Genomic DNA, 144,179 nt, shown 5'->3' on the forward strand with positions numbered 1-144,179 from the left:
GTTCTAAGTCTTCTTCATAGCACCTAAGACCCTGTATAATCTAGTCTGGTTTAAATAAAAATAAAAATGAATTTATTGGTTCATGTAATTGATAAGTCCAGGGATAGACTTTAAATATGACTTGGGTATTTAGGTAAATATCTTTAGGGAAATCTCTTTAATAATATTTCTCTCTTCTGATTCTGTTGATTCTTCTGATCTGTCTGAGTTAGGTTTATCAGGGAGTGAGTGGTAACTGGTTTCATGTGGTAGCCCCAGAGAAGCCCTGGAGGCCTATACCATACCAGGTTAATAATCTCAGGGAGAAAATGAATTTCTTTTTCTTAAAAATCCAAACAAAAGTGTCAAAGAAGGAAGGGTCACATGGACATCCTATTGCTATGGTGCTCTGACTGACCAGGTCTTGGTTACGTGTACACTTCTGGAGCCCATGGGTGCTGTCAGCCTCATAGAATTACCTGAATGGACAGTGGGAGTTTGGCAGGTCCTTGAAGAAAAACTGAAACCTGTTAACAGAAGAAAGAAGAACAGGTGTCAGGCTGGCAAAAACAACCTGTATCCATTCTGCCACTCCAAATGGAGGTGTTCTCTCCTGCCCTGAATTCCCATCCCTTTTTTTGTCATATCACTTAGAACTCATGGCCTGATTTCCCCATGATCACTAGCCCCAAACACCACAACTCAACGCCAGTATGCCAAGTAGCAGGAAGAAGGCAGCAGATAGAAGCAGGACTGTCTCAGAGAAAGAAAGTTGCCTCTAGATGCCATTAAGAAACTTGGATCACCTGGTGAGGAGGGGGTGGAACAATTATCTAGCAAAGGGGAACAGTCTAGCTGACACTGGATTAGTTCAAATGACATTGCTGCGCTGGCCACACTAATGAACAGAAGCAGACTTCTATGAGAGGGAAGGAGAGGGTTGCTAGAGAACCATTAATGTCTGCCAAGGTGTTTTTCCATCAACTTATCTTCTAGCAATTGAGAACATACTACATGCAATTTTACTACATGCCTATTTCTGATTCTCATCTAGTCCATATGGCTGTTTTTTTTTTTTTTTTTTTAAGTGCAGGAACTGTGACTTATACTTTGCCTCTTCACAATGCCTTTGCACCTAGTTATTCAATAAGAATTTGCTGACTTTGTTTTATTTGATAGTGAGGGGTTGAGAGATGGTGTAGCATTCAGTCTTGTCTAGGATCTTGTTCAAAGACTTCATTTTGTCCTTTCTGCTAAAGGAAGTAGAAGTGTTATGATCTTTGGAACCATCGAGATGCAAATAAATATCAAAAAAAATCTTTTTAGCTAAAAGTTATTTCCTGGTTAACTTGTAAGTACTTTGATTCTTAGTATGGATGGCCCATCTATATGGTCCTTACATATGTGAAATGAATTTATATAGACAGTATAGGTAACCTTGTTAACTGGTCTCCTTTTTTATGTGTCTTTTTCTCATTTTTAATTTAATAGGAAAATTGCTCTCCCACTGAATCTTAATTCATGGTGTTAAGACTTCAGAAATAGCTTTATATTCAGAAAGAATTTCCATCTTCTTGCTGTCAAACACACTCTGCTCTCACATGGGCACTTAATGGTGTCAGGATGTCAATTTAATTTTGACAGGGCCCTATAGATAGAATTTTCAACGTTCTATTCTTAGTTAATATGGATGGGTAAGAGCTTGTTTGAGGTTTTTTCCCCTTCTGTTTTCATGGAAACACACTTTCCCATTAGATTGGAGGTGACTAGTACATTTGTAAAACACTCTAAGCGTTGCTCAAGACCTACTATTAACTGCCTCCAAATGACTTCATGATTGTTGTTATCTATAATTTCTGTGATGCTGTTAAGCATCTGAAGGCACTGGGATCTTTGTTCTCACCAAGAAATGGTTTCTTCCAGTTTATGTTGGTGTAGTACCACTTGCACTTTAGATGTAACAAGTTTTGGCTATAAATCTATTGTTTTTGCTTTAAAATTTTTAATATTTATTTTATTTATGCATACAAGAACTGGGGTACAGGCCAGAATTGTGGGGTGGTGGTGAGAGGAACCACCAGAGATAGAGTGGGGAGCAGAACAGTTGGATTGACTGAAACAGACTGCTGAGAGGAACAGCGGGTGAGACAGGAGAGGTCTGCTGCACCATGTGGGTAGCTCCCTGGCCATGTAGGTCAGCTCCCTGGCCGGGGATTGAACACATGTTACAGTGGCTGGCAACAACTTGAGAGTGCTGAGACTTAACCCTTGTGCCACCAGGAAGAACCTGTTTTTTGCTTTTTAGATTATATTAAAATCTGATGATTAGTAGGATATGAGTTTTTTTGTTTTTGTCCTAGAGTAGAGTAGACTGAACTATTCCCAGCACTCTTGAATTAGCCATCTATTGCTGTGTAACAGATGATACCAAAATGAAGTGGTTTAAAACAGTGGACTTGCATTATGCCTCACAGTTTCCTCAGGGAAACTGGGAGGAGCTTAACTGGGTGGTTCTGGCTCAGGGTTTTTCATGAAGTTATGTCAAGGTACTGAGGTGCCTAAAGCCTTAATTAGGGCCAGACTGGGATTTCCAAGATGATTCACTCGAACAGTTATTGAATGGAGGCCTATGTTTCTTGCCATGTAGGCCTCTGCTTATATGACTTTGTGGCCTGGCAGCTGTCTTCCTCCAGAGTGAGTAGTCAAAGGGGAGACCAAGGAGGTTGTAATGCTTCTTACAACCAAGTGTCAAAAGTCACAGGCTATCACTTCTATTATTCTATTTGTTCGAAGACAGTCATGAGGTCTAGCTCATACCTAGGGAAAGAAGGGGGGAATTAAGTTCCACATCTTAAAGTGAGGTATAGCAAAGAATTTGTGGACATATTTTAAAATCATTACAGTTCCTCTTGATTTTCCCCTTTAATGACTGGGTATCTGCAATAACCACACCAAACTCTAAGGTTTAGTCTGTCAGCAAATGCACAGATGAATACTGCTCCCTCAGTCTTGGGGTAACTCATTCAGAATTTCAACCTACCTACACACTCAAATAGGTGCTTCCCCAACACTCCAAAAGACGGAATGTTGGTTTAGTCTGAGAGAGCCACATCTCTGCTTTTGGCTTTTCAAACAATAGTCTCCATACCCTTTATGAATGTGGAGGTAGCCAGGTGGTATCTCATCCAGTGGCATGCTCAGAATGTGGGACACCAGCAAGAACTGGTTTTGAACAGGAAGAGAAGTATTTGGTTACACTCACCTGAACTCATAGGTCAGATACAGGCGACAGATGGTAAGACCTGGGCAAGAAGTTAGCTGCTTCTGTTCTGCTGCTAGTTGGCACAGCCCAACCACAGATGGTGAGGGAGGCAGCGAGCAAACTCCAGCCCTAGGATCAAGGAAGTGCCAAAGACTCCCGCTGAGAAGATCCACAGCACCACTGGGAGATGTGCAGGATCCACAGGCAGGATTCTCAGCTTGGATCTGGAAAGCAGAGACCCTGACGGTTTGGGCTCCATGGTGGCTCTTAGCACACAACATGAGGAAGGGAGCACTTGGTAGCAGATGGAGAGGTTACAAGAACAGGCCATAGAGTGAAGCATGAAGCCATAAAGACAGATGGTGAGGGAGGTGCCCTGTCTGTGGTGGCTTACTGCCTTTTCAGTACTCATCCTGCCTGTGTACCCTTCACACAGGGCCTCTGCAAGAGCTTCTACTTCCAAAGCATCTTAATTTAGAAGTCAAATATAAGTGTTCAAAGTTTTCGTCCAGACTGAGAGCACTTCATTGCTTTCCTATTTTCTTACATGCAGGAACACCTGGGCTTCTGATATGCTAATTAATAAGGGAATCAAAGAATGGTACAATTTATGAAACTGGTCATTGGAGAGAACATGCCAGATAAGGATAGAGTCAAGAATATTTTCCTTCTGGTACATTCTGCCATTAAGATACCAGAGCAAGAGTAAAGGAGGCACAAAACAGAAAAAACACACATTTGTACTTCAAGGTGTAGACGGACAGCATATGTCACTTCCCTACTATAGAAAATCGGATGGCTCTGCTGCTTCCATCTTTAGACCCAGAGGGGAGCGGTCTGCCTTTAGAGGACTTAGCTCTCCTCTAGCTGCACTTGTCCACAGGAGCAAGAGTCCATTAGCTTAAGGAATGTGGCCATTCAGAGTTTAGTTAAACCCCCAGACCTCACTGCAGAAGCCAGAATTCTCTGCCTCAAACTTTGAGAGAATATGGGCACTTTCCCCTTATATCCTGCGACATGCACCCCTAGACCTGTGGAATAGACAAGAAATGACAGTTTCGTAGATGGAAAAGTGGGAATGGAATTTGAACATGTGGGCTGGAGAGCCCATTGAGAGGAGCTGAACTGGCTGTGTGGGGACCAGCCCTCCCTGACTTGCCTTTTTCCAGCAGGGAATTCTAAGAAGTTCTGGAATTATAAATTCAAGCCTCCTCTTCCAAGTTGTTATGACTCTATATTTGTCAAGGTAAAAAGGCTATAATTTAAAAATTTTGCAGTTTGTTACTTTGTGTTATACTTTTTACATATTTAAGCATTTGCTGTGTGGGTCTCCACATGTAGCCTTTTGTGGGTTTTATACATGTCAGGGTTGGTTCTGCCTCCAGACTTACTACATAGTCAAGTTGAGTCAGCTTGGCCTGGTTTTTGAGGCATTTTACTATTTGGCTCCTCTCTAATCTTAATGTCCAGTGCTTTTCTGCAGCAGTGTACCAGCAACCAAAATGGTCTACCCACAGCAAGGCTCAGCCTGGCTTTCCTCTGTGGTCAAGTTCACACAATTTTCCCCTGAAAGGCCTCTGTTTCTGCTCTGAATTTGTATGGGCCAACCTACTATTTTAAGACTCAGTCACGGTCACGTCTTCTCCCTCTGGACTCTTTCCATAGCTTTTGTGGGAGCCACTCATTGGTACTCAACATGTACAAGAGTGTGTGGCCATTTTTCTTATAACACACAAGGTGTGACTATAAGATAAGGAGACATTAATATGCAACAGTTTTCAAACCACGAAAGGGAACCAGAAAAAGTAGTTAGAGTCAGGCAAACGCTGTCAGGCAGGTACCCAAGAAGGAGATGCCAGCATTGTCAAAAGGCCACAAAAAGGTCATTGAGGAGGATGCCCCCGAAAGGCCCTTCTTAGTCCTTTAAAAAAGAGTTCGTTTATGACCACTGTAAGAACAGAGTGTGTCGGTGAAAGTAACTTAGTAGTGGGAAAAATGAGAGATGAGAAAAATAAGAGATAAAATACACAGCATATGCAGTGTATTTTAAGGAGCATGTTTCTGAGAAGAAAGGAGGAAGGGTAGCTTGAGAAGTGGTAGAGGTAGGTTACTTCATTCTGTTCAAAGGTCAGGGTAGGCAGGGTGTGTTCGTGGGAGACAAGAGCTAGCATGGAGGGAAAAATTGATAATGGGGAAAGGAGAGTTATTTAAACAAAATCTGGGCCTGGGGGCCTCCCTGGTGGCGCAAGGGGTTGAGCGCAGCACTGTGAAGCTATCTGCAGCCACTGCAGCACGAATTCGATCCCTGGCAAGGGAGCTACCCACATGGCGCAACAGACCTCTCCTGACTTGCCTGCTGCTCCCCTAAGCAGTGTATTTCAGTCAGTCTGCCTGTTCTGTTCCCCACTCTGTCTCTGGTGAATGCTCGCATCTCCCGCACCTCTGGCCTGTACCCCAGTTCTTGTATGCATAAATAAATAAATCTTAAAAAAAAAAAATCTGGGCCTGGCTGACATCCTGGTCACTGGTGCGTGGTTAACCTTAATGAGAAAGGGGCTTCTCACTGAGGACGATGGTGGTGGTGGTGGTGGGGGAACCAATGAATGGAGGACACTGCAGAATAGGAGTAATAATGAAGAGACTGGATTTAAAGGTGAAGAAATTGGCTGTCATAGAAGTGAGGCTGAAAGCCCAAACTTTCAGGGGCGGGCCCAGATTTCACATAATCATATTCTTTGTTTATTCCTTTCACCTTTATTCAGTGCCCTGCGTATGTATGCCCAACAATGGAGTCTACAGATACACGCCTTTTCATGCGATTTGGGGATTTGTTATGCTGGAGACTCAAGTGAGATTTACTTCGAAAACTTTAAGAAGAAATAAAACGCCCACAGAAGAGGCTACATAGGCAAACAGAAGAGGGTCCTCTGTCAGATCAGACGTCTGAAGTCGGGGGTTGGAAAACACCTGCACCTCACCAATGGCACCCCGTTTGAGATGGAGAGGGAGAAGTGACCCAGATGGGGAAAGAAGATTTTGACTGCAGTAACCCCACGAGGGTACCCCTTCAACGAGAGGAGGCCAACATTCTGCGCACTTGAGGCCGCGCTGTAACCCAGGGTAACAGCGCCTCAGCCTATACCGCCGGGAGACTGGCTTCCTTCCTGAAGCACGTTTACCTGGGCTGCACCGGGACACACCACCTCCGCGGGAGAACGTCCACAGCCCCGACTACTTAAGGTCATTGGTACCTTCGCCTCCAGTTTATTGATGAGGAGCGGTCAGGGCAGGAGAAGCTGTGGGCGGGGCCAATTACCTTTTCTTTTTTGCTATTGGCCGTAACGTGCCCCGAGTCCCACCTTCCTCGCAGCCGCCAATAGGCTCTCAGGGCTGTCACTCGCGCTGCCGCCCCGCCCCGCCGTGGCTCCGCCCCTCGCCGTGGCGCGGATCTCGCGGGAAGAGCGGCGGCCACGGCTGGGGCTCGGTCTCCCGGCTGCGCGCGGAGCGGGCGGGCTCTCCTCACACCAGCGCTTCCTCGCGGAGAGGCTGCAACTGCGGCAGCCGCAGGCCTGGCCGCCCCTTCTCGTGGCGCGGGCTTCTCTTCCTCGGTCCGCTCGGGTCCGCTCGCCCCCCGACGCTGACCAGGTGAGGAGGCGCGGAGCGCGTCGCCGCTGAGGAGGCGCCGGGAGCGGGACGCGGAGCCGCGGGCGGGCGGGCGGGCTCCGACGGGGGCGGCTCCGGGGGCGGCGCGGGGCTGCCTGGTGGGCGCGGGGCTCGGCGGGCGGGAGCGCAGGGGGCTCGGAGGCGGTGCCGCGGCATCGGGCTGCGGCCGCCAAGGGCGGTGTAGCGGCCGCCGGGGCTTCTCGGGGAAAGGGGGCGGACTATTGGGGGGCCCTGGGGGCTCCCGACTTGCGGTGAGGTGGGTGGCGGCTTCCAGGGTCCCAGGTGCTCGGGGTCGCGGGAGATTGATGAGTGACCCGTGTTCCTTGAGGCGGGGAGCGGGGTCCCGGGACAAGGGGTTCGTTTATCGGGGTCCTGGGCTCTTTGGGGCCAAAGGGTGTAGTTTCGCAAGGTCCCGGGTCTCCAAGGGGCAGATGGTTGAGGTCGGGCCGATCCGCTGAGCGGGACTGGGCGTCAGTTTCTCGTGTCTGGGGTGAGGCAGCAGTGTATTTGGGGTCCGGGGAGAAGGGTCTGTTTAATGGGGTCTCGGAGCCGGAGTGGGATGCCTGCGTCCGGCTTCCGCGGCCGCTTGGTGGGCTGCCGGGGGGTGGGTGTCTGCGGGCGCCGGCGTCTTCCCTGGGATTTCTGCTGTGCCCAGAGGGGGGCGGTAACTCGGCCAGGTTTCCAGTGTTTTCGGGGCGGCTGGGTGAGGTAGCAGGTCCCCTGGCGACTTGGAGTGGAGACGCTGGGTCCGCCCCGGGCGCGGGGGGCTGCTTGGGTGGCATCCTGACCCAGGGGAAGCCTGTGGCTGGGCGGCATCCTGGAACAGGTCTCTCTCTCCCCAGCTGACATGTGCTCGCTGCTTGGTTGGAGAATTGATCTGTGTGGTTGCCTAGTTGGAGAAACCACGGGCTGCTTCTGCAATTTTCTTTTCTCTGCCCTGGGATCCCCGTGAGGGCGGGGGCCGTGCTGGTCTAGCTGCTCTGGGAGTCACGCAGTGGCAGCACCTTAGGTGGTCACTGTCGACTAGAAGGCGAGCGTGTCCTCTGGGTGATTGTGGGAGCTGCCAAGGGTGGGGAAGACTGTGTGGTTTTGGCTTCCCTTCCTAGGGGTCGGCTTTGCTGATCTGCATTATTAGCTCTGTCCTGAAGTCTTGCCCGAGAGTTAGGCAGGTAGTGCTGGGAAGTGTGTTCTGGCTTCTCCCCGTCCTTTGAAAAGCATTTGTGGAGAGGCAGGACTTCAAGTTCAGCTTGCAGACAATGTATTGGAATTTGAAGTCCTAAAGCTAGAGCTCTACGAAACGTCATTTGAAGCCTGTAAGGATGGCTAACAGGGCTCTTGTAGATAATCCTGCTGAGCACTTTTATTATAAAAGGAACGATTAGCTTTGATTCTTAAGTAGAGTTCTTGGTAACTAGTTCAGGACTAAGTGGTATGACATAGAATGACATGTGTGGGTAAAGAAATGATTAGGTCAGGAAGTTTGTGCAGTAGTTAATTTATTATAGAGGCCTGTAAAAGACATTTGATGTGACAGACAGTGAAGCCCATACTAATAGTAAAATTCTGTAATTTTGGGTAAACTGACAAGTTGACTGGATGCCAAAGTAAAGAATTGTGCCTGCCTATGTTTTTTTCTCAGTGACAGGTTTTTTAAAATGACATTTCTTTTGCTCTTGAAACCAGAAAGACTAGGGATAATAAAGTTTAATCTTTGACATTTGCAATCATTAAAAAAAAAAAAGCAACCACCAAAGGATAGCTACATAGCAATATTTAATTCTTTAGAGAGCTTAAGGTTTTTGCTTTGTTTTATTTTGATTTTGATTCCAACCAAATATGTCAGTGAGAGTGGTCACTTGAGTAGATATATTTGTTGAAACTCCAATCAGGAAACCTTAAGTGGACCTTTTTTCCATTATTTTTGAAAGACTGATGATTAATTAAGCAGATTTCGGTAATTTAAAAACTCAGCTTTCTTAATTTCTAAGTATACTGATCAATCAACAGTTATTTGATTATCTGCTGGGTGTCACAGTACCTTAAGTATGATGATTTCAACTCTCATGTAACCTACATAAAGTGAGAAAGGCAACAAATAGATAAAATAAGTACTTAAAATAATTGAGATGCTGATAAGGAAGAAATATACTTGGGTACTTGGGGTTCAGCTCACTTTTTTTTAATCCCCCTATATGATGAAATAATTGGTGTCAGTCTTTATAACCAAAAACTAAGCAAGAAAATAATCTGTCTTTTGAATTACTAAAAAAGATTAAGTGATCATCTGAGTTTGGGAGTTAAATATATCTATATATTGACTGAGGCATAGCACCTTTTAAGTAGGCATAAAAAAGTGTTTTATGATACACATGAAACTGTTTTGGGGGCTTCTTCAAAGGAGAGTTGCAGAGGCAGGGAAGAGAGCTGTTAATTTTATGCTTTTGTATTATTTGCATCTATTTCAATGAGCAGACATTACTGAAGTGTAGATTAGAGAAGACTAGAAACATTTTGGTCATCATGCAGATTTGTGAAATGTACAATATTTATAAGACTTTTATCATTATTGTCACTTTCACTGTGTGCAATAGTGAAGGAAAAAATGTAATTCAAGTATCAAAAAATCATAGGGGTGGGGGCCACAAGGAAATAAGAGACTGAGACCTAAGTAAAATGTTAAAATATATTAAAGATGTTGGATGTTTGATTAGTTAGATGAAGATAGATCGATCGTAAGCATTTCTTTCAAATTTAATTGTTTCCTGAATTTGAGAAAAGAACTTTTTAGATTCCCTAGAGAAAAATACAGTAGCAGGGAAGAGCTTATTATGGCACTTACGGTAGAAGTTTCTTTTTGTCAAACATATGCACATCTAGTAGATATGTTATTCTTGTGAGGCATATGAAACAAAAATAGTTTTAAAGTTCATTATTACACTGCTGAAAATGACAATACCAGAGTGTCTTTGGTATTGATAACCCAGTGTCTGGATCGTCATTCAAAATTCTAGACTCATAAAGGTGATATACTAAAGCAGTTTCTAGGAAATCATGAAACATGAATTCCGGTCTTCACTGTGCTTATAACTGTATGAACTTGGGTGATTACTTAGTCTCCCAGAGCCTTAGTTTCCATATAGATGAGCTTAAAGCAAGAGAAGTCTCTGTTAATAATAAACATAGGCTCCAATTTCAGGGACTGTATTGCATTAGTTTTTAGTTTGGAGATCTGCAGTTTTTATAAGAAGGGATAGATGCCATAAATTAGCTAGTTCTAAACATATAGCTAGTTCCATGTAATTTTCACATGTCACAGCTAATTTTAGAAGCCTTTTCCTTTGTAAGACATATATGTGTGAAATATTTAACTCCAGAATATACATTCATAAAGGTAAGTGATTTCCTTTTGATAATTTAGCTTTATCTGTTAAAACATTTTTATTTCTGGTCCCTGCTTCTGTAATAGAGTATCTATATGATAATGTATTTTCCTTATTTAACTCTGAGTGTAGAATGAGGTCTCTAGTGGTTGACCCCCCTTTAATCCATCCTTTACACTACTGCTAGGGTGATTTTTCTAAAATGTAAATCTGCTCAGTGCTTCTTTCTTAAAGCCCGTACTTCTCTCTTACCTCCACTCTTTATTCCTAACTCTTTATTATGATGGGCCCTTTATATTCTGGGTCATTGCCATTTCCCCACCTATATCTCAGACTCCAGCTGTCCCAGTACAATTAGTTCACTGAAAGAGCCATACTGTTTACTGACTTCAGGCCTCTCCTGTATTCTCCCTGCTGTTTAGAATGACTTTCTTTCTCCTGTCTTTCTGACAAAGTCTACTGATTTTTCAAGATACAACTTAAGCACTATCTGATTATATATTTGAATTCTCAATGCCAAAATTAATGTTTACAAAATGTCTGAGATGAGTTTAGCCCACATTTCAGTATTGTCCTATTTTTATAAATTTTTTGGCTTTCTCAATTATTGATTAATGAAGCTGGAGTTCTTTGTATTTAAGAAATGAGACTCCTAGCACTATAGTAGTTAATTGTTGCAGAATTTTGAGGCAACCACTGCTTCCTAATCCTAAAATTGCTGGGAGAGTTATGAACTAGATTGAGTATTTCAGATCTTGGAAATGAGTGATTTGTAGATACTTATCTTGGCTTCTTTCTTTATTGGAAATGATTGTTTCCAGTGTGTGTGATTTTTTCACATGGGCTTAATAAGTGCTTTACATACATTACCTTTTTTTTTTTTATTTTTATTTTTTTAGAGGCATGCTTTATTTATTTATTTTGTTTGTTTGTTTTGTTTATACATGCACTGGGTACAGTCAGAAGATCGGGAGGGTGAGAGAATTCACCAGAGCCAGAGCGGGGAGCAGAGCAGGCAGAAGGACTAGAGTACACTGCTGAGGGGAGCAGCGGGCAGCAGGAGAGGTCTGCGCGCCATGTGGGACCCTCCTCCGGTGGCTGGGGAGCAGCCGGGGATCGAACCAGCGCTGCAGAGGCTGAGTGCAGCTTCGTAACCCAGCGCTCAACCGCTGCGCCACCGGGGAGGCCCCATACATTACCTTTAATTTTCACAACAAATCCTGAAGATTTAGTAACTAGCTGAAGGTCATTATCTACTAAGAAACAGTCTATGACTAGATCAGTGTCTGCCTTACTCTGATTCTATGCATTTTCAAATTATACTGCTTTCGGTAAATGACTATTCAGTGTGATTAAAATTATTGGTAGATATTTTATTCACTTTACAAATTGAAGACATAGATTGTAAGCTTTATTCAGTTTTTTCAAAAAAAAATGTAGAGAACTTGATGTTGAGTGGACTTTGGCAACCTTGTAATTCAGCCCCCTCCTTTAGCATAGAAGGGAATGACAAACGAGAGTAGTGGCATGACTTCCTCGAGATCACACAGCTAGTTGATTAAGGTTTTCTTTAAGCTAGTTCTGAACAGTGGTGTTTAAAACTATTATTTGGAAGAAATGCCAGGTGCCTGATTTTCCCCCCAATGGGAAAAAAAAAAAAAACCCAGAATGGCTTATAGAAAAGTGATGTTGAGGATCTCAGAGTCTTAAGGACAGGGCTCAGAGTAAATCCTGACTTTGGATCATGACACATGGAGACGCCTCAGTGGTTTTATTCATGCAGTTCCCTAGTCTTGCTTTCTTTCCTTTTTTCTTTTTAAAAATCTGTCTATAGTTTACTCATCTAATGCCTGATGAAGTTGTTACTAGTATCATCCTTTTAACCATTTAATTGCCAACCGTAGACCAACTCATAGGGATACAAGAAAGCATAAAGCCTAGACATGCTCCTGAGAGGCTTGGTTTACTTGGGATTGAGAGGCAGTGTATATTTCATACATGGTAGCATATAAAGATGCCATAAGTGATAAAGCTGTAAGAACTCAAAGGTTAGTAAGTGTGGACTGGATTAGTTGTAACAGAAGTTCCTATATAGAAAAAGTTTTGCTTAAGGTAGTTTTAAAATGAAGACTTAGAGTGGTGTAAAAGGAGAAAAAGACTGGGGAAAAGAACCGCTCACTTTAAAAAAAATTTTTAACTTTGTTCACTTTCCTTCAGCCATAATGTGAGACCCCCTTGCTGTTTCAGAAGACCTGGTACATGTTCTTCCAAAATCCAGCTGTCTCATGTCCTCCCTTCCTTCAGGTCTTAATTGAAACATTATCCCTTCCATGAGAGCTTTATAGGCCCTCTTTTTTTTTTTTTAAAGATTTGTTTATTTATTTATACAAGAACTGGGGTCCAGGCCAGATTTGCGGGAGGGTGAGAGGATTCACCAGAGACAGAGCAGGGAACAGAACAGGCAGACCGACAAAATACACTGCTGAGGGGAGCAGCGGGCGCAACAGGAGAGGACTGCCGCACCATGTGGGACCCTCGCTGGCCGGCTGGGATCGAACCGGCACTGCAGAGGCTGCGGACAGCTTCACAGCGTGGCGCTCAACCACCTGCACCACCAGGGGAGGCCCTTTACAGGCCCTCTTATTTAAAATTACAACATCCCTGGCCTGCCTGGTGGTACAAGTAGATGAGCGCAGCGCTGTGAAGCTGTCACAGCCTCTGTAGCATGAGTTCGATCCCAGCCGGCCACGGAGATACCCACATGGTGTGGCAGACCTCTCCTGTCTTGCCTGCTGCTCCCCTCAGCAGTGTATTTCAGTCAGTCTGCCTGTTCTGTTCCCCACTCTGTCTCTGGTGAATCCTCTCACCCTCCCACACCTCTGGCCTATACCCTGGTCCTTGTATAAATAAATAAATCTTTATTAAAAAAATAAAGTAAAATTAAAACATCCTTTTTCACACATACTCTTCCTATTCCTTTTCCCTGCTTTTTTTTCTATCCAGCATACACTGTATTTTTGTTGGCTTTCTACATACTATAATAAGATCCATGAGCGCAAGCATTCTTACCCATTTTATTCAGTGTTGTATACCCAACACAGAATAGTACCTCTTACAAAGTTGGTGCTCAAATTTTTGTTGAATGAATGAATAAGGTAGTGGAACTTTAAGTCTTTAATGAATTTTGGCTTGATTTTTGTGTATTAATCTAGTTTCATTCTTTTGCGCACATGTGACTGCTGAGTTTTCCCAGCACCATTTGTTTTTTTGGTCCCCTGTCTTTTATTATTTTTTTTATTCTTTTACGTCATTGTTCATTTTTAAACAATATTTGCTTCCCCCCACACCCTCAGGTGTAGTCCCTATAGAGTTTCCTTCACCAATGCACCCTTTTGTAGTATAGCTTAATATCTGGGAGTGTAATACCTCCATTCTTTAATCATGAAAGCTTTGGCTATTCGAGGTTTTGTTTTTTTTTTTGTGATTCCATATGAATTTCAGCAATATTTGTTCTATTTGAAGATTGCTGTTGAGATTTTTATTGGAATTGCATTGAATCTGTAAATTGCTTTTGGTAGGGTGGCCATTTTGATAATGCTAATTCTTCTGCTCCATGAGCAGGGAATATCTTTCCATTTCTTTGTGTCTTCCATTTCTTTTAACAGTTTCTGTAATTTTCTTTGTATAGCTCTTTCACTTCCTTTGTTAGGTTTATTACAGGATATTTAATTTTTTTGATGGTTTTCCTGATTTCTTCTTCAGACAGATTGTTTGCATATGAGAAGGCTACTAATTTTTGTGTGTTGATTTTGTAACTTGCTGCTTTACTGAACTGGTTTATTGTTTTGATTAGTTTTTCTATGGAGTTTTTCTCTCTATATATTGTCATATCATCTGCAAATAGTGATAATTTTACTTCTTCTTTCCCTGTTTGGATTCCTTGCATGTCTCTCACTTGCCTAATTGTTCTAGCTAGGACTTCCAGTATTATATTGAAAGACAGTGGTGAGAGTGGGTATCCTTGTCTTGTTCCAGATCTTAAAGGGAAGGCTTTCAGTTTCCTACCACTCAGAATGATATTAGCTGTGGATTGTCATATATCGTTTTTATTACATTAGGTATGTTCCTTCTATCCCAAGAATTTGGAGGGCCTTCATCATAAATAGATGTTGAAGTTTATCAAATGTAAAGCAGGAATTTGAGGGTCATTTTAGTCTAATGTCTGTCCTTCCATCCTGTCTGGCATAGAGGGAGAGAAACTTTATTTTCCATAATTTTTTTTAAAAGATTTATTTATTTATTTATACATACAAGCACTGGGTACAGTCAGAAGCGCGGAGGGTGAGAGAATTCACCAGAGCCAGAGCGGGGAGCAGAGCAGGCAGAAGGACCGAAGTACACTGCTGAGGGGAGCAGCGGGCGGCAGGAGAGGTCTGCGCGCCATGTGGGACCCTCCTCCAGTGGCTGGGGAGCAGCCAGGGATCGAACCGGCGCTGCAGAGGCTGTGGGCAGCTTCGCAACCCAGTGCTCAACTGCTGCGCCACCGGGGAGGCCCGTATTTTCCATAATTTTTAAATTTATTTTTATAGGACTTAAAAATTATATACAGTAAACTACACAGAGTATACTTCAAAGAATTTCAGCATATGCAGACATATAAATCACCAACCAGATCAAGATACAGAGCATTTCCAACACTTTAGGTGCTTTTCTCAATCTTTCCTAATCAGTACTTCCCAAAGGTAACCACTTTTCTGACCTCCACCACAAGAATTTTGCTTATTTCTGAACTTAATATCAATGAAATCAAAGCACCTTTTTATATTTGGTTTCTTTCAACACTGTGAGATTCATCCATGATTTTTAAGTTACCCATAGTTCATTTTTCAGTACTGTGTAGTATTCTTTGGTGTGAGTGTAGTCATGCATCACTTAATGATCAGGGTAAATTTTGAAAAGAGTATTCTGAGAAATGTGTCATTAGGTGATTTCATTGTGTCAATGTCATTAAAGTATAACTACACAAACCCAGATGGTATAGCCTTCTACACACCAGGGCTGTATGTTATAGCCTATTGGGATAACCAAAATATGTATGCAATTTGTTACTTATGGAAACTTTGTTAAGCAGTACATGACTATATCTATTCTGTTGATGGACATTTGGGCAATTCCAGTTTTTAGCTTTTAGGAATAAAGTTGTGGTAAGCAATTTTGAACATGGCTTTTGGTGGGCAGAAAGATTCAATTTCTTTTCTTTTTTTTTTTTTTTTAAAGAAAGATTCAATTTCTTGACTAAATAACTGGGATTTATCCTCATCTCCATAAATGTGTAGGTATACACATATAATTCTTGAATATACATGGTTCCTAGCACATGTTAGATGATCATTAAGTGATTGAAGATAAATTATAACTAATTATGTAATATGTGATTAACTAAAATTTATTAAACATATTGGAGAACAGGTTGTGGTGTACAATTTTTTCCCTCTTATCTGACATAAATCATGTGGCACGTAACTTATCCAAGACCTACAGATTTCTTTTTTCTTTTGGTTGTCTTAAAAAAATGCCTTATTCTTTATTACTTGCTCTCCCACCTCCAGAAGATGGGAGAAATATGTGCAGAAAAGAAGAAAATTCAAATTAATTTATTTCAAGATGTGAATTTCAGAACTGGATGGTTATTTTCATTTTTTTTTTTGCAACAATAAAAGTCATTTCTTTTTGCCAGTGTGTTTCTACTTATGTTTTTCTGCTATTCTCTGCAGTTTGAATCAATTATGTCAGTGCATTCATAGCATGGGCAGAAAAGCTATGAATCTAATTTTTATTTTTGTCATGTGTTAATAACTTATGTTTTGGAATTTGTCAAGCACAGACTTTCTTTAGAAATGACTTTAGTTGGTGAAGAATGCAATGAGAGGCCCTGTCATAATAGAAGAAATCTTGAGAAATATTTTTCTACTTCTGGAAAAGTTTTCACTTTCCTTTCTGAAGTGATATCTAAGTTAAGTCTTAAAAGGTGAATAGGGAAACAAAGTGACTGGGGGGGTCCCTGTAGGGATTGAGGTAAAATAGCACTCTAGGTAGGGAATTGCATTTGCGGAGATGGGAGCAGATTTGGGAATCTGCGGGCAATTCAGGAGGTCTAGAGCAGCGGTTGTCAAATTATAATGTGTGTATGAATGTAGGAGTGGGACTCCTGAATTTGGAGTTCAGATGCATTCACAGGTGATAGAGATGTTGCTGGTTCATGGATCACATTTTGCATACTACTGGGCTAAAATATAGGGAGCAAGTGAGAACAAGTGGGGAGTGACAGCAAGGACCCTATCAGAAAGAATCTAACAACCAATGTAAGGAATTTGGACAGAAGGCAGAGTGGTAACCCACTGATGAGTGATAAGCATAATGAGATTGGTGATTTCTGAGTGAGGAGTAGAGGAGAAAATAATCTGTAGGGGAAAACTCCATCTACGTTGAAACTATACAGATTGGTTAGTGTCTGAGAAATGATAATTTAGCCATTCATTTATAAGTAAGTGTTGTTTTTCCCACTAGCAGACCGAGTTCATTTAAAGGAAAAGTTTAGTTGTATATACTAATTTAGATGCTGTATGTTAGTTTAATTAGTTTCTTTTCCAGGGATATTATTTATACTAACACATATTACTTAACTCATAATTACATTATTAATTCTGTTTGATGGGATTTTATCTTTGCCCAAATTGTACTATGTGATAGTCCTGTCTTTTTTTATTGTATCATTTTTAAAATAAGCTTACTTATTTTAAGCTTATCATATAGTAGGAATGATCTTAATGATACAGTTATTTGGAATAGTTTGTCATTGGCTTTCATAAATTTTATAATTAGAAGGTTTTAATTATTTTAGCTGTTTAAATGTAGCATCAGTTTTGCAATATTGCAAATCAAATTTTAGAATAAATTGTATTATATATGTATCTATATCTATTCAGAATATGAATATATATGCATTTTGATTTTTATAAGTTCATTTTAAAAGCTTGGAGAAATACAGATAACAACAATCTAATGCCTTATACAAATATAAGCATTTCTTCCTCCTGTGAATATATTGATGTTTACTTATTTGTATACTATTTATCCCCCACTACGCATTATGTCATGAATGCTTTGTTCATATTGCCTGAATTTTAATAGCACAATACTGTTCTACTGAATGGATATATAATAACCATTCCCAGTTTTATCTGCTGCATTGATGAAAATCTTTCTATATAAATCAAATGTTCAATCAAAAGTTAAGAACTTGGGCCTCCCCGGTGGCTCAGCTGTTGAGCGCTGGGTTGCAAAGCTGCCCACAGCCTCTGCAGTGCCGGTTTGATCCCTGGCTGCTCCCCGGCCACTGGAGGAGGGTCCCACATGGCGCGCAGACCTCTCCTGCCGCCCGCTGCTCCCCTCAGCAGTGTACTTCGGTCCTTCTGCCTGCTCTGCTGCCCGCTTTGGCTCTGGTGAATTCTCTCACCCTCCCGTGCTTCTGACTGTACCCAGTGCTTGTATAAATAAATAAATAAATCTTAAAAAAAAAAAGTTAAGAACTTAAAAAATTAGACATTATGACATTGCTTTCTAGAAATATTATGCCAGTTTATATGCTAATATCAGTTATATGCTAATATTAGTTTTTAAAACATTTCCTATTTTTTAAAAAGATGTATTTATTTATACAAGAACTGAGGTGCAGGCCAGAGGTGCCGGAGGGTGAGAGAATTCACCAGAGACAGAGTGGGGAGCAGAACAGGCAGACTGAATGAAAACACTGCTGAGGGGAGCAGTGGGTGAGGCAGGGGAGGTCTGCTGCGCCATGTGGGTATCTTCCTAGCCAGCCAGGAATTGAACCTGCGCTGCAGAGGCTGCAGACAGCTTCACTGAGCTGCGCTCAACCTCCTACACCACCGGGGAGGCCCAAAAACATTTCCTATTTTTATAAGCAAAAATGATCTTAATTTTACTTCTTTCATTTTAAGTGAAGTCCTTTAAATTATTTCTAAAACAACTATTAAAGGATTTTTAAAAGAATGCTTTATGCCTGTTCTTATAAAGTAAAAGATATTTTAACTAGAATTAATATTTTATTATAATTTTTCTTTTTAATAGATTAAATATTTACATAGTTATTACAGAAAAATATAGAATGCAGAGACCTATACATTTGTCCCCAAAGGCAACTGCTGTTATCAGTTTCTTATGTATACTTCCAGAGATATTGTAGATTGTGTGTGTGTGTGTTCAAAACATTATTGAAAAACATAATTCAAAACATTAGGTGAATTATGGAGAACATTCATTATAATACTGTCCAGGTTAGATATGGTATTGTGTACTAAATTGTGTACTGAAAATTAGAAAGGGTCTAAAAATGATTAGTATCTGGCTACTGGCCCAGAAGGAAGAAAAGCAGGATCTGGCAGCATTTGGCAGTAATTTTCTATAAGACAAGTGGCCTTAGCTCTTTTTATTATTGGATTGATTCTTTGACAATGGCACTTCTGTTTATAGTACTGATTCTCTAGTACTGTTCCAGAAAGGAAAGCCAAGTTTTAAAAAATTAGGCATCAGATACCTGAAAGAAACTCTTTGAAGTATAAAAGCTATTTGGAAGTGTTTAGGAGAACATTTAGGAGAAAGATACTTTATTTTAGGTATTCTAGGATTTATTTGCTTGACAGTTGCAGTTAGTAAAATTTTCATGACTTTGTTGCTTGCTGATGAAAGTTTGAGTCTGAATAGTTACAAATAGTCTACGGCCATACCACCCTGAACGTGCCCGATCTCGTCTGAATAATTACAAATAAAATTTGTTAATTTCCTAAGTTTGCATTTATCTAATTCAAAAACTGGTTAGCCATGACATCAACATTTTATTTTTTTTCAATTTCAGGAGTTATTTATGTAAATCTATAATTTAAGCTAATTGAAGTAATACATGTGCAATTCATTAATCTTTTTCTTTTTTTAATGAAAAAATGATAAATTTATTCTCCCCCAGCATTCTTTTTTTTTTATTTTAACATTTATCATTTTTTACATTTTTTAGACAATATTTGCTTCCCCCCACCCTCTCTGATTGAGTCCCCATAGAATCTCCTTCCCCAAGGCACCCATGCACCATCACCACAGTCCCTGTGCTCCTCCCTCTCTCCCTCGCATCCCTCTCCTGCCTCCTCCTCTGCAGTGTGTCTCTGGTTTATAGTTGTCTGTTTTTGCTTTGTTGTGTTTTGTACTGTTATTATTATTATTTTTTTACACCAATGTCTTATTTGGTTCCCCTATATTCCTGTTATAAGTGAAACCATTCAATATTTTTCTTTTTCCTTCTGCCTTATTTCACTGAGCATAATTCCTTCTAGCTCTATCCACGTTGCTGTAAATGGCATAAGTTTATCTTTTTTGATTGCTGAGTAATATTCCATTGTGTATATATACCATGCAAATGGCCAACAGGCATATGAAAAAATCTTCAGCATCCCTTATAATCAGGGAAATGCAAATCAAAACCACACTGAGATACCACCTTACACCAGTAAGAATGGCACATATCAAAAAAACAAGCAACAACAAATGTTGGCGAGGATGCGGCTAAAAAGGACATTGCTGGTGGGAGTGCAAACTGGTCCAACCACTTTGCAAAGCTGTCTGGAGGTTCCCCAGTCTACTAAAAATGGAGCTACCATATGATCCGGCAGTTCCACTCCTAGGGATCTACCCAAAGGACACAAAAACTGATTCAGATGACCGCCTGTACCCCTATGTTTATTGTAGCACTATTTACAATAGGTAAAACCTGGAAACAATCCAAATGCCCAAAAATAGAAGACTGGATCAAGACATCAACATTTTAAATAAATATGCTAAAAAAAGATTTTTATGCGGATAATTTAGTAGTGGTTTGTCTCATACAAATTGACTTGAATGCCATTGCTTAATAAGTGGTTTGAGCAGTAAAAGTCAGAGGTTTTTCATTGTATCCTACAGAGCTTAAATGTTTTAGGGGAAAGATATTTGCTTTTAGGAGAGTTTTTTTTTTTTAAGGCTCTTATTTCCAAAAATAAAATATGGGATGACTATTATTTACCAAATACTAACTGTGTGGCCCAGGATAAATTATGTGGGAGTATTATGAGAGTTCCTGTGTGCTGGCATTCATGTCTCCCATTCCAGATTAATTATAATACTGTAAAGCCTGTTGAAAAGCCTGTATCTAATAGTGGTTGGGAATATTTAAGGCATTTTAAGAAAGAATTGATCAGAGATGGGAAAAGATCACCTTGAATTTTTTAAATGCTTGTTTTTGAGATAGATAAATATTTTATAGGAGAATCGTAAAGATAGTACAGAGTATTCCCATGTATCTTTCAGTGAGCCTCCCTTCATGTTAACATCTTATGTAACTATGGTACATTTATCAAAACTAAGAAATTCATCCTGATTATTTAAAAAGAAAATTCAACAACCCTGTTTCAAAATACCAACTTTGTGCAAAAAAGTGTTTTAACTGCTCATATATGCATAATATTGGTGGATCATAATTAAATGATGAACTTGGTATCATTCTGAACAGATTCTTGGATTATTGAACACATACATTGTTGTACGCTAACAAAAAGACAGGATCACTAGGAGCCAGCATACGTTCACAGAGTGCAAATCATGCCACACTAACCTCACTACTTTTCTTAAGGTGTAAATAAACCAGTAGACACATCAGGAGACTCTTTGGTGGTAACATTATCTAAAATTATAGTTACATTTAATGGATTTTTAATTTTGTGCTGAACGCTGGGTTAAATGCTTTACATAGATTGCTTTATTTAGTCCTCTTTTCCAGATTAGGAAAAGGGATCCCCAAGGTTATATAGATAGCATTTGACCACCTTTTATGATATCTTTGTAGACAAGATAGAGAAAGATAGTCTGAATAATGACATAGATAGGTGATTTGTAATTGATTGAAATATCCAAAGGTGATGATTCATGGACTGATAAAATTAAACTGCAGTTCATTCCTTGTGGTGTCTTAAGATGATGTCTTTCCCTGTGTCCTATTAAAGATGTTTATCAGTTACTCTCAAAATTGTGAGAGAGTGCTAGTAGGTTATGAAGCAAGAATTCCCATCCTCCAGTCCCCCTTATTTTTAATAATTATAACAGCAGATTGTAAGGGGATATTTGTTATAAAAATTTTATATTTGATGTGTATCTATTTGATAGGGATAAACCAAGTCTTGTAATTGACTTTTTTTTTAAATCTGCACAAATACAGTCTTGGAGACTAAATGAGATTTTTTGTTTTTGTTTTTTTTAAACAGGTGTGTGCCCGACTGTGTCATGGTATTTATCTGAAGTGGGTGAGTCAATGGTTTATTGTAATTGCCCAGAAGCTAAATAACACTTGACATAACCATTATTTTGAAGCATGTTCTCCAAAGCACAGCTGATTATCCTTTTCTACTCTGCATTTAGCTTAGTGTTCTCAGTTCTGCATACTACATTTTAAGGAACATGTTGATAAGCAATGTATTCAGAGAGTAGTCAGAATGATGCAGTGTCTTGAAACAGATAACTTGCAAAATAATTGAAACATTTGAAATTTTCAGGATTGAACAAAGAGGATTTTAGTGGTATATGTGGGAATGCCTGTCAAATTGGGTAATTGCATGATCTTAAATATTTTTCCTGGCTCAGATCTGTGTTTCTGTAAAACAGGTGAAGGCAATAGCATACAAACATATTTTTTGCATCACTGGTTGCCACCAGGAACAATGATTAGAAATATTGGTTCTAGAGAAAAGAAAATATTGGTTCATAATGAAGATTGTATTGTTTTGTTTTTGTTTTTAACGAAACAGTAACAGTCAGCATTCTGTCATTAAAGCATGTATTAAGTAGAGTTTACTCAGACTATCCTCTAAGGACTTTTCTAACTTCAACCTTTTTATTATTTATTTTTATTTATTTATGCATACAAGAACTGGGGTGTAGGCCAGAGGTCCTGGGGTTGTGAGGATTCATCAGAGAAAGAGTGGGCACAGAACAGGTGGATTTACTGAGATACACTGCTGAGAGGAGCAGCAGCGAGACAGGAGAGGTCTGCTGTGCCATATGTGGGTCAGCTCCCTGCTCAGGGATTGAACTCAGCTGCAGTGACTCACTATAGCTTGATAGCACTGAGACTTTAACCCCTGTGCCACTAGAGAGGCCCTAACTTCAACCTTTTTTCATGTCTCCTTTGGTTATAATTCCCCATAGCAAAACTTTCTCTTTAGTATCTCACTTAATCTCAACATTTGATGGTTTCATGTAGTATCACATGCTAGTAGGGAAAGCTATATTTGATTATCATTCTCTGAAGTTTAAATGAAGTAAATGAGTTTTTAGAAATGTTTATTTAGATGCTCCAGGGGTGCAATCTGTTAACTCAAGGTACTTATACAGAAATTTTTATTTATAATTCCATAGAAACAACATTTTAGTAAAGGCTCATTTTAGAAATGTAAAACACTGTTCGAAGTTGCTCTTAGGTATGGTGGCATAAGTAACACCAAAATTGAAATACTTCTGTTTATCTTTTCTGTATTTCTAGAAAAATAATATTAGTATTAACTGAAATCAAAGTTAATTTCTAAATGACTCGGTTATTTAAATTCAAAATGAAATATTTAAGCAGTTATATCCACTGTCCCTTGAATAAACCAGGAATATTTTGTGGTGGGGAATTTCCTAAGAATACCCCTTCTCCTTTTCTTTTAATTCATTTAAAGTCTAATCTTCTGGACTTTTCCTCAGGGCTCTTTCTTAAAATGATCTTCAGGTCCCTCTACCCAGCACAGGTAGTTTTCTTTCTTTACTACTGTTTTGCTGTTGTATTAGCACTATATTATATGATGTTATGGATTGTTTCCTGATTGCTTTATATATGTAAACTTAAAAAAATTGAGGACTCCTTGATTGGGGCTTAAAAGCTATTTTGAATGAAATTAAAGTTCAGAGACTTAGCAGAAATGGGGGAAGTTTATGCAGAATTCCCATTTCCATTTGTTTGCTTACTATTTTTTCTTCAATATATCTTATTTTTGTTTTCAATATATTAGAAAGTTTTTAAATTATAGTAATATGTCCATTTAAAAATTGAAAAATGGGCCTCCCCTGGTGGTGTAGCGGTTGAGCGCTGGGCTGCGAGGCTGCCCTCAGCCTCTGTGGCGCCAATTTGTTCCCCGGCTGCCGTTGAGAGTCCCACAAAACAAAAAAACAAAAAAAAAATTTGAAAAACAGGGCCTCTCTGTGGCCAAGGGGTTGAGCGCAGCGCCGTCAAGCTATCCACAGCCTCTGCAGTGCAAGTTCGATCCCCGGCCAGGGAGCTACCCACATGGTGCTGCAGACCTCTCCTGACTCACCCGCTGCTCCCCTCAGCAGTGTACTTCTGTCTATTTGCCTGTTCTATTCCCCACTTTGTATCTGGTGAATCCTCACACCTCTGGCCTGTACCCCAGTTCTTGTAATCATAAATAAATCTTTAAATAAAAAATGAAAAGTAAAAACCTGATTCTCACATTTTTAACACTACTATTTCCAAATGTTTGATGTTTCCCTTTAGTTGCTTTTCCTATCCATTTGCCAGTTTTCTTTGACATTAGCATTCAAAGGTAGCAGGTAATTTTAAAATACTTACTTCACAGTGCAATTTCTCATAGGAAATAAAGAAAATCAAGAGATACATCCTAGTTAGTATACTTACTGGGTGAGTGGTATACTTTTTATGCTTTCCATACTAATATAAACACAAAAAAGGTTAATGAAACGTTTTAAAATGCCTACTCAAGAAATGTCTGTAACAGTGTTTAATTGAGCCACAGATGAAATGTGTTTATAGCTATCACCTTCATTTTCTGTATTCTCTCTCTCTATATAAAATCTTTGTCTTATCAAATTATTGTTCTAGACTTAGCACATAAGGGAATGTCACACAGCCGTAAAAGAATCATCTCTAAGACATACTGGGTGAGAGAAGTGAATTGTTAGACGGTGTTTTCAGGTTGCTGACTTTACTGTAAGATAGTAATTTGTATGTATATGGATGCAAATGCATGTGAATGAGCACACATTAATAAACACATTTATGCTTCTATATGCATAGGATTTTCTGGAAGGATACATAAGCAAGGGAAAAGTAGTTGCTTCTGGAGAGAGGCTAGGAATCAGATTGGAAGTCTGAGATCACAGTAAGGCTTTGGTTTGATTGTGTACACTTTTACACTGCTTAATTTTCTTTTTTGGCCGAGATTATATTGTAAAAAAATTTTTTGAGATAGTTTTAGATGCACAGAAAGTTCCAGTATTAGTGCAGAGACGTCCCATGTACCCTTCATCCAACTCCTCCCACCCGTAACATTTTACATAACGGTAGGACAGTGTGGAGACGAGGAAAATGTTGGTACAATCCACAGAGCTTTAGATTTTACCAATTTTACATGTACTCATTTGTGTTTGTATAATTCTTTGCAGTTTTATCACATGTATATTTGAGTAATCTCTACATAATTGAGATACAGAACTGTTTCATCATAAAAAAAAAAAAATCCCTGTGCGATTATGTTCAGTGAAATAAGTCAGAAGGAAAAAGAAAAATATCAGATGGATTCACTTTCAGGAGGAATAGAGGGGATCCAAATAGGGGATCAGGAAAAAATAATAATAAATAAAAAACAAAATTAACGGGCAACTATAAATCAGACATTCTGCATGGGAGGGGGAGGGAGAGGGATCAAAACAGGGGAGGGAGGAGCACTAGGGACTATGGTGATGGTGCACGGGTGAATTGGTGGTGGGAATTTTATGGGGACTACACCCGAGAGGAGAAAGCAAATATTGTACAAAAATGAACAATGATGTAAAATACATAAAAATAAATTTAATAATACAAAAAATCCCTGTGCTATCCCTTTGTAGTTACACCTGTCCCCCCTAATCTCTGGCAATCACTAGTCTGCTCTTTATCCCTCTATTTTATCTTTTCCGGAAGTTATGTAAATGGAACCATACAGTTTGTAACCTTTGAGACTGGCTTTTGCTGTCAGTGTAATTTCCCTTGGCATCCTTCCAAGTTGTTGGATGTATCAGTAGTTCCTTTTTTTTTTTTTTTTTTTAATGTCTGAGCAATATTCTATGGTATGGATATACCAGAGTTTGGTTAATCTTTACCCATTGATGGGCAGTGTTAATGAAGGTAACTTTTGGGAGATACTTATGTATGGGGTCTGGTTGCCAGGGAAACCAGCTATGTGATGAAAGGACTGAAACTTGTTCTACTCTCCTGACCTCTGAGGAGATGAGAGGGTCTGAGGTTGAATTAATTTCCAACTGTTGGGGTTCAATGAGTAGGGTTCCTAGGTCCCTCTGGGAAAGATTTCAGCAGTTTCCCAGCGGCACATGGCTATTTTATTAAGGAAAAAGACATTTTCATAGACACAAACAGGCAAAGACTGCATTTTGAAAGTGCAGATTTTAAAAAGAGGTACCTGCATAGACGCAGGTAGGCAGTCTTAGGACAAAATCTACATTTTGCCAGAGCAAGGGATCTTCTTATATCATGTTCCTTTGGGGGATTCATTTCTTTGTGAAAATTTACCACTTTAAGGTCAGGTCGGGTTGGTTCTGTGTAACAGATAACCTTTTATGACCCCACTTCAGGTTCCTGGAAACTTCCATAGGCAGTTTAAGGACTCATTAATCATCCCTACCCTCATCTCTGGTTTTTGACCTTCCTCAATTTTTCTACTTAAACTTCCATCACAAGGGGCATAAGTTAATCAGTCATGCCTATATAATGAAGGTGTTAGTGTGCAGACTGAGGGGTACCCTGTGACCCCCAAACTTGCACACTTTAAATGGGTTCTGCCATTTAGCATGAAAGAACTTTAATAGGATATTGTGCATAGGGAGAGAAGAGAAGAAAGGATAATAGTTTCTCAATAAAACAGTGAAAGTTAGCCATCCCCTTATGCGTAAAATGCCCAGCCAAACAGGGTTGGCCCAGAGTGGGCTCATTAAGGCCCAAAAACTTTCCACCAGTCTAAGGCACATTCTAGGAGGGAACTATAGAAAAGGGGCAGTAGGGGACAGGCAAGTCTGGGACAATAGGAGCAAAATCAAAGCCTCCCATGGCTCTTTCACCCATGTCTTTTCCATGTGTCTCCACATGACTTGACCTCATGAGTTTCCTTCCATGTCTCTCAAGTCCCTGGTGCTAAACCCAAAGCTGAGAAGGCAAGTGCAACCTCTTCACATTCTCTCTGCCTCATGGGCCTCCTCTAAGTCTTCTTTGGCTTTCCCTCCCTGCTCAAGTCATTAGGTGGGGCAGGGAACTTTTTAGGGAGATTATACTCTTTTTAGGGAGATTATTCTCTATAGGAAACATCTATAAAAGTTCAAGAAGACTGGCTTCAGAGAGCTTCTGAGTTGGTGAATACATGGAGATTTGGGGGAGAGTGGCCCTCCTGGAAAGGGAATGAAAGCTGCACCTTTTCCCATACCTTGCCCCTATATGCATCTCTTCCACCTGGCTCTTAGTTAATATTCTTTGTAGTAAATTGGTAATCTTAGTGGGTAAATGGATTTTCTAGGTCTGTGTGCCATTTTAGCAGATTAATCAAACATGAGGTAGGTTTCCTGGGAACCTTTGATTTATAGCCAGCTGGTCAGAAGCACAGATGTTAATCTGGGCTCACTATGGGCACCTCAAGTCTGAGGAGGGAGTCATGGGAACCTCCTGTCTATGGGTGACCCCATAGGGCTGGTGTTGGGAGACTGAGTCCTTGAACTGACACTATCTTAGTAGATAGTGTCAGAATTGAGTTGAATTACTGGTGTCCAAGAATTGCTTGATGGCATGGGAAGCTTCCACATTTATACCCTCTCTGGAAATTGGTTGTAGGACATCAAATGCCCAGGATCTAAGTGGAAAGGCTATTGAATGTCTGCATCCAGGGAAGATGCACAGACTAAAGTTTGGGTGTTACCTATAGACAGTATTTGAAGAAATCAAACTGGATGGTTTCACCAAGAAAGTAAATGTAGACAGGCAAGGTCCCAGGCCTGAAATTTGGGGCACTACAATGTTTAAAGGTCAGAAAGTGAACTAGTAAAGGAAACTTAGGAAAAACCAGTGAGATATGCAGAAAACCAGAGAAGTGGCTGTATTGGAAGCTAAGTGAAGCTCCCCTCAAGAAGGGGAGGTAGTGATCAACCTCTGTCAAATGTTGCTGATACTGCAAGTAAGATGAGAACAGAAACTTTATTATTATGTTTGCTGATGTGAAATTTATTAGTGATTGGACAAGAGCAGTTTTAGTAGAATGCTGGGGAGAAAAATCTAATTGGAATGGATTCATGAGAAAGGGAAGTGAGAAACTGGAGATAGGCAGATTCTTCAGCGCAGTTTTGCTGTTGCGGGAAGAAGAGAAATGGAATAATAGCTTGAGGGACACTTTCAGAAGATTTTTGTTTCTCTTGTCTTTTTTTTTATTAGATGAGAAAACTGATATGTTTGTAGGAGTCTGGGAAAGAAAATAGAGAAAATTTGATTTGATTAGGTAGTGGGAGAGATGATGGTGGTGGTTAGTGGAGGTACAGTATATAAGTATAAAGGTTTTGCTTTGCGTGAAACAGAAATAGTTTGCACTAATGAAATAGAAATCTAAATATATCAGCACAGATGTAGTTAAGTGGGTAGATGTAGTTGTGAGAGCTTGTGGAAGTTTTTATTGCTTCTATTTTCCCAGTGAAATGGGAAACAAGATTATCAGGAAAGAGTAAGATTGGGAGGGAAAGTGATGGCAGTTTGAGTGTGACTTAGTCATGTGAGATAGGGCAGATGAATGAATCAGAAAAGTAAGGTATAAGTTCCAACAACATTAAAGACTCATTTGAGAAGCCAGTTTTTTATATATATATATATATTTATATACACATATATATTATACACGCATATATGTGTACATATATGTATATCTGTGTATATGTATATATATTGTGTGTGTATGGGCACCAATGTGAAATAAGCAGAATATTGATCAGTTTCAGCCAAGGGAGATTGACAAAGTAAGAGGGAAGAGAGTAGTTGATTTTGTGTGCAGGGGAGGGGAATGATGAAATGATTGTGGGTTTAACTTGAGTAAGAAGGTATTGAAGACAGGGGACCCTGCAGAAGTGAAAAGATGTAGATTTAATGAACTGAACATGTTGGCTTGAGGGGTTTTTAGAGTTAGGATATTAAAGGGAGTGAGCTGGTGTCAGATGTGTTGCTTGGAAATGTTTTGTAGGGTTGCTGTTACTAGCCATCAGATTTGACCATAGGAGTGAGTGAGTGTCTTTAGGTAGAGTTGGGAGCTATAAGGAACTGATAAGCAAGCTTTGGAAGGCTTGTGTATGTAGATGGTGAGAATCCCAAGCATCATGACAGTAATAATGTTGACAAGGCGGTAATGAGCAAGCAGCCTTCAAGAAGTAAAGTCGAGGACTTGGGACATAACTGCAGTAAGGAGAGGAAGTGAGTGGCAAGAGATTCCAACTTGGGTGTTTTTAGGGAAGAAGGAAAAAGTTCTGAAAGGGACAGTAAGGAACAAGAAGTGTCCCGACCCGCGGGATTCGGAGGCACGAAAAGAGAAGGGCTGAGGATTGAAATGAGGGGCTTGGGACAACTTGACGCTAGCGTTTGCTTCTTTATTTTTCCTTTATCCTTTTCCTACTTTTACATGTCTTTCTTTTCCCTGTCTTTCTTACTTCCCTGGCCTTCTCTCTGCTCCTCTCGCGGTACCCCTCGCCATATCTCCTTCTCACAGACTCCTCGCAGTCTCTCTTTCTCGCTCGTGGGTCCCTTCTTATACCCCGGTCGCTCCTCCCATCGTGCCTCTCAGTCTCGTGTGATTTACAGGAGAACGCAGGGGTTTCTCCGAAGGCGAAACAGTAAATCGAAACCTAATTCATCGAGCACATGTGCAACATGGCGCATGCTCCAGGCGGCTCCAGACAAAGAAGGTTACCCTCTCCACCTTCAGGCCCAATGAGATTATGACTTGGAAGCAAACAAAAAAGACTAAACATTTGAGAAAGCTTCTGAGGAAGTAATGGTGAGAGCTCTGTGGTAGAGTTACCAGTCTAAGCTGGTTAAGAATATCCCCAATAGAGGAGACACCATGAACAGAGATATAGACAGGACTAGTTTTGCAGAACAGCAAAAATGGTAGTGCAGTTTTGAAATTTAAATTTTTTGTTTGATGTTGTCATAATCTTATCTCTTTTAGTATCATTTAGTATATGTAAGCATTCTTTGTATTTCAGCATCCAGAATTTTTTTTGTCAACTTTAAGACTGAAATCAGTAGTACATAGTTTCATTTTCCACTACTGGTCTTGATCCATTAATAATGGTAGCTTTTTAATCACCTCAATTTAGTTGTACCTCTGTGCGTGTAGAATAATGACCCCTCTCCTCTCTCTCTTGAACCTCACCTCCCTCCAAGTCATTTTGTTTTTTTTAACACCCCTCTCCTCTCTCTCTTGAACCTCACCTCCCTCCAAGTCATTTTGTTTTTTTTAAAGATTTATTTATTTATACAAGCACTAGGTACAGTCAGAGGCGCAGGAGGGTGAGAGAATTCACCACAGCCAGAGTGGGGAGCAGAGCAGGCAGAAGGACCGAAGTACACTGCTGAGGGGAGCAGTGGGCGGCGGGAGAGGTCTGCGCACCATGTGGGACCCTCGCCAGGCGGCCGGGGATTGAACTGGCGCTGTAGAGTCTGCGGGCAGCTTTGCAACCCAGCGCTCAACCACTGCGCCACTGGGGAGGCCCTCCCTCCAAGTCTTTTATAACCAAAATGAAAATGCATACATTGTGAAAATGAAAAATGATGTAAGAATTATATAAAATAAAATAATAATAATAAAAAATTTTTAAAAATTTTGAAAAAAAAACACCCAAACCGTAGAAAAATACTTATTAGAAATCCTAGAGCTGTTCAACTTCTTTTCTGAAGTTGGTTCTGTAGTGTGTTTCATCTCTTTTATATTACTACATCTAAATTACTTAGAAAGTAAATGTTCTTAAAATCCAAGAGCTCATTTTGGTTCTTAGGCATCTTTTGTAGTTCATCTTCAATTGTATTATCTCAGAGTCTATTTCAGTTAGTTCTCTCTCAGGTTTAATTCAAACTGCCGCAAAAATGAGGGAAATTATTTTCTCAACATAACTGGAAGTCCACAGGCATTATAGTTTTCAGGATTGGTCAGTAGTTTAAGACACCAAGGATTCAAATTCTCTCTACTGTTCCATTTTGTTATCCATAATGCCAACTTTATACCAAGGTGAATTCTCTTTGCAGTTGTATGATGGTTGCTAGGAAGGAACTGTGTGTTGTACAAGGATGAAAAAGTCTGGCTGCCTCTTAACAGAGAGAACACACCTAACTGGAAGCTACCAGCAAACTTCTTTTCCTATCTCACTGGCATGATTTCTCCTCATTTTTGAATCAGTTTCTGGCAGTGAGGATACACCTGTCCTTCAACTGAAGTCAGTCTCCAAGTTGCTGCTGCAGAGTTGAAGAATGAATATTGGAGCAGTCGCAATGTCTGCTTTGGTTGTGTCCTGTTGCTCTGAGGTTTTAAAATCCAGTCTTTTTCTCTTATGCTTTCCTATGAATCAAAATAGTCATATTTTATTGATTTAATTGCCTATGTTCAGAACTTTGTAGCATATGAAACAACACAGTGCTAAGCATTCCTTTTTTAAAAAAGGGAATGATGGAGTAATGAAAGATTGGAGATAGTTGACAAATTTAAATGTGTATCTCCTTATAGTCAATAGTTTTTAACCTCTTTCACTTCCAGATAATTGAGTTAGCAACCATTTACATAAAGACTTTAGTGATTTGATTTCTATCTCCTTTCTTAGAAGTTGCCTGAGGCATAGTGATAAAGTAGGTGAGCTGGATTATTTTACGGTTCTAATTAATTCTACTTTCACTGCTCTGCCATTGTGCGTGATCATGGGCAGATCACTTCATCTTAGACCTTCAGTTGTCTAAACTGAAATACGCCTACCTATCTTTGCACCACATTGCTCTCATGGGAGTTAGATAAAATGATGTGAAAGATATTTGACAAGTACAGAGTGGCACACAATTTTAAATTGCCTTAATTATTACACTAATTAAAGTGTAGTCAGCTAAAGTGAAGAAACATAAATAACAAGAAGAATCTGGTCCTGAAAAATAGTTGATCTTAGATTTTTGTGGATTCAAGATATATCAGTAGAAGATAAAGATGCGTGCAGCTTTTTAAAAATTAGTCGCTTAATGAATAAAAGAATAACTATTTGAACGCATGCTTCTAATTAGTGTATTCCAGTCAGTGTGTTTTAGTAGCAACTTTTAAGTATTCCCTAGAATTTTATTACTTTAAATTTTTGCCCTGATTTTTTTTGTTATAGCTGTTTTCGAAGATGCCAACCATTGAGTAAATTGTAAACTAATAGTGCTTGCAGGGTGTGATAGATTTATTTATCTGTTGCAATTATTGACTATTTTCTTGTATTCCTGTCTTGGAATGTTATTTTTCGGAAGAACCTAAGGTTTCACACTGAAATATAGGTGGATTTGGTTGTTATCATCAAAGGAGATGTTGCATTTCATTGCTCAGAACTCTGAAGACCAAAAGTATGTATTGGAGTTGAATGAAATTAGGATGACATTGAAGAATTTGACTTTTAAAATATTATTTAATGTATTCATCATGTCTCAGGTTAATGTTCATGTTGAATCTTGAATATGTTATTCAACTATAGAGTATTAACTGCACTTTCTCCCTATGTCTTATTAACTTATTGGTTATAACCATATTTAGATATAAGCCACCTTTAGATAAAAAAAATCTGTGCTTCTTGAATTGATTTCATGCGTCTTTATATTTTATACTAGTTATGTTGGATTTGGGGCTATATCATCTTCTAAATGAGAAGACCATCTTAGCGTATAGCTTTGTCTTACGAATGGTAGGTTCTGTAGATAGGCATTGGAGGTAAGAGGGAACTAATATCTGTGTGCAGGCATACTGTTAATATTGATTATGTTTTCTAGTTCATGGGTCATGTTTAATTGCTTAGTCATAGTCTAATTTTTTTTGTTGTAATATGCTCATTATGAATTTTCTGTTTGTTGGATTTTGTTGTATTACTTTAAAGAATGGAATGGTGTGTTGTAAGTTACTGCAGATAGTTTGATTCTTTTATGACTTAAGCAGTTTCAGGATGAATCTAGAGTAGTCTTTAGAGAGCTCTCTCATTTATTGCCCTTTTATATAATCACAGTGCTGCTTTAGGCCAGTATCTGAAAGTAGTTGTTTCCTATGTTTTATCTACTTCCTACTTGTTTTAAGCGGAAAGGTAATTCCAGACCCTCTTTGATCTCCATGTTCAAAGTAGAAATCTCCTTGTAAATACCAATTTTTTCCATTTATACAATGAGCTTTCCCTTTTCTTTTTTCTTTTTTTTAAAAAAGATTTATTTATGCATACAAGAACTGGGATATAGGCCAGAGGTGTGGGGGTAAGAGGATTCACCAGAGACAGAGTGGGAAGCAGAACAGGCAGGTTGACTGAAATACACTGCTGAGGGGAGCAGCGGGCAAGTTGGGAGAGGTCTGCTGTGCCATGTGGGTAGCTCCCTGGCCCGGGATCAAACTCGTGCTGCAGTGGCTGTGGATAGCTTCATAGGTTGCCCCTTAACCCCTTACGCCACCAGGAAGGCCCCTTTCCTTTTCTTAAGACAACTTTATTGTGCAGAATGTGTGCAAAAATGTCAAGCCTCTCCTTTTCTTGTATGTCCAGAAGGAAGGATGATGAATATAATCAGGATCTCAGATTTAAAATTCTTCTCAAGTACTTGCTGTAGCCCCCAAAGTCTTCTCCTATGCCTTTGATGACTAGATAGATATTCAAAGTGGGTCAGAACTTCAAATAGAGTGAGGCAGGTCGGGCACCCAGGATATTAAACTAATTTATTTGTTTTGTGGTACTCCTTCAACAGGTCCTTAATAGAACCTTATAGTTTGTCCAGTGAAAATAGTGGATCATTTTTAAAGCACCTCTTTTTAAGTTTTATTTGCACTACATAGCATAATTGATTAAATCACTGGCCGTTGATGGTTGGTTCAACAATATAGTTCCTCTCTCCTACCTCAGAGGGGTGGGTCCAATTCATAAGTCATGTGGTTGCTTCCTCTGGTAACCAGTCCCAATCCTTGGGGTGGGGGGCTCAAAAGTCACCTCATTAAATATAGCAAAAGACACCATTATTACTCTTATCCCTTAGGAACTTCTAAAGGGATTTAGAAGCTCTGTGCCAGAAATGGGAAGAAAACCAAATATATATCATTCTTATTCTAAATCATAGTATCACAGAAGAAAGAAGAGAGCTAAGGTTGAGATATGGAACATTCTATATTTAGAGTGCAGAAAAGTGAGAAACCAGGAAAAGAGAATGAGAAAGGTGAAAATTAGGAGAATGGAGGGTTGTGGGAAACATGAATTTCAAGGAATAAGTTGTGTCAGCTACTGGTCCTGGGTAAGGTAAGAGGAAGATTGAGAATTGATCCTTTGTACTTAGCAGTATGGAAGTCATGGGTCTGTAGTAAGGGCAAATTTGGCAGACAGGTGGAAGAAAAACTTGGTTGATGTGGAAGAGATACAGAGAAGGTGAATATGGATAACACTTGAGTTTTATTATAAAGGGGAGCTGTGCACACCTGGTATATAGAGTTAAGGGAGAGTATTTTGTTTGTTTTAAAAATGGTATGGGAATGATCTATTAGGGGCTGTTTGCCAATGGAATAGAGAGAAGAGATAATTGCAGGAACAATTTCCCTCAATAGGTGGAAGGAAGGGAATTGGGATCTAGTCCGTAGGTGGAAGCACTGGCTCTGGCCAGGTTCTGTCTTGGAGCATAACTAGTTTATTCATAATCAGTTTTATCCCATAAAAAGTGATGACCAGTAATCTGGTGGAGGTAGAGTTTACTATATAACTGAAGTTATATTCAATACTAGAGTCCTCTTTGACTCTTATGCTACCAGTAATGCTTATACATTTTGAAGTTGGAAGATAAATAATCATTTCTTCCATCTATGTTCCAGCCTTACTGGATTACTTATAATTTTCCAACTGGCCATTATATTTCATACTTTAATGTTTATAGCTCATATTCCTTTCTGTGCCTTTCTAAACACATACCCTTTCTATGTCTCCATCATCTCCTCCCCTCCATAGCACCAAGCACCTCAAACACTTTATGTTGCATTTACTTACATGTGACTTAACTCATTAGTAGATATTTAATACCTTGATCTTGCTCAGCTCTTGCCTTCTTTAGTACAATATTTTTATTTATTGCTACATGCCTCAATTATCTATTGCTGCATAACAAACTTCAAAACTTAGCAGCTCAAAATATCTCACGGAGGGTCAGGAATGCAAGAAGTGCTTTAGGGTGTGTCTCTTACCAGACTACAATCAATGTATTGACTGGGCCTACAGTCTCCTCTCAAAGTTTGCTGTGGAAGTATCCACTTCCTAGCTCACTGACATGGTTGTGGGCTGGATTTATTTCATCTTTGGGCTGTTGGCCAGCCATCTCCTTTGGTTCCTTGCCACATAGACCTCTCCATAGAACATCTTACTCAGAGTATGTAAGCAAAAGAGCAAGAAAGAGTACCCCCAAAAGAATGCTGGCACAAAGGACACTTAGAGGCTTTTGTAATCTAGTCAAGGAAATGGTATTCTGTCACTTTTACCATTTTGTGTTCTTTAGAACCAAGTCATGAGGCTCAAACCACACTCAAAGAACTGGGAATTACAAAGGCACCTAAATACCAAGAAACAGAGGTCATTGGAAGTACAGCTTAGAGTTCTGCCACACAGTTCCCAAATCATTGGACTATAAAATGCTTGCCTTATTGAGTGAATCAATCTTTTCCCAATCACTGTCTTAACTGGTAGCCCTTATTTGCCAAAGGGTAGGCTAAGGTTGATAATTCGATTCAATATACTTTGTTTTTTTTTTTTTTTTTTTTTTTTATAGAGGCATGCTTTATTTATTTGTTTGCTGGTTTCTTTTGTTTTGTTTTGTTTATACATGCACTGGGTATAGTCAGAAGCGCGGGAGGGCGAGAGAATTCACCAGAGCCAGAGCGGGGAGCAGAGCAGGCAGAAGGACCGAAGTACACTGCTGAGGGGAGCAGCGGGCGGCAGGAGAGGTCTGCGCGCCATGTGGGACCCTCCTCTGGTGGCCGGGGAGCAGCCGGGTATCGAACCGGCGCCGCAGAGGCCGCGCGCAGCTTCGCAACCCAGCGCTCAACCGCTGCGCCACCGGGGAGGCCCCGATTCAATATACTTTGAATTGAATTCTGCTACTCAGGAATTCTTTGACCCCACATTCCTGATGCCATTCATTATTTGCTTTTATAAAATAAAAGTGATAATTCAAATATTATTTATCTCTTTAGGACTTGAAAAAGTTCAGGAATGTTATTCAAGAAAATCAGAATGCAACATAAATCTAGTATGAATTCAAGAAACAGTCTTCATAGCAAACTGTATTTTGAGACAATTCCAGCATTCCAGGCATTCTCACCATTTACCATTATATGATCTGAATAGGTGTAATAATATATGAAAGTCTGTGCAATTGAAGTATAGCTAAGTTGATCCCTACTATAAAATAATCTTTCTAGTAATAATAAGTTCTTAGGCTGAAAGATTGGTATTAGGTTTTGCATAGTTTAAATGTTGAGGCAATTTAATCTTTAGAAGAAAATAAGGAATCTCTTCCTATATATATATATATATATATATATAACATGTTAGATATTGGAAATAACTTGTCCATCTCTAATGTAATCAAGCTTGCGAGATCCAGTGCTAAGCCCAAAGCCTTCTGATTTTACTCAGTGTACAGTACCATGTAATATTGCAAATCATAAACTATATAAGAAACTCCCAGGGAATCTTAAAAAATGCTTATTCCTGTCTCAGCCTCAGATGTTCTCATTGTTATGGGGTAGAACTTGAGCACTGAAATTTTTTCCATAAGGAATTAGTATGCTTAAAGAGTTGGAACCAGAATGAAATCAATAGTACAGACGTTCATCCATTCTCATTCCTTAATCATATATTTGGCTAGGTTTATCTGTGCAGTAAGAAAAATCTTTGTATTGAGAAATTGCCAACGGTTCTGCTGAAGAGAGGCTTTCTTATCTTTAAGCTGCCCTTTCACTTACTAATTTTTAATTGTAAATGATAACCTGTGACAAAATCTTTTTTTTTTTTAATTGAGGTAATGTTGGTTTACGTTGACAAAATTTTTCTTAATCATGAGATAGGAGAATAGTTCTTTGACATCAATCAGGCAAGGAGAAAGTTTTCTGCCATCTGTGTTGTGACATGCTCTGCTGTTGCTTTTGTTAGATTAAATTCCAATACTCTTAAACAGATTGTTTATGAGGGTTTTATTTTTTTTAATATTTTAGAGCAAATGCACAAATATAAAGAGGCAAAGAAATGGTTCCAAATATAAAGACAAAAGACTCTTCTGAAAGTTAATTTATCAGGATTTGACACTAGGGTGTCACAAGTCTGTGTATGTCCTTGATATTGTGTGTTGCAAGGAATTTGAAATTTGTGATTTGGTTATGAATGTGTTGTGGCTCTTTCATGTACTGTTTGGCACCGTATATGAAACACTAACTAGTAAATACTGTAATTCATAATTGGTAAATGACATTTAGTTTCAAGATATTCTTTTAAGCAAGGTCTTTATAATTGAAAATTGTGAGAGATTTAAGAATAGGAGATGGTGAATAGATTGAAGCATTTAATAATTTAGGGTTTTCATTAAGAAGTGTCAGAGTGATGACAAAGAATTTATATATTCAGTTGCTAGAGTAGAGGTTAAAGGGTGTATTAGTTTACTCTTGCTGCCATAACAGATTACTATAAAGTTAGGTGCCCAACCAACGTAAAGGTATTATCTTACAGTAGGGCAAACACAGGACTCCCACTGGGTTAAAATAATGATTTTGTCAGGGTAATGTTCCTTTTTGGAGGTTTAGGGCAGGAATGTGTCATCACTCATTTTGGGTTTTTGGTAGAATTTAGTACCATGCAGTTCTAGTGCTTAGATTCTTGGTTCCCTAGCCGGCTGTTTGATGAGGGCCCTTCCCTGCTGTTGGAGACCACCCTTACTCCCTGACTGCTCATCTGCCTCCATTTTCAAAGCCAAGAATTCTCTTTTGCACTTCCAGCATGTCCTCTTCCTTCTTCCATCTCATCTTTCTGAGCTATCTTCTGTCTTCCTCTTCCACTTTAAAAAACTAATTAGATTGGGTCCACTTGGATAATCCAAGATAATCTCCCCATCTCAGACTCCTTAATCTTACTTATAACTGAAAGTTCCTTTGTCATATAGGGAAAGCTGGACTGGAGAGTGGGTGGAGAGTAGGGAACAAGGATATATCTGGAGGGTCATTGTCAAAAGGGACTGGGTCGCTGTAGTCAGGTCATGTATTAGTATTTGGCGATTGATTTCAACAGTGTAGCTGTTCATTTATCCAACAGGTAATTTTTGAGTACCTATTATGTGCCAGGCATTGCAGTGTACTCTGGAGTATTACAGTAAACAAGACAAGGTATGACCCCTGTCCTTTGTTTATAGCAATGTACTTAAAAAAACAAGCAAAACAGATATAGCAGAGTGTTAGAAAATATTCTTCATGTATTTCATATTCCAAAATTCTTTGAAAGCAGGTGCTTATATTCTTTACTTTGGCCCTTTCCTTACCTCACAATAGTTTTTTACTGCTAGATGCTCAACAGATACTGTTATCAAAGGCTTATGTTATTTTTCTGTTGCATTGTTAAGAACCTGAGTTACGTCCCTTTTCTGCTATTTTCTACTCCAAAAGCTGTGCAGAATTTTGAGTTCAGTAATCTAAATTTAGGTGACAGTTTAAGGATAATCAAATAACCTGCTGAAGATTTAAAAGCCTTAAGATTTAGCGTGCATTCTATTTTTATTTTTCTTAGAAAAAACTCAAAGTTATAAAGGTATCTTTCCAAATGCTGTCATCATATACATTGGTGAACTTTTTGCATTTTCCCCTCTGCATTCAACAAGCCATAAAATATTTACTCAAAAAATAATCAGCAGTTGCTTTAAACCAGTACTCCAGAAAGTGAAGAATTGCCAGTTCAGAAGCATATAAAATTAAACTCAATATGACATTTTTTGTGGATGGACAGACTTTTAAAACAATGAAAGCGATTTACCATCTGTTGTTTACCATTCCTCATATACAGTTACCTTTTGTGATCCCACTGTGTGCTGAATGTCAGTCTGCTTTTGGAAAAACCATAGGATTCTTATCAATTGTTCTAAGACTTCTAAACAGTCATTCCTAATTGTCTCAGTGATGGTCCAAATTACACACAGTTTTATATTATGTTGTTTCCCAGAACAACAATGGGGAACTTTCATAATGGTGTATTTGAGTAAGCATAGGTATGTGAGACATTAATTTCACATTTAATCATTGCAGGACTTTTTATCAGAACTACTAACAAGTTGCTAAATGTACTTGTAACAGATGTTTGGGCCACAAAAGCTTAAACATCATATGGGTTCTTAGGGTACCTTCTTAATTTTGAGATATACCTAGCTCTCCATCCAGAATTCCTTCATGGCTCTTCAGCTTTTTAGCATTATCACTGGATTTTATATCAATATGGCTCTTTTTTACATCTCCAAATAGTCAAAATGTTTATACAAAATTTTTATTTTGCAAAAATAACTCAAGAAGAGTAGATTGGAAATTCATTTGGCTTGTTTATATAGAGAAGATAGTTGTCATATTAAGTTTCTATGACACTAACTTGGTTGAAGGAAGATATTTTTAAAGGGGTAGTTTAAAGTGCAGTGATCCTTAAAATGTTATTAGATAGTGTTCATTTCTATCTGTTTAGGAGATTGTAGCATCCTGTTGGATTCAGTTCATATGCAGAAATTCTAAAATGTAACTTGAAGGAAGCTGAAAGCATAACAGTGAATAGTGCAATAATAAAAATGACTGAGGTTTGTTTGATTCTTTTAAAATGAAAAGGAAAAAACCTGTGGTATAAACATTAAAATATAGGAGTGACTTAATGCATATGCAATGCTGCAGAGAGACAGATGAAATTTACTGACTCACTGAAAACTTTGACAGGCTCATTGCATTTTTGAAGTCAAATTTGAATTATTAAAGCAGCCTTTCTTTAGTAAATTGAATGTCTACTGAGAAGATTACATGGAGCAGTAAACTTGTATTTGCAGTAGGTGCTGTTTTAATGGGTGTCAAAACTAAACTGGCCTTTGTGAACTATTATAAGGAATATACAGAAATGCTTCAGTTAGAAAGGATATAGTTCCAGATGTAAGTCATATATTTTTCCAAATGTGTTCCTAGGGAAAATAAGCCTAAAGCAAGCAGTTCATTTATAATTGAATGTAATATTAGGAAAACAAAAGACCTTCAGGCAAAAACTGTTCCTTACAGAGGTTTTATGTTTTCCATTTGAAGATAGTACAATTACAGCTTGACCTTTCAAAAAAAATCTCTGATTATTTAAAATATGAGAGTATTCAATGTGAAGTTGGAAAATTCATTAACCCAACTGAGAATAGTTGCACCTTAAAGGCAAGTTAATCATGGAGTTTCATTAAAATATAAAATAGTTGAATATGATTTTTAAAATAAAACCTAAGATAACTTAGGAATCTAATATTTTAAATAATATGGTAAAGGTATTCAGAGACATTGTACCTTTGTGCTTAGATTTTTTAATTTAATGTTTGTAGTGTACGGATTTGAATGTTTTGTGTCACGTGCATGTTAGTATAGTGGAAGCTTAAGTTCTTTTATAATACTACTGTAAGCTTATAGTAATATAAACTCTTGCAGAAGGGTAGAATTAATTTTGAATATGTTATCTGATACATATCCTTGCTTCACTGTGTGCTACTTATTTAAATAAAGCAGCTAACTTTTCCCTGATAATAAATGTAGAAACAAGTGATTGTTTTACTCTGACATTTTCAGGATGCTCTCTGTACAAGTAGAGTACATTTTTCCCTTTCCTATATTCTTTGACTATAAATTAGTATTCTTTTAAAAAAGACTTTAATGAAAGTTCTTTCATGTTGTCATTAACTAGATGTTAAGATTTACTCTTCAGTTAGGTGGGATTGTAGGGTGTATCTATACATATTATTAGAGATTTTTTTTTTTGTGAGGAAGTTTGTCCCATTCATTCATTCATTCATTTATACAATCATTTATATTAATATATTTTATACATTGACTTATAATTACTACTATTGTTGCTAAATTTTTTTCCGATCTTTTTCCCCATGTCCTTTGGTGTGTCCCCTTTTCTTTTTTTATTATTAAATAAAAAAACAGTCAAAACAGTTTTCCAAAGTTTCTTAGACCAGCTCATTTTCTCTCTACCCCCTTCAGTGGGGTTATGACATTCACTTATAACTCAGATTCATTTGTCACAGACTGTATTTTATTTGAAATTCCCCCAAAGATGTTCCACCAACATCTTTTTTCCATACATTAAGGCCCACTCTTTGTTTATAGTTCTGTGGGTTTTGACAGATGCACAGGGTCATCTGTCCACTACCCTGGCACCATACAATTGCATCACTAAAATTTCTCCTGTGCATCAGCTTTGTAGTCAGCCAATCCCCTATTTCCCAAGTTCCTAACAGCCTCTGATCTTTTTAGTTTTGGCTTTTCCAGTGATTCTAGTCATACTGTATGTATCATAGAGAAGTTACAGATATTATAGACATATAGATAGATACTATTATAGGGAAGTTACAGAAAAACAAAGGGGAGAAGCTTTTTGGATCTGACATCCTTTACTTAGCAAAATGTGTTTGACTTATCCATGTTGTTGCATAAATCAAAGAGTTCATTCCTTTCTATCCCTGCATAGTATTCTGTTGAGTGGGTGTATCATAGTTAACCTATCCATTCACTTGTTGATGGACATCTTAGTTCCTTCTAAGTTTTTGGTGATTATGAATAAAACCGTTTAATCATTTATGTGTAGATTTTTGTATGAATGTAAGTTTTCTGTCACTTAAGTAATAGTCTAACAGTCTAACTATTGGGTTGTATGGTAAGTGTAGATTTAACATTATGAGAGACTACCGTATGTTTTTCTAAGTGATTGATTGTGCTGTTTATCATTCCCACTAGCAGTGAGTGAGAGTTTTCATTGCTCTTTATCTTTGGCATCATTTGTTATTACTATTTACTTGTTAAGTTATGCAATCTAATTGGTCTGCTCTTGCTCATATTTAAATTTTCTTACTTTGAGTTTTTAGATTTCTTTATATATTCTGGATGCAAATTGTTAGATATGTAATTTGCAAATATTACATTCCTGTATGTAGCTTGTGTTAATATATTATCTTAGATATATTTCCAGAACAAAAGTGTTTAATTTTGATAAAGTCCAAGCTATTACTTTTTACTTTATGGGGTATGTCTTAGTGTTGTATCTAACAATTCTTTGCCTAGCCCTAGGTCAAAAAGATTTTGTCCATTTTTTTATTTTTGGTAAAAATTTTATATTTAACATTAGGTCTGTGACCCACTTTTAATTCTTATATAAAGTGAGAAATTTAGGTGTAAGTTCAGTTTTTTCTTTGATTGTGGATGCTTAGTTCTTCCTGTACTTTTTTGTTGGAAAAACTTCTTTGTCAAAAGGTTATGTTTGTGTGGAGCTACTTTTGGAATCTCAGCTCTGTTCCATGATCTGTGTGTTATCCCTTTACCAGCATCATACTATCTTGATACCTACCACAGAAAGCCTTAAATTTGGATAGTATGAGTCCTCAAAGTTGCTTCATTTTTTAAATTGGTTTTTAATAGTTTTGGCTCTAGTTCTTCTGCCTTTCCATACTAATCTTAGAATCAGCTTGTCTACAACTACAAAATATGTTGGGTTTTGTTTGGAATTACATTAAATATATAGACCAGTTTGGGAGAGAGTTAGTATTTCATGTTTTTGTTTTATTTTTAAAGATTTATTTATTTTTGCATATAAGAGCTGAATATTTTTATTTATACTGAACTCTTCCATCTCTGTTTCTGGGATTTTAGTGTCAGACTTGAGACACTCTATTTTATTTTATTTTTTTCAATCTTTTCTCTATTGTTCACATTAGATAATTTCTGGTCACATATATTTAGTTCACTTTTTCTTTTGTCATCTCCATGCTGCTAGTAGGCTTCTCCAGTGCCTTTTATTTTGGTTATTAACATTTTCCATCTCTATAATTTGCATTTGGTTCTTTCATATCTTTGATTTATTTTCTGAGCCATTCTTTTTTTCTATTTGTTTCAAGAATGTTTGCTCTTCTTGAAGTATTCTCTAACAGTTGCTATCATAACTTCAGTATTTTTCTCAGATGAGTCCAGCATCTGTGTTTCCTAGTATTGACATCTTTTCTCATGCTAGTTGAGATTTTTCTAGTTCTTCTTATGCCAAGTAATTTTGGATTATATCCTGGGCATTTTCACTTATGTTATGAAACTTAGTTCTTGTTTAAATCCTATGAGGAATGATGATATATTTGTTTTAATAGATAATCAATCCAGTTAGGTTCTGATTGCAAGTTCCTCTAGGTTGTAGTTACAACATCATTTCAATTTTCAGTCTTTGCCATTGCTATTTGGATTTGTCCCATACATGCACCACCCCATTGGTCATGCTAGAATTTGAGTGGTGGTTCTGTTCAAGTCATATGCTTATTTGGGTCAGATCCACACAGGTGATGCTTAGGAGTGATTTCAGGAGTTCATAAACTTGACGTATTGTTTTCCCAAGCTCCCCCCTTCTCTGTGATTTCCTGGTAAGTTTTATTTCCCAGGACTCCCAATTTACACTCTCTGACCAGAATGGTAGGGCTTTCCCCCTCTCCAGTGTACACTTACTACAACTGTGACGTATCCAGGACCACGCGGCAGGAAGACAGAGAGAATGAGGGGAAAAAGCAACAGGGATTTACCACATCCTATTGGGACTTCTGATTAGAGAGGCAGTACTCTGCCATCTAAGTTTAGTGCCCTGATAGTCCCCCATTACCACAACTGACATAGGAGACGCACTTGAGAAAAATGGGGATAAAAAGGGATTAGGGAGGGATTTCCACACCTTATGAATTCACTTTCCCTCTCAAATAGCCAGAACTAGCGGCTTCTTCTAAAGCTTTTCTGTGCTAATGCCCACTTCTGGGAGTAGAGCTGTATTAAGTTAAGTCTGGAGGATACCAATGAGAAACAAAGTGTTTCAGTGGTACTTCAGATTTTGTACCCAATCTACTCACCACTGTTTACTTTTTATTGCCCTCTAGAAACTGCTCCATGTATTCTATCTACAGCTTGTCACTAACTTTTCACTCAGAGACAGGTTGGAGTGTGATTTCTCTGGTTTATCTGGAACTGGGGATCTGACTTAAATTTTGTTTCTCCAGGAGTTTGGCAAGAAACTGAAGTTTTGATCCAATATATTTTGAGTTTGAGACCAGCCATGTACTAGCATTTAGATTCTTTCATTTGATTAAGGTAAGATTGCTTAATAAAATTTAATCATACTCATATATTTTCATACATTACATTTTAATATGTGTTTTATTAACACATTTTAGTTTTTCAGTCTACCTGAAATTCTGATGAGAGAAAATATTTTCCTGGTTTTTTTTTATTATTATGTAAATAGCTAATGTTCCATGTAACTTCTAGATACAAGGGAGACCTAATTTTATGTTCACTGAATGTATATTGATAATCAGATCTGTTTGCCTGCTGCAGCAATCAGCAAACTATAGCCCTTAGACTGTTCATCTGTTGTGGTAAATACAATCAATTTAGTTGAAACGTAACTACAACCCAAGCAAGGCTGCCTTAAAACTACAATGGGAAAGTTCATGAGTTGCAACAGTGTCTGTATGCTCTGCAAACCTAAAATCTGGCCTTTTAAGAAAAGTTTGCTGCACTTTAGCTTAGAAGACTGAATCAAGGTGACTTACTATGCTATGCAATTGTAATAACTGAAGTGATAACCAGTTTTAGTTTTCAATATATATCATCATGTATAGAAACCAGTTAGTGATTTGAGTATGTCTCTATTCTATCCCAAGCCAACTTCCTAAAGGGTCTATATTGTGACTTAGAAAGAGGTGTTTTCTGAAATAGTTGATGTTAAATAAAAGACAATGCTCTCTATCAGCAGCTAAAACCTAAGTGCTTGTATCTAAGTAGAAGTCTACATTTTAAAAAAATGAAAGCTTATATGATAAAGGTCAACTGTTTGCCTGCTTTAAAATATTTGCATAAATGTATTTCATATTTTGTCTTTTCTAGTAAATGTAAACAGAAAACTAGAAATACTTTGATAGTAATAATTGTTTTTAATACCTGTTTTATATACTCTAAATGTGAAATTTTTAATGAAAATATTCTGTTGTAAAACTATTGCTATAAGTTGGCATTGTTTCTCTCTGAAATTTTTATTTGAATCACTTGTACCCATTTATGATTCTTCGAAGAAGAAAAAAATAATTGAACCTTGAAAATCTGTAAAATGTTTTCCAGACTTTTCAGAAATCTCTTGATTAAAGAAAAAGGCCTATTTTTTAAACAAGCCATATAAATTAGAATTTCTAAGCAATATCAAATAAAGGAATTTTTTTTGGAAAAAAAACAAAATGTGAAAAAGGAAATTTTTGCTAGCTTCTAGATAATATTAACAAAATTAAAATAAATTTCTGTGAAATTTTCATCTTGTAAAGAGCTATTTGATTTGAAAAATAACCTCTTTTATGTTGTATATACCCCAAGATATGTTTGGTTAACAAATAGACCTGTATGAGGTGCAGTTCCTGTTCTCATAAAATGAAATTAAACCTTAAATTTTTGCTTTTTAAAGGGAGAAATCTGGAAATTTATTTGAAATAATATACTTTGTACATTTTGATACCGTCTGTATTTTATATGTAAGTCAGTATAGATTTAGAATTAAAGGGTTCTACATTTGAATTATGGACGATATGTGAAATTAAGCTGCAGAAATTTTGCTAGCTCAAATATGTGAATGAGGCCACCTTAATATATTATGTGTGTTTAGCTGTGGTCTTGACTGAATTGGTTTTTAAAAGTTCCTATCTGATTCATATACTGAGACTTATGAATCCCTTTTAAATGATGGATAAGAAGATACAGTTGAAGCTTTTTGCCTCAATCAAAATCATATCTTAAGACATCTTTTTTTAAACCTCTCTGATTTATGTTTCAGTGAAGTACTTTAAAGAAATAAACCTTAGTAACAACCTTCAAGCTTTAATTTTTTTTCCCCCATATAACCTATACAGGCTTAGATTAGTTAGTTTTCTAGGTCAACATAAAACATTTCATTTTAGAAGTGAAATACTGAGTCATTCCCTGGTTGACATTATTAAATGAAATTAGATGTGTGTTTGTTGAAGATGGGCAGAATTTCTTTAATTGAATACGCTGCTTGTCTTTTCAAGTATACATGATTGGATAATGAAGGGCTTGGATAGAGTTGTTTTGGAATATTTTTTCTGGAGGTATTCAGACTACAAAAGAAAGTCAAGGTCTTAATCTACTTGGGCTACTATAGCAAAGTGAGATACAGTAGGTAATGTAGAAACAATAGAAATTTATTTCTCACAGTTCTGAGTTCAGGGAGTTCAGGATTCTGGCACTGGCATATTTGGTTTCTGGTGAGAAGTCAATTTATGGTTCATAGTAAGAGTGTCTTTTTGCAGTGTTCTCACAGAATGGGTGAAGGAACTTTCTGGCACCTCTTTTAAGGAAGGACACACATCCCATTCATGAGTGTTCTGCTTCAAGAAGTAATCACTTTCCAAAGACCCCACCTTCATATACTATCACGTTGGAGATTAGGATTTCAACATTAGAATTTTGGAGGGACACAAACATTCAGTCTATAGCAGTCAACTTTTTAATGTTGTAAACCCTGATTAATGCCATTGTATAATCTTTAGGGCAATAAACAAACTCATTTGGAAGTGAACCGCCTAGGTTTGCCTTCACAGAAGACAATGTAAAAATATCTTACTTTAATTGACCACGATGGGATTTTTTTTTAAAGAAATTTTAGGGCCTTCCTTGTGGCCCAAGGGGTTAAGTCTCAGCACTATGAAACGCTATTCACAGCTACCGCAGTACGTGTTAGATCCCTGGCCAGGGAGCTGACCGACAAGGCGCAGCAGACCTCTCCTATCTTGCCCGCTGTTCCCGTCAGCAGTGTATTTCAGTCCATTCGCCTGTTGTGCTACCCACTCTGTCTCTGGTGAATCCTCTCATCCCTCACACATCTGGCCTGTACCCCAGTTCTTGTATGGATAAATAAATAAATCTCTTTTTTTTTAAAGATTCATTTATTTATACAAGCACTGGGTATAGTCAGAAGTGCGGGAGGGTGAGAGAATTCACCAGAGCCAGAGTGGGGAACAGAACAGGCAGACTGACGAAATACACTGCTGAGGGGAGCAGTGGGTGGCAGGAGAGGCCTGCGCGCCATGTGGGACCCTCGCCTGGTGGCCGGGGATTGAAGCGCTGTTGCAGAGGCTGCGGGCAGCTTCACAACCCAGCGCTCAACCTCTGTGCCGCTGGGGAGGCCCAAAATAAATAAATCTTTAAAAAAAAATTTAGTGTGTTTTGTCTTCACACTCATTTTGTATCAGATTCTTTGTTTTTTATTTTGAAAAAAATCTATTCCTTGAAAGGGTATACACATATTTGAAAGAGAGGAATCAACTTTTTATAGCTTCCTTTTGGAAAAAGATCTTTTGATTTTTGAATAATTTTAGATGTACAAGTAAGTTCTAAAACTAGTACAAAAATTATGTATATTTTTCACTGTTTCCCTTAATTTTTTTTTTTAATAGAGGCATGCTTTATTTATTTATTTGTTTGTTTGTTTGTTTATACATGCACTGGGTACAGTCAGAAGCGCGGGAGGGTGAGAGAATTCACCAGAGCCAGAGCAGGGAGCAGAGCAGGCAGAAGGACCGAAGTACACTGCTGAGGGGAGCAGCGGGCGGCAGGAGAGGTCTGCGCGCCATGCAGGACCCTCCTCCGGTGGCCGGGGAGCAGCCGAGGATCGAACCGGCGCGGCAGAGGCCGCGGGCAGCTTCGCAACCCAGCGCTCAACCGCTGCACCACCGGGGAAGCCCTGTTTCCCTTAATGTTAACATCTTTCATAACTTTGGTACAGTAATCAAAACTAAAGATTTACAACATTGACTTGTAAATTATAGATTTTATTAGAATTTCATATAACTTTCCAGTAATTCCTTTTCCAGTACATTTATTTATTGCCTTCCTCTCCTATAATTTCTGCCAGTTCCTCCATCTTTCCTTGTCTTTCATGAACTTCAGACTATTCCTGGTTGGATGTTTTGTAGAATATTTTTGAAATTGGTTTTCTCTGGTGTTTTCTCATAGTTAAATTGCAGTTACAGAGGTGAGGAAAGAATACCAGAGATGATGTTTCCTCAGCCCAAGATATCAAGGGCTACTGTTTCATTGAAGGTAGTATCAGTAACCTTGATCACTTAATTATGATGTTGCCTGCCAGATTTTTCCTCTGAAAAATTACTATTTTCCCGTTAATTAATAAGTACTGAGGGGAAAATATTTTGAGTTTACACAAATAACCTATTTGTCCTTGAATTTTTGGTAATTTTCTATTCCCCTTCTTATTTCTGCATTTGTTAACTTTAATCGTTCTTTCAGAAAATGATATCCCAAGCAAAATAATTATAAAACTAGTGGACATTCATAAACAAAGTGAGATTTCTGACTCTGCAAGATGCTATATACTCATCATGTTTTTTTCACTGCCTCAGCAATAGGATCTTCCTCTATACCAAGGAGTCTATCTTATTGGAAAATAGTATTTAAAAACCAGCATTTGGGTGCAAGGTATCTTCATTGCTACTGAGGTGTTACTACTTCTAGGCCTTTCAGTGGTCAAAGCTATACTAACCTACTTATGTGCACATAGCTGTTTGTTTCTGTTTGTACAGTCACATCTGTATATACATGAAACAAGTTAGTTCATATTGATACCTCCAACTCCAGTCTAGCACCTTAGGGATTCTAGCATTCCTCTTTTTGCTCATTAATAACTTCTTTCTCCACAGTGAGAAACCTTACTGTTATTATCTACAGTATATTTACTTGTTTACTGTATGCATAGTTTTTTTCAGAATTGCTGACCCATACTTATGTGAGAGACTAATTTACTAGTATTTGTGTACAGTCCTTTTTATCTTCTCAGCCAAAAGTGCTCATTTGTAGAGTTACTGAAGTCCAATCTCTTCTTCCATATTCCCTTCAGTTTGCTGTGTCATTCATTTGTAATAGTTGGTTCATTTTTCACAGCTTGCATTCCATCCTTGGTTTCTCTGACAGCTTGGTTTGGGGGGTGGGGTGTGTGTGTGTGTGTGTGTGTGTGTGTGTGTAATTAGTATCCAGTAAAATTCACTCTTCCTTTTGGGCAGTTCTGTGGGTTTGTGAAATGCGTAGTCATGATCTACCAATGATAACATCATCCCCCGCCGCTACCACCAAATTCCCTGGTGTTGCCCCTTTGTAGTCAACTCATCTTCCTACCTCCAAAACCTGGTGACCAACAAGGTGTTTATGCCTTTAGTTCACCTTTTCCAGAATTTCATGTAAATAGAATCTTATACTACGTAGCCTTTTAGGACTGGCTTTTTTTTTTTTAACTTAACAATATACATTTAATATGCATCCATTGTTTGTAAATTATCAGTTTGTACCTTTTATTGCTGAATAATATTCCATTGTATTGCCACAATTTTTCCATTTATCTGTTGAGGAACAATCAAAGTTGTTTCTAGTTTGAGAAAATTGTGAGTAAAACTACTACAAACATTTACGTAAAGTTATCTTTTACATGTCATTCTTTATTTTTGTTTCACTTGAGTGAATGCCAAGGAGTATGATTATGGACCTTATTGTAACATCCATACTTTGTAAGAAATTAGCAAATTTTCCTCCAAGTAACTGTAATTCTGCATTCCCACCACCATTGTGCTGGAGTTCCTATTGCTCTGCACTCTCTTCAGCATGTTGGTGTTGTCAGTTTGTTTTGTCTTTAGCTGCTCTGATGAATGGATAATGGTGTCTCTTGGCTTTAAATTGTATTTCCCCAGTGACTGATGATGTTGACTTGCCATCCATATGTTTGTTAAGGGGCAGCTGGGTCTTCTCCTTTTATGATCAATCTGGTGGAGAGAGGCTTTTCCAATATATATTTGATTGAAATTGTTGCCATCACCTATGAATATTTGATTATAATAACATACACATTTCCATATATGAATTTGGCTTTCTATGTTTACTTCAGTGGAATGAATTATAGTTTGTTTTTATATATCTGAGTATTTGAATGATAGTTTCACTGTTGCCCAAAGCTAGATTGCTTCTTAAGAATCTATTTATAAATTACCTCTGTGACTAAAAAGACATGCTAGACAAGGTAAAATGTAATAAACTCTTTTAGTGCTATAGGTTGACTTTGAGTTGGCAAATGTCACTTTAAAAAAGGGAATTGTAGTGTCTTGGGTGAGATCTTTTCCACTTTGACTATCAAATAACAGTCAAACATTATTTTCTTGGTCTGTCTGACAACACACAAAACCTTTGGTATATTTTTCTAACTAGTCACTATTAGTGGAAGAGATTAGAAATTAATATTTTTATACCTGAGCCACTTTACATCAATATTTCAGCAGCAGCTTAAAATTAATATATTGCTTCATTGAGCTGAATTAATAACAATGTGTGAAATATTCATCACCTACTTTCTTGCATTTCAAAGACTGCTATGAAATAACCTCAAGAAACTAATTGAGTTTTTAGTTTACATTTAGCTTTTATCAGATTGGAATAAAGATATCAAGTTTTAGTGAATGATATTTACCCCTTTTGAACTTAACATTTACTGTTTCTTTCCTATACAGACCTGTATTTAATCTATTGGGTTATATGCAATGAATGTTGTTTAAATAGACGTTGCTGTTTGTGTGATGTATGAAGTCCTTTTAAAAACTTAATACATTACATAAATGTATACTTAAATTGGGGAAATAATACATGTTTTACAATTTACATATTCAGATTTGAAAATAATTTATAGGTGTGAAGGTACATATGGAAGTCTTAAATTTTCAAGTCTCTGGGAGGGAAACTAATGATCAGATAAGACTGAGATTATCCCAGTCTGATGTAGTGGTGTTTTCTTCAACCTTGAGGGGCTTCACTTTGGAAAACCGGTTTCATACAAGACATATGAGAAAACCACATGCATAATCCTTATTAATGCTAGTCACATGACTGTCTCCAGTGGATGTTTGAGAAAGTAGTCTCTGATAATTCATTGCTTTCTTGAAAATAATCATCTTTGAAATAATGTACAACTGTATTGCTGTTATCAGTAAAAGCCTCAAAAAGTAAATATATTTACATTAACTTTTTAATAGTCTAATTAAACTCTTAGAAATGATACTTAATGTAATATTTACAAAACAAACTGTTGTATAGCTGCAAATAATGATTTAAACTGTTTTGTCAATAAACTCATTTTACAGTGGATCAATAAATTCCATTTGCACAGTGATTAAGCTGTCTTTATCCAAGTAGTGTTTTACCCTATATTAATCTTATAATGTTGGAATTAATGACTATGTAGAATTGTTTCCAATTGCAAGAGTTTTTCTTAACATTTTTATTATATTAATGGTCCTCTTGTATACTTATTAATGTAAATTTCCCTGTAGACTAGTCTTTAGTTAGTATTTATTTCTAGAATATTAAAATTCTCAAATTTGTAAATATAGAAAATATTTCAAGTATGGTAAAATTGTGTAGGAAATTATTTCAGTATATAGACACGTAGTCAAACTAGATTTTTTGTTTAAAAAGTGCTAAATGACCTCCCTGGTGGTGCGAGGGGTTAAGATGCAATCTGTGAAGCTATCCGCAGCCTCTGCAGCACGAGTTCGATCCCCGGCCCCTGGCCATCCAGAGAGCAACCCACATGGTGCAGCAGACCTCTCCTGACTCGCCCACTGCTCCCCTCAGCAGTGTACTTCTGGCAATCTGCCTGTTCTGTTCCCCACTCTGTCTCTGGTGAATCCTCTCAACCCCCACGTCTCTGGCCTGTACCCCAGTTCCTGTACACATAAATAAATAAATCTTTGGGAAAAAATTTTGGAAGAAAAACAAATAAATGAAAAGTGCTAAAAGTTAGTCAAAACTTGGTAAATGAAGAGTCTAGTAATTGAGTATTTCTTTTATCACAGTCCAGGGCAAAGTATATTTTAGTACTAAACAGGATGGTACAAAGCATTACCTAAGTTGGTCTATTTTTTTTTCTTATATATTTCACTATCACAGGTAGTGAGATATAGGTAATAAGTTAAAGTAGAGAGTACACTTAGAAATCAGTGGTGTTAAATTCAGTGTTGGTGCAGCCAATACTAGTGTGACTTTGTACAAGTAAGCTAACTTCTGTAGATCTCAAATTTTTTGTATGTAAATAAAGTATAGTTGGACTGGTTTCTAAGATTATGTCCAGCTCTATGATTCTTAGGAATCATAGGAATTAATAGGAATTATATCAGTGGTAAACCCAATATAATAAGTATAGTGACCTACTGATATTTTTCTAGTTCTTAATAAATAGGGATTTGTTTTGCTTTTCTTAATAGGGATTTTTTTTTAAGATTATTTATACAAGAACTGGGGTACAGACAAGAGGTGCGAGAGGGTGAGAGGATTCACCAGAGACAGAACGGGAAGCAGAACAGATAGACGGACCAAAGACACTGCTGAGGGGAGCAGCAGGCGAGGGAGGAGAGGTCTACTACACCATGTGGGTTTCTCCCTGGCCAGCTGGGAATCAAACCCACGCTGAAGAGGCTGCAGAGAGCTTCACAGTGCGGCGCTCAACCTGCTGTACCACTGGGGAGGCCCTGTTTGTTTTTTAGAATGCATTGTGCAACACAACTATGCTGGTGAATGTAAGTGCTTCTGACATATATCTACAGTAAAACAGTACATGTATGACATCAGCCAAGCTGTTTTACGCTTTTTTTCCCCCTTAACTTTTTTGCAGGTAGGAGGTAGGAAAAGCTTAGCTTATTTGGTTCTCTCTCTAGGCCATTTGTTGTGGGAATTGCCTGCAAGGCCCCAGGGCTCTGGGCATCTGTTTGCATGGAATGACATGTCATCTTAGTCAGGATAACTTTCTGATAGAAAGTTAAACATTTAATAATACCTGGTCTCATATTATAAATAATTTGTTAATAGTAATTTTATGATTATCAGGAACAGCTGTTTATGCCTCTAGTTTGCATATTACAGTGCCCAGTAGGTGTTCAGCAAACAGTTGTTGATTGGATCATCATCTATAAGAAATAATACTGTTTGGTGGGGTAGTGGAGATTTTTTAATAGTAATTTTATGATTATCAGGAACAGCTGTTTATGCCTCTAGTTTGCATTTTACAGTGCCCAGTAGGTTCAGCAAACACTTGTTGATTGGATCATCATCTATAAGAAATAATACTGTTCGGTGGGGTAGTAGAGATTTTGAAATTTGGTAAATGTTAGATTGATAGTGGGTATAACTTCCTGTGAAGTGTCTTCAAATTTTGAGGTTTGACTTATATTTTTAATTATTATGGATTCTTTCTCTTGCCTTTTTTTTATTTTTTAGTAAAGTAATGATGGTTGAGGGGCTGATATTTTCTAATAGTAAGTGCTTTTTATGTGCCTGACCTTGATCTAAACACTTTACAAACAATGACTTATTTTATCATGCCTCACAAAGTAGTTACTTTTTAAACCCAGATGGTATATGAGGAAACTGAGATGTAAATAAATTAAATACCTTTATTAAAGACAGAGTTAATAGGTGATGAGCCAGGATCCAAACCCAGAAGGAACAGTTCAAAAGCCTACATCCTTAACTGGGCATCTGCTTGCATGGAATGATCTGTCCAGATTTGTGTTCTGAGAGAAAGTTAAACATTTAATTATACATGGTCTCATATTATAAATAATTTGTTAATAGTAATTTTAAGATTACTACAGCTTCCTAATTTTATATATATGAAATTTAATGTTTTTGTTTGATATAAGACCCTAGAATTCATCCAACTTCATCCTCTTCCTATATACACATCCCTATTTCAATTCTTGTTATTGGATTTAGTGATTAGAATACTGTGATCAAGGCATTTTTTTTGTTGTCTAAACTGCTTATTTTTAGGTGAGTTGTGTAAGTATCCCTTAAGACAAACATCATTTTTGTTTCAGTTATGAACATGTAAAACTCTATTTCATGAATCAAATCATGATTTGGGTGAAGTTTCAAACACTGTGGTCAGCTAGATAAAATTCTCTGAGTACTATCTTAAGATAAATGTACTTTGCAAATGCATTGTTTTTATAAAGATCTCATAAGATGTCTGATTAAACTGATATGTATAAGCTGTTCCACAAGTGTACAAATCCAGAAGCTAGAAAATCCGAGGGAGTAATAGAATCACTCATTTTTAAAATGTAGCATTTTTACTTTGTTTGGTGTTTATTCTAAAGTAGAATAGGAATAATGGGATCTTCAGAATAAAACTAAGTTGCTAACCAAGAAAGTTTATGCTACAATGAGTGCCCAAATCCTTATTGACAATCAAACATGATTCCTCAGAAAACATAAGAACTTTCACCCTCACATATATTCCTATTTGTAAATCAGTCCTTTTAGTGTAGATTTCATGTCTTTAGCTAGAGTAAGACTTCTAACTGATTAATGGGGGGGAAATGCATATATAAATACATATACATATATAAAATTATTACTTAACTAAATGGTGAATTAAATGTCGCGTCAGTAGATCATATGTAAGGAAGGATTAAATTTGATTTGCTAATTCATTAAGAGTGTGGGAATATTTGTTACTGCCACAGATTAATTTATATATTCTACAGTAAAGGTATCTAAATAATTGTTAGGTGCACACATACACACATACACACATATAAAAGGATACTTTGGAAAGGGAATATACCAACACAAGTCACTAGTCTTAAATATCTGAATAGTATAGAACTGGTGCTAGAGTAGATGTGTCAGAGGAAACTTGTAAAAACGAAACATTCTGTACAGTAAACTATTAGATAACTGAATCAGGAGAGTCATCAACTTATTTTTATATAGCAGTTAATAAAATGGGGATCATCTTTTTTGAGCAAAGTCCTTGGACTAAACATAAACCATGCACGAAGCATTCTACAAAGAATGAAGAAGGCAGAAAATAAAAGAGCAATAATTAATGAAGTTAAAAACCAAAAGCGCAAAAGAGAATCAACAAAATCAGTATTCTTAAAAAAACACAATAATCCCTCCTGGAGGACTGATAAAGGAAACATAATGTAATTTCCAATTTCAGCAAAGGGCATCTTAGCAGATCCTATGGATGTTAAAAAATATAAGAGGATTTAAAAAATGTTATGCCAATAGATCTGAAATTTTAAATAAAATGGACAAATTCTTAGAAAAGGACTTGTTAGAACCTACAAAAATTTAAAAATCTGAGTAGTATATTTATTAATGAAAGTGAGTTTGTAATTTGCAACTTATATGCAAAGAAATGTCCAGTCCCAGCTAGTTTCACAAAGAAATTCTTCTAAGAAGTTTCAAAAAAATAACATCAATATTACTAAAATTTTTTCAAAGAACAGAAAGTGTTTGCAACCCATTTTGATATTTGCATAGAGCCTTAACATCAATACTTATGAAGATAGTATAAGAAGTTTCAAGTCCATTTTTCTCATAAATATAGGTCAACAAATTCTTAAAAAATATTAAAAATATTGGTATAAACATGTCACAGCTAAGTTGCATTTACAGTAGGAGCACAGGTTGGTTTAACATTCTTAACTCAATGTAACTGACCAAATTAACAGAAAAAGAAAATTATGTCATCTCAGTAGATTTTTATCAATTAGGTAAAATATAATCCATTCATGATTTTGTTAAATTCTTCCAGCAAACTAATATAAGAAGTTCTATGCCTCCCAGCCCCAAATCTTCTGTAAGCATCACATTCAGTGAAATAATAAAAACATGTATCTTAAGAGCAGTAATAAAACAAGGATGACTGTTATATAACTACTTGTATTTACCATTATATTGGAGATTCCTAGTCCTGAGCTGTTCAGTACCACATGGAAATTTAAATTTCAGTTAGCTAAAATTAAGATTATAGATCATCAGTCACATTGGCCACATACCATTTGCTCAGTAGACATGTGATTGGTGACTACCATACACCACAAATATAGAACATTTCCATTATTACAGGAAGTTCTATTAGACATTGCTGGTCCAGACATTATAATAGGGAAAGAAGCTTAGTGATTAAAAAGAAATAAAACTGCAATTATGTACAGATGTCACATTTGTTACAAAGACAGTCCAAAAGAATCTACAAAGTAATAGAGTTAAATGAGTTTACAAGGTTGCTAAGTACATAGTTGATACACAAAAAAATTTTAGGCTTATGTACTGACAAAAAATAAGTTTTTCAGTGATACCATATGTATCTCAAAAATATCAAATACCCAAAATTAATCTAATAAAAAGACTGAAAATTTTAAGATATTATTGGGAGAAATGAAAGAAGACATATAATAGAGGAATATGCTAGTTCCAGGATTGAAAGTTTCGGAATTGAAAAGATACTAGTTCTCCCTGTCTAGCTACAATACAGTCTGAAACAAAATCCCAGAAGATCTGGATTAGTTTTTTTTTTAATTGATAAGTTCACTCATAAGTTACAGAAATGCAAAGGGCCAAGAATAGCCAAGATGGTCTTAAAAAAAAAAAAAAACACTAGAGGATTTATACTGACAGGTATCAAGACCTTATAAAACGACAGTAATAAAGATAGCATGGTACTGGCACCAAAAAAATTAATGGAAATAAAACCAATAGATGCACACAATATGTAATCACTTGATTCATGTCAAAGATAACAATAGAGAGAAGAAAGGGTATTCTTTTTAATAAATTGTGCTACATCAATTAGATGTCCATGTGGGAAAAAAAGAATTTTTACCTCAATTTCAAATCATGCTAAGAAATGAATTACAAATGAATAACAGACATGAAAACTAAAACAGGCTTCTAGAAGAAAGCAGTATCTTAATCCTAGGGTAAGCAAAGATTCTCAGAACACATAAAGCATTTACAATAATAGAAAAGTGATAAATAGAACTACATTAAAATTAAGAAACTATTCAATAAAAGACACCATGAAGAAGGAAAAGTCAAGCTACCGATTGGGAAAGAAGTTATTTGGAATGCTAATTGCAGTAAAAAACTCAGTAAAAAACTCAGTTGGAATACATAAAAAAATTCTTACATGGAAGGAGGAAGACCAATAACCCAATAGTAAAAGGGCCAAAACACTTAAATGGTCACTTAACAGAAGATACTAAAAAGCAAACACATTAAAAGATCCATAATGTCATTTGACATCTGCAGAGCATAGATTAAACTCACAGTGAGCTACCACTGCCTGCCTAGAGAGCAATAGATTTAACAAACACAGCAGCAAATGTTGGTGAGGATTTGTTGCATCTGCAACTCATTTTCTATAGCCAGTGGGAGTATAAATTGTTTTAACCACTCTGATAAATGCTTGTATTTTTCCACTAAAGCTGAACTTACTCATACCACCTTAGGCAGATACCCAACAAAGATGCTAATATATTTTCACCAAAACACGTGTGTCAGAGTATTCATAGAGCAATTCACATAACTGAAAACTGGAAACAATCCGGGTATTCAACAACAGCAAACTGGGTAACTGTACAGTGGAATATCATACAGCAATAACAACTGAACTATTGTACTACACAACTATATGGATGTATCTCAGAAACATAGTGATCAACAGAAAAGACCACAAAGAGCACACAATGTGTCACTGATCACCTGCCTGAGGTTTCTGAGGTTAAGCGGGAGCAGGGAAGGAAAATGGCCAAGGTGGGATATAAAGGAAAGTGGTTGGGGTAGGACTTATCCTGAGGAGACCACCAGGATTTTTTTCAAGATAGTGGCAGACGCTTGAATTTAAATAGCAAAGGGTACAAGGAGATTTAGAGAGAGGATGCTGCATGATAGGGCATTTTTTCCCTGCCCTGAGTGTGACAGGGTGATGTTAGGAGCCAAGTAAGACAGAACTCAGCCAGGGGTTAAGAAAGGTGGTGAACTCTGCCCACTTTCCCCCTGGGCACCTTCTCACACCTCCCCTGGAGGAACTAGGCCAGGCAGAAACTTCCTCTGTGGTCTCAAAAAACCTGGGGTTTATCCCTGTTGCCAAACCTTTAGTGCTTATTAGTTGACTGACCCGCCCCCATCCTGTACCCCCTACTGGGCAGTAAGGTCTTTCCAGTCTGCCACCTAGTAGGTGCTTAGTATTCTTCATTTATTGAGCAAATACATTGTCAACCCAGATCAGCAGCCTCCCCAACCCCAAGTAAAGTCTAAAAACATGCAAAACTGGCTCATTGTATGGGGGAAAGGTTTTTACTAGGAGGTTACATGAGGAGATCTTCTGTATAGCTTGTTAATTCTGTTCTACTGATAATTTGCTGTAAGCACTTAATAAAATCATTACTGAGTAATTTTTTTTAAATGCTTCTATTTGAGAACTCCCAGGAAGATGATGTTTCTTTTTCTCTTCATTTGAATTCTGAATGTTAAACCAGTCTCGTGTTCTTGTAGTATATTTCTTGATCTGAGTACTGGTTACATTACACAGATGCACATTCTCTTTGTAAGAATTAATCAAGTTGGGCCTCGCCTGGTGGCGCAGGCAGTTAAGCGCCGCACTGTGAAGCTGTCCGCAGCCTCTGCAGCGCCAGTTTGATCCCAGCTGGCCAGTGAGGGTCCCACATGGCGCAGCAGACCTCTCGTTGCGCCCACTGTTCCCCTCAGCAGTGTATTTCGTCAGTCTGCCTGTTCTGTTCCCCACTCTGTCTCTGGTGAATCCTCTCACCCTCCCGCACATCTGGCCTATACCCTGGTTCTTGTATAAATAAATTTTAAAAATTTTTTAAAAAGAATTAAACTGTACACTACATTATACTGTGATAAAAAGTTTATTTTAAAAATTTTATTTGAAAAAAATTTAGAAGAATATGTAGAAGTTAGCCAAAAGTTAACATGTTCAGTTTGTACAACAAGAAGAGAGAAAGAGAAATTTAGTTTGCCATGGGAAATTGCCCTTCTCAAGTCATGCTTGATTTAGAATGTACTCTACAGGAGAGCACCATTTTAGAAAATAGTTTAGTAAATAACACTTTCCCTTGTGAAGTCTGCTGTAAATAGTATGGCTTTTTAAATTGCAGCATTTGAGTGGTGTAATAATTAAGTGGAACTTATTAATGGTAAGAATTGACTTCTTAGCTGTCTTCCTTTCCTAGTTGTAACTCCATTTTCAGAGTGTTCACTTTGAACCAGATTACTCAGATGTAAATGTCCCAATCATTAGAGCAATAGGAAATTTGTTGTAGCACATAATGCAGGCTATGTAATCTGCTTTTGCTATCCTGTTCTGAATAACTTAACAATTGCATGTAAACTGTCTCTGGGAAGGCCACATGCAATGCATAAGTGTAGTGGTGAGGTAGGGAAAACATGGATTCTAAGTCACATCTGGCTCCTCCTGTTGGTCTTGCTGCCTATATGCAAAATGATCACAGGAGTTAAAAGTAGAAACTTGGTGGCGCAAGGGGTTAAGATGCAACCTATGGAGCTATCCACTGCCACTGCAGCACAAGTTCAGTCCTTGGTCAGGAGCTACCCACATGGCACAGCAAACCTCTCCTGTCTCGCCCACTGCTCCCCTCAGCAGTGTATTTCAGTCAGTCTGCCTATTCTATTTCCCAATCTGTCTCTGGTGAATCCTCTCACCCCCCCCCCCCACACCTCTGGCCTATATCCCAGCTCTTGTATGCATAAGTAAATAAATCTTTAAAAAAAAAAAAAAGAAACTTACCTAAAGGTTGCAGTGTGTCATTAACCTGAGTGCTATTCCTTGTTTATTCTGCCTGAAGGGAGAAAGTAAACAAAGAATCTGCAGCAAGGGCATATTTACTTTCATTAACAGCAGATCTGTTCTTCCAGTTGCTGACATCAAAGTTTTGGTGTTATATTTGATTTCTCTCACACTCTACACACATTGCCTAGGCCAATCTGGTCAATTCAACCTGAAAGGTGACCAGTCTTCATCATCCCTATTATCACTTTAATCTACACCAGCATTTTCTCATCTGGATTATTGGAATGGCCTCTGTAAAATTCTAATTTACAAGAAATATGTATTTGGTCATTCTGATGACCAAAATTAATTTCTCACAGTTTCTGAGTCATAGCTCCTGAGACCCTTGCAATAAGAGCAATTGTTAACACAATGAGAGCATCTATTGTTAAAATATTAGGTCTCTTGTCCTCAGTTCCTGAAATCACCCCAGAGCCTTAAAGGTGAAATGGATTTCTGGTTATTCAAAACAAATACCATTCTATCACTACTCTGTTTATGCTAATGCGGTGACTAAATGCTGTACCTGGCAAAAAGGTCATTCCAAAATGAAGGTAAAATAAGGACTTTTTTGGTAAACAAAGTATTACAAGAAATGTTAAAAGTAGTTTTTTAGGCAGAAAAAACTTACCAGGTAGAAATTTGCTTCCACAAAAGAAATGAAGAGTACTGAAAACATAAATATGTGGGTAGATATAAAGTCCTTTGCTCTGTCGTTTAAGAATTTTTTTAACTTGAATGTTAAAACAGTAATACTAGTGTATTATGTCTGTAACATCACTAGTGGGGTGGGAGGGAAGTGGTATAGCTAATAAGTAGTGGTGGAGATAAAATGGTATCATTAAAAAAATGATGAAACTCAATTAAAAGATAGCAGGAAAAAACAGAAAAGATGAGACAAATGGAAAACAAATAGCAAGATAGAATTAGATCCACCCATATCAACAACCAAATGTAAATGGTCTGAACATTCTAGTTGGTACAATAATACAATTATATACTATCTATTAGAGATCCAGTTTGAGTAAAGATACAAATTAGATGAGAAAAGATGTGCTTCATAGACACTAATCAAAACTGAATTTCCTATATTATGCACTGTAGATTTCAGAGCAAGAAATAGGATATTCCATAATGTAAAAGGAGTTACTTCATCAAGTGGACATAACAATTCTAAATGTATAGGTATCTAATAGCAGTTTAAAAATAGATGAAGGAAGACTAGTAGACCTGAAAGGAGAAAGTAACAGAAAAATAATCATAGTTAGAATCTTCAACATTCTCAGTAATTGATGTTCGTAGAGCTTAGTCTACCTGAAGAGGCATCATTTACCCATCTTTTTTGCTTTTTTGTTCTTAAAATAGGAATTTGGTTTCAAGCCAAAATATTATGCCTGCCAAACCTGATTAACAAAATAGTTTTGTGTGCAGATTTTGAGTATGTATCCACAACCATGGGTCAGTAAGCAAATTACCACAAACTTAGTGACTTAAAACAATATAGATTTACTAGGTTCTTAACCATTGCGGAGGTCAGTAGTCCAAAATGGGTTTCATTTCCTAAAATCAAGGTATTGGCAGGATTATATTCTTTCTGGAGGCTCTAGAAAGGATCTGTTTCTTACATATCTACCTTCTAGAAGTTGTTAGCTTTCTTTGGCTCATAGCTGCCTTTTAAAGTAGTAAAAAGACCTGTATTTCAGATGTAATACTTGATATAGCCGATTTAAATGGGATAAACTAACTTTGGGGTTTATCCTAATGAGACTATGAAAGTTTTTGAAAAGGAAAACGTCAGGAATTCAAATCCACTTTGCAATTCTGGCATTCTGTTGGGTGGACAGTGAAATTTTATTATACTTTGAAGTTTTTGATTACAAAATATTTGAATTTTACCAAAATTTTCCAAATAGTCAAGGATTTTGTTTTTGCTACCTAGAATTTCTTGTCTGGTCATGCCAAAAATATCACGGCATGTGATTTGGTGGAATAATTCATTGACATCTTACAACATACTTGGCAGATATCCTACATGTAATTGGTTTGTTGTAGTTCTCTATTTCTTGACTTTTACAATATCTTTATATATGACTCTAAGCTTTTCCTATTTAGGGTGTATATGTCTTTCAGCTTTTCATATAAACCTTTGGATGGAATAAAACAGCCAGAGTGATCATAATCCCCCTTTATTTGCAGGGAAATAGAATTCTAATTCTTTAGGTTATAGGACAACTCCCGGTATCTATTACATGTCAGTAGTCTCAAACCTGATAGGAGAGTATGGTTGAATAGTCAGTGTTTCTGTAACAGCTAGTGGCTGATTAGGATCAGTATTCTAAGTAATCAGTGATGCTTCTAGGCAACAGCTCCTTAGATGAAATGCATGTTATGTTGTATTGCAAAATGTTTTTTTCAGGAAACAAATCTTGTTTTGTCACTTGATACAATGGGATTGTTGGTATAAATTCATGAAGTATGTGTATGTGTATACACATGTGCCTGTTTTCCTGCCTCCTAGCTTTATCATGAAAAGAGAAATTGGTGGCCTCCCTGGTGGTTCAGGGGGTTGAATGCAGCGCTGTGAGGCTGTTCTCCACCTTTTGGCGCGAGTTTGATCCTCAGCTGGCTGGGGAGCAACCCACATGGCATAGCAAACCTCTCCTGTCTGGCCTGCTGCTCCCCTCAGCAGTGTGTTTCAGTACTTCTACCTGTTCTGCTCCCCGCTCTCTCACCCCCCGCGACTCTGGCCTGTACCCCACTTCTTAAAAAAAAAAGAGAGAAGTTGCTCAACTGTACTTTTATTCTATCAGTTGTGTTAAAGATTTTAAATACTTATAAAAATTGATGCATTGCTTCTAAATGTTTTTCATGGTCACAAAGCTTGGGATCCTTTACACTTCTGAAACCACTAGCTACTTCTCTTTATGGGGAAAAAAATAACTCAGTATTTACAATGGAAAGTAAAATTCGAGGTAGGAATTCTATTGATAAGAATTTATTCAAATGTATTTTGGGAATAATTAGATCATTATATGGAAAGAAAGCAAAACCATTGTTGCCCATTAATGAATTTATTTTCTGATATAAATGCAACAGTAAATACATATAAGAAATTCTTCCTTGGAGATTATAAGATTTAGATTAGTCTTAAATTACATACTAATTGAGTTTTTCTGTATGAGTGGAGGTTGTGCTATTTAGGGAGAAGTAGCAGACAGTAAGGAATGAGGCAGAAAGTATACAATTGAGAAATAATTTTCTAACAAATAACTTATTTGACAAAATTCAAGTTGGTATAACATCCATATAGGGGCATTTTAGAATAGGTTATTTTCCTGGAAAGGCTGAAGGAAGGTATACCGGCTTAGAATTCAATGAGTAATTTTACACAGTTCCTTAAAGAAGAGTATATTCAGGCTGGGCATATTGAATGTCTTGGGTGCTGTATAACCTCTAAGTGTTTTAGATCAAAAGTATGTGCAAAACATCTGAAAGATTCCATATGACCCCCGAATATCTGGAAGACACCAAATTACAGTGACTTTCTTAGTCATTTCTTGTGGCTTAAGTGGAGAATGAAAAATAAAAGTTTCATTGAGTTTGTTTTTAGCTTATCAAATCCCCTTGTTTCATTTCTGCATTCTGTCTGTTTAAAATTATGCCAAGAAACTGCTAAAACAATTTAACTTTCAGTGAAGAAATAGATGTAAATAACATACTATGACATATTTCCCTTCCTACCCCAAGTATATTAAGGGGGTGGAAAACTTCCTACCCCAAGTATATTATATCATGTTTTCACATTCAGTGTATGCTGTTAAGCTTTTTAACTTCACTGTACTTCCTAGAGATGGATTTTTAGTAGCAATGAGTAAGAGTAATCTCTGTCCTTATTACAAGCGTGTATTGTGGGCATGGTAAGAGAAGCTTGGTTTATAACCCCTACGCCTATTGGATTGTTAGGAGGTCATAGCTGCTTTGTGATTGACTTAATAGAGAAGGAAAGATTTATTATGTCATCTTAAGTCCTAATTCTTTAATCAATATTTACCACATTTTGAAACTTAAAGCTCATGAGATGTGGAATAATGCTTTGAATTCTGTTTTGAAGGAGCAATTTTTTAAAATCACTAAGTATCATGTGGACTATTTGGCAGAGCTTGTTGAAAGACAAATTTGCAGATATGCACATGTATTTGTACATATATATGAAATATACATGTTATGCTTATACATATATGGAGAAAAGGGTTTCAATTTTGAAAGAAAAACAAAAGATATCATTTTGTCTTTGCCAAATATTTGTAGTTCTCCTCATCTTTGTAGATAATTCCAAGATCTTAGACTGTTGTTTATATAAATGCCAATGAAAACTTAGTTTTAACACTCAAAATGTACAAAAGTGCACAGGGAATATGTTTCTATATATTAAGAAACACTATTTTGGATAAATTTCATTCCTATTCCAGCAACCTTATTTAGGTAAATGGAATTTCTGTGTTGTAATATAAATTCATCTTAAACTTAAAAACCAGCAGGAAATATCTATACCCTTTGCTCAGCATGCAGTAAGGTCTTAAGTAGGAGGTTCCTGCAGTGCTAAAATTAATTCAATTTGGTAACCTTCCTGTTTGCTTAGAAAATTATGCATCTGGGAAATCTTAGCTTAAATCTGATTTAATTCCCATTTACTGCTGATAGAATTGGTATTCCTTACCATTATATCATTCTGTGGAAAAGCCAATTCTATTTGTTAATTATTGTTTTTATCAACTTTTATGAGATAATAAAAATTATAAAAGATTAGAGAAAGGTATTCTGGGGGCATGGGGAGGCTTCTCATGTCCCACAATCCCTTCCTGCCTCTATTGATCTAATTTTTATTTTTATAGTATTGCTTTTTCCAGACTGTTACATAAATGGAACCTCATTAAGTAGCCTTTTGTGTCTTCTTTCATGTTGGAATATGCGGTTAAGATTCAACCATGTTGCAGATCATCAGGGGTCAGTTTATTGTTGAGTTGTGTTCTTTTGTATGGATGAACCATAGTTTATCCATTTGCCAGTTGGTGGATGTTTGGGTTGTTTCCAGTTTGGGATTATTATGAATAAGCTGCTATAAACATTCATGTTCATGACCTGTTTGGTTTTAGAATTTCTCAGTTAATATGGCATTCTCTCGCGTGACTAGTTCATGGTTTGCTTAGTCTTTGATGATTGAAAATATGAGACATTTCTTTGAGGACTGAATCCTCTGTTAGAGATTGGAGGTGAAGAAACTTGTTGACCGTTTTCACAATCTGGGGGGTACTATATGATTAATTTTTTTTTAAGATAGCATGCTATAGTAGTGAAAAGATAAATGATATGAATTGAAGTACATGAAAATAACCCACTTTGGCAAACATTGGATTACGAAAATCGGGTTCTAGTCCTGTAATCTGGCTTGAGTTTCCAATACATAGTTTTTTAAACTTTGGAGAGATTTTGGCTTTGAACGAGTCTCAGAAAGAAGGATGAAACTAACATTCCCACAATTTTTAGGAATATACATTATCATTTAGTCCTCAAGACCACCCTGTGAGGCACCTGCCAAGTGGAAGGTACTAGTCCCACTTTACTGATGAGGAAACTTCAGAGAAGTGAAGTAGCAGGCAGTAGTAGCAAGACTACTAAGTAGATGCTGAATCAGCTGTTGACTCCCTATCAATTTCCTTATCTAAAAAACGAAGAAAATACCCAGTCTCTAGTTATGAGAATTAAATGTGATTACATTAAAAAGGGCTCAGAAATTCTAAGGCTCCACTTCCTTTTTTATAAAAGTCCCCATTTCCTTGTCTCCTGCCTTGCCATCCTGTCATCTGTTTATTATGAGAAATTATGGTGTTTTTTCAAAAGATTATACAATGTTAGGAGACTGGTATATTAGATGTTTCTTTTTATCATAAACATTAGAAAAACGTAAGTCAAGAGCAGTAGGATTCACAGTATAGTCTAGCAGGCTGACAGATTGTTCTCAACTGATTCCATTTAGCACATTCTCTCCATCACTTTTTTCCAATGTGATGCTTTCTGCATTGCTTTATGAAGTGTAACTCAAAACTGTGTTCTACTACTTCTGTATCAACAATTAGCCCATTAATACATTTAAACATCAGCTTAGACCCTGATTTCTCCCATATACTGCTTCTTCAGCACAGCCAAGACTATGTTTATGCTTTATGTTGATAATTACTATAAGCTAGCAACTTGATAACCCTTTCCCCTCTTATCATCCTTGTTTTGCAAGATTGTACCAAATTTGATAAAAACGAACTGTTAGCAGCCAATCTGTAGAACTTCCTAGGATAGTTCTACCAGTTTGTTTTGTAAAGCCCCCTGGTATTTGAACCTTGCAGAGTAAACACATCATTAGGTTTTCTTTTCTTGGCTTTCCTAATGAGGGGAGAAATCTTACACAGCTGGAGAAGCCTGGAACTCTTTTCTGAACTGATTTATTTACACAGCATATGCTTAGTTTGACTCATTGCTCAGAAGATAGTGGAGAGCTTTTTTAGTTAAGTCCTATACAATACTTCCAAGAACATTTTAGCCACACTATCGTCGTTCGGCTTCTCTGGAGCTGCTCTTTGCTCTTTAAAAAACATTCCTGTCCTAGTTCTTTATTTTATTGCTTTCAGTGTTAGAGAGATTAAACTGAATATATTTAGACGTTCTTTTCAGAAACAAAAAATTTAGTGTCAGAGCTGCTGCATGATGCTAGTAGTTCAAGATGTGTCTGCACACACAAAGGGCAAATCATTTTGCTCTTCTCTAAGAGCCAGATGATATTCTGTTGTGGCTTACTATAAAGAACCTGTACTTTGAAGCCAGGTAAATCTAAGTTTAAATACCAGTATGTGTTTTCTAATAATTTTTCTTCAGCAGAGTTAATAATTACTCTTTTTCATCAATTATGTTTTGGTAATAATGAAACATAACAAACACCTTGATTAAAATGTACTTTACCTTCTTAAAAATCATCATCCTCAGGCATACAAACAAGAAAAACTAATATACAAAAGTTACTCACAGAGGAAGAAAAGGTAGACTAGCCTTAGATTGGTTTTATGATTAAACAGGAGACAATTGAGTAGTGTCTATGGAGTTCTGTAGAGTTTGGACCCCAAAATTCTTTTTTTTTTTTTAAAAGATTTATTTATTTATTTATTTATTTACACAAGAACTGGGGCACAGACCAGATGTGCGGGAGGGTGAGAGGATTCACCAGAGACAGAGTGGGGAACAGAACAGGCAGACTAACGAAATACACTGCTGAGGGGAGCAGCGGGTGAGACAGGAGAGGTCTGCCGCACCATGTGGGACCCTCTCTGGCCTGCCGGGATCGAACCAACACTGCAGAGGCTGTGGACAGCTTCACAGTGTGGCGCTCAACTGCCTGCGCCATCAGGGGAGGGCCCGGACCCCAGAATTCTTTATTCACCCAAGTTATTTGATGAAGAAGAAACACATTTTCAGTTCTGCAAGGCTTTGAAGTATATCCCTGCCCTTTTGAAAATAATGATTTCAAAATATACTTTTGCTGATTGAGAGATTTTTGAATGTATAAACAAAAGCAGAACTTGCAGCTTTTTTTAAAATATTACTTTATGCTTAGGGTTTAGCTACCTCTTGAATTACTACTGTGTTCGCTTTAGAAAGCAAGGACATTACTGACCATCTCTCAATACTCAATTGGAATATTAATGAATTTGCCAAAACAGTATGCTAAAGACCTTAATCTTCAGAATTGTTAAATGGTTTGTAATTTGAGTAGCACACATATTTCAACATTTGCAAATAGTACCTACTTGTTAAATATACTTAATGCATATGGTTATAGTGATTCTCATAGTGTGGTTCCACAATACAGATTTCTCACCTGGAACTGGTTATCAGATTTAGTGAATTAGAAACCCTGGAAGTTGGACCCAGCAAACTATGTTTGAATAAGCCTTCCAGGTTATTCTGGTGCCCAGTAAAATTTTAAGAACTGCTGGTGTGGTGTATATTGGTTCCCCAACCTAATTACTGTAATCATCAGAATCATCTGTGAAGATCTTGAACTGTTTATTCTCAGTCCAGATGAGATTTGATATGTTAGGTATGAGAATCATTAGTATAATAGTGATTCCATGTTTCGTGCCACTGCATCATTAAATACCTCTGAACCTCAGTTTTGCTTTTTGTAAAATAGTGCCCATTCTCCTCCCCATTTCATGGATTGTTGTATTAATTAAATAAAGAGATGAGTATGAAAGTATTTTGCACTACAGATAAGAAAATCTCCATAACTCCATGCGCTCGCCCCTCCCATCCTCTTTCCGCCATTTTTCCGTGCCGCCATAATGGTACGCATGAATGTCCTGGCTGATGCCCTCAAGAGCATCAACAATGCCAAAAAGAGAGGCAAACGCCAGGTTCTTATTAGACCGTGCTCCAAAGTTATCATCCGGTTTCTAACTGTGATCATGAAGCATGGTTACATTGGCGAATTTGAAATCACTGATGATCACAGAGCTGGGAAAATTGTTGTGAACCTCACAGGCAGGTTAAACAAGTGTGGAGTGATCAGCCCCAGATTTGATGTGCAACTCAAAGATCTAGAAAAATGGCAGAATAATCTGCTTCCATCTCGTCAGTTTGGTTTCATTGTACTGACAACCTCAGCTGGCATCATGGACCATGAAGAAGCAAGACGAAAACGCACAGGAGGGAAAATCCTGGGATTCTTTTTCTAGGGGTGTAAAACACATGTGGAAATAAAATGCCTCAGTGGGAAAAAAAAAAAAAAAAAAAAAAAAAAAATCTGTAGCTAAAATATATTGTCCTGTATTTAAAGAGTCTCACACAATGCTTGTTAATATTCTCTTAGAAACTGTCTGTGTTCTGCTTAAGTAATGTTTTCCCCCATGAAGCATCTTTCTTTTTCCTAATTATATGCCACATTGCTTTTTATTATATTTGCAAATTCAACAAATATATTTAACACCTCTCCAATATGAATTTTTTTTGGTCAGTTGGTTCCCATATATCCATTTCTTATCTATCTCTTCATGACTGTGTAAGTCATTTGAAAGCAGCAATTGTATATAGACATTTTACTAAAAGATTTTAGGCTAAACTATATAGTAATAACAAGTAAAATGCTTTATTTAATTTAGTCTATTCGTTATAATTTCAAAACTTACTACAAAGCTACAGTAATCAAAACAGGATTGTATTGGCATAAAGACAACCATAAAGACCAAGAGAGAGCCCAGAAATAAACCCTCACATATATGGTCATATGATTTGTGATAAGAATCTACTGTATCTTATTAATAAGCCTCTTCATCTGTAAAATGTGAATAATATAATCTTAATTGAAGCAGTGTGAGCCATTGTACTAAAGATAATTTTAACTTAATAAAATGGACTAGCAAAATTACCTTCTTGTGTTATCCCTTTGTTGTGAGTAGTTGCCAGAGAACACTACTTGTTTGCGTTATTGGGAGTGTCCTGACCACCAAAAATACGGAGTTTAATCTATCATGAAATACTTAACCACTTGTGTAATTTAAAACTTGGTCTATGAAGCAACAAACAGATGGAACATCACTAACAGCAGTAATTAAATTGTAAATCCAGTTTAAACAGTTGGCCATAGCATCGCAATCCATATTCTGTTGTATCTTTTTATGTGTGTCAGTGAGTCGTGCTCATTTTTATTTGAATCATTTAAAAGTACTGAAATATGGGAAAGAAAACAGTTGTCTATTTCAAATGTCTTATTTTTTAAAATTGCATGCATAATATTTGTTCGTTCAGCAACTGTTCATTGGATGCTACTGTGAACCAGTCCCATTTGTTGGTACTGGAGATCTAACAGTGACCAAAAGAAGCAAAATCCTAACCATCATGAAACTTGGATTCTAGTTGATTAGAGATTGCTAATAATCTAAATATGTATACTTTCGAGTGGCAACAACTACTTTGAAGAAAAATAAAGCTGAGTTAGGAGCTAGAGGATAGTGAGAACTGCCCTTTTAGATAGGATTATAAGGAAATTGAAACTATTAGATATATAAATAAATAAAATGATGAACAAGCATCCTTTGGTCGACATTATTCAGAAGATTCAAAAAAACCCAGTAACTTCTTTCAATGAAATTTTTTTAAAAATATATTTAAAGATTATTCTTAACTGAAAGTTGACCCTTATACTTTAAAAACCTCATACTTATATATTAATATTTACTGAATGAAGTTCTTAATATTCACTGAAGTATTCCAATGTTACTTGAATTCATCAGTTAGGAAAATTAATTTGAAAAGTAAAATATAACAGAAGAGTTCTTTGAATTACAAATAATTTTAGAGGAGAACTGTTTGCTTTCCCAAATGAAAACTGTGTTACATTTTGCTTTCCCTAATTTTTGGCTATTTCTATAAAGAAGTTATTTCAATCAGTTTTTATATGATGCTTACTGAATGTTGTTTTCTGGTCTCCAAATTAGCAAAGCCTATTTTTATTGGATTATGTTTCTAATGAAATAAATATTTAGGGCAAGCTCTAGGTGAGGTTTCAAGGTTTTTGAAATTTTGGGATTTTTTAAATTTTCCTTCTTTTCTTAGCCTGAAAGGATAATCTAGATCATGAATATGGCAAATGCTTTAAAATAAATAGGGAGCTTATCACAACCCAGCAGAAAACCCGTTTTAGCTTTTAAAGTTAATATCATTTATACTTAGCAGAATGTTAGTGCACTCTCCTTTTTGAAATTTGAAAGCTTCTATGTCATTGTTTTTACAAACCTTTCGTTCACTCTTTTAGCAAAATTGACTTTGTCCTTCTTATTTTCATTTTTATGTAAAAAAAAAGTATAACAAATATAATAATGGAAAATTAGAAAATAAAGACCCATATGTATATGTACTGTTTACTTAAGTTAGATCATACTGTATATATTGCCTTGTAACCTTCCTTCAATTAGCAGTCTGTCTTTTCCTACATCAAGTACTGAGTCAAATGCCTAGCACAGGACCAAAGTCCACATCTTAAAGTTTATATGCCTTAAGTCTCTTTTAATGAAATAGAACCCAGTTCCTTTTCTCTTTCCCTACCAATAATTTATTGAGGAGAAAGGGCCCAACTCTCCTGCAGGATATTTTATTTCTAGATATCTCTATTGCTTCCAAATTTAACTTGTTCCTCTTATTCCTTGTATTTCCTGTTAACTAGAAGTTAAATCTTAAGGACTGAGAGAAGTAAGTTAAACATCTTTGACTGGGATATATGATATAAGTTATTTACTTTTTATTTTACCTTATCAAGAGACACAGTATCTGGGTAAGTCCACCATTAGAGACTGAATTTGAATGCTGAGTTAGAGTATTGACCACCAATCTCTTCATTGTAGAGGTTCACCTTTATCATCTGGGGCAATTGACTTGTTTTGAAATAAAATTCTTCTTGCAAAGGCAAGATAGATAAATTCTTTCACTTAATTATGAATATTTACCAAGCATCAGAAGATGGTCAAAGTTTTTTTTCCTCCTTTTTCAATGTCATTTTAGACTCATGAATTGGTATTGATTTCAGTGTGTTTATCAGTCAGCATCAATGATAACTCTCAACAACTCTGACTACTCGTAAGGGGATCCTGCAGACTTGATTCCTGTCCTGTGTCTTTTTTGCTGTGATACTGTTTTTTAATTAAGGAAACCTTTCAACATAAAAGCATAGATTAAAAAATATAGATTAAAAAAGTATAATTCCTCCCTGGTGGCACAAGGAGTTAAGTCTCGGCACTATAAAGCTATCGGCAGTCACTGCAGCAAGAATTCGATCCCCGAGCAAGGAGCTGACCCACATGGCACAGCAGACCTCTCCTGTCTCCCGCTGCTCTCTTCAGCAATGAATTTCAGTAGAGCTGCCTGTTCTGCTCCCCACTCTGTCTCTGGTGAATCTTCTCACCCCCCACACTTCTGGCCTACACCCCAGTTCTTGTATGCATAAATAAATAAATCTTTTTTTAAAAGGATATATATAAGTAAGCATAGAGAGTAATACAGTGACCCTCCATCATACCTACTTTCAGCTTCTGCAGTTATTAATATATTTTCAGTCTTGTTTTATCTATCCTCTATTGAATTTATTACCTCCTGGATTATGATCCCATTGATATTTGGAAGTTTTCCTTGTTTCCTGACATGGCAAGATTCCATGGAATCATCCATTTCTCTAAGAAACCCTAATGGCTTCTACTAAGGAGTAGTGTCAGATAACAAAATTTGAGCATAAAGGTTACTGAATGCTTTTAATTTTGATTTTCCTTTGCTTTCCTACCTTGTATCTCATCATAATGGTAGATTAGTTACTTAGGGTTATTTTCATTTGAGTCATAGAGGGAGGACTGAAAGAAGGGATATAAAAGGTCACATTGTTTTATTGCTCTTTTAATTGGTTTAAATGTTAGGTATAGCTGATAAGTCTAATGTTGACACAGAAATGTTTTTAATGAAGAATTTTTAAAAATAAACACCATTTGGTGTTAAGTTTGCTGCAATACAATATTAGAAAATCCTCAGTTCATAAATATATGGCTTCTGAAAGTTTGCTTGTATCCCACTTTGGTTTTTAAGCAGTCAACACATTTTCTCATAGTAATAATACAGATGATAAAATGTTACTGGATATCCAGCTGTTAAAATCTTTTTAATAATAAAATTTATTAATAATAATAAATTAATAATAATAAAATTCCAAGATGGACTAAATCCATATCTTTCCTACCTTCCTCTTCTGATGCACCAGTAAAATAATATGGATAAAAGTAAGAAATAAAGAAAAGAACTTTATATGAAGACTACCAAAGAATGATAATGAATGGATTTCTGCATCTCTGTTGAGTACCAGAAGACACAGCTGCACCCTCCCCTTACTTCCTCATACCTCTCCCACCACTGCATGTGGACTATAGATAGCAGGTGTGAGCCCCAGGCAAAGCACCAGGCCTATGTTCTTTAGAAAAGTTGGGAAAGGCAAAAGCTTTCAAATACAAATTATATCCACTGAACAACAACAAAGAAAAACCATCTTCATTCTGACATTTAAAAGGTCTGCTGATTCCCCACCCATACTCCTAAAGGAATACTGCTAGTCAGCCTAGATCCAACCCACACAGCCACCGTCAGGAGAGCAGTCTAACCAAAAACAGACCAGCTTCACAATAACAGAGAAGCTCCGTGTTGGCTAATGAGTCATTCTGTCTTAAATATTCATGAGTAACCAAATCTCACCAGACATGAGAGGAAAACTAATAGCATGAAAGAAGGACTGAAATAACCAGAAAAAATTTTGCTACTGAAGAAAATAGAGCTCATCAGAAAGAACTTCACAGAAAAGGAACTCTAATATACTCAGAGTTGTAGTAAAGTACCTCCATTAAACAAGAATAAAAAAAAAAAAGTTTTCAGGTTGAGAGGGTACACCTAGTGTGGAAATAGTGAATCAAATATACTGTAATGCATTCTCACAAAACTGCAGAATTCTAGGATAAGCAAAAGATCCAGAGAAAAGTCATGTACAAAGTGACAAGTAACTGAAATCAAACCTCTCATCAGTAACCTTTAATGCTTTAAGACAGTAAAATATTGTCTACAACATTTCAAAACAAAATAACATGCAGTCAAGAATTCTATATCATGACAAACTGTTAATCAAAAGTGAGAGCAGAATAAAGGTGTTTTCAGTCATGCCAGGTCTCAAACTTTAACTTCTCTTGCATTTGAAAAAAAGAGTGAGGTCCTCCCTGGTGGCGCAAGGGGTTAAGATGCAACCTATGAAGCTATCCACAGCCGTTGCAGCACAAGTTTGATCCCCAGCCAGGGAGCTACCCACACAGCACAGCAGACCTCTCCTGCCTCGCCTGCTGCTCCCCTCAGCAGTGTATTTCAGTAGATCTGCCTGTTCTGTTCCCCGCTCTGTCTCTGGTGAATCACCCTCACACCTGTGGCCTGTACCCCAGTTCTTGTATGCATAAATAAATAAATCTTTGCAAAAATTAAAAAAAAAGAAAGAACAAGTGAATTACACATTCACTCTCAACTTTCTTCAAAAACAAATTCCCATTGTGTAGTTTTTCATTAATCATTTCATTTTGAGGGTTGATTTTTTTTCATTTCCTTGCTGCCAAAGGATTTGTTAGGGGGAAACCAAGAAGGAGGATTACAATGACTAAAATAAGTAGTTGTGGATTTACGCCATACAGTAATTTACAAAGGTACTGTAGCAAACAGCAATAAGAGTACTTCTTTAACTGTCAGCAGGCTGAGCTATTTCACATATTGCACATACAAGTAATTTGCCCATAATTTCCTATACTTCCCACTGTCCTCAGCAACAGGCAGCCTGACTACTTGCACTGCAGTCATGACTAGGTAACCATATGGCTTATACAGCAACAGCATCCAATTCTTCTCGCATCAGTATTAGGATGACATGATCTAGCTTATATTTAAAAGCATCATTCTGACTTCTGTATTGAGAAAGGACTTGGGGATAGAACAGTAGAGCAAGAGTAGAAGCAGGGTGACCTGTTTGGACATCATTCAGTATTCCAAATGAAAGATAACAGTGGCTCTGGCGTGGTAGTAATCGTGGAGTTGGTAAAAAGAGGTTGGTATAATTTGATGGCAGAGCCAACAGGAATTCCTGACTGATGGGCTATAGGGTAAGTAGGAAAAGAGTCAAGATTTTTGGTTTGCTCTGTGGAAAAGGATTAATAGGTTGAAGGGAAAGATTCAGAGTTACGTTTGGGATGTTAGTGTTTCGAAGCCTGTTCAATCTGCAAATAAAAATGTCGATTACTTGGATTGCCACTTGTGTATATGTGTCTGCAGTTTTAAAGCAAGTTCTGGCCTGGAGATAGAATTTTGGGAATAATCAGCTTATAAACTATATTTAAAACTGAGATTGGGTGAGATCATCCAGGATATAGATAGACATAAAGAAGAGATTTGAGCAAACAAAACAAACTTTGAAATCTGTCTACATTATTGGCTACCAGAAGGGGAGGGGGTGGGGGACAGAGAGGTGAGGGGTCAAATGGACTGGGGTGGAGGATGAGAGGTGCTTTAGTTGTGGATGTGGTGTGGTAACATACATTTGAAGAAGAGTGAACCTATAACCCTTGTGAGTAAAACAAAATTACCTCAATACAAATAATTTAATCAAAAAAAAAAAAGATGATGAAGAAATCATCTGAGAACTGGGACTTTAAAGTAGTCCAACATTTGAAGTTCAGTGAGATGAGAAGGAAAGATCAAAGATGACTAAGAAAGATCAGCCAGTGACATAAAAGGAGAAGCAAGAGATAATGGTACCCTCGAAGCCATGGGAAGAAAGTTTATCAAAAGAGATAGAGTGACGGACTATTTTTATGCTGCTGAGAGGTCAAATAGGATGAGCATGAATGTTCACTATTGGATTTAATACCATGGATGTCTGTGTTTACCTTGATAAAAACCTGCTATCTTTTTCAAATAACTTCTAAGTTCTTATGGTAGAAATATATATTAAATTAAGGTCAACTGTTTTAACACGTGGAACTCTTAGATGTTTCTTTTGGCTTAGGGAAATTGGGAAATAATTACTTAGATGCCAAGAGAGTTTTGGGAATCTCTGCTTTGAAGGATTATGCTGAGCATTTAAAGAGAAAGCTCCTCTTTTTTTTTTTTGGTCTGTGTTGAAGAGTTTGAGTTAGTAATTTTGAATTTCATCAGATCGCATGCAATTAATGAACTTGCCCTTTGTAGTTGTTCATAAAAAAAGAAAATCTTAATCTGAAATGTCAGTAGTACATCTGCATGAATTTTTATTCTTGCCTCCACAGGTATGGTCTGAATATGCGTTGCTTGGCAGCTCGGGTCAACTATAAAACTTTGATTATCATCTGCGCACTCTTCACTTTGGTCACTGTGCTTTTGTGGAATAAGTGTTCCAGCGACAGAGCGATCCAGTTTTCACGGCACTTGAGTAGTGGTTTCAGAGTGGATGGATTAGACAAAAGAGCAGCAGCATCTGAGAGTAACAACTATGTGAACCATATGGGCAAGCAACAATCTGAGGAGGCATTTCCTCAGGAACAGCAAAAAGCACCTCCTGTCGTGGGGGGCTTCCATAGCAATGGGGGAAGCAAGGTGTTGGGGCTCAAATATGAAGACATTGACTGTCTCATAAATGACGATCACACAATTAAAGGGAGACGCGAGGGGAATGAAGTCTTTCTTCCGTTCACTTGGGTAGAGAAATATTTTGATGTTTATGGAAAGGTGGTGCAGTATGATGGCTATGAGCGGTTTGAATTCTCTCATAGCTATTCCAAAGTCTATGCACAGAGAGCTCCTTATCACCCTGATGGTGTGTTTATGTCCTTTGAAGGCTACAATGTGGAAGTCCGAGACAGAGTCAAGTGCATAAGTGGGGTTGAAGGTTGGTATCTGTCTATTCCACTGCATTTTTCTCGTCCGTGTTGAGAAATAAGAAACTACAGGTGTTAATTATATGGCAAGTACATACACTGCTTATTATCAAGAGACCTGTCGTTAAGTCTGAAACTAGGGCAACTTTCTAGATGATAGGATTTAAAGACTTCAGTAAAATCACACCCAATCAAATAAGATTATTCCATTAACCTGCTTCAGAATCTAAAATTCTCACCAGTAAGTTCAAGGCACAGCATTTCCAGAAATGTCACATTGAAATAAACAGCGGTTACCTGTGAGAGGACATGTGAAAGGGACGTAGTCACCAGGGGACTCATCCATGCTCCACTGCAGTCTTGTTACCATATTAGCCAGGTGTTATCTCAGGAAGAACAAAGCAGTACACAGACACCATTTGCTCTAAACCTTTACTGAACCCCTATAGTCTATTACATAATGTCTTTCAGTTAGTACATTTTGGAATTTGTGTTTCAAACCTTGGGTTCATCAGAAAACCAAATTGAATTTGACTTTAAAGTACATCACTTAATTGTGGGAAGTAATGTGTTTGAGACTGTTTAGTTTCGGTTTTCTTCATTTTTCTCATTTTATTATAAAATTGATTAAATCTTTTATAATATCTTTATCATATTGTGGAGTGCAGCAGATTCACTAATATTCTTACCACTTCAAGGTAACTATTACAATTTTTGTATTCTCTAGAGGTCTTTGTACATAGGCATGTTTTATCCTTACTATTTTTATTATACAGTGTTCAGGAGGGTTTTGGTTTTTTAGGGACTTCAAAGATATTTACTCTGGAACCTTTTTCAAAGTACTTTTTAAAATGTATGAAATTAAGAGGTGCTAATATCCTAAAGAAAAGGTAAAAAGCACCCAAAACCATGTTAAAACTAGCTTCTTATAAATACAAATTTTTAAACAAATTGGGATCATGCTGTATAGTAAGTTTTACAGTCTCTTTTTTCATCTGATATGATTTTTCCCCTTATTACAATATATATATATATTGAACATTTTAATGACTGACTTCATTGTCACTGTGAGGACATGCCATATGTGTGCCATGTACAGGGTCTAGCTCTGTAAATAGCCATTTAGGTCATTTCCTTTTTCTGCTGTTATACATAGTGGTATAGATATTCATGTTAATCATTTTTTATTTGATTATCTTCTCAAACGGTTTTCCTAGAAACAAATTACTTATTCAAATAATATAAACTGATCTTTCCAAAAAGGTTGAACTTACTCATGCAACCGGTAGCTCAGGATGAGGATGCCCTTATCACTTGCTATCATGGAACATTATTTTTTTAATCTGTTTTTTAGAAAGGTATCTTATGATTTGCTTTCTGTGGCAGCCAATGAACTCTTTCATATGCCTTTAATCATATTTTTCCCCATTTTTGTAATGTTTTAAAAATATATCTGTGTGAACATATGGTAAGATTAGCAACATTTTAGCACTTTGTTAGTTTTACAATTTTTGGTTTTGTTTATAAACTTACGGATTTTTAATAACTTTATGATTTTGGTTTTTAACATTTGACTTTTTTAGTCCAACTAAATTGATTTATATTTTGGTAAATGGTGCACAATCAGGGTTTGATTTTAGATTTTTTTTCCCTAACATATATTGAAATGTTCTTCTCTTTTCCCCATTGATTCAGACTTTATCACCATAATAAATTATTTCGAATACTAGAGTAGTTTTCTCTCCTACTGTTCTGTTCATTTCATCACTTTTTCAATTCTTCGGCCAGTTGCACATTGTTGTAGAATTCAAATTCTATTTGAATTTTTAAACCCCCCTTACACTCCTATTCCTCCCCCATTGGAGAAAGACTACAGAAGTTAAAGGATATCTGTTGCCTAGGTTTCTTCACCTCTATGATTCTTCATTCCTTAAATTTTTGAAACTACATCAAAATACGTATGATTCTGTAGGTTCCAGGTCTCTGCTGAACCCATCTGATGTTTACTTTGGAACTACAGATAGTTTATCTCTCAACACATACTACCATAATGAATAATAAACTATTCTGTGCAACTTGATATTATTGTATTTCCCACATGGAAAGTTACTTAAATAAAGACTAATATCAAACATTTAAGTTTTCTTAGAACTTCACAAAAGGTAGTCCATTAATTATTTCAAGTTTAATTAATTAAATTTTTTTTTTGTGGGATCCATTGCTGGCGGCCGGGGAACGAACCGGCGCTGCAGAGGCTGCGGGCAGCCTCGCAGCCCAGCGCTCAACTGCTGCGCCACCAGGGGAAGCCCTCAGGTTTATGCTTAACAATTACATTTTGATATGCAGGATATAAAAAAGAATCTCAAGCTATGTTTAAACGTTGCTTATTCATAACTGGCTTATTAAGTGAATACTTTCACCATCAAATGATAAGGTTTGTAGAACATGTCTTCACATTGGAGGAAGAAATTAGTATGTAATTGTTAAGTACAGATGTTTAAGAAATTTTCTAGATTAATATTCTAGAATAAAACTGGTAACATCTACATGCATTTAAATTGTGTTAAACTTGGATGTATGTAACAGGATTATGAAACTTGACATCTGTAACTGTAAGCAAAAATGACATACATCAAAAGTCCTTAAAAGATCATTTATAACATTCCATTGTTACCTATCTATCCACAAATAATGAATGAGAGCAAATTAACACTTTATTTTGTTTTTCATATTTGGTTAATTTGGTACTCTTTTTTAGTAATCAAGGAAAGTATATAATAAGGAAGCTCAAAAATATTCATAACTCATAACTCACTAACATCCCCCAGAAGTGAAACAAGAATGGTACTCAGAATAGGCTTGTAAATGTCTGGATATAACTATTTATTTTGTTTCTCTATTTACAGGTGTACCTTTATCTACACAATGGGGACCTCAAGGCTATTTCTACCCAATCCAGATTGCACAGTATGGGTTAAGTCATTACAGCAAGAATCTGACTGAGAAACCCCCTCACATCGAGGTATATGAAACAGCCGACGACAGGGACAAAAACAGCAAGCCTAATGACTGGACCGTGCCAAAAGGCTGCTTTATGGCTAGTGTAGCTGATAAGTCTAGATTCACCAATGTTAAACAGTTTATTGCTCCAGGTAAGTACTGAGTCTGCTAATTTTAAGTTGATTTATGGCACCTGAGGTGCCTTAAAATTATTTATATGGTTTAGTAAAACATATTAACAGATCTTTTATATTATGTAAAGTAACAAATATTGTTGCCCACGTAAAATCCCTAAAGAAGGAACAGCTAAAAATTCAATTTGATAAAAGAAATATTTACTGTCTAAAGAGCCAAACCATATATTGAATGTTAAGATCCAGAGTACTGCATGATATCTCCCTCCAGGCCACTGTATCCCATAAGAGTAAGGTGTCTCCATTTATTTTCATGTTTCAGTACAGAATATTTTTCTTTGATTTTGAAACTATTTTGCATTAAGATAGAATTTTTTCTTTTTTTTTTTTTTAAAGATTTATTTATGTATACAAGAACTGGGGTACAGGTCGGAGGTGTGGGGGAGGTGGTAAGCGGATTCACCAGAGACAGAGTGGGGACAGAACAGGCAGATTTACTGAAACATGCTGCTGAGGGATGAAGGTGGTGAGGCAGGAGAGGTCTGCTGTGCCATGTGGGTAGTTCCCTGGCCGAGGATCAAACTCGTGCTGCAGTGGCTGCAGATAGCTTCATAGGTTGCGTCTTAACCCCTTGCGTCACCAGTGAGACCCGAGGTAGAAATTATTCTTTATGAAGAGAGACCATCCTTCCCTTTACCTATTTTTCACCAAGAACTTTTTTTTTCCCCAAGATTTATAGCATTACCAAACAGACCTGTTTTCCATATTGAATTTTGTAAATGTACTAGATTGTCTCAAACTTCATATAAAATCATTTCATTATAAAATCATTTATAAAATCAAATTAACTTTATGCAACATTTCCCCTTTTACTATGACAGTATCATTAATTTGGATGTAATGTATTTTTCGTCACTAATCAATATCCCTGAGAATTAATGACTCCATTACTTAAAAAGAAAATGAAATAATTTTAGCACCCGGCCTTAATTCTCTTTGGGGAAATGTTGTCAAGAACAGAACACATTCCCGTCTCCCACCAACCTTGCAATGAATAAAAAGAAAGGAAAGGTGGTGAGATTTTTTTCTGTATTCTTTCTTTGTCCTTTATTGATGACTGTAATTCAGAGACCTTGAAAGCCACAATACAAATCTACTCATTCTAGATGGTCTTAAGTGGTGGATTTATGAGTGCTTAATGCAGTGCAAATAATGGGTGACCTTTAGTTTATATTCTGTGCTTAGAACTTCTTTTCTCCTATGGCATTCTGTGATATTCAGTATATAGAGCATCTTTGTTTATTGTAAAGCAACAGGCTTGGCTGGGTGATAACATACGTGGCTGTATTTAAGAATACTTAACCTGTGATACCTAACAGGTCATTGCATCAGGAAATGATTAGACTAAGTGAAAGGACATTTGGTTTTGGGTCAAACAAGGAACTTATTTTTTCACTGATTAATAGTGTTCTCTGAATTCAAGTGGAAAGCAGCAACCCTTATCTTGATCTCCTCCAGTGCTGGCAAGTGTTTTAGAACAGTCTTTTAATCTATTCTGTTTAGAGCATAGATTTCATTGTTCACCTTTGGATGTCTGGGGTAATGCAAAAGATAGATCCCCACATCCTGAGGAACCTTCATTTTAGCCCTTCATTCTACAACCAATGATTGAAGATCAAACTTACTTGCTAAAGTGATTTCAAGCTTGTGGAGGCAAGAACTCTGTGTTACTCTGTTAGTGGGGCACAGCTGCTCAGAGTTGGAACTTCCCATTGGAGGAGGTGTGCTAGGTGGAAAAGGGTGCTTGTTTTATTATTCTGTGTATGCTTGGAGTTGCATTCAATACAAGTATTTGATGGGGAGGGAGTTGGAGTTACATGGGAGTTGATCAGAGCAGAAGGAAATCAGAGGCAAGACATCTATGTGGGGCATAGGTACAAGTACTGTGTTTATCATAGGCTGTGATTTTCATTCTTTATTAAAATACAGATACCTTACTAAATTAAAACTAAGCATATTTCAGACCATATTAGCTCAGTTCTTCATAGTGTGAATGATGGGCTCTTGTTATGTGATCGCTTTAATTATTAAGAATTGTACATATGGAGCAAACAAAGATGTTTGCCGTGGTTCAAACTACTGTTGTCCTGTCGTCAATGGAACATTTTTTAATGTCCAGAAAGAATAGTTTCAGCTTTTCTGAAAAGTTCAGGAACAGCCTAAGACTTCACAGTGTTTTTGAATTGTCCTATTTCAAATTTTTCTTTGAATTTTAAGTATTCACTTTTATCAAAATAGCCACTGTGGGAACAACTTGATTCAAATGAGCATCTCAACTTCTGGCATTGAGAAATGCCTCTGTGTTCTTATCTAAATACTCTCAGTGTTCATCCTGGGCTCCCCAGCAAGCTTGCCTTTCTTTCATAGATGGGGCTGCCATTCCTAGAGGACTCAAGTGTTGGGGTTATAAAAGAAATAGACTTTTAGGTCTGCTCAGTGAAGGAGGCAGTGCCTTGGGTCCTGAGACTTTCTTCTGTGAATGAAAAAGGTCTATTTAGTTGGTATTTAGAGATGCTTCTGTAGACTAAAAGTCCAAGATCAAGTTACCAGCATGGTAGGTGAGAGATCTTTTCTGGTCACAGATTTCTCCTTGTATTTTCACATGGCAGAAGGGGCTTGGGAGATAGGGTTTTTGAGAGGTTGTGGACCTCATGGGAGGTAAATTCAGAGAATCACTGTTGAGAAAAAATTGAGACCTATACATAAAAGCATAGGTGTAAATAAGATAAGACTGAAGGACCAGAAGCTGAATGCTGTTGCCTTTTACTTTCTGACCATGATTTTTTTCCCTGAAAGGAAGTAAAATCATTTATTTTTTATAAAGCAATTTTAGTTTTTTTTTCCTGTTTATCTTTTTTTTTTTTTTAAAGATTTATTTATTTATTTATGCAAGCACTGGGTACAGTCAGAAGCGTGGGAGGGTGAGAGAATTCACCAGAGTCAGAGAGGAGAGCAGAGCAGGCAGACCGACGAAATACACTGCTGAGGGGAGCAGCGGGCTGCAGGAGAGGTCTGTGCGCCATGTGGGACCCTCCTCCAGTGGCCGGGGAGCAGCCTGGGATCGAACCGGTGCTGCAGAGGCTGCTGGCAGCTTCGCAACCCAGCGCTCAACTGCTGCGCCACCGGGGAGGCCCAGGAAGTAAAATCATTTAGAAGAAAGAACCATAACATTGATCTATAGCATGTTGGACATTGTTTTGTTCCTTTTCCTAATTTTAAAATTGAATGAATTAAAACCTTATACCCTGTCCTGCCCTATTAATTTGTCTTTCCTTTCCCCCAAGCATTGTCTTCATTTCCATGACTTCACTTTCCCCTTTCTTCAGCCATTCTTTGTCAGACTTCTTGTGAGCTTCTCTTCTTCTTCTTCTACCTGACCCTTACCTCTCTACCTGACCCTCTCAGAGTTCCTCCAGGTTCTGAAGAAGGCCTCTCCTCACTCCACACACTAAACCTGTTGATTAAGTAAATGAATGTAAATAATTTGTACTGCATGTGAAAACATTTATTTGAAGATCATTCTTAAATGTTTTGTCATCCTCTGTTGTCTAATGTGGTACGTGTGGTTCATGTGCCACATATACCAAAAATAGACCCCTGTAGTGACTCCTGGGAATAGTGGCTCAGAGAGAAGAGTCATGGATATCAGATAAAAGGAAATGCAGGGGTTTCTACTAGTAGATATAAAGCAGGAGTTCATATAGCACAGGACCTCCAGCAGAGCTCAGAACCTTGCCTGGTATATTTCCAAAGTTATATTTCTCATAATTCCTGCTCTTCCAGCTTCAGATTATTGTAAGGATTGGGGGAGATAATACATATAAATGTGTTTTGAAAAAATAAGTTCTGTAAAGTCACATTCCCTTTGCTACCATTTAGATCATTCTGAATGATGTTGACAGGTTATTTAACCTCTCCATATAGCTATAAAGTGGGAATTAAAAGACCAATTTCATAAGATTGGCATGAAGACTATGATTGTTAGTTGATTGATTTAAATTGGAGAGCGTGACTTCTGTCACTCTCCTGCATGGCTCAGTAACCCCCTCTGGTGGTGTTGGTGTTTTAATAGTGATGACAATTAATAGTGACTTTTGAAAAGGTTGTATCCTATGACATCATTTATTACGGCGTTCTTTGAAATAATTTGTTATATTGAGACATAAGTTAATTGATCGAACCATATTGTTGAATTTGTGTATATTAAATGAAAATTAAAATGGAATTCTAGAAAGATAATGGATCCTTCTTTAGCTTCCTCCCATTTGGACTTCTAAAGATGGGTGGTTACTCATTTGGTGAGAATGGATGCCATAGTGAGTAATATTGTCTGATTAATGAGGCATTGCCCTAAAATGAAAACATAAGTAGCACACAAATAGTAGTTTGCCCTGATGAATATAATATAAACTTAAGTGATTCATAAGTCAATGCAGACTCCTACTCTGTTTCAGGGGTTGTACTAAGCACCAGATTCCATCTTACTATAGGTGTAGAAAAATACTAAGAGAGAGGGCCTCCCCTGGTGGTGCAGGCAGTTGAGCACAGTGCTGTGAAGCTGTCTGCAGCCTCTGAAGCACTAGTTGGATCCCAGCCAGCCGGTGAGGGTCCCACATGGCGCGGCAGACCCCTCCTGTCTCTCCCACTGCTCCCCTCAGCAGTATATTTTGTCAGTCTGCCTGTCCTTTTCCCTGCTCTGTCTCTGGTGAATCCTCTCACCCTTCCGTGCATCTAGCCTATACCCTGGTTCTTGTATAAATAAATAAATAAATCTGTAAAAAAAAAAAATGCTAAGAGAAATATTGCATGTTGACTTTTTCCAGTTAAAATAGACTTTTATAGAATTAGATAGAAGTAAACTTATGAAATCACTTTTTTCACAGTCACTTAAAGCTTCATTTAATGCAGAAATCTATCAGTGTTATCATTCTTAATATAATTTCCATAATCATCCGTTCCATCAGGTGAAGTCATTGAGAACCTTGGGTCAGCTGTATCCACACTGGTAGAGTCCCAGACAGCTCAGCCTGCTAATTCTCCCAGTTCATCAGCTGTAGGTGCTGTCATCCGTTCTTATTTCCAATCTTTACTCCACACTAGAGATTTCGTCACAGACTCCTCAAAGCAGATCTGACCCCATGGGTATTTTTAAGAGACAATACTCATGAGGATGCCATGTCTGATACCAGTTCTTATGTTCTCTGGACTTGGGTGTCCAGGGATCCTGGCTCTGCCACTGTAACGTTTTACAGTTTTTTGAAGTCTCTGTATCTTCATCTCTAAAATCTCTCATAATTCCTGCTCTGTCAGGAATTTATTATAACAATGAAGTGAGATAATACATATGAATGTGTTTTGAAAATTTAAGTTCTATAAATATCAACATATTCATATTTGCCTTTAATAGGGTTAAACTTTGCACTACATGTATTGTTGTTGTTCTTGCTACTATTCTAATATTTTCAGTTTCGTTTCTTCATAGATCTAGACCAGTAGATTCAGGAAGTTATCACTCTGGGACTCAGCCATCACTGTCCTATAGATATGCCAGAGAAAGTTCCTATTTGATAATTTGCCAAATAAAACAGTTTTTACTCATACTTCTCTGAAGCCAGTGGTTAAAGAATAATAATAATCATTGTCATTTATTGCTGTGTTCAAACACTGTATTTTTTCTTAGTTCTCACAAATTACAAATTACCCTGCAAAGTAACATTGACTTTATTTAATGTGTAAAAAAGCTGAGGCAGACAGAAGTATATCTTGTTGAATATCTTAAATTTGTAAGTGGTAGTATAAGAATTCAGTGTTCTGTTTTAACTCTAAGGCTTTTACATTTTCCTCTACCTTCCCTGATGTCCCTCACTTTTTGTTGAATTCATGAGCTTATTGTTTAATTTTATACAGGATTTCAGTGAATATGCAAAAGCAGACATATCACTGTGAATATCAATGAAGAGCATATATTATATGGCCAGTCAGACCTCCTGGGATCAGCTCTTTGTGCCTTAGGCCAGTCATTTGACTTCACTGTCTTAGCTCCTCCTTTGTAAAATGAGAATAATAATAGTACTACTCTTGTAATTGTTATGAGGATTAAATGAGTTAATGTGTTTTAACACTTAGAACATAGTAAATACTTTCCAGAGTTAGTTAAATAAAAATTTTGAATTCATGAATAACCATTCTTTCCTTCTAGCCTCTCTCTTGGAAACTAGTCTTGGAAACTAAACTTTTTTCCTTTTGCAGGACAGGTATACTGGAACAGTCAACGATTATTGATCAGTCTGCATTTGATTTAGAGAAGACATTCTATTATTTGCTTATGTTAATTTAGTAAAATAAATAATAATAATCTGCACATAAAATATTGAAATTTAACTTTGTATGGTCAGTGGTTGTAAGGCTGCATTGTGATTACCTTTTAAATGCAAAGGGCTTTTATTCTAACCTGTCTTTATATACTTCCCCCTACAGAAACCAGTGAGGGTGTATCCTTGCAACTGGGGAACACAAAAGATTTTATTATTTCATTTGACCTCAAGTTCTTGACAAATGGAAGTGTGTCTGTGGTTCTTGAGACCACAGAAAAGAATCAGCTCTTCACTGTACATTATGTCTCAAATACCCAGCTAATTGCTTTTAAAGAAAGAGACATATACTACGGCATCGGGCCCAGAACTTCATGGAGCACAGTTACCAGGGACCTGGTCACTGACCTCAGGAAAGGAGTGGGTCTTTCCAACACAAAAGCTGTGAAGCCAACCAAAATAATGCCCAAGAAGGTGGTTAGGTTGATTGCAAAAGGGAAGGGATTCCTTGACAACATTACCATCTCTACCACTGCCCACATGGCTGCGTTCTTCGCTGCCAGTGATTGGCTGGTCAGGAACCAGGATGAGAAAGGCGGCTGGCCAATTATGGTGACCCGAAAGTTAGGGGAAGGGTTCAGGTCTTTAGAGCCAGGGTGGTACTCTGCCATGGCCCAAGGGCAAGCCATTTCTACATTAGTCAGGGCCTATCTGTTAACAAAAGACCATGTATTCCTCAATTCAGCTTTAAGGGCAACAGCCCCTTACAAGTTTCTGTCGGAGCAGCATGGAGTTAAAGCTGTGTTTATGAATAAACATGACTGGTACGAAGAATATCCAACCACACCTAGCTCTTTTGTTTTAAATGGCTTTATGTATTCTTTAATTGGGCTATATGACTTAAAAGAAACTGCAGGGGAAAAACTCGGGAAAGAAGCGAGGTCTTTGTATGAGCGTGGCATGGACTCTCTTAAAGCCATGCTCCCCTTGTACGACACTGGCTCAGGAACCATCTATGACCTCCGTCACTTCATGCTTGGGATCGCCCCCAACCTGGCCCGCTGGGACTATCACACCACCCACATCAATCAGCTGCAGCTACTCAGCACCATTGATGATTCTCCGATCTTCAAAGAGTTTGTCAAGAGGTGGAAAAGCTACCTTAAAGGCAGCAGGGCAAAGCACAACTAGGGCTCATAACCAAAATCATATTTCAGCCTCTGCTGTACACAAAAACTACGGGCTCTATCTCAGCAGAGCATTGGCACGTTTTAAAAGGTCATACACTAGGTTTTTGTGGGTTACGTGGAGTGTCAGTGATCCTTAAAACCAGTCTTCTGAGATAATTGCATTCCGTGGGTTGGGTGTTTAGAAATGTTGGTGGCATTTAGAACAGAAATGTGTTTAGTCAATAGGCTGAACAAAGGTGTTTAACTTTGTCTTGCTATCACCCTATGCAGTTCCACAGATAGTTCCTCTCTGTTTGGGAAAGATAATGGTAAGTAGCTATCGCTGGCCAACTGTCTAGCACTTACCTGAAAACTTAGTATGGGGTTCTTTTAAAATGTGATTATTTATATTTATGTTGAAAGCAGACTTTTTAAAAAAATGATGTGCTGTAATACAGTAAATATGTACTTGTAGCCTGAATAGTGGACTGTGTGCAACTTTTTTAAATGATGTTTCTTTTCTATAGATTCATTTCTTGGGGGCATATGGGCATTTGTTCAATTTGTTATATATGGAAAATATTTTGAATTTATGGTTTTCTTGAAATATGTAAATTAAGAACACACCAGTGTTCAGGCTTCACAGTTATATGATGTAAGCACAACTAAAATGAAACTTGTTGACTGCACAAAAAATTACAGAAATGTTGTTTTATGAAACTTGATCTACAATCAGTAAAGTTTTGATAATCAGTCGGTCCTTCCCCATCCCCATTATGATGGTTTCTTTTTTGTCACTATCTAGAATTTTGTGTTTCATTTCAGACGATACAAGAGTCTTTGGGGAGAGAGGCATGGTGGTGGTGACCTTTTTTTTGGACATTACTGGGAAATTGAATTATAAACCTAAACTGGGAAGGAGCTAGTGATTTTCCTAAGTCCAACATCATTGCCCTTATGGGGTCGCCCCGCCATAAGGAAACATACTAGATGAAATATTAGTATAAGAATGAGAGCAGGATTTTTTCCTGTTTAGGTCATTCTTCATCATCAAACCATTGACTCTGCACATCATTGTTTTTTCTTTGCAATTTTTAGATTATTTCAATTATTAGATAGAAGGATGCTACTACATTTGCAATCAGACCTTTATTTGGGTTTTATGTCCCACCTCCCATGAATAGATTCCATAGCCCTCTGACCGTGGGCAGTGTCTGCTGTAGCACATCAGACATTAGGTAAAAAACCGAGTTTTAGTATGACAGTACAGTAAATGTAAACTGTAACTTCTACAGAATGGAAATATGAGACCCCCATGCTTTCAGGGCACTGAGTCTGACAAGTACAGTGCAGTTTGTCTATGACCCACTGTCAGTGTACATCGGGAACCAGGTGGCAACCTGCCTCCCATACTATAGATCTTAAGTGAACTCAGCCTAGCAACACTACATAGAAATCAGAAAATGTATACATGTATGCATATGATATAATCTATATATTAGTGGCAAAGGGGGCAGAAGAACTGTAACTACACTGAGAGTAAGATTAAGCTGGTCATAGAAAGGTAAGCTTAAACCCCCAACTTATGTGATCACTGTGTTTTGCCTACAACAAAACAGTTGTGGGCTATTTTATTTCCCCCTGGCTTTGGACCTTTGTATTTCTTATACATTACCTGTCTCAACAAGAATATCTGGATAACTTCGTATTTATTTTCAATGCCAATGTTCAAAACCAGCCTTTTTCCAGTCTGGGAACCCTTTCTATCTTCATCATATTTGTTATTATTTAGATCAGTCCAGACGTCTGCCTCATGTTTGCATACTGGTACTTAAGATTTTAAGAGAGTCAAGGAAAATAGTTTGGTACTGCTTCTGTGACAAATATCAATCGGTGCCTTAACAATGTGACTATCCTTTTCCACTAAAAAAATGAGACATTTTGATCCAGAAATGGCATTGCTATTTCATTGCTGTTGATTTCACACTGCCTTCCACATTGTAACAACAACGTGGTTTTTCTTGTGATCCCAGAATTTTCTAAGAGGGTGAGTTGAGCAACTGTCAGTACAAATCAGTGGTTCTCAAACTTTAGGTTGCCTCGAATACCCTGGACGATTATTAAACTACAGATCCCAGATTTTTAGCAAATCTGCCTGTGAAGCATGACCCTCTGCGTTTATAACAAGCATTCAGGTGATTTCGATGCAGGTGATCTGGGGGCATATCTGGTAGAACACTGCCCAAGACCAACCATTGCATTTTTGTTCCTAAACACCTGTGATGTTTTCTAGGGGTTTAAATCATCTGAAATGTTTACTTATCCTGAGCTTAGAATGGGGAAGGTATTTTAAAGTTTTGTTTTTGGTCTTTATTCTTTGTTTCAAGATTATGAGGATTAGTTTTTTAAACACTTATCTGGTGTTGGCTTTGATATTAAGTTAAATCTATTGCCACTTCAGTTGTAAAAACCAGCCAAAAGTTTCCAGATGAAGGTCAAATTTGACCCTTTAGGAGTTATTGTACATAAAGGCTTCATCCAAAAACCATCCAGTGTACGTACGCAGATACAAAGTGACACACAAGCACAACTCTCCAGATGTGGCAGTCCTTTTTCTTTGTCTGTACAAAGTTTCACTGAAAGCTGCTATTTTCATCCTCGTAATTGTTTTTCTTGTTTCCTCTCCATCGTACATGTGGATTCTATACCATGTGTTAAATATGCAATAAAGTGTTTACTGGATGCCCTTCTGAAGGGTAGTCCTTTGTAAAACTGTACAGACTTTGCAGTTGAAGCACAATGTGCACATGTTAGTTTTATATACAGCAAAACTTGATTTTTTGCAGATGGAAAGGTATTTTGTTTCTATACAAAGTAAATGGATTGTTTGTGCTTAATGTAAAGCTGCTTTATAAAATTGTAAAATAAAGTTTTTATCGTAAAAGACCTATATCTGGGTTATTCTCTTTCTTTAATTATTCTAAGATTTGAGCCCAGCAAGCAGACCAGCATTTCCCGTTCAGCCTGTGACAATTACTCAGGCAACAAATGTGCACTAAAGTTGCGTTAGACCTTTTAAGACAAAATGGGGGCAAGTGTATCATATGAGCCTCAGCCTGAAGGAGGTTCAGCTTAGTAGGGGCACACAATGTCCACAAAACAATTTCAGAAAAGCAAAATGCCAAACTGGTCAGTCAGGAAAGATATGGAGGAGACAGCTAAAGTGGGGGTTTCAGGTCTGGGTACACAGCCAAAGAGGAGGGAGTAAAAACCAGGTGCCCTGCCGGCTGTGAGGATGTCTTTTCCCACGCTGCCTCAGGCTAGTAAGCCATTTTTGCCTGATTTTGATTTATTTGAAAATTTCTCTTTTTTCTATGTTATAGCTTCTCCAGAACAATAAATATTAATCTTTCTCCTGCCTCCACTCCCTTTTTGGAGAGTAGTGATTTAGGCTCCTAAATACGTTTACGAAGAGAGACCAGTTCTGTGTGCACATTGTTTTTTACATTAGAAATAGTCTGCACCATCTGTATGATGGAATTCCAACTGATCACCAACCAGCTTTTTCCACCTGATGGTGCACATATTTTGACAGGCTGCGAGTCAACACCAGCATCTCTCCCTTCATTATCCTCCGTTGGGAAACAGGTTACAAGCGTTCTTGGTCTGGATGAAGTCTTGGCTTGCTCGTGCTTTGATTTTGCTATTTGTAGCCTAACTCTTACTACGCGTTGGCCATTCTGCTTTAGCACGCTTAATGCCAACGTTTGTTTCCCCATTGCCTTTAGTAGGAGAAAGACCCCCCCAGGCTGTCGAGGGCTTCATTGTGGCGTGATCTCTCCTCTCTGAGAATACCTCCTGGTCTGCACAGGGCCCACTGTGGGCCATGTGACTGTCTCCTCTCGCATCTCTGTTAGCCCCTGATGCAAGCTGAACCAATCAGTCTCTTCCACAGGAATCAGAAATTGGGATGGATAAAAAAATCTAAAGCAGATTCACAGTGAGAAGCAGAGCTGAAACAGTCTTGACAATGCTCTAGGTCCCCGATCCAATGCATTACTGAGACATCTGGACCTCTGTATTAAATTACAAAGTTTGTCATAATAACAAAATGCCACAGATTGTGGTGGTTTAAACAACAGAAAATTATCACAGTTCTGGAAGCTAACCAGACAAAATCAAGGTGTCTGTTAGAATGTTTGTTTCCTTCTGAGGCCACTTTCCTTGGCTTACAGGCTGCCACCTCCCTCTGTGTCCTCACGTGGTCGTCCCTCTGTGTGCTGTCCTAATCTCCTGTGAGAACACCAGTCATATTGAACTTGGGCCCATTCTTATGACCTCCTTTTACCTCAATTACCTCTTCAAAGGTCCTGTTTCCAAGTGCAGTCACAGTGAGAGGTCCTAGGGGTAATTAGGACTTCAGTACATCTTTAAGGGGCACAGTTGAGCCTATAACAACAACTCGACTAAAATGAACAGAAATTGAACTAGCCAGGAGTCCATTTAATTTGCTGATAACCGGTGAAGGCTTAAACTCAGATCTTTGGGGAACATTAGATGGCAGAAATCTAGCTGTGGGACTCTAAAATCTGATTCTGCCATTGTAGCAAAGAACATATTCCTTCATGGGGGCTTCAGTTGCCTCATAATACAGACCAATAATAGAGAACTAATTGATTTTATTATTTTTAATAAACAAGAAGTAACCACTAAACAGTGGTGTGCAATAAATATACATATATATATTTTAAATATGCATACAAAAACTGGGGTTGTAGGTCAGAGGTGTGGGGTTGGGGGCGGGTGAGAGGATTCACCAGAGACAGAGTGGGGAGCAGAACAGGCAGATCTACTGAAATACACTGCTGAGGAGAGCAGTAGGTGAGACAGGAGAGGTCTGCTGCGCCATGTGGGTAGTTCCCTGGCCTGGGATCGAACTCATGCTGCAGTGGCTGGTGATAGCTTCATAATGCTGAGACTTTACCCCATGCACCACCGGGGATGCCCCAAGGTGTATAACATATATTGATAACCAACATCAGCTGCTAGATTTTTATTCCTGCCCATGTGTTACTTGCATTAGCCCATTCTGAATATAGAAGAACTCTTAAGGTGCTGTGGATAAAAGTACAGATAGGGTATATCAAAATGCATATTAATGAGATTTTGTTTAATGGCAGCATTTTAAAATTGCAAGTCTGTGCTGGAACTAAAAAGTTAACAGAATAGTTAACAATAGATAGATAGGGATAAAGAAAAATTTTCATTATACTGACTCACTGATGATGTAAACTTGAAAGTGGACATAAATTTAAACAAATTGGTGATGAATTCAAAAGTTTGCTGCTCATTTTGGTGAAAAAAGACAGCACCTGGCAACTTGACTGGTAACCTGTGAACGTGTGCAACATTTCCTGACGCCTAAGCTGCGGCAACCCTGTATAATTTTGCTAATCCTTTTCCTGGAGTAGAAGAATTTTTTGGAAATGACAGGACTGCTAAGCAAACCATTGAGGAGCAGTAGCAAAGAGGACAGCAAAAGGGGAAGAAGAGAATCCTGTGAGAATCTAAAATGGAGCAGCCCACTCACTGATGGGTAATACACAATTTTGCCCTGTTCTCATCAACATCTGGTGAAATCACCGAGACAAGAGGGTTGCTCCATTCAGTTTAGAAAATCAAGTAAAGAGCGTTCATCTCTTTGTAAACTAAACAAGGCAGTAAGCCCCTGAAGTGGCTCGGGGACAGTGGGTCTTCGCAAAAGTGTGATTTTAAATCAGTGCCTGTTGTTGGCTTTTCTAATTAACCCCGGTGAAGTTAAATCTCTGCAATTGAGCTGAATATTGAGTAAAAGACCCCCAAGCCCCATCAGTGACGTGACAAGGTAATCTACGTGTCTTCTCAACTCCTCCAGGCCACAAAGAGGCCTATCTCCACCTGGAAATAACACCAGATGAAATGGCCTTGGCAACTTCTTGTAAGCTTGAATAAGTATCTAGATTTCTCAGCGTCTGGATGCAACCAGCTGTGGCTTGGATTGGTGTTTCTTGACACTGCTTATAGGAATAGGGAGAGGAAGCCAGCCCCTTGTAGGTGCTCTTCAAACTAGATCTTATTCACAGCTCTCTGACTCTCGTGGTGGATGAGAAAGCCTAACTCAGCTGAAGTAACTTGCTAGGCACCATGCCAAGCCTTTCCCCTTGAGCAGATGCACTGCCTGCCATGACAGCAGAGGTGAGAAGATTCCCGGCTGCGACCCAGCCTGGATGCTCTTCCCCTGGTGGGCTGCAGGTAGCCTGCCCACCTCAAAGCCCAAGGCCAAGAAATGGCGGTGATGCTAACAGCCATTACAGCCTCATGCCCACAGTAGGTTAGCTCCAGCAAAAGAACTCCACCTGTGTTCTTTCGAATTCTTTTGACAATCTTGGGAGGAAGTTGTAGGGTAAGTAAAGTATCAGGTCTTCTGCCCTCCCACCGTTAGGATAGATGATGGATCCTTGCGGTCCTGAATGCATGCCTGATGGCGGGCACCTGGAGTAGGGTGTGGGCATGCGTAAGTGGGTACACCTGGGCTGAGAGACTGAGACTATAAGGGCGGCTTCACGAGGACGCCAAGAGAACCACGAGAAGAAAAGAAGCAGAGAGCAGAACCGCGAGGGCAGCTGAGAACAAGGCCACTGGAGAACGCCGGAGAGCCCAGATAGAGTGAAGACTTGCCGGGGGCTGGGAGGCCTCCTAGCCCCCAGCACCCCTGCTGCTGTGTACCTGGTAAATCCCAATAAAAGCCCGAAAAGCCACCAAGGACTCCAGGACTCTCCTCCTTCACCCATCTGCTGGAATCAGAAAACCTGCACGGTCCCTTCCTGCCTTTACAAAGTATTTTGTGAACTCTACAGATGAGAAAACAAACAAGGAGAAGTTAACAGCTTGCCAGAGGTCATTGAGTTAGTTGATAATCCAACATCTGCAACCCAGGTAAGTGTGAGCCCAGACACACTGAACCATCGTCCCCACGAGAGAACTCTGAGCTGCTATCTCAGACCTCCCCTGAGGTCTGAGGGCCCCCTCACAGTGTGCTCAGCTATGGATGCAGACAGCCCCACTGTGCCCCCTCATGTGCCAGGTGAGCTTACACTGTTTCACCTGTGAACTCTAGCCGAGCTGCCGAAATCGGTACTTATTCCACGAAATGATTAGAAACGCCCAGAAATAGGTGGTTTCTAAGCAATCAAGTCTCCTTATGTGCCTCCATTTCTTTAGCTTCCTGCATCAGTTGTTGGCCAGGTTTGGGACCACCCATCGTTGCCCCCCAGCCCCCTCTGCCTGCTAAGGATGCAAGCCTGGAAATCACAGATTCAGGAGGTATGCCCATTTTTCATTCTTTGCTATAAAAACAAAGCATGTTTTAAATGTTATAAATTCCAAATTAGGATTTGAATTGAGATTTTAAAGAACCTTCCTCCATTGAACCCTGAAGAACCCCCTTATTATTTGTTTGTCCTGGGGGTGTTAGGTGCCAGCAGGGCTCAGAGCAGGTTTTCTATGATCTGTACTGACAGGAGGAGGCTGGGTCCTGGAGCCTGCAGTGGCTTTTCAGGCTTTTAATGATCTTTCTACACCATTTGTAGTGAGGCGACCAGGTGCAGAAAGGCAGGGCGGCCTGGGGCCGGGAGACTGGCAGGCCTCCCAGCCGTGGGAATCTTTACTCTTTCTGGGCCCTCTGGCTTGTCTCGTGGTCTCCCCGCTGATCTCTACTGCACTCCTCTGCCATCCTCTGCTGTCTTGCTCTGTTCTCTCTCTGCTGTGTCGCGGCCCTTAAGTGCTCAGCCTCCAGGCTCAGGTGCTCCCACTTACGCACACCCACAGCACACTCTGGGTGCCGCCATCAGGCAGGCGTGTAAGACCGCAGGCGTCAATCATTGACGCTAATGGCGGGAGGGTGGAAAAAACCTGATCGCTTCCATTTACCCTTTGAAAGGGTGTTCTTGGAGACCAGGGCAATGGGCACCTCCTTTTATAGAGAAGCAGAGGCTGGGGGTGAGGGGACTCTGGCCAGTGTACTGGTGGCTGCAGCTGAGCTGGGCCTACCCCGAAGTCACTGCATTATGCTGCCTTCACATCAGCTATGGAGAATGAAGCGGGGAGCCCCCAGCCAGGGCGCTGCCCGGTGAGGCCCTGATCAGGCCTCTGTCCTCCAGGCTTAGCGTAAAAGAAGTGTCCCTCCTGACTCTCTGGCGTTTCTCCATCACCTCACATCTAAGTTCTCAGCCAGGTGCCAGGAGGAAGTGATCTCAAGGGCTGTGGGCAGGTTCGTGTTACCTTGTTTAAAGCTGGGTTTTCTAAAGAAAACACAGGTCAAGGGGGAAATTGCCTTAGTGTTAACTGACATAAAGCTCGAGGCCCCTGGGGCGCGTGGTGCGGAGTGCCTGCGCTTTCCCATGCAGTGAGAATGTGATTCTTGGAGGACATGAATTCTGGTGCTGCTTAGCTATTAAAATCAGCCCACAATCTTTTTAGCCTTTGTTGCTGAATAAAGTGATTTTTTTAAACCTTCAAAAACAAAAATTACTGTCTTAGGTGCCAGTCACGTGATAGACTTTTAAGAAAGGTAGCTTAATTTTGTTCACAAGGAAAACCCAAGCAGAGTCTTGCACCATGGAGTGGCCCCCCAGCCCTTTGTCTGCATGAGCCCCAAGAAGGCCTGTGTCCCTGTGGGGACAGGTGGAGCGGCTACTGACCGGCTCCTGAGGAACAAGCTACCTGCCCCCCACACCTCCAGGCCGGCGTGGGGAGTGGGAGCCTAGGCATGTGCCCTGGCAGAGGGAGGCCAGCCCGAGATGGGCTGAGTTAGTTAGGGCCCATTGTGCAGCTGACTGTGGGGGGTGGATTATGGGAATCAAGAACAGCTCCTAGGTGTGGGGGCTGAGGGCAGCAGGCTGAGCTGGGAGGTCTGAATGTTCTCATGGGGGCTTCTAAGGACAGGGTCCCTCTGGGAAGTGAGAGTCTTTCCCAAGGGCATAAGACGGTATGAGGAAGAAGGGGGGGTGTGGTGTGGGGTGTGTGTGTGTGTGTGTGTGTGTGTTCAGAAACCACTTTATACACCAATGGGATTTCATTCCTGCCCCCCTGCAATCGGATGTCCACATCACCAGCAGAGACATTGTTTAGAACAAATATCAGATGCTTAAAATTCTCCAATGCTTCCCAACCCCCCAAAACAGAATCCAAATTCCTCACCAGGCCTGGAGACCTTGGGGAGATGTGCCACCACTTGGCCCTCATTCTTGGCCTCTCCCCTATTACTCCCTGAGCTCCGCGCCAAGGGCCTCTGGGACTGTCAAGTGTCAGGCCAAGCCTTGCACTGCCTTTCCTGCTGCCTGGTACTCACTCCTTTTTTTCATGGGCCGGCTTCTCACCTATCACCCCCTTCTCACCTGTCACCCCCAATGGCAGCTCCTTAGAATCTTCTCTAACCACCCAGTTAAGGGATACCCATGGTCACAGCACCTTGCTTGCTTTCTATGTTGGTGTAGCCCTCATCACCGACAAAAGTGACCTTTTCACGTGTGGGGTTATGTCTGTGCTGTCTTCCTCCCACACTGCGGTGCCACCCCCCTCCCCCCACCCCCAGAGAGTGGGGCCTTGTCTCCCTGGTGGCCACCTTGCTCCTAGCATGGAGCCTGGACCATGGAATGAACCCCGTAAATAGATGGTGAGCTGGGCTGGGGTGAAAGGGGGGTAAGGTTTGAATGAATGAATAAATGCTTCAAAGAGAGCAGACCTGAGAGCCAGCTTCTCCTCACCACGCGACAGTCCTGTATCCCCCTGGCATCAGCAGCCGCTGGGAGCTGGCTGGAAATGAAGACTCTCAGGCTCCATCCCAAACCTACAAAATTAGAGTCTGCGTCTTGGTCAGTCCCCAGGTAACGGACACGCACGTGAAAGTTTCAGAAGCACTTGCTGGGCGCTGATTCGCAGGCCTGCCCGCTCGCTGCAGTCACCTGCGGAGTTAGCTGCACTGCACACTGGCGCCTGCCCTGGTGATACCCGTCGCTTCTGTTCCTGGTGTAGCCTGGATCACCCGGCTGATTGTAAACGCAGCTATGGTTGAAAACTAGTTGGTTTAGCAGCTTTTTTTGTTGCACACAGACAGCAAAGTTCAAGAAATGGACGGCAAGCCTTGATGGGGACGGGGAGGGAAGGGCTGTGCAAGGGCAGCACACTCAGTCACCCACAGTGGTGGTGCCTGGGCGCTCTCCTTGGGGTCCTCCGGGCCTTGCTTTCTTCCTGCCTTGAGCTCTCTGAAGGGAGAGCTGTGTCTCCCCCGTAAGACTGGGGCATCATTCAGGGTAAGGACTCAATCCGAACCACACAAGGATCTTCCCATTTTCCCCATTCCCCCCAAAACCAACCAGTTCTCAGCAAGGAACCAGCAAGGGAGGTGTGACCCGTGTTTGTGAGCAAGGACACACACACTGTGCAGCCCGCCCGCCCCTGGGAAATCCAGAGCCCCATCCAAGCTTGGTGGGCTCAGCAGAGCCTCTGGACAAAAGTTGTAGGGAAGAGGGCTCACAGAAAATAGGTCAGGGAAATCACAGCCAGGGGCCGCCTTCACTGGAAAGGGGAGTATTAACCCACACAGGAATCACCCAGCAGGCACGCCCCCGTGTCCTTAGGTCTTGAAGAGAAACACCAGTTCTCTGTTGAAGAAAGGGGCCTTGAGTCTGAGGCTAGGACTCCTGCCTTCCCTCAAGCCCCACCCCACAAAATTGTCCTCAAAGTTATCCTTCCCCATCCCTTGCCCCCAGCAAGCTACCCTGAAATCAGACACTCAGCCCTTGGGCTATTCCAGTGAAAATACTGACTAAATAAAATTTGTTTAAAGGCAGAGTCCCCAAAAAAAAAAAAAAAATGGTTTGGCCTTTTATCATTCTCATTAAAAGAATATCTGGCAAGTCAAAAAAAATGCTGACTAAACAGTAAGCTGTTTTCATAATCTGCACTTTGGTGTACTTAGCATGACCAGATCTGTCTGTGGGAGTGGTTTGCAGGGTAGGGGCAGACCAGCAGGCCCTGAGGCCAGGGAGGAGGAGGGGGAGGGAGACCCCTGTCCTCCGAGCTGCAATCCTTGCCACCCTGGTTCTCAGTCCTCCAAAGTGTCATCTTGGTGGGTGGTGGAAGGAAGTCTTCCTCTCTGGTTCAGGAAGTTGCTCACTTAGCCACAGTGCCTGCCTGTGCTCTAAGCAAATCTCACAGTGTTGATATGTTTGATTGCTAATGGAATTAAGCTACACTGAGAGGACAAGAAGAGCAGACCTCTAGCCTGTGTCTCGCCCTTCTGATTTCAGTTTCTCCAGGGCTCTGCAGAGACCCCCTGCTCCACCAAATGAGGGTCTTTCAGGGAGAAGGGGAGATCCTTTGGAGAACTCTAGGAAAGGCAGGGATTCTCCCACCAGAAAAATGCCCAGAGAATTTTAGATATATCTCAGGTCTCATGGTTTCTGTCTGCAATTGCCAGAACTCCAGATGCCCTGAATTTCATCCAAAGAGCTGGAGCAGGTCCATGAACCTAAAGTGAAATGTCACCATGGCTTTTGTATTTGAAAATATAAACTCACAAGTCTTCAGAAACCTGGCAAGTAAAGTATTATAAATGAATACTAAGGTCAGTGGATAATAAGGAATGGTGGGGACTGTGGCTAAAATGAAGTGTTTAAATTCATTTCAAAAATTCAGTAATGATGGATCAAACAAAATGCATCTTTAATTTTTTTTAAGATTAATTCATTTATGCATAGAAGAACTGGGGTGTAGGCCAGAGGTGCAAGAGGTGAGAGGACTCAGAGATAGAGTGGGCAGCAGAACAGGCAGATTTACTGGGATACACTGCTGAGGGGAGCAGCAGGGAAGACAGGAGAGGTCTGCCGTCCCATATCTGGATTAGCTCCCTGTTTGGGGATTGAACTCAGGCCACAGCGGTGATAGCACTGAGACTTAGCCCCTATACCACTAGGGAGGCCCCCATCTTTACATTTAACTTATGGGTAACTGAGATTGTCTTAGGATTCGATAAATATTTATACCTACCCCCTCACCCTCCAATTGATAATGAAATGTACCTATTATCTAATCCTGGTCATTCCTATTGGGGCATAAACCTGTTTCTCCTCACTCTCACTTGGAAAGAGCTTTCTCAGTTATTTTCTTCCTTGCTGTTGCCAGTTTTTCACAGGGCCTACTTGGTTCCAAGTTCCACGTGAAATAGCACCTCAACCCGGGAGCATCCCTGACAGCAGACCTAGATGCCTCCACCCTCACTACCTAACTACAGGTGTTCTGGGGGAGCCTATCATGAGCTCCCTGAGTCCTCAATGACTGTTGTCAACACTCAGTCCCTACACCAGCAGTTCTCAAGCAGGAGCGATTTTGCCCCCTGCCCCTGCCAATGTACACTCTACAATGTACAACCAAGAAATCCAGCCGCAGGGTTGAGAGACCCTGTCCTGAGCTGGCTCTGTTTGAGTTCCAAGAGGGCAGAATGATGTCTTGGTGAATGCCTTGCTCCTGGGACCTATGACACAGGGTCTGGCACACAGTGGGTACTCAAGGAGGGTGCTGATGAGGTGGAATGGCTAACGGCTGTGCCTAAAGAGAAAGAACCACAGGCCCCACTGTCTCTGCACACAGACAACTCAGCGGTGAAGGGAGTGTGCTGAGAGAGGCTTTGGGGCTTGTGGCATGGGCATTAGGATTGTTTACTTGGGCTTTTGAGGTTGCAAGAATAGAAATGCACCCAGGGCTTCTTGAGAGGAACTTTTGCTGAGGAGAGATGTGAGTGGAAAACTACACTGCAGGCAGGCCACCCTGGGAGCTGTCACTGGCACCTTCCATTAGAAGATGCAGATAAAGCTTGTTCATTCCCTCTGGCTCTCCCCACACACCCCGAGCTCACCCAGACATCTCTGCTTCCTTGCTGTGGGCTCCTACAGGGCCTTTAGCCACAGTGTCTAGGGCCCACCCTACTGTTTAGGAGCCAACGAAAAATATTTTTCTTATTAGAACCAAAAGAGGGGCTTCCCCGGTGGTGCAAGAGGTTAAGTCTCAGCACTATGTAGCTATTGGCAGCCACTGCAGCACAAGTTTGATCCAGCCAGGGAGCTACCCACATGGTGCAGCAGAACTCTCCTATCTCACCCACTGCTCCCCTCAGCAGTGTTATTTCAGTAGATCTGCCTGTTCTGTTCCCCACTCTGTCTCTGGTGAATCCTCTCACCTCCCTCACCTCTGGCCTGTACCCCAGCTCTTATATACATAAATAAATAAATCTTTTTAAAAAAGAACCAAAAGAAAAAGAATATAATACTAATGAATAGAATAGAATGAATCTAGCCTGGATTATTTTCATCTTTATACCGGTGCAGTGCTATAATTTGTAATACAATATTATGGATCGAGGGGCTCCCTGCAAGGCACCACCCATTAGCCTGTACTCAGTGACCTCTCAGGCACAGCTCCACTCTTGGCCACCTCTCCCTGTTCATGGAAACTCCATGGAGAACCCACAGGAGACATTTCAAATACAAACACGTAACTAGGAAGTGCTCTGACTGTGATGAATTTTCCTTGGGAAAGAGTTTTCCGGAATGGACTCCATTAAGTCACTTTAATTCCTTTATCAATTTTCTATAAAGCTCAGTTAAGCTATTTCCAATTTTTTCACTTTTTCATTTCAAGTTGACTGAAGCAGTTTTCACTGGGACCAATTCTTACTCACTGAAATTTCTTATCAGAAATTTGGTTCATAGATCAAATTTTTGTCAATACCATATTTCACTGATGATAGCTGCTGTCCTGGCGAGTTTTCTTTAGTGAACTTTATTTCTACCAAATCTACTTTCTGGAATCAAATTTTGTTCTAAATGTTGTCAAGAACTTTTGATTCTTTCATGAGTTGTGGTAAATAACAACCCTCTAATTTTGCCAGCTCAGCTTTCCCAGGCACCGGATAAAAGACTTCAGAATTTATAACTATTTTTTAGCTTAAACCACAAGAAGGATGTGATTACAAAACAGAGACTTAGGGTGATATGGGGCGAGGGGAGCTCAGAGCTTAGCAGCGCTCCTAAATTTTCGAATACACACCAGAGCTCAGGGTGATCCAGGGAGGCAGGGGAGTCAATGGGAGGAGCAAAATGCTCAGTGTTCCAGCTCATCTGTGCCCACCCTTGTCTTATATCACAGGCCACATGACACTCTTGCGTCCATCACAGGTTAGAGAAAGGCCGTGGAATAAAAGAATGATGGCCCAGATTTGGCACTGAGTCAACAGTGGGGCCAGCCAGGGTTCCTTAGAGAGGAGGGAAGGCGTGAGCCAGAAGTCTGGGCCAGGGGAGAGTAACTTCTTTCTGAACAGATCTCTCCATGGCCAGATGCTCTTCCACATCGATTCTATCAGGTGACTTGTAAACAGCACTGTGAGGAGGTCATGTCACCTCTTTTGGATGATGAAGGAACATAAGGGAGCAAGGTGGGGCCTCTCCTGTTGTGCCTCATAGTGACTCAAAGGACAGTGAGGGTCTGCAGAGTACTTCACAGTGGCCAGAGGGCTTCAAGCTGCCTCCTGGCATTTCTGGGCCCAGGAACAAAGTGTAAATGAAGGCCCAACTACCACAAGTCTAAAATTTAGCAGTTATTACTCAGACTCACAAGCTGTGAAAAGAATGTTTTCTCCCCATATCTTTTTTTGGTTAAAGATTTATTTACTTATGCATATAAGAACTGGGGTATGGACAGGCCAGAGGCATGGAGGGTGGGGTGTGAGAGAATTCACCAGAGACAGAGTGGGGAGCAGAGCAGGCAGACTGACTGAAATGCACTGCTGAGGGGAGCAACGGGCGAGCCAGGAGAGGTCTGCTGTGCCATGTGGCTAGCTCCCTGGCCAGGGATTGAACTCATGCTGCAGTGGCTTTGGGTAGCTTCATAGTGCTGCGTCTTCAACGCTTGCACCACCAGGGAGGTCCCTTCTCCCCATATCTTAACAATTGTATCTTAATAATGACAAACTTTGAAGTATTTTTCATGACTGAAAACTAGTTTTTATATAAATGAAGTTTGCAGAGTTTCAAAGATGAGTGAAATTAACCATTACTATGTATGGCTGAATGGCCTGTTAATAGGCAAGTGAGGTCTGAATGAATAATATTATAAAAACACAGTTATTCTTTTATAACATTTACATCCCTTTATTTTAACTTAATTATATTTTTATAAGGATTTTTATAAAAGCTGTGTTTTATTGGCAGAAATGCCAAATTAGGCTATCTTTTATGAGCCACTGTTCTTATACTTTTTCTTTAAATTCAGTACAGAGAAAGCTTAGTTTTCTGAGACAGCAACTGGAATTATTGGTAGATTGCTTAAAGCAGTACTTAGATTCAGACATGAACCATAAATTTTACATTTCATTTGATTAAAATATCACTTTCATTATTTATTTTATAGGAAGATTCTTTCAATTAAAAGTATTTCCTCTAAACATTTAAAAATATCTTTAATCCTTTAAAAAATAACATAATTTAGGCCTGTTTGTTTTTTAAAATAACCTTTTGCTAACATTAGTAATGACAAGCAACAATGAAGCAACCAAATAACTATGGCTAGCACGAATTGTAAAAATCATTTTATTTTGTGTCAAAGACCATAATTTGTTCTTTATGAGGATCTTCTGCTGTCTCGCTGAACTCTTGTACCATAATGTATCTTGCCCAATTACATCCATTTCCTTTAAGAGGGTCTGTGAGTGGTTGTAAGGTCAAATTTGATATGTGTTCCATCAAGATGTTCTGTCTTGGGACAGATCCAGAAAATATCATGTAACGATGATCTGTCCTAGGATTGCGATCACATCAGCACAGTTGAAGCTTTATCTCCTAGTAGGAAGTGAAAACATGAGCTGCCCTTAGCACAGCGAAGCCTTCTGCACTGTGTGCCCAAGTTCTGGCTCAAACACATTTTTCTTTGTGATTTTGTGATAGTGGCATCATCGAAAGTTTACTCTTGACAATTCAGTGCCTATAATTGATAGCTGTTTATTTGGCTCATATTTGATAGCTATTTATTTGGCTCATCACATCAGCCAAAACCTTTACTTTTTATAAAAGGCTTAAAACCAATGAAATACACCTTAATTTTGACTGTGTTTTCTTTTTCTATAATTCAAAGCTCACATGTAAATGTTAGTCATTCAGTGCGGGCTTGTCCCTGATGCAGTATAACTGACCTGAGTAATATTTACTTAAACATTTTTTATTTTCCATTCTTCTTTCACTTTTCACCCTCCAAGTTAATAATCTAATTTTTAATTTCCACATCCTAAAAACTACTTCTTTCATTTCATTTCTCTTAAATAAAGCCCATCCTACATATTTGGCTATTTTAGTATCAAAACTAAAAGTTATTTCTACTAAACCTAGGCTTTATTATTTTGTTTTAATTGAAATTAACCATTACTACATATGACTGAGTGGCCTATTAATAGTGAATGTAAATGAATAATAATATGAAAATACACATAGTTATACATAATTCATTTATGTTGTAAAACTTACATCCCTTTATTTCAACAAAATTATGTTGAAATTTTATAATAAAGACTTATATGGGCCTCCCTGGTGGCGCAGAGGTTGAGTGCTGGGTTGCGAAGCTGCCCGCAGCCTCTGCAGCACCGGTTCGATCCCCGGCCACCGGGCAAGGGTCCCACATGGCGTGCAGACCTCTCCTGCCGCCCGCTGCTCCCCTCAGCAGTGTACTTCGTCATTCGGCCTGTTCTGTTCCCCACCCTGGCTCTGGTGAATTCTGTCACCCTCCTGTACTTCTGACTGTACCCAGTGCTTGTATAAATAAATAAAATAAATCTTTAAAAAAAAAAGACTTATAAAGGTTGTGTTTTATTGGCAGAAATGCCAAATTAGACTAGGCAATAATTGCCATTATTGCCTCCCCTACTCCCAAATAAAATATTATATTTGGCTGAACATAGGGCACGTAGTTTATCCCTTCCAGAATAAAGAATTTGAGTGCTTACTTATCTTTGTTCAGCACCCTTCTGGGTTGGTTGTTTATTCAGTGCCCCCTCCTCTCCGTTCTGCTTCTGGGAATCACAAGAAATCTTGGGGCCAGGGGTACAAAAGGAATCTGCTCACTTTTGTTGTTGACATTTTGAAAATTTTAAGCAGGCTATCCTGAGAGCTTCTGTTTCTTTTGCTCTGTTTTTGGTTGAGCTCCACCTTCATAATTGTTCTTTCCATCATCACCATCTCTGTATCCATTCTCAATGAGTTTAAAAATAAAAGTATTTCTATCCAGACTATAAAATTTAAATATATTTTAATCACAGGAATGTAAATGATATCAACTATAAAAATTAACTTTTGTGAAAATCATTTTATTTTTTCTGAAATATCAAAAATGATCAATTACATTTTAAAGGCCAATACATATTATGAGTAATGACTATCAAAACTTAAAAGCAAAATTACTTAAGCCTGGAATTCTCGATTTAATGTTTCGAAATTGTAATTCAAGCTTCTCAAATATTTTTCTGAAACCACTTGTGATTCTAGCATTCAGTGTTGGCCCTATCACCTTTCTCGATGATGCCTCGGCAGGTCATGTCTGCAGAACAACAACATTGCTCACGAAGGTGGCTGACGGCCCTAGCAGGAGGGATTGTTCACTCTTAGAATAGCAAAACAGAGAAACTAAGGACTGGCTCCCCTGTGCTCAGCCAGTGAGGGCAGACCCAGGATTCCAACCAGGTTTTCCAGACTCACCACACCCAAGGACCCCCAGAGGGAAATCGCACAGGGAAGGGCTCCAGAACTGCTTGAGGCAGGTGGGTTCCCCCGCCTCGCCCCTCCCCGCTCCCAGACTCCCCAACACACACCCAGGATTTTCCTTCTCTTCACACTCTTGCCGCAGCAGCTATGGGTAGCCCCTTCAGTCCCAGACCTGGGGGCCTGCAGCCCCGACCTGAGATTCTCCGGGGCTCCCTGTCTGGATCGAACCCCCCACCCCCAGAGCAGTCAGAGCGCGACCCGGGCCTCCCGCCCCTGCAGCCTGTGAGACGGCGCCACCTGCAGGCCGGCCTGCTCGCTGCGGAGGGAGCTGCTTTGCTGGCGGAGAGACCAGGGCAACCCCCGCAGTCTCTGCAACCGCTTCCTGGGGTTTCCAGAGATAGCACAGCTCCCCCAGGAATGCCTGGGGAGCTCCTGTTCCAGTTGAGCCAACTCCTCTCGCCACCCGCCAGGCTCACTCAGACCCCTTTCCTTGCCTTATGAAATCCCCTCAGTTTGTAACTGTGTGTGTCTAGAATCTTGCTACCAAAATATACCTCCGTGACCGCCACGGGTGGGCAGGATTTTTGTTGCCCTTTTTCATATGCTGAAACAGAGCCCCTCGGACATGGGGTGACTTGCCCCAGAGTCAGGGGCGTCTGGAAACAGACTACAGATCTGGCCCAGCCTCGGGTGCTGTCTCCCCTTGGAAAAGGCGTGTGACCCACGGGACGTTCCGTGTGGTGCGTGGGCACGAGCGAGCACCCAGCCCGTGCACAGGCACGTGGATGTGTGGGGCAAGTGGCCATCTAGCTGAATGTTTTGTTTGTTAACAAAAGGACTTCACGTACCCCACATGCTATACAGAAATTGACCCCAGAATGGACCAGCTCTAAATGCAAAAAACCAAACCTATGAAACTTCTAGAAGATGCAGGAGAAAATCTTTGTGACTTTGCATTAGGCAACCGGTCCTTACATAGCAAAAGTATAATCTGTAAAAAAAAAAAAAAAAGCTGATAATAAATTGTTCTTTATCCATATGAAAAACTTCTGCAAAAGACATTGGAAATGAAAATGCAGACCACAGGCTGGGAGAAAATATTTAGAAATCATATCTCTGACAAAGGATCTATATCTAGCAAATATAAAGGACTCAACAATGAGAAAAGAAATTTAAAAACTAGACAAAAGATTTGAAGAGATACTTTACCAAAGAAGAAACGAGAATGGCAAATGAATACACGAAAGCTGCTGAACACCATTAGTCTGAGGGGAATGGAAATTAAAGCCACAGAGAAGTGATTTACATACTCCAAAGTAAGGGTGTGATTAAGTGATGGTGCATTTGTGCAAAAGCATATTATCCACCCTTCAGAGAACCATATTTTTGCTCTTCAAAATAACATGAGAAATCGTATGGAACAATGTGTTCAATTTAAAAGCAGGAATTGAAGCTATAAATAGTAGTATCCCAATTTGAAGGAAAATTGTGTGTTCCATGGATTAAAGACTGTAATACATGAAAATATAAATGGCTCATTTCTGGGTATGGTAATTATAGATTTCTGTTTTCTTCTTTATACTTTTCAGAAGTCTCCAAAATATTTTCTAACATACATATTGCTTTCATAAATTGTTTAATTAAGTTGAGAAGAAATAACAGATGCATATCTGACCCCGAGACCCTCGCTAACCATACAGTCCTTCATATAGGAAATGCTACCCCAGCTCCCCACAGCTGGAATTAGCTGGAGAAAGCTGACTTTCTCCTTCCCAGCAAACAATCTTATCCTAGGGCCCACAGGCTCTCAGCTCTTGATGCTGCTGACTTCCCCTCCATGGGGGAGTCCTCAGGCCGCTCCCCCTCCCTTGCAAATACTCCTGCCTCTCCTAGCATGGGGTCCTCAGGAGCCCTTCCAGCCCCTCTTCCTTCCCAATCTTCATTATGTCCCCGAAGAATTTGCTTCACTTCTAAGGCAAGGCAAGGCCACCCAGGGTACCCAGGTCACCCCATCTGCCCTAAGCCATTCCTGGGAGGTCTTTGCTCACTCAGCCACCTGTTCAGCAGGTGTTTGTTGTGTGTCCTCCGCTGGGCGCTCACCTCTCTAGTCGCAACAGCAAAAACAGCTCCCACAGCTGGGGACCTGCCATCCTAACAGCCGGGTCAGGCAATAAATGTGTCAACAAATAAATGAGCAAATTCACTTTAGAATCTCCATGTTGAGATCTTGGGACAGCTGAATGCACATTACAATTTGAGAACTACCACTCTATACCAGCAGTTCTCAAAGTATGGTCCCCAGATGTGGCTGCTAGGGCCACAGTGTGAAGACTGGGATTCCCACCTGCCCCAGCATTTTAGGGGCTCTGGCCTGTAGAATTCATGGGGTACTATTGTGTGGTGAGTCAGAAAAATCTGGTTTAAATCCTGGTTTTGCCAGTCACTGGCTGAGACACAGGAGCCAGTCCCCAGCTCATGGCTTCATCGCTCTGACCTCCACTTCTGTCATCAGAGTCCTTTTTCTGACCCCTGGCCCTTCCTGCCTCCCTCTTACCCTTGTGATTATATAAGGCCACCCTGATTTTCCAGGACAACCTTCCCATCTCCGTTGATTTAAGAGCTGCAAAATCCATTTCACTTTCTATAACATTCATAAGATCTGGAGTCAATGTAGACATCACTAGAGGCCATTGTTCAGTCACCAAATATCTGTCAGTGAGCAGAGGCTCAGCAATGATCTATAGAATGAATGAAAGAATGAAGAAATAAATCAGGGGATAAAGAGGCTTCCCCCCTACTCACCCTGTGAACCCTGGCCCACCGGTGAGCATCTGACCTGGCTCCTCAGTAAGGAGACCGCACAATGCTCCTTGTCACGCAGTGCCTTCAGTTCACATGGAAAGTGGGGGTGCAGTGGGCAGGTAAGCCTCCAGATGGGGGCTCTGCAGCTGGAATGGAGTGCTGCAGGCAGAACTCGCCATGTATGAGGCAGCGAGCCCACTGTGCAGAAGCCTGGCCGCCAGGCGTGCGCAGGACTGCCAGCTGGTGAGCTTGGTGTCTCAGGTCACCAGGAGCACATGCATTTAGTGTTCAAGTCCTGACTCAGCCATTGGCCTAGTGCGTGAGCCTGAACTAGCTGCCTAACCACTCTGGCCACCTCTGTTACTTCATGCACGATGTGGAATGATAATGCCCGCCTCGACAGGGTGTCATGAGAGCTAGAGATAAGGCATGTGGTATCAGCCTGGAGTGGAGAATGAGGGTGGAGATGCTGAGCAAGGGGCTGAATGGGAGCTGGAGCCAGGGCCTGGACAGGCATGCTTGGGTGGGTGCTGGCCCTGACTCTGAGGATCAGCGCCCCCACCCCCAGGCTCCCTGGCCTCCAGGCCTGACAGGCCTGGCCTGAGCTAGGCTTTAGGTCTTACGTGGCCCTTTCTTTCTGAGTCATTTGCTTACTCCCTTTGGTCATTCACTGCAGGGGAGCTGAGCTCAGAGAGCGGAGGAGTCACAGGGGCTCGGTTGATCCTGGGTGACACCCTGCAGACCCCAATATAGCACAGAAAATGCTTTGGATCTGGGTGAGGAAGTCAGCAACCCTGATCCCTTAAGCCTCAGTTTCCCCATCTGAGCAGGGGTGATGCAGTCTCTCCCACCTCTCCCTTCCCCATGTTGGTGAGGACAGGCCAGGGAAGTGGAGGGGCAACACCAGGGCAGGGCGAGAGACCTGGGAACTGAGTGTGTAATAGAAAAAGGCGCCATCTACAGTCTTCTGGTGGGGGCTTGCTGTGGGCCTGAGAAAGTGTTGTTTGTTATGAGCTGGACTCAGGAATATTATGATAAAGACATTGATGTTCTTTAATTAAGGATGCCAACTTGGGCTAAATTAAATGTTGATGCAATCCTAGATTATCATTGCCCTCTGATCAGCAACTTTGTCCCCAGCTGAAATATTTAGCAGGGATTTCAGGAATATTCTCAAACCCAAGTATGGCTCAGGAAGCTCCAGATAGTGAGGAGCAATGCGGCCGCTGCTTTCATCAGAGGCCGGGACAACACACTTGGCTCCATCAGATCTGCGTGTGAGAAGAAAGACATTGTACTCGGATCTCTAAAAGGCAAAGAAGCTAAAAGATGTAGTCTAGCTATGACACGGCCTGAACCTGAGGGGATGATCTGGAATACAGGCCAGAAACTGTCCCAAAATAGCTGCACAATTTTGGAGGAGGAAGAAGTCCCAGCAAGGCAGGCGGTGATGTGCAAATCCTGCCTTCGCTTCGGGGACTGCCCTCTGGATGTGACTGTGCCTGTGCTAGTCACTGTCCCTGGGGGGACAGCAGCCCTGAATGGACTAGAACTTCTCCCCATTTCCCATAAGTGGCTACGGGAGACGAGCTCCTGGAGAGCTGGCTAATGTGAGCCGCAGTGGTATTTTGCCATTAGCTGTAGGATAGCTGTTAGGGCAAACCACAGAGCAGGTGTGTTCCCACGGAAATGGCATATATATTTAATTTTTGGAAATAGGGCTGTTCCCTCGATCGCTAAGAAAGGCTGAGTAGCACAGCAGTTGAGAGCATGAACTTTGGATCAGTCCCAAGTGGAGCCCCGGCTTGGATGCGTTTTAAGTCCCACTGACCTGGGAGTCACTGCCTCGATTTCCCAGTCTAGGAAGTGGGGGTCAAGGTGGCAGGTGAATGAGATATCTGTCGAGTCTGTACCACCCTTGGTACCTGGCCTGAAGTAAGAGTTTGGCAGTTAAGATTATCCCTTCAAATCCTCATGTCAAATGAAGACTTTCTGCCCTGAGAAAATGTTTTGTGTAAATCTGAGCCTCCACGCCTTAAGCAAACTGGGCTCCTCAGTGGCGTCCTGAGCTGCCCCGCAGCCAGCTAGGCCCCAGGAGGGCAGCGGGGAGCATTTCCACCTCCCACCTCTAACAGCTCTGAGCCGGGTGGGGTCAGAGAACACAGGGAGGCTTCCTCCAGCCTTTCCTGAGAACACAACTTCAAAATGTCCACACCCAGCCTTGAAGAAAGCCTCCGGCCAGGGGCCAGACCCTCCTCCCTGCAGTCAGCGCCCGGTCTCAGCCCTATTTCTGGAAGCATCTTTGTCCATGTGGACTCTGTCCAGGGGGCTCTGGAGAGGGGGCTCTGGAGAGCACCAGGTCACCCCTCCACCCAAGCAGAGGGCACAGGTCCTTGCTCTTGGCTGAGTACAACAAGGCTCAGCCCTGCCTTTTATAGCTGGGGACCCTCAGGACTCCCCAATCTTCTTATTATTATTGCATAATTTCTGTGCAGAGCAGGTGGGGCTTGGAGGCCGAGTAACATGTATACCCTTCCTCTGTTGCCCCACAGAGGGAGCACCCAAGAAGGATGATGGAGGGGGGGGTGTTGTGGAGAAGGGGGCTGAATGACAGGGGGGACCTTCAGGGCCTGACCCTGCCTACAGAACAGCTCCACCACACAGGCACTCTTAGCCCTGAAGCTTTAACTTTTTTCAAATGCACATAATCCAAAGGAGAAGCCCACATTAGACCTGTGCTCACTTACACCTGCGCTTGAATAGGTGCATTCTAGAGCTGTCCCTGAAGGTGACACTAATGATGTTGACTGTTATTGTGTAAACATACGGATGCATTGCCCGACCAATGTTATAATAGCACAAGTCAGGAAAAGAATCATGCAAAATCTCAACCCTAGCCATTGGACATGTTCGTTTCCTTTTCTTCCACCCAATTCCCCTCCCGCCCTTGCATATACAACCTGCCCAGCTTGATCACACCTGGGCTCCTAGTTCAGTTTTGCCCTCAACCCAGGAGCGCTGGCAGCCTTCTCCCCAGTCACCTCACCTTCACGGTTAGCTTTGTTCAAAGAGCTTTTTCTTTTCCTTCCTTCCTTCCTTCCTTCCTTTTTTCTTTCTTTCTTTTCTTTTCTTTTTTTTTTTTTTTTTTTTTGAGGACTATTCCCTTAGAATGCATTCTCAAGTGTGGGATTGCTGGGTTAAAGGTGGTGAATATTTTCGTGGCTCTTGAAAGAGAGCTGGGTCCAGCTTTGCCTGGAGCTTGCAGACAGTTGGTACCTGAGGGCTGAGAGAACTGGGGGTCAGGAAAGCAGTCTGTGGGTTCACTGGGGCAGTCCACATTTTGCTGGAGGGAGATCTGTAGAGGCCTTCTGCCCTTGAGGAGTGGCAGCAGCCACAGGCTGAGAGCAGAGGTCAGAAGCTGCCCAGGGGCACTCCCTCCTTCCCACACCTCCCTCAGCACTCCACTCTGCCTCCAGGCAGCAGCTGCCACCCAGTTTTCAGGAGGTGGGAGGAGAACCCAGGAGGTGGAGAAACCCAGGGAAGGGGTGAGCCCAAAACTGAGCAGCAAGTGCAGCTGCACAGCGCCAGGCAAAAGCACCACAGCTCTGCCCCAGGGCTCAGAGGAGGCTCCCTGGGCCAGGCACATTTATTGGTGCACATATTTGCCTGTGCTGGGCCCAACCTAGGGTGCTGAGCAGCAGGATGAGGAGGCTCTCTAGGCACCCCAAGACTCAAGCTGTCAAAGGAACTGACCATCTTAGGCACTGACTGTATATCAGAAGCCCTGGGGGAGCTTTAAAAAAAGAGCAGGCCCACCTCCAGAGATTCAGATTCAGTTGGCAGCTGATGCTAATATGTAGCCAGGGTTGAGAACCACTGGATTGGGTGTACTATTTTCTTGAAAGGGCAGTTTTGGGAGCAGGGATAGAAAGCCTCTGAGGTGGCAGAGAAGGCAAATGACTATAGGGTAATACACCCTCCCTCAAGGCAAATAAACCCCCCACATAAATAAACCAGTGTACTTCTCTTAAAGGTGTTCCCTTAGATCTGTCCTTGCAATCAGGGGGTGGCCCAACCCCCTGTCAAAAGGAGTGTCAACCCTCAGAACCTGTAAAATACTGCCTGGGCCTGGAAACCTGTGCCCCAGCCAGAGGCAGCCGTGGATACCGATCTGCGGGTGGCTTCACAACTTCCCTCTGCTCTCTCCTGAGGTCAAATGACCCTAAAGACCCCCAGATTCTCTGGTTCTTGATAGATACCAGCCCTGAGGAGCTCTCTGGCATAGGGCAGCCCTAGGGCTTCCTTCAGGTGCTGAGACGCCTGCTTACAAGGAGGGGTCGAGGAGGAAGTGAGAGATTCTGACTCCTATGGATGGGGTGCGGCAATTCTACCAAAAAAGGGCTACTTCAGTTGTGCTGTAAAGGTGTCCAGAGGGGAACTGGCACATGACTGGCACTTCACTTTGTTCCTGCTCTTCCTGTGCTTTCTCCAACCACCACAGTCCTGCCCTTTCGTGGCCCACTCAGCCCTTGCCACAAAGACACACAGTGCCCAACCCAACATGGATCGGTTTACTGAGGTCCTTGAAATACACAGTGAAACCCAACTGTGAGATTCACTCAGCTCTCTGTAGCTTAGAGAGCCTTCCAAATGCTTTCTATGGCCACCACAGTAACTCTAAGAGGAAAGAAGTTATGCTCCCCTCTGTACAGATAAAGAGACTGAGGGTCAGAGAAGAGGAACAACTGCTTAAGGTCATTTGAATACAAGTTGTCTGGCTCCCCGGTGCCCCCCCCCCCAAAGCAGCTCACTATCTTCCTGACACTCACCAGCCACCTCATTGGTGAATATGGGGCAGGGAGGTGTCTTTCCAGAATCATCCCCTGCCCATATCTCCCCATCTGATGTAGCCTCCAAGTCTATCCATTCTCAGCCCAACTGCAGACCCCTGTCAGGCTGCAGCATCCTCTCCTCTGCTCATTCCCACCTCTGCACCTTGCTGGGCACAGCTCCTTCTCCCTGACTAGGATGTTCTTCCCAGTCACTACTAATATCCCAGTCCTTCCTGTACTGCCAGTTTCCTCGGCATGCATAGATGGTCCAAACCCAGCACAGCATCCTGGAGTCCTGGTTCAACGCTGCTAACTCACTGCAGACTGTGTGACCTTGGGCAGGTCACCTCCCCTCTCCAGGCCTCTGCTTTCTCACTCATGCAATGGGGCAGTTGAATACAATACTCCTTAAGTTCTAGTGGTCTAGGTCCCTCCCCCAAACCACTTCCTTCCCATTGCCCTGCTCTGCCCTCCTGTGAGCTCACCATCCACAACACCCTCTCCTTGCTCCACATCTTTCTCCAAAGCATCATGTCCAATCATTCTGCTAGATGTTAATCTCCCTAAGGGCAGAAGTGAGTGTCTCTGCACCTGTGGATCAGGTGTTCTCACAGGACATGCTAATCGATTAATCCACCAACGAACTCTTTAGGTTGGAACCTTTTTCTCTCCCCTTATTAGTTGCCCTGAGGCACGCACAGAGGGCTGGAGTGGGGGTGGGGCGGATTGTGCTGGTGCCGTACAGGTACAGGCCTCTGCTATGTGTGCTACAGTTTCTGCAGGGCGGGGAGGAGGCTAGTGCCAGGTTTTCAATACCTTATGCCCTATCACCGTCACAGGCATCAAAAGATGATCTCAGAAAGCACACACCCTTCCCTTCTCCTCTCAGGGGGCTTCATATCTAATATCTCTTTTAGTCCCCCAACACCCTTGGGCAGTCAAAGCAGGAATTATTAATAATCATTTCATAAATGGGGAAGGATATGTCCCAGGCTTCTGTGGATTCAGCATAAGCCAGACCTGGGGTCCATTCTCTGTGCCAGCCGTTCTGTCAAGCCCTGCTCTGCACGGGATGACTGCCTTCCCGTTTGGCCTCTGTCACTGTCCCTTTGAGGACCTGAGTCTGAGAGAATAACCTAGATTGAGTTAACCTAGATTAGGGGTGCATATGCGCAGGCATGCACACAAACACGTGCACACACTCACACACAAACAACTTTACAAGAGGGCATCACAGAGGAACCAAATAGAGCAAGATGCCCAGCAGCATGGTTCAGGATTCATAAAAATGTCCTTACAGATAATCACCTGCAACCTACTCACTGCCAATGGGAAAAGTGAGGCCCAGAAATGGATAGAGATTTGCCCAAGGTCACAAAGCTAGATAGAGGCAAGAGCCCTTGTCTCTGGGCTCCTCAGCCACAGCATCTTCCCACTGCCTGCAAAATTACAAGGCAAGGCACAGAGCAGAAGGAGCTCAGAGAGCCTGGGGCTGTAGAGTAGCATGACCCCCAACTTCAGCCTGGGAGTTTTGTCCAAGGGGCGGCTCTTCCAGAGTTGCTCCGGGAAGGTGGGGGTGGGGGCAGGAAGTAGCTGCAACCTGTTCCTTCAGCACCTGGGAGTAGCCACGGAGTTTGGGTTCCTGGAGCCAAAAATTTCTCCTTTGTCCTCTATGTCCTTTCAACTCTTATCGCTGTGTCCACTGAGTGGCAGAGGGCCAGGCCCAGCACCTTCTAAACCTGGGAAATAGAGACCTGCGGAGAGGGTGCTGGGTGGAAAAACTCCCCTATTGGGCACGGGCAAAGAGCTGGCAGAACCGCTTTCTCCCAACCGGGAGGAGGACTTGGTGGGCTGGGGCTGCGGGTCCCCAGTTGATTTGCTCCTTCCCGGTGGTGCTCCACCCTATGCATTTTCCAGAAGGGCAGGCTCAGTGGTCCTGCCCTCCAAGAGGCCTGGAGCTTGCAGTCCCTGGGAATGCACGTGGCATTAAAGAAGGGGCAGGGGGTAGGGTGGGGTAGAAGCCTGTGCGCACCCTCCACCTCCACCTGGGCGCATGGCCGTGGTCGCACCTCACGCTGGGTGGAGCGACCTTTTGGAGCTCTGGGCGTGCTGCGTGGGTGGCGAGTTGTTAGGTGCGGGCTCGCGAGGGGCGGGGTGTCGCTGCCCTCGGTGGCGCCCAGGCCGCCCCGCCCCGCGGGAGGGGTTGGGGCGGGGCCCCCCGGGGCAGGCACGCCTACCCTCCTGGCCAGGTGCAGCGCCCGCGTGTCTGGGGTCCGCCGTGGCGGGGAGCGCGTCCTGGTCCTCCGCCCGCTGGTGCCGCGTCGCCGAGCCCGCTCCCCTGGACGCCTGGGAACCAGGTAACCCAGGGCGGGGCTCCTCGCCGCCCCGGGCCCCCAGCCGCGCGCGTCCTCCCAGCCTCGGGGTCCTCGCGCACCCCATCTCCGCCGCGGTCCCCGGCCCGCGCCCCCCGGAGCCGGCACAGCGCTCCGAGGGCGGGTCCTGGAAAGTTTGCGCCGGGACTGCCGTGCGCCCGGCGGCGGGGCGATGCGGGCACCGCCACCCCACGCCCGCTGCCCGGTCTCCCGCCGCGGGGCGGGTCGGGGGTGCAGGGGCCGCGGCGGGGCGCGGCGGGGCGCGGCGGGTCTCCTCTGAAATCGCTGATTGCTGCGTTCTCACTTTCCCCATGTCTCTTCTGAGCGAGTGTCTCTCCCGCCCGTCCACGCTTAAGCGCGTAAAGATCTTTGGCTGGAACTGCAGAGCTGGCGATTTCTTGAGGAATGTTTACATGGTGCTGCCCGCCTCCTTGGGCCAGATGGAAGATAAGAGACCCGGCTGGGCGTGATGGGGTGCCGGTGAGGGGGCCCCATCTGGGCCCTGTTGAAGTGGGTGCCCGGCCACGGGGAGTTCCCCGCTTCTCGGATTGGGCATCCCAGACTCCCCAAGCATTCCCGAGCCCAGAGGCGCACAGGACCGGGCGGCCCCTGGCTAGGCAGAGCGCAGAGCGTGCTGATCTGAGCAGAAGGGGCAGCCCAGCTTAGGCTGTGAGGAGGGCTCCGGGCAGAGTGGGGATGGGCATGGAAGAGGCCCCGTCCCGTGGGGAACCAGAGAGAGGAGATGGCGCAGGGCAGCAGATGAAGAAAAGCTCCTGTCTCTAGCAGGCACACATCTCCCACTCATTTTACCCCCACTCTTATCCTGTTATTCTCATGGCGGATGATAGAAGAATGAAGCTTAAAGAGGAGAAGTAATTTGCTGGGAAACATGGTGGGTTTGGACCTCAAACCACAGCCTTCTGGAGCCAGATTGTCAGTTCCCCAATTTTTGCCAGGACTCAGACTCTCAGGGTTCATTTCCTCTCCTTCCTCCCGAGTGGTGCTTGGTGCTCCCCACCCCCCTGTCTCCTTCCCCTACCAGACAGGAGAGGCCACCCCCAAGGAGAAATCAAATCTGGCCAGGAAACTCCTCCAAGTGAGAGCCAGCTCCTTGCTAAGTTCCCACAACTGCAGGGGGCAAGGGCCTGTTGGCTTCACTTTGGTAGCCATAGTACCTGCCCTGGGAGGGGCTCCACAGCTGAATTAAGGGAAGACGAGATTTTCCCAGCTAACAGATCTCTCCTCTTACGGCCCGGAATGGGTTCTGAAAAGTTGGGCCAGAAAAGGCACCCCATGCAGCTTGCCATCCTGACCCATTGGGGCAAGTTGGTGTTCTTTTAAACCAAAGAACACACCCTAAAATTCCAGGCAGACAGACCTTGTTTTTACCCTCAATCCACTTGTCAGGCCAGGGTGAAGCAGAGGGAGGTGGATCTCAAGCTTGGCCCTGTCCTAGATTGAAGGTCAAGGGCCCTTTTCCTATCAAGGGACACTTTGATTCCTACACCCAGGAATCTTATTTGGAGACTTTCATCTTCATTGCCTCCCCCTCTCCTTACCACTCCATGGGGCAGCAATGAAATGAGGGAAGGTGATTTAATTTTCAGCACCTCAATTTTTTCATCTATAAAATGGGAACAGTGGGGTCTGCATGGTTTTGTGAGCGAGCAAGAGGTTCAGAGGGCTCTGTAAGCCTCAGAGCAAACTGTAAGGGTGACTGTTATTTCCTCACGCACCTGTGTGGCCACCTGACCACCCTCGTGGGCTGCAGATTCTTCTGGGAAGTGCCCGTGCATCTTGGTATTCCTCAGAGAGCTGGCCTCATGGTCAGCACACAGTAGATTTGCAGTATTTTTGGATCAAAAACAATCTCAGTGGGAAGAGAAAATGCTAAACTTGGTGAGAAGTGGGGAGATTTTAACCCCCCTCCTCCTGCCCATGTGGGGAGAGAGGGCATTCGACCACATGTGGAGGGTCCCAGGGGAAGGACAAAGCAGTCTCGGATGCCCTGGAGGCAGAGGTGGTCAGGGTATAATTCATCTAAGGCCAAGGCCGAGGCGGGTGTGGAAGATTTCATGGCCGTTCCTTGAGGACTTTCGAGGTCCTGCCAGGCACCGTAGCCCCCAACTCCTCAGCTGCCTGGTGTCTACTTGGTCTGAGCACAGTCCAGAACGCTTAGAATATCAGTTCTGTTCCTTGGAGGAATCACTGAGAGAGTAGCTGGGAGTCAACCCCCCACACCAACCTCTCCCCACCCCCTGCTGGCCCTAAACCCGGCCCAGCTTCTTCCAGTTCTCAGGTCTTAACAAGGATCCAGCAGAGTCAGAGCTTAGGCAGAGAATTTCTCAGTCTGAATAAGCCTTAGAGGTCATAGCTGTACTCTCATTCCCTGCTTTATTTTCCATTGCGCTTACCACACATAATACCCTGTGTATTTCACTTTTTTTTTTTTTTTAAAGATTTATTTATTTATTTAAGCACTGGGTACAGTCAGAAGCGCAGGAGGGTGAGAGAATTCACCAGAGCCAGAGCGGGGAGCAGAGCAGAGCAGGCAGAAGTACACTGCTGAGGGGAGCAGCGGGTGGCAGGAGAGGTCTGGGCGCCATGTGGGACCCTCCTCTGGTGGCCGGGGAGCAACTGGGGATTGAACCGGCGCTGCAGAGGCTGCGGGCAGCTTCGCAACCCAGCGCTCAACCGCTGCGCCACCGGGGAGGCCCTGTATTTCACTTTTTAAATCTTGTTTATTATCTCTCTTCCCTGTTGGAATATCAGCTCCAGGAGGGCAGGACTTCTGTCTCTTTTATTTCCTGCTCTCTTCCCAGGTATCTGAGCAGTGTCTGATGTGTAGTCGGGGCTCAGCTAATGTGTGTTGAATAAATAAATAATCCAGAGGCACAGAGGCAAGGAGTGACCCTTGGAGGCAGAGCCGGAGCTTGAGTCTTTTCAAAGCTGGGTCTCTGACCCTGTGCCAGGTCACCTTGGCAAACTGCGCCCAGTGACTAGAGGGACAGCTCCGGGGCTGAACAGATGACCACCCACTAGGGTGATTTGAGAGCCAGAGGAGTGCCATCCACCAGACCTCACTCCCCAAAAGAATCCTCCCAAGTCTGCTCTCCAGAGAGGGACCATTTCTCTGTTGGGGTGAACATAGCACCCTCTCTGGGTGGGCTTTAAAATTCCCTAAAACAGGGCCTCCCCTGGTGGCGCAGGCTGTTGAGTGCAATGCTGTGAAGCTGTCCGCAGCCTCTGCAGCGCAGGTTTGATCCCGGCCAGCCGGCGAGGGTCCCACATGGCGAGGCAGACCTCTCCTCTCTCGCCCGCTGCTCCCCTCAGCAGTGTATTTCAGTCAGTCTGTCTGTTCTGTTCCCCACTCTGTCTCTGGTGAATCCTCTCGCCCTCCCGTGAATCTGTACCCGTTCTTGTATAAATAAATAGATAAATCTTAAAATAAAATACCCTAAGACACTGGAGAACAGACAAGGACAAAAGCCAGATCTAGGGGCTAGGGGTGTAGCTTCAGATCCACTGGGTCAGGAGAACATACTAAGAAGTGCAGCCAGATGTGTGTGCCAGGAAGAGTGAGGACAGGCTCGTACCTAAGGCCTTGGAGGCTTAATGGAATTACTTTGTCCAAGATGAAAAGCATCAGAATTCACCTGGGTAGGCTGTGCACCCTGCAGCGATAGCCTTCATGTCCTGCTGCCTCAGTCCAGCCCAGGGGGCCACACAGATCAGATAGATCCTGGAGGCCAGGCTGGAGGCACAGTCCTGACAGAGGAAGCAGCTTTTGGGCAGCCCATGAAGTAGATAAATGAAGAACTTTGGCTTTTACCCCAAGCCCTGCTATTCATCCCCAGATATTTTGTCATTGTCATTGTGGTCTGCCAGAATAAGAGTTGAAATACATCTGAGCCTTGCTGTGGGGCAGGGACTCCAAAAGTTGGACTTTGAAGGATGTGTAGGAGTTATCTATTTGTGGAAAAATTGGGGAGGAAAGGGACAGGGCAGGTAGAAGAGGGAATAAATGATAATGCTTTGAAGAAGTCAGTCTACAATGGTGATTCCCCCTGTCTCTGAGGTCATAGGCTCCCTCACATCCTTGACCCCCAACCATCCCTAGGGACTCTCATCCCCTTAAGAGGGGGAGGCCCTGACCTGAGGCATATTCCACAAATGCCTGTCCCTGGCCTTCTCTTTGTCACCACTGTCATTGCAAATGTGCTGGCTTTCAGCAGTGAATGGAAAAGTACCCCACTGTGACATGAAGTGAGTCAGTCCTTCATAAATAAGGGGTTGCACCATCAGCACTGATGTTTGGACCTACACCCTGGTGTGTGGCCCGTGGCTGGAGATGTGGTGTTGGTTCCTAGGGGGAGAAGGACAAGAGTGACTCAAGAGTTTATTTTGAACTGAAGGATAGCCATGAGGAACCAACAGATGTGAGAGATACATCATTTTTGGAATCTAGAAGAGAGTGTCCCCCAGTGCAGCGATCCAAGGTTTAATTCCCATCCATAGCCTGTCCCCTCAGCCAAGGTTTATCTTCCAGACTTCCCCTCATATCTGGCCTTGATGCCAGGCCAGCACCGCCCCCTGCTTGCTTTGTTGAGAATTGAGTGGTCAATTTTGCTTAAGCCTCCCAAGGGCATTTTGCCTGGAAACACCATAGCCTCTATGACATTCTTCCTTAATTATTTGGGAGCCCTGTGGCTGAGCTGACCTTGGTAGGGTTCATTTGAGCCTGCCAGGGGTACAGTACCCTGCTTCTGGATCCTGTGGTTCCAAATTTAGCCACTCTTCCAGCTTGCTGCCTACATTTGAGTTGGTCACTGCTCTCTTGGGACCTGAAGGCCGGTGTGGCTGGTGGGGGTCTGGGATCCTAATTCTGACACTAACTCCTGGTGTGGCTTTGGTCATCACTTCCTGTGCCTCAGTTTCCTCATCTGTAAAAGACACAGCTTGGTTTACATCAGGATTTCTCCACCACAGCACTGTTGACATTTTTGGTTGGATAATCCTTCGTGGCTGGGCTGTCCTGTGCATTGTGGGATATTTGGCAACGTCCTTGACCTCTACCCACGAGATACCAGTGGTGACCTTCATGACAATCGAAGACATCTCCAGCTGGGGGCCAGATCGTCTTTGTTGGCGAGCCACCGGGTTAGGTGATCCCAGAGGCCCCTCCCAACCATGATAGTTTCTTTCTCCAGCCCCTGTTTTATAAAAGCGGTGGAGGTTCCAAGGACTTACATGGTGGGATATGAGCGACTAGAAAAGGTAAGGTTCTGGGCCCACTGGGCCTCTTGCTGAGAGCCAAGGTCAAGTTCTCTTTGCCTCTGGACTTTGGGGTTACATAAGAAGGTGGGGGCGGGGGACAGGCTTGTGGTTGGCCTATACTAAGGTCAGTCGCCTCCCAGCTGGTGACTAATCATCTGTATCTGTCTTAAGAGCTCAGTTTCTCCTCCGCAGTCCCCTTCACGCCACCCCAGGAGGGACACAGGAAGTGAATCAGCCCACCCACCACGGCGTGGACGAGGACCCAGTGGCGCTGTCGTTAGATGCAAGGGCACGCACGCCTGCACTGACCTAGGCCTAGTTTTATTTTGTTTATTCCTCCCAAGTTGGCTGTTTATTAACTTTGTCCATGGAAGCCCCTTTCTGACCTTGCAGCTTAATGGAAGGGTGAAGATTTATCTTCTCCAGGGTTGGGAGTGGGTTCATGATGAAGTTTGGAAGTAAATCACTTCTAGGGCCAGCAGGCTGTGAAATTTGGGATAGCATTAACCCAAAACAATTGGTTTGGTCATTCATTCTTAGAGTCCTCTGGAAGGACTATAGACTGCTCTCAACTGTGGGCTGGCAGCTGGGGAGGAGCAGGGCTTTGTTAGACAACCCGCCTGCCTGCAGAAACCTTCTCTCTGGGAGGACACACCAAGGTGTCAGCCTGTAATTACAGCGGCTGCAAATGTGCATGCCGGCACAGAGGAGAGCTGGCCAGCCCCCCCCCCCCCAACACTCCCTTGTGATGGAGGGGATTGGGAGAGCTGGAGGGAGCTTGCACAGGTGTGGGGGGGGGGGGTGGTGTACAGGGGGCGTCACAAGAGGTAGCTTTTGATTTTGCATTTTACATTGTGATAAAATATGCATGACATGAAGTTCACTGTTGAGATTGTTTTAAGTGTCTAATTCAGTGTCTTAAGTCCACTCATACTGCTGTGCAACCATCACCTCCACCCAACTCCAGAACTCTTCTGCTCTTCCCAGACTGAAATTCTGTGTCTGATTAATGCCAGCACCCCATTCCCTCCTCCTATAGCCCCTGGTAACCAACAATCTGTCTTCATGAATTTGACTATTCCGGACACCTCCGCTAGACCTCGTGTACCTATACAGCATACCTACCTTCTCTCACTTAGTATTTTGTTTTAAGGTTCATGTGTGTCGAAGTGTACGTTTCAGACTTTTCTTCCTTTGTAAGGGTGAATAACATCCCATGGTGTGGATAGACTGCATTTTGTTTATCCAGTCATCTGTCAAGGGATACGTGGGTTGCTTCCACCTTTGGGCTGTTGCCAGGAATATTGCTATGAATGTGGGTGTGCAAATTTTTATCTGTGAGTCTCTGCTTTTGGGCATATACCCAGAATCAGAATTGCTGGGTCCTATGGAAATTCTGTGTTTGATTTTTTGAGGAACCATCATAATGTTTGATTCTCATTTTTGTTTTAAGATTTATTTATTTATGCATAGAAGAGCTGGGGTACAGGCCAGAGGATGTGTGTGTGTGTGTGTGTGTGTGTGTGTGTGTGTGTATGTGTGTGTGAGAGAGGATTCACCAGAGACAGAGTGGGGAGCAGAATAGGCAGACTGACTGAAATACACTGCTGAGGGGAGCAGTGGCCAGACAGGAGAGGTCTGCTGCACCATGTGGGTCACCTCCCTGGCTGGGGATCGTACTCATGCTGCAGTGGCTGTGGATAGCTTCATAGTGCTGAAACTTAACCCCTTGTGCCACCAGGGAGGTCCTAATTCTGATTTTTAAGGGCAAATGGAAGATTTTTAGGCATGCAAGTAGAGGAAGGGAATGAGGGATAAGGAGGGAGGGGAAGACCCTAAACTGTGGCTTAAAACTCATGGCAAAATGCTGTGTGTGCTTGGGCCAGTGAGAAACACAGGGGCTTTTAATGAGGAAGTGCTCCAGGCCAGTTTTCATCAAGGACCAAGCAGAGAGTGATATCACAGGCAGACTGGGAGGGAAGGAGGCTTGAGGCAAAAGGAGGTGGGGGGAGAGAGGAAGCTGGGTAACACTGGGCTGGTGGGGTGGAGGGCAGGTCTGAGAGGGTGGCTGTGCTGCACCGGGGGACACAGGGCTCTGGTTTAGCACATGGGTGAGTTGTGGCACCCCTGCCAGGTAAGCCCACAGGAGGAGCAGAGGTCTGGAATAAAGCTGAGGGGACAAGCTTGGGTCCAGTTTTCTTGAAGGAGCCTGTGGAAGCACCTGTAAGAGACAGGGTTTGAGGGGGCTGCAAAGGCTGCATAGATCCAGGGAGGCAAGCTGGCCAAGGACACAGGAAAGGACAGCACCTGCCGGCACAGTTGAGGCCAGGACACTGGTCACCTCTGCTTGTTAGGGGACTGTTCCCATCCTGAACATTTCCTGTCAATCCACACATCTTCACTTGCCAGAGTCAAGGCTCTGAGCTTGAAGCTGGGTGTTAGGGTGGAGAAACAGACATGGACATGAGCCAATGGCAGAAACAGACATGGACATAAGCCACTGATTGGTTTATTCCTCCCATAAAGCTTAAGAAATGGAACTTGGCCAATGCCTTTGCACAGTTAAAGATCTAATCACCATCAGGATAGGTGGTTTTCAGGGGGAGTGGAGCATGTGATGCAAATGTATTGTGGGATGTGATTTGGTCTAGAGCAGGCTGTCTCACCTCAGCATCCCTGGCAGTTTGAACCAGATCATTCTTTGTTGTATGGACTGTCCTCTGCTCTGTACGATGTTTAGCAGCATTTCTGATTTCTGCCCACTAGATGCCAGTGGCCACACACCACACCCATCCCAGATGTGACAAGGAAAAATGTCTCCAGACATCTTTGGGGGAGTGGGTGGAGTAAAACCACCCTCAGCTGAGACCCATTGCTCTAGGGGTCAGAGAAGGGTTCTTGAGGAAATGATGCTAATCTGAGTTCTAGAAGATAGATAAGAATTAATCGAGATGAAGCAGGACTGCAGAGCGGAGGTGAGAGTTCAGAGCACAGGTAACAGGTGTGCAAAGGCCCTGAGGTAGGCGAGCGCGTGAGGGAGAGCAGGAAGAGGCTGGTGGGGCTGATGATGGCTTCTGCGAGGTGAGCAGTTGGGGAGGTGGAGACATGGATGGATTATAGGGATACCCAAGAGGAAACACAGGCAAGGAAGCCTCTTGGGTGTGGAGGATGGAACTGACTGGAAATTGGAAGCTACATTTTGGACATGATGGGTTGGAGGTACCTGGGAGACCTCCAGGTGGGGCTCTGAGCTCAGAAGAGCAATCTGGCTGGAGGAGACCTTCGGGAGTTATGTGCTTAGAGATGAAAAACGCTTTGGTGTGGATGAGACAGCCCAGGAGGAGCATGTGGCCCAAGAAGAGAAGGGTAAGGAGGAAGGCCTAGAAGGGAGCGCTAGGAACCCCAATATTTACAGCTAGAGGAGGAGCCTGTAGCGACAGGGTGAGGAGGAGCTTCCAGTGAGAAGCCTGGAGAGTGTGGAAGCCTTGTAAGGGTGTTCAAGGAGGAAGGTGAGGTCAGCTGTGTAGGCTGTGGGCTGGGGGTGTGGCACCGGAAGTACAGACCAGAAAATGCCATGGGGGAGGGCAGACTTCCGAGGTTGAGGAATAGGGCAGGGGGAAAGAACAGAGGCAGCTGGAGGAGAGAATTCAGGGCACAGGTGACAGATACGCAAGGGCCCTGAGGTGAGAAAAGACAGCCTTTCCAAAAACGTACCTGTAGACGTGAGTTGAGGAGACCATGGAAGCCAGAAAGGGAAGCTTGTTTTGTTCCTGCCCCACCTTTTTTTTCTTAGAAATAAATTTAAAAATGGTGATGATTTCATTAAAAAATGTCTCTACCCTTCTCCCCCCTGGCCTCACGAGCCCTCCGTCTCAGAGGCAACTTTCCCAGTTTTTTAGATATTCTTACCAATTTCTTATTATTCCAGAGACATTTTGTGGGTGTACCAGCAAATACATACAAGAATTCCCTCATGGTAGCATTACATGCATGATAATGCCCTGTTCTATTCCAGCTTAGCTCTCTCAAGACGCTTCCCAAGCAGTACACCCAATCAGTGCTTCCTCACTCTTGTTCACAGCTCTGTAATGTTCCACTATGTAGATACCACATCATTTATATAACTGATCTTGTCTTTATTGGATATCACAAACAATGTCCCACCGACTGACCTTGTGCTTTAGTCATCTTGCAAATGGAGGTGGGATCATGCAGCATGAAGTCCTAGCAGCGGATTGGATGATTCAGAAGGCATGAGCATTTGTAGAGATGTGCGTAGCTCACTGTCTGAGAAATTTATTGGGATGTGATTTTGTTGTTGTGCCAACATCGTGGAGTGTATATACACACACCTAGATAGCCAGCCTTCTGCACACCCAGGCTACAAAATCTGTCAGTGACTGACTGACTGCCTTTTAGGGACACCTTTGAAAAATCTCAGTTGCATTCAGTTGAAAAAGGCAGTTGCATTCCATAGAATGTATGAGGAAGCTCGTTTTTCACACCCTCTGAACACTCTTACCAAATGTACTGATTCTGCCAATCTGAAAGACAATTGTTTCCTCATTTATTTTTTTTAAGATTTATTTATTTATGCATACAAAAGCTGGGGTACAGGCCAGAGATGCAGGGGGTGAAAGGATTCACCAGAGACAGAGTGGGGAACAGAACAGGCAGACTGACTGAAATACACTGCTGAGGGGAGCAGCAGGCGAGACAGGAGAGGTCCGCTTCATCATGTGGGTTTCTCTCTAGCCGGCCGGGGATCAAACCTGTGCTGCAGAGGCTGTGGATAGTGTGGTGCTTAATCCCTTGTGCCACCAGGGAGGCCCTCTCCGTTTATTTTTAACTGGCATTTTTCTTGTTATGAATAAAGTGATTGTGTTTTCATAGATATCAGAACCTTGTATTTTTCCTGTGAATTGTCTGTTCATGCTGTGCCCATTGTCTATAAGGTTATTATTATTATTTTTAATTAGAGGCAATCTTTATGTACTATGGAAACTAGTTTTTTAAATTTAGGTGACAAGTGTTTCTCTCCCCTGCCCCCCCACCACAGAGGATCAAGGAGATTTTCGCTATTGCTGCTATTTTTTAAGAATTATGAATGCTGATGGAAGAGATTCACTTCAGAGGAATTCCCTGGCATGGAGGTCCCCAAGAGAGCAGTGGGGTGGGCTCCAGATTGAGGCCAGGTGTGGAAACTGTTGTAAAAGGCAGAAGGCAAGGAGGTGGGTGGCTGTGCCAAGGGTCAGTGGCAACAAGTTGAGAGTACAAAGGCTCCTAAATAGTTTGTCCAGGGATGGGGTGATATTAACAAGCTATCAAAAAAATGAGAGGGGCAGCAGAATTACTGAATTAGCAAGAGAGCGAGTGGATTAATGAGCCCTGGACACAGAGCTAATTGAGGGGATGTGAGTAGCTGGGTGTTCTATGCTTCTTAGATTTTGCATTTGTCTGTGTGATCCAGAGTCCACCCTTTACGACCCCTTCCTTATCTACCTTTCTCACAGCAAGTCATTATTTCCCCATTCCTAAACCATCCCAAGGCAGGTACCAGACAGTGAGGGAACCCCTAGTTCCTAGAGCCCACAGAACTCTTCAGACCAGCTACTGTGAAGCTGTCTTCTCCCCTACCTTGCCTTTCCCATTGAAGGCTCTGTCGTAGGCTTTCCCTCACTCCTGCTTCTGCCTCCTGACCAACACTGGTGCTTCTCCACATGGCTGTATGCTGTGCTGTACCCCTTCTCTTGGCAATGGTAATAAGCACTTTTTCCAATCACATTAGCCTCGCCACATGTCACTTGGTCACCTCCTTAAATTAACGTATTGTGGGTATAATTGAGACAACAGGGACCATTGGATAGGGCCAAAGTGTGAGAGTCAGTAAACTGCAGGTCCCAGTGAGACCCAGAACTGCCATGGTGTGAGTGGTTAATAGCAAGCATTCAGGGCAGGCTTCCTGGAGGAGGTGGCCTGCCCACAAGTGCAGCCTCATGGTGGGAATGGCAGAGGCATAGACTGGGGTGCCCAGAGGAGCAGTATGGAAGGGGGCAGTGATCAGAACTAGGAGATGGGAGAGAAATGTGTGATGAGGGATGAGGAAGTATGTATGGGGAAAGAGGGGGTGACAGTTAAAGGCGAAGGTGAATCATGAATCCTGCTGGATGTTTTTTGAAAATGGCTTTTTAATTCCCAGGAATAATTGTACTTTGTTTTAAATCCCTCTGTGTGTTCAAGGTGGGGCTGTGAAGTAGCTTATGATGAAGGACCTGAGCAATGACATGGATCTGACCCCGCTTTAGGCCCAACCCAGCTCTTGCTGAGACAGTAATTCCCTTGCTTTGATATCACAGGACCGCAACCCCACGAACTCAGCTTGTTATCCAGGCCTCCCTACCCCTGTGGTCCCCATACTGAGCACCCTCCTCCACCTCTTGCCTCAAGTGAGCATAAACCCCTCCCCCATGCCTTCTGCCCCTGTGACAACCCCCTCCTCTCTGCCAGAGCCTCTCTCCCCCAGCCTGTTAGATGGTTCTGACCTTCCAGTGTCTTTGATGGGAGAAAATTCTGGAAAACCAAAGTCTTTCATAGCCTTTGAGCAATGATGGCAGGTGGTTGCTGGGCACTGCTGTGTTGCAACTAGTTATACAGAATTTTCCGCACTGCTTCAAGTTATACAGAATCTTCTGGGAGAGATGCAGGGCAGGGAGGGTTTAGTTATTCTACAGTAATCTTGCTGGCATGGATCCCAGTCCATGTGCTGTAAGTCAGTAAATCCACCGGAAGTTCACAAAGACACAATTGTGCACACATGCACAATTACTAATGCTACCTTACAGTTTCTCTTTTTTGGCTGCCTAGAGTGACTTGGCTCTTTTAAGGTTGGAACTGGTGGAGATACAGCCTCAGGTGCAGCAGGTGCCCACCTGCTTCTCGTGAACCCTGAGCCAGGTGCTTGTGTCTGAAAAGTCCATTGCATTGGTTTTGCTTCCCCAAATAGCAATTCACCAACATGCTCTGGAGCCCTCATGGCCGGTGCTGAGAATAAAGGGCAAGCAGCTGGGCTGGGGTTGGCACGGAAGACTTCCTGAAAGAGGAAGCGCTGGGCAGACAGTGGGTCTGGAAGCGTGGTGAGGGGGACGGCGAGGAAGAGGAAGTCCAGCGGGACACCTCCCGAGGGCAGTTGTGAGAGAGGTGAGCGTTGGGAGGGTAGGAGTGGTCATTTGGGGGCACAGGTGAGGCTCTAAGAAGGAAAGGCAAGGAACAGGAGGCAGCTAAGTCTTGTGGGCTTTGTCAATAGTTCGGGAACCTCCTATGTCCACCTTCTAACTGTAAGGGAGCTCTGGAGGACCCGAAAGCTGGATAGGGCAGGGACTGAGTGACCTTGCCTTTTTGTGAGGGCAGTGAGGCTTTGAAGAGACTTCCAACAGGCAATTTCGTGTTTCTCAAATATTCTTTGGTTGCCCCAAGACAGGAAACAAGTGTTTCCCCAGATCTGGGCTCATAGTGCTTCTCTTCTGGTGTCCGCTCTCATGAAAGGCGAGGTGGGGAACCTTGGACTTTCAGGGAACCAAGCGGGGAGGGCTTCCATTTTTGAAAACTGGGATGCCCGTAGTTTATTTCTTGGATGTTTTTGGTACATCTTGTCTCTGGAACTTGACTAATGCTTCAAAAAAAATTGGAAGTAGGGCCTCCCTGGTGGCGCAAGGGGGTAGGCACAGCACTGTGAAGCTATCCATAGCCTCTGCAGCACCAGTTCCAACCCCGGCTGGCCAGGGAGCAACTCACATGGCGCAGCAGACCTCTCCTGTCTCGCCCGCTGCTCCCCTCAGCAGTGTATTTCAGTCAGTCTGCCTGTTCTGCTCCCCACTCTGTCTCTGGTGAATCCCCTCACCCCTGCACCTCTGGCCTATACCCCAGTTTTGTATGCATAAAAAAATAAATCTTCAAAAAAATTGGAAGTGAAAAAAAGGAAATTGTGTGAAGGAGAATGAAACATTTGTCTGCGGGAAGACATGAGCGGAGGGGAAAGTGGCGCTGGCCGCCTGTCCCTCCTCTCTGATTTGGGTTAATTGTCACTGTCTTCCCAGGTGTTGTTCCTCCCGGTCAGGAGATGTCCAGTTGCTGGGATGTTGCTTAATAAGACCAGGGCTTCTGGACTTCACCTTGGTGCAGAATGCTGTGTAATCCTGAGCCGCCACACAACTTCTCTGGGCCTCTCTTCTAGTGGGATCATTTTCACATTTTAAGTGTGTTTTAGGCTTCTTCTAATAGACAAGCCTTTGCTTGTCATCCTCAAGATTTCCTTAAGAGCAGAAGAAGAGTCAGAGGAAGTGAATTCCTGGGGTCAAGTGCTGGACAGCTGGAGGGGAAGGAGGGAGCCTCTGACTTCTTTCCAATCCTCCTGCCTGGGTGTGGTGTGAACACTGTCCAAGGCCTCAGATTTTACTTTCAAAGGGAAAGGCCCCCTCCTAATAAGGTGGGCCTGTGCTATTAAAGAGGCTTTGTTGGGCCTCCCTGGTGGCGCAGCGGGTTCAGTAGCCCTCTGTGAAGCTGTCCACAGCCAGCCAGGGAGAAACCCACATGGCCTGGCAGACCTCTCCTGCCTCGCCCACTGCTCCCCTCAGCAGTGTCTTTGGTCCTTCTGCCTGTTCTGCTCCCTACTCTGTCTCTGGTGAATCCTCTCACCTCCTGCAACTCTGAAGAAGCTTTGTTTTGGCCCCCAGTTTTGAGGCCCAGTAGTCTACTGGTGTGAGGATAGTCCAAACCAAACCTCTGGGGTGTGGGTCCATTGGATAATTCCTTCTCTGGGAGAACCAAAGGATTTCACAAACCTGGTGGTGCCCAGTCTTGCCTTCAGTGTCATTCACCGAGTGCTTCCTGGTGCTACACAGGTAGTGCTGCCTCTATTTTCTCAAGCACAGATGAGGAAACTGAGTACAGGAAGGCCACACAGCTTGTGAGAGTCTCACAGACTTGACCTGCCTTCAGACTCCTTGTCCAGTGTCTTCCCACTAACTGTTTATCCCAGGCCCGGGCTTACCTGTGTTCTCTACCCCAATGCACCATCCCTCTGCCCTGCTTTAGCCCCCCAGAGCATCAGGTGCCACATGTTAGTAATGGAAATGAATTAACTGCTCAGGGAGGACGATCTGGCCTTCTGTATGGAAAGTTAGAGGGAAGCAATTTTCCTCTAATAATTTCGGCTGATGCCAGACACCTCTCCCCCCCACAAAGTTTCAGAATGTTCATCATGCCCTTTCTTTAAGGTTCAAAGAAATGAATTTCTAGTGGTGAAATGTCCGGTCCTGTGCTATGGGGGGTGGCCCTTGGCCCACACTGCAGAGGTAACCACACTGCAGAGTAACCACACTGCAGAGTAACCACACTGCAGAGGTAACCACACTGCGGAGTAACCACACTGCAGAGTAACCACACTGCAGAGGTAACCACAGTGCAGAGGTAACCACTTTCCACCTTTTCCCACAGCTGCCAGCCCAGGTGACACTCCTGCCAGGAAGTAGAAGGGCCTGAATCCAGGGCCTTCTGCTTCATGGTTCTGGGGACACTGGAAGGGACACATGTTTGAGAGAGGTATTTTAAGCATATTTTTTTCCTTTTCACTTTTTTATGTGAAGGCCAACTTTCCCTCCCTGGGCTAACTGAATCATTTTGCATAACCAACAATAGCTGGGACTTTGTGGGGACAGGAGGAGATGACCAGGGCTCAGGGACAGCTGCAGCCAGAATCTTCCTCCTCCCCCTACTCCAGGGGGAGACCCTCTTGGGTTTGCATAGACCTCAAGACAGGGACGGAAGGTCAGCTGGAACCTTGGTGTCTGCCCTGGGCGGTGGAGGCTCAGGGAAGGTGGGGCTTACTGTCCATAGCTTCCTGAGTTCTGGTGTTATGTTCTTGGGAAGATGATTGTCAAGGATCCATTATTCCTATTCTTCATGGGTCTTTGAATAATGCATTTTGCCTCAGCCTTTAAAAAAAAAAGCCCGTGCTTAATGCTTGAATAAATGACCTCATGTCACATTTCAGCCACTGGGCTGTTAATCCACCACTGCATTCAAATATTGTGAAATGTGCTGCTGATGACATGGGGTTAGTAGGAAAAATCCTAGTGAGAAGGAAGGAGCAGTTTTGCAGAGACCAGAGAAGGGAGGTCCTTTGTCATAGTGGCACCTATAGGCAGGTGCCCAAGGGACACCCACTGTGCACCAACCACGGACACCCGGACTCCTGTTATTACCCCAAACAGACCAAAAGATGGGGGTGGGGGGGTGATACTTTCCAGGGAAGAGCCCACCCAGAGGCACATCCAGTGGGGTGTAAAATACCCATGAACCAAGTGCCCAACACCATCATCCCACCTACTAGGGATGAAGGGGGTGGGGGCTGGAGAGGCATCAGGGCGCACCAATCATCGGGGCCTTTACTGCCTGGTGGAGACTCCTGCTCTCTCCCCTGAGGGTCTAAGATCCTGCTGGTCCCTAGCCAGGTCCTTCTGACCTTCCTTGTACCAGTTTACACCTCCCTGGTTCCCCACTGCTCTCTGCCATTCCTGTCACCTACAGGGTGTGTTCTTTGGGTAATAATTAGGTGAATGGCTCACCTGCTAGTCTGCTCAGTTAACAGTGCCCCCCAAGCCTGGCTGGCTAAGCTCAGGGTTAATAATTGCCAAGGAAAGCGTTTCATGAATGCAGATCTTTGGAGGAGGGAGGCTGGAGGTCACTCTGGGCATGAAGAGGGACACATCAGGGCACTGTTTCAGCCTGCCCCTCCCCATCACCCCCAAACTGTCCTCCCATGTCTTTCTCTCTGTTTTCAGCTCCACAGGCTTCCCTTGATTGGGTCCCTTCTCTAAACAACTTGAGCCCTTGGGCAGATGTTTTCTGAGCCCTCCCCAGTGTGGGGGTGCTGTGCTTGGTTCTGGGGACTTGGCAGTGAGTAATAAGCATGGAGCATGCTGTCTAGGAGGGGGGAGTGCATCCAGAAACTGGGGGCCTGGGGCTGGAAGGGGCTGCTGCTGACCTAGGGGCAGAGCAGGTGAGGGCACTGGAGTCTGAAGTAACAGGACTTGGGTAGATCCGGAAGGGTGAGGTGGAATTTTCCAGTCAGACAAGGAGTGAGGGTAAGCAGAGGGAGCAGTGTGTATCAAGTACAGCAACGTGATTTGGGTCAGATAGTGACTCAGCCTTGACTGTGGGTTTGAAGCGCCCAAGGGGTGTGGCTAGGAAGCCCCTTGGAGAGGCCCATCTCCCTCCCTCCTAGTGATGCCTCAGTTTTATTACTCAGCCTGTGCCTCCTCAAGAAGAGGGGGTTTTCTTTGGGGGCAGCCGTGACTCCCTACATCCCTCTCAGCAGTGAGCACGCTCTACCTTGCTTCCCTCCCGTACCGCTTTCCTCTTGCTCTGCTGCAGCTGGTTCCTTGCTCCTTCTGCTTCTCCCTTTGGGCTCCCAGTGTCTCATCTCCCCAGTGGATTCTAGTCCCTGGAGTCTGAACCATCCCAGGTCAGGGTGGTGGTGGTTCTCCAGCTGAGTCCTGCCTGCGAACCAGCACGAGAGCCTGACAGCTGCCACAGGCTGCTCCTGGGGTGAGTCAGCCAGCCAGGTGGGCACAGCTGGTTGGCTCCAGCAAGTGTCCCCCTCCCCCTGACATTTGGATGTGTGGTCGGGTTGGGACTTGGTGCCAGGGAGTTCTCCAGGCCCTGTCTCTACCCCTAGCTTTGCCCCTCTCCCCAGGGTCAGCACCCCAGATTCTGTGCCTATGGAGCAGCTTGTCCTCATCAGGGTCCATGCCTTTGTGGCTTGAGCAGGAGCTCCCACCTGGGGGGTTTGATTCTGTCCCTGGGTGGCAGAGCTCCTGCAGGTTGCCTGAGGCTCCCCTAGGATGTGGGGATGTGCTCACCTTCACCTCATCTTCACTGGGTTTCCCTCTATGCCTCTTCCTGTGGTCTGGGCTCTCTCTCACAGACTAACAGTCTAATCTCAGACTTATAAGCTTCTGATCCAGATTAAAGCTTGGGAGGTTGATGGAGATGGATCATACCTTCTCCAGGAGCCTCACATTTCCTTGTTGGGGTGAGAGGAACCCCAATAGTAAGGGCCCGCATTTACCTTATGCCAACCTTACAGGAATGTCACACTTTCCCAGCATTGCAGGGGAGAGGGACTGGCCTACTGCAACTACCTGGAGGCTGAGGAGCTGCGTAGCCAGAGAGCAGTGAGCCCCGACTGGCATTTGGTGCCCTGGTCCCCTTTCTGCTGGCCTCACTGGCTACCTGCTCTGGGGGGCTGGAATCTCAGTGTCTTACCCCTGGCTGCGCGGCACCATCACTTGAGTTCCACTTTGACCTTCAGGGGCCTAACTTAACAAGTGGTGGGCCAGACCATCAGTACTGGGTGGTTCTAATCTGCATCTGGAGTTGAGAACCTCTGGGCTAGATGACTAGCACCCCCTCCAGCCCTCAAAATGCATGGAAATAGTTGTATCAGAATGTATCACTTGTACATGTGTATACCACATATGCGCATTGCATAATACTGAAATACCTATTTGATTTCATAAGATTTTATAAAATTTTACATTAGTAAACCAAATAGCTAATGATTTAAAATAAAAACTAGCATTTGTATTTTATACATTTTATTTATTTTTATACTTCTGTGTTTGTATTTTAAACATTTTACACATTTATACATTTGTACCTTATATATTATACATTTTAGCAATTAGCCTTTTACAATGTTAGAACATCAATTATGTAAGTTTATAAAAATAGACATATTTCTGGTCTATATTAGCTGGTAAAAATGAGGTCTCCTGGGCCTCCCCGGGGGCGCAGCGGTTGAGCGCTGGGTTGCGAAGCTGCCCGCAGCCCCTGCAGCGCCGGTTCGATCCCCGGCCACCGGGTGAGGGTCCCGCATGGCGCGCAGACCTCTCCTGCCACCCGCTGCTCCCCTCAGCAGTGTACTTCGGTCCTTCTGCCTGCTCTGCTCCCCGCTCTGGCTCTGGTGAATTCTCTCACCCTCCCGCGCTTGTGACTGTGCCCAGTGCTTGTATAAATAAATAAATAAATCTTTAAAAAAAAAATGAGGTCTCCAAATATTAGAACCGATACACCTCAAATACATGAAATTTAATGAAAAATTGAAGACGAAATATTATTTGATATTTTTAAGGCAGAATCTTAAAGTCAAAGTACATCAGAGTATCATTATTTCACAAGTATAATTGTTCTATAAAATTTTCTAGAAAAAGTTCTCCCTGACTCAGTCCTAGTTGGAGAATGATGAAAGATAAATTTATAAGATACCTTAGAATGTTTTCCGCTGACAGTGTCTTTTGGCTCTTTTCCCCCAGCAAGTGCAGTCTTTTATTTGTAAGGACACATAGTTTTTGTTTCTGAAGTATTTCCGGTTTGTCTGTAAGTTCTTTAATTTTATCTTGTTCGGATGGAGGTTCTGATGCAGTGTTTCCTGTATCAGTTTTAAAACTGTCATGTTGATGTTCCACATGTTAGGAAAGTCTGAGAACAGAGTAAAAATTATTCTTGCAACAGAGTTTTGCTTTTTCTACTGGCATGCAATGTCTGAGTGGGATTTAAGTCATATTTTATGTATCAAGGCTTTTTTTTTTTACATTGTTATGGTCTCCTTTTAAAAACATAAAAGTTGAGAGATTAGCATAATGAACTTCTACAGTTCTCAACTCATAGCCCATCTAGTTTCCTCTCTACCCTTAATCTCCCTGCTTCCAGCTGGATTCTGCTGCAGCTGAGCCGAGACATCATCCCACTTCATCTGTGACCCCTTTGGCCCACCTCTCTAAACAGAAAGTGTCCTTTACAAGACAGAGCCAGAGAAACCATTACAGCACCTTAGAGCTGACCAGGTCTCATCATCATGTCAATAGCGAGTCTTCAGATTTCCCCAATTGTCTCGATTTTGTTTTTTACAGTTGGTTTGAGATTTCAGATCCTAAAAATTCTGAAATAAAACTTGGGGCCTCCCTGGAGCCATAGGGGTTAAGTCTTAGCCCTATCAAGCTGTTGTCAGCCATTGTGGCATGACTTTGTTTCTTTGTTTTTTTTTTTTTTAAATCACATTCAGGGGGCCTCCCCGGTGGTGCAGCGGTTGAGCGCTGGGTTGCGAAGCTGCCCGCGGCCTCTGCTGCGCCGGTTCGATCCCCGGCTGCTCCCCGGCCACTGGAGGAGGGTCCCACATGGCGCGCAGACCTCTCCTGCTGCCCGCTGCTCCCCTCAGCAGTGTACTTCGGTCCTTCTGCCTGTTCTCCTCCCCGCTCTGGTGAATTCTCTCACCCTCCCGCGCTTCTGACTGTACCCAGTGCATGTATAAACAAAAAAACAAACAAACAAATAAATAAATAAAACATGCCTCTATTAAAAAAAATAAAATAAATCACATTGAGATACCACCTTACACCCTGCTCTCTCTTTTTATTTTTTATTTTTATTTATTTATTTTAAAGATTTTATTTATTTATACATGCACTGGGTATAGTCAGAAGCGCGGGAGGGTGAGAGAATTCACCAGAGCCAGAGCGGGGAGCAGAGCAGGCAGAAGGACCCAAGCACACTGCTGAGGGGAGCAGCAGGTGGCAGGAGAGGTCTGCGCGCCATGTGGGACCCTCCTCCGGTGGCCGGGGAGCAGCCAGGGATCGAACCGGCGCCGCGGAGGCTTCGGGCAGCTTCTCAACCCAGTGCTCAACCACTGCGCCACCTGGGAGGACCATTGATCCCGGCCAGAGAGCTGACACAGCAGACATCTCTGGTCTTGCTTGCTGCTCCCCACTCTACCTCTGGTGAATCCTCTCACCCCCTGCTCTTCTCGCCTACACCCCAGTTCTTGTATGTATAAATAAATAAATCTTTAGAAAAATATGTAACATTTTGGGCCAATATACCATTTGGGCACTGAAGTGCAGGATCCATGCATAGAACATGGGAACCACTGGATAGAATGTTCTAGACGACTGGACTAACTCTGCCACTAGGGTTAAGAATGTTGAGCAAAAGATGTTCAGCAAATATGCATTCAGTTGACAGTAACATTGTGCCCAGTCCTGGGTGGGCATCTTGGACGTAACAGTGAACAAGACAGACTCACTGGTCTTGACCAGAGGGAAGCCCCGGCTCTGATATTGCAACTGATACTGAGTTTAGCCATAAAGAATGGGTAGGATCTTATCAAATGAAGTGGAAGAAGAGGTGACTTAGCCTGAGGAAACAGCCAGTGCAAAAGCATGGAGGTGTGTGTTCAAGGATAGACACAGGTGATGAGGTGGGAAGGGGGCGGCATGGCTGGAGGGAGGTGATGCTGGGGCAGGGGTCTGTGGAGCATTTGAGAATATGCCAAGGAGTGGGGTCTTTGGGAACTTGCAGAGGAGTCCCCATGCTTTTGTTGTAGGTGTGTATCATATGGATCATGTCACAAGAGAGCAGGCTTTTGTAGGAACAAGGAGCAGTTGTTCGGATTTGCATGCCTGGAGCCCTGTGTCCACCACACCAGGAGTCCCATGGGGGAGGGCCGTGTCTGCAGTCGTCTCCATGTAGCTCGAGGGACAGTACAATGCCTGCAGCATAGAATGTTCCCGGTAGGTGCCTGTGGCCTGGTGACCTGCTAGTACCCCCAGGGCAGGGCACTCCTGCCACCTCCGACTTCACCCCCAGGCATGAGAGGGACTGAGGAAGCCCCCTTGGGGAAATGTGGTGGCTTTTCCAAATGCACGAGCCACTAGGCTTTAGGACCTGGGCCACAGCCTGAGAGACTATGAGGCCTGTGTTGCCAGCAGATACAAGCTTCTTGGGGGTCAGTGTGAGGAAATGTTAAGGTTTGCCATCACCAGGTTGGCTCCCGAAACTAATTCCCCACGACTGGCCAAGGGCCGGGAGACTCCTTTATTTATTTTCTTTTAATAGCATTGTTGTCTTCTTTAAAAAAAAAAAAAAAGTCCATGCTTGTTGTGGGTAAAATCTAGTGTTCTAGAAAAGTGGGGAGAAAAAAAAAACAGTAAAGCAAATTCCCGGTGCCACCCACCATCATCTAGAGAGAACTGCTGTGAACCATCCTTCCAAACACTTTTCTGTCCATAAATACAAGCGTTAGATGTAACACAGTTTTATATAGATGGTGTTACAAGATTTATGCTGTTCCATAACCGGCTGCTTTCATTTAACAACATGTCATGACACTGTTTCCTGTCAGTAACCACAGATCTGTAACATTTTTAATAGTCGCACAGTACAATTTTGCTTGGATGTACCATAACTTACCCAGCCAGCTCTCTGCTGCCAGAAATTTGGATTGTTTCCAGTTTTTCTCCACAATGTTTTAACAAGTATCATTCAGCCTTTTTCAATCCCTGCCTGGTGGTAAATATCTAGAATAACTCTGATGGCTGGAACAAAGAAAAGGTTCAGTTCTCTTCCTGAATTTCCTAAAGCCAGGCCGGTCACCATGGCAACCTCCCCCACTTGCAGCGCCCCCTGAGCCGCAGCTCCTGCCAGGAAGGTGGGTCAGCGCCAGAGGGGAAAGTCTGTTTTCCAGCAAAATTATAAACCCGAGGCAGGAGGGAGCATTAAGGGTGCATTGAGATGGGTTAGGACACAGTGGCCACCTTTGAGTGCTTGTTATCTGGCACATACCAGGGTTTTCCATCCTCTGAGAGCCATTGATTCTTTCATTATCTTCATTTAACTGATCAGGAAATACAAGTTGAAGAGAGAAAGTCATCTGCCCAAGGGCACACAGTAAATGATGGGGCCAGGATTTGAATTCGAGGTGCAGCTTCTCTCAGAGTGCTCCTTCCCCAGTCCAGCCAGCATCTGTCGCACTCCCATCCTGAGACCTTGGTCCCGAGTCCCCAGCCCTCACTCACCCTGCTTCAGGTGGGGCCACACTTTCTCCAGTTCCTCTCCAGGCTCCACTTGGCCACCTCCTTACTCTCCACCTCTCATTGAGCCAGGGACATCCCAAGGATGAGCGCCTCCCCTGTCCCTGGCTCCTTAGTGTGATGTCCCTTCTCCTCCTCCTGGGTACTTACTGCTGGTTCTCCGCCCCATTTCACCCTCAGATGTGCTTTGTGTCAACTGTTAGTGCTCAACGTGCGCTCTTAAGGGATGGAATTGTCTTACCTGTTTCTCCAACCCTGTATCTTCCCCTGGCCTTGGATGCACAGCAGGAATTCTGTGAGTGTGGCCTGCGTGGATGAGGATCCATCCAACTCCTGTCCCTCTCCATTTCTGCTCCCAGCCCCAGGGCAGGAGAGGCGAGCAGAGAGTATCATTCAGGCAGATTGGTGAGCACCCTGCATGCCCGTCTCTCACCTTGCTCCCCTCTCCTGCCCCCCAACCTCAAATTCCTCTCAAACTCCTTAAGACTGGTTCACCCGTCCTCTCGCCACAATTCCTATGTCTGCTTTGCCAGGGAAACCAAGGTGCTGGGTTCTTTCCTTTTTTTTTTTTTTAAAGATTTATTTATTTATGCATATAAGAGCTGGGGTACAGGCCAGAGATGCAGGGGGTGAGAGGATTCACCCGAATGGGGAGCAGAACAGGCAGACTGACTGAAATACACTGAGGAGAGCAGTGGGCGAGACAGGAGAGGTCTCCTGCGCCTTGTGGGTAGCTTCCTGGCCAGAGATCGAACTCATGCTGCAGTGGCTGCAGATAGCTTCATAATGCTGAGACTTAACCCCTTGTGCCACCAGGGAGGCCTGGTGTTGTTTCTACCTCTGCTCTCACTCCTGCCTCCACTTTGTCATTCCCATGAATGTTTTTCTCACCCCTTGTGTCCTCTGTGTTCCTCTTCCTTGAGGGACCCCATTGTGTTTGGGCTTTGAAATCACTCCTCTGCCTCCTAAATTGATCTATAGCCCCAATTTCTCCTCTGAGACATTGTCATGTATTTTTTTACCTGCAGAGGTGTGCAAATGAAACTCGTCTGAAAGCTGCCCCCTCTCCGCCCCACGGTCCATGGCTTCAGCACCTGGGAGTTGTGCTCTGAGACCCCCACTCTCTCCCTGTGGCCAGGTCCCTGGCTTTGACTGCTGGGCTACTGAACCCAGAGCCCCCTGCTGGGTCTAGCGGGGAGCATGTGCGTGTGTGGGGGGTACTGTAGTAAACAGAGCTCTGACCTGCCAAGCTCTACCCCCTTACCCCATGGGAAAGAGCGTGTGGTCATCTCACATCTGAATTCCACCCAGGGCTGTAGATCTCCAGGTCTGTGAAAAGAAATTCAAGTTCAGATATTTATGTGACTTTTTAAATGTTGGCCTAGGGTTTTTTCCTTAATAGTTTTTTTAGAGCAATTTTAGATTTTTAGACTGATCGTGCAGCAGGGACAGCGTTCCCAGGGCCGCCTTCCTCCCCAGCCAGTTTCCCTTGTCACCTTGCGTTAGTGCAGTTCACTTGTGCAACTGATGAGCCCCCATTGATATATTATAGTTGGCCAATGTCCACATTACATTAGGGCTCATTCTTTGCACGTTCAGCGGGCTTTGTCAAATGCCTAATGTTACGTGTGCGTCATGACAGTATCCTGCCTGTTATTTTGGAAACATTTTAAAAACCAAGTCTCTGCTTTCCTCCCTCGTGGATCCCCCCTTTAGATTGTCTCCACCCCATGCCCTGCCAGCTCTCCTCACCTCTCTCCACTGGCTCCTGGGAGCCCCCTGGAGCCCAATACGGACAGTGTCCCCTCTGCTATCTCTCTTGGGCTGGGAGTTCCTGGGGACACGCAGAGAAGACTCAGAAGTCTGGAAGTCTGAGTCTGCATCTCCCCAGTCCCTGGAGTGTTCGGGGGATGCTCTGTGGACTGAATAAAAGCTGCCTGTGTGCTGGGGTTTCCAGGAAAAAGAGGGTCCAGTTGACCGGAGGAGGGAGTAGGTGGTAAGAGCTAGAGACCTGAGAAAAATCTCGAGTTTTGGCCCCTCAGGGAGGGGAGAGGAGGTGTCCTAGCAAGTGCACTTGTTCGAGTGGAGAGCTGACAAGCGCGGCTTGGGGGCAGAGGGCTGGAGGACAGGTGCTTGCTTCCCTTATGGGAGTGAGCAGGGTCTCCACAGCCAAGGGAACATGCTGCCCCCCTAGGATATCCATGTGCTCCACTTTCCCTTCCCTGCCTTGCGGGGGGCAGCCTACAGAAATGTGGGTGAGTGGGCGAGTTGGGAAAACATTAAAGAAGGAAAATCAACTCAATAGCGCCTCTCTGGGATCCCTCCCCCAGCACATGCAGCACTCCCTTAGCTCTGCCCCCTCAGCCCCTCAGCCAGCCACACGTGCGCGCGCACTCGCACGCGCGCGCGCGCACACACACACACACACACACACACACGCGTGCGCACGCCTCCAACTCTGCTGAAGGAGCCCGGGGTGACTTGCTGTTACTGTAACATGCCAGCCATGCCCTCTCTACCCGACAGATTCTTCCCGCTCTCTCATGCCCCAACAGGAGGCTGATCCTAATCTCCCCCGCTTCCTCTGAAACATGAGGGCACCCCAGCCCCGATGTTTCCACCAGACGCATGGCATCCAACCCACTAGGTGACTGCTGTGCTTGTTCTGCTAGCCTTGTTCTGTCGGTGGGAGGCGCCCCTGAGGCTCAACTTGGGACTAAACCCCTGTGTCCCCCATGCTCAGTGGAATAGCAGACTCACTCTGTGCACGAATGGATGGACAAATGAACAAATGGGTGGCCGCTGAATTGAACAGCCAACAAGTTTGAATGGAGTCTCTTAAATAAAAACAGATCCAGGCCATTTTAAGAAGTCTGAATTGGACGCCAAAACCCTCACCTAGAAGAATCTGAGGCCAATATATAACCAAGCTAAAAATAATAGCTACTGTTTCTGAGTAGTAGCAATAATTGCTACCATTAATAATAATAATAACTGCTCACTGCTGGACAGGCTGGATGGCAAAGAGCCCCTAGTACTTGTCCTTTTCCTGCAACGCATGAGTTAGGGATGGACACCAAGCTGCGAAGGTCAGGCACCATGCCCAAGGGCTCCCACTAGTGAGTGGCACCCAGATCTGCCTCACCCAAAGTCAGCGATTGCTACCTCTCGCCACATTTGGGGTGCTCAGGGAAAGGGGAGCAGCGGAGGTGTAACTGCAGAGGGCTCCCTCCTGGAGGAAGGCTGCTGGGCCTGGAAAACATCCAGAGTGGACAGAAGGGGATGTTTGGGGCTCTAGGGCAGGCCTGAGACCTGGGCAGGTGCAGAAATGCCCAGAAGCTCCAGGGATAAAGTGGGGTGTCCTGTACCCTGATTTATGCTGACAGCACGCTGGCTTGGTAACAGGCTGAAGGAAGGTCCCCTGCAGGTGCCGGAGCCTTTCCCTCTAGTCCAGTCCATGGGACAGCTAGGTGTGCCTTGAGGACCTCACCATGGGTCCTGCTGGCTGGCACTGGACTGCTCTTTGTGGGTGTGGCCGTTACTGCTGGCAAAAGGCAAGGCCCACCAGCCTGCAGAGCCGGCTTTCCTCTGGCGCTCCCATCCTGCTAAGGGCGGGCATGTCTCTCCCAGCCAGTGGGGCCAGTTTCCTAGGTGGGGCCTCAGAGGCTGGGCAGGAACAGGTTTCTGCAAAGGAACACTCCCCTTATTTACTGCCTGTTCTTCCATGTGACCCAGGATTTCCCACTGTTTCTCACCTCTCGGAACTGGCACAGTCATTCCTGGCTGAAGGGGGATTTTCTTCCAGCTTCTACTTACCTGGGCTGTGGTTTTACCCCTGCCCACCCGGCACTGCCTGGGGCTGATGGTTCTGGACCTTTCTGGCTCACTGAAAGCCAGTCCCCCTTCCCCAACACACAATTTTATCTATAATTTTGCATCCCTCCACTTAAATTTCCTTGGGCTTCAGGCTAAAACCCTCCCCACTCCATCCTAGGAATTGTTGCAGCTGAATTTCCCTCCCCTGAAGGTGTTGTTATTTATAGTAATGATAGCAGCATTATCGCCACTTCTGATGATACTGCAGGTGTTTACTTAGCATTTTGTAGTTAATAAATATATTCACATTCATTATCTCATCTTAGCTTCCCACAGCCCTGGCCCGGTCATTATTAATATCCTTATTGCACAGATGATGAAAATCAGAGTTGGGGAGAATTATGCAGCCTAGTCAAGGTCAGACACTGGAGATGGCACCAGAGAGCCTGTCCTTGGTGACCCTAAGTCACAAGCCCCCTCCTGTAACTCTTCATCAGAAGGCTTCTGAGGGGCAGGAATTGCACTTTTCGAACATTCTCCAAGCACAGGTGATCTAGGGTACTTGTTACAATGTACAAAGCAAATATATGTAACTTAACAAACAGAAATATCACAAAGCTATACTTGCTGGACTCAGTGCAATACACTGATATTTTGTTCTATTATTTTTCCACACTATTCTGTTTTGGAATGTTGGTCATGATACATAAAATTGACCTCATGACCTGTGGAGTGGTGTGACTTGTAGTTTGGAGAACACTGCCTTGACAGTCATGGTATTTCATCTAATAGTGACTACCTGGAAGGTGTTTGTAATTGTGGGGGTGGGCCTTTGACCCTGGCTGCCGCCAAGTTGGGATTCAGGTGCTGACGGAGGCGTGGCCTGAGCCACCCCTGCTGGCTCTCCACACTGGCTCTGGAGGAGGGACTGTGGCCTTTCACGTCCTGTGGTCCACCTGTGTCTCACTGTCACAGGCCTCATTGAATGTTGACCCTCTAGGACTCCCTTCGGGTGACAAGTTATTTCCTCACTGGGATTCTCATCTGTAGACTAGGAGGAAGGGTGGTGGCTGAGCTAGCTGTGCTTCTCAAAGAAGATGAAGCTTTGCAGCAGCAGGTTGCATATGGTATACAGTGTGTGTGTGTGTGTGTGTGTATGTGTGTATGTGTGTGTACACACTGGTCTGAATATTTGCCTCCTGCCCCCATCCCAGTTCATATGTTGAAATTCTAATGCCCAGTGTAATGGAGTGAGGCCTCTGGGAGTGACAGGGATTATGAAAGAGGTTCCAGAGAGCTACCTTACCCCATCCACCGTGGGAGGCTGCAGCAAGAAGTCAGCCATTTGCAATCCAGAACCCAATCATGCTGGAACCCTGATCTTGAACTTCCAGCCTCAAAACTGTGAGAAATATTTATTTACTTAGTTATTTTAAGATTTATTTATTTATGCATACAAGAACTGGGATGTAAGGGAGAGCTGCAGGGGTAGGGGGTGAGAGGATTCACCAGAGAGATTGGGGAGCAGAACAGGCGGAGCTACTGAAATACACTGCTGAGAGGAGCAGCGGGCGAGACAAGAGAGGTCTACTGCGCCATGTGGGTAGCTCCCTGGCAGTAGCTTGATAGCACTGCCTTTAACCCCTGCATCATCAGGGAGGCCCAAGAACTGTGAGAAATAGATGTGTGTTGTTTATAAGCCACCCAGGTTAGGGTATTTTGTTACAGCAGCTGGAGTGGACTAACATATATAATTCTATTTAAGTGTATAATTCAGTACATTAAGTACATTTACATCGTTGTGCCCCGTCACTACTATTCATTTCCAGAACTTTTTCATCATCCCAAACAGAAACTCCATGCCCATTAAATGATGCCTTCTGCCCCACCCTGTACTTCTACATTATGTCTCTGTGAATTTGCCTACTCTAGGTATCTCCTATGAGAGATCATATAACATCTGTCTTTTTGTATCAACTTATTTCACTTAGTATAATGTTTCCAAGTTTCATCTGTGTGGTAGCATGTGTCAGAATTTCACCCCTTTTTAAGGATGAGTAATATCCCGTTGTGTAGCTATACCGTATTTAGTTGTCCATTGATCTGCTGGTGGACCCTTGCTTGGGTTGTTTCCAACACTGGCTACTGTGATTAATGCTGCTGTAAACATAAGTATGTAATTTTGGAGGGAATACATCCAGAAGTGGGTTATTCTATGTTTCACTTTTTGAGGAACCACCATACTGTCTTCTATAGCAGTTGCAGCCTTTTAGGGCCCCACCAGCAGTACACAGAGGTTCCGATTTCTCTGCATTGTCACCAACACTGTTTTCTGTTGTTTCTTCTTTTGGATAGTAGCCATGCTGCTGGGTGCCGAATGGTATCTCATGGTGGTTTTGATTTGATTTTCCTAGTGATTGATGATGCTGAACATCTATTTATGTGCTTATTCATCCCCTGTATATTTTCTTTTCTTTTTTTTTTTTTAAGATTTATTTATGCATGCAAGAGCTGGGGTACAGGTCAGAGGTGTGGGGGGTGAGAGGATTCACCAGAGACAGAGCAGGGAGCAGAACAGGCAGACTGACTGAAATACACTGCTGAGGGGAGCAGTGGACGAGACAGGAGAGGTCCTCCACACCATGTGGGTTGCTCCGCGGTTGGTGGGTGTAGAACTGGCACTGCAGAGGCTGCGGACAGCTTCACAGTGCTGCACTCAACTGCCTGTGCCACCAGGGAGGCCCCCTGTATATTTTCTTTGGAGAAATGTCTCTTCAAGTCTTTACTCATTTTCATGTTGAATTGTTTGGTCATTGAGTCTGGCAGTTCTTTATATATTGTGGATAATAAACTCATCAGAAAGATGCTTTGCAAATAGTTTCTGCCATTTTGTGGGCTGTCTTTTCACTCTCTTGATAGTGTCATTTGATGCACAAACAGGACTCTTACATTGGGCTGTTTTAGACATTGCCCATAGCCTTCACCTACCTCTTCCCCAGGTTCAAGTTCAGTCATCTGTGGTGGGACCCAGGGGGATCCTCTGGAAGAGACCTCCCAGCACAGTGATAGAATGGGGACTTCACCAGTCACCTCCACAGACTGGGTAATTTTCTCCAGCAGCACGGGGAGCTCTAGCCAGGAGGCAAGGCGGGAGTAGCGGAAGTGTCACAGTGTCAGAGCCTGTGCTTTCTGTGCCCTTGACCTGAGCTTTGCCAGCAATTGCTCTTTAACTAGATCCTCCTACCCCACCCAGGAAGCTGGGACCTAATAGAAACCAGTCTGCTCAGACCACTCCGGTGCTCCCTAGCCTAGGGCTGGCTCGAGGAGTGTGGGCAGAAGGATGATGCCGGTTCCCCCTGCACGTGTCCTCTGAGCTGCCCACGCCAACAGTGTATTAATGGCGGAGTCCTTTCTTTGAATGGCAGGAAAACAGAACACAGACATCTTC

At 41.9% G+C, this 144,179-nt stretch overlaps 3 protein-coding genes and 1 long non-coding RNA gene across 5 annotated transcripts; 3 read left to right on the plus strand and 1 right to left on the minus strand.

The window, feature by feature from the left end:
- Positions 1 to 6,570: 6,570 nt before the first annotated feature.
- On the minus strand, positions 6,571 to 7,686 carry LOC119237948 (nascent polypeptide-associated complex subunit alpha, muscle-specific form-like). The gene is made up of 2 exons (XM_037501766.1): positions 7,155 to 7,686; positions 6,571 to 7,100 (listed from the first exon to the last, which is right to left on the minus strand). The coding sequence occupies exons 1-2, from the start codon at positions 7,684 to 7,686 to the stop codon at positions 6,571 to 6,573; spliced, it is 1,062 nt and encodes a 353-aa protein (XP_037357663.1).
- On the plus strand, positions 6,743 to 89,838 carry GLCE (glucuronic acid epimerase). Of its 2 annotated transcripts, XM_037502806.2 has the most exons (6): positions 6,744 to 6,886; positions 21,645 to 21,683; positions 43,967 to 44,057; positions 75,609 to 76,207; positions 79,103 to 79,348; positions 85,868 to 89,838. In XM_037502806.2, exons 4-6 carry the CDS (start codon positions 75,622 to 75,624, stop codon positions 86,890 to 86,892), a joined length of 1,857 nt encoding a protein of 618 aa, XP_037358703.1. In that variant the 5' UTR covers positions 6,744 to 6,886; positions 21,645 to 21,683; positions 43,967 to 44,057; positions 75,609 to 75,621; the 3' UTR covers positions 86,893 to 89,838. The 2 variants fall into 2 exon arrangements, with proteins under 2 accessions (XP_037358704.1, XP_037358703.1); XM_037502807.2 differs by lacking the exon at positions 43,967 to 44,057 and having other exon boundaries at positions 6,743 to 6,886.
- LOC119238798 (40S ribosomal protein S15a-like) lies at positions 68,064 to 68,504 on the plus strand. The gene has a single exon (XM_037502810.1). It carries the CDS (start codon positions 68,079 to 68,081, stop codon positions 68,469 to 68,471), a length of 393 nt encoding a protein of 130 aa, XP_037358707.1. The 5' UTR covers positions 68,064 to 68,078; the 3' UTR covers positions 68,472 to 68,504.
- A 3,680-nt stretch (positions 89,839 to 93,518) lies between the features above and the next one.
- On the plus strand, positions 93,519 to 97,760 carry LOC119238163 (uncharacterized). Its single transcript, XR_005123502.2, has 3 exons — positions 93,519 to 93,845; positions 94,131 to 94,232; positions 96,787 to 97,760. It is a non-coding gene; the product is annotated as an uncharacterized LOC119238163 (long non-coding RNA).
- The last annotated feature ends 46,419 nt before the right edge of the window (positions 97,761 to 144,179 follow it).

Source organism: Talpa occidentalis, unplaced genomic scaffold, assembly GCF_014898055.3.
Source record: "Talpa occidentalis isolate TD23 unplaced genomic scaffold, MPIMG_talOcc4v2.1 talOcc4.11, whole genome shotgun sequence".
NCBI classification, from domain to species: Eukaryota; Metazoa; Chordata; class Mammalia; order Eulipotyphla; family Talpidae; genus Talpa; species Talpa occidentalis.

Excerpts from the sequence above, each read along its gene's own strand:
- LOC119237948 (XM_037501766.1), bottom strand. The coding sequence starts at position 7,686 with ATGCCACCCAAGCAGCCCCCCGCGCCCGGGGCGGACCCAGCGTCTCCA. Across the intron at positions 7,101-7,154 it reads AAGCCGCCACCCACCTCACC|CCCCGGCGGCCGCTACACCG; the intron begins GCAAGTCGGGAG and ends TTCCCCGAGAAG.
- LOC119238798 (XM_037502810.1), top strand. The coding sequence starts at position 68,079 with ATGGTACGCATGAATGTCCTGGCTGATGCCCTCAAGAGCATCAACAAT.
- GLCE (XM_037502807.2), top strand. The coding sequence starts at position 75,622 with ATGCGTTGCTTGGCAGCTCGGGTCAACTATAAAACTTTGATTATCATC. Across the intron at positions 76,208-79,102 it reads GTGCATAAGTGGGGTTGAAG|GTGTACCTTTATCTACACAA; the intron begins GTTGGTATCTGT and ends CTCTATTTACAG. Across the intron at positions 79,349-85,867 it reads TAAACAGTTTATTGCTCCAG|AAACCAGTGAGGGTGTATCC; the intron begins GTAAGTACTGAG and ends TTCCCCCTACAG.